The sequence below is a fragment of the Lacerta agilis genome, chromosome 14 (genome assembly GCF_009819535.1).
Source record: "Lacerta agilis isolate rLacAgi1 chromosome 14, rLacAgi1.pri, whole genome shotgun sequence".
Taxonomy (NCBI): domain Eukaryota; kingdom Metazoa; phylum Chordata; class Lepidosauria; order Squamata; family Lacertidae; genus Lacerta; species Lacerta agilis.
In genome coordinates this window covers 3871192-4011705 of record NC_046325.1, presented here as the reverse complement: position 1 = coordinate 4011705, position 140514 = coordinate 3871192, and the positions used below count along the sequence as shown (strand labels likewise).

Below are 140514 nucleotides of genomic sequence, written 5' to 3'. Positions count from 1 at the left end.
AAAACTCCTCTCTCCTGAGCAGTTAGTGACCGTAAAGCTAAGAAACAGCCGCACAATTGCTTCCACAATAGGAAAGGCCATCTGAATTTTCCCCGTGTATATCATTTGATAAAGGTCTGTAGGAGACAGAGTGTGCTCTGCTGCAAGCCAATGGCTTTGTCTCACGTACAGGTGACAGTGCAGAAGTTCATCAATAAGTTTCAGGTCAATATCTTCTGGGTATGCTTCCATCAACAGTTCAACACCTTGCTGAATTTCTTGCTTAGATGCTATCAGAAGAGCAAGAATGGAAAAACTATTGCGCAACATCGCTGGACACAGCACTTCTTTTTAAATTGGCTTCAAGTGCATCTAACATAGGAATAAAGGATTTTATCTCGTGAAGAAAGTGCATTTAAGACCCTAGGCTTCAGCCTGCTTAGCCTATACATAAATCCGGCACTGCTTGCGGGTTCACTGGTGTACGGAGCTGCTTTGCCGCTGGGAGCGGCAAATGCGGGGGCACCCCCCGCGGGCGGGATGCCTCTCCGTAGCACGCGTGCGTCATGATGTCACGACGCATGCGCACTAGAGAGCGCAGTCCATGCGGACTGCTGCAAATGTGCAGTCCGTCTGGGCTGCCGGGCGTGAGCGGTACCACTTCCGTGCGGTGGCTTATCGTGCGGCAACTTACAAGTTGCTGCGTGAGTAGCCGCCACATGGAAGAGGTGCCGGGCGGCGGCTTGGGAGTTGCGGGGGGTGGCGGCGCCGAGTGTCACCCCCCCTCCAGGCTGGAACCGGGGACATGCTGCCCTCAGCGCTCCCGCCTTGCTCTGCCCCTGTGCAGGTATCCCTTTTGGGGTATCCTGCAGGGACAGGATACTGGACTAGATTGGCCTGATCCAGCAGACTTGGCTTTTCTTTTTCAGGCTGAATACCCACAAGCAGAATAGCCTCTGCTTTTCAGAAGGGGTGTGGGGTTCTCCTCTGCAGATCAATCCTGCTCCTGCCATTCTGGGGAACGTTACCCGGGGTGAAGAGCCTTAATCTGTCATAGCCAATAGCCACTCATGATTGTGAAGCCTTTGCTTGAAGCCGATTTGAACTGAAAGCCATAACCACATTTTAGGACAACGGATTCATTGAGTCAATTGTGCCTCGAATAATATTCCCTTTGTTTGTCCTGAGTCTACAGCCTGTCCGTTTCTTTGGATGACATGGGCTTCTAGCATTTAGAGAATAAAAGTATTTTAATATTTTGGCCGAAGCCGTCCAGAGTGGCTGGGGAAACCCAGCCAGATGGACGGGGTATAACTAATAAATTATTATTATTATTATTATTATTATTATTATTATTATTATTAGGCTTTCCTCCGCTGGAGCAACAAAGTGAGAGCATATCTGCGCTTGCACCGAGTGCTGTTCCCTGTTACCAGTCATCTCTCAGAGCTTACAGTGTGGTGTAGTGGTTAAGAGCGGTAGACTCGTAATCTGGTGAACCGGGTTCAATTCCCCTCTCCTCCACATGCAACTGCTGGGTGACCTTGGGCTAGTCACACTTCTCTGAAGCCTCTCAGCCCCACTCACCTCACAGAGTGTTTGCTGTGGGGGAGGAAGGGAAAGGAGATTGTTAGCCGCTTTGAGACTCCTTCGGGTAGTGATAAAGAGGGATATCAAATCCAAACTCTTCTTCTTCTACCTGATCTAAAGCCCACAGAGTCTGGGTTCAAGACCGTACCTCTCTGCTTCATCCAGCATTTCTTATATTTTTATAGGTTTCCCTCTTTCCTACAAATATGTTCCCAAGGAGGCCTACAATAAAAGCTTTAATAAAATAGAATATTAAAATAGTTTAAACAACAACAAGATGGGAAACAGCTCCCTCCAAAACTGAATTCTGGCGAGAGACGGCCTTATAAAATATTATTTCACAATAGTACAATTACACGGACACCTTCTCAGCTTACAAGACTGGATTTTTCATGCAGAAGAATATTCCAAACTGGGGACAAGGAGCAACAGCATTTTTCTACAAGGGCAATTGCATCACAGGAAGCAGGGGCAAAGTTGCCATCCCTGCTCCCCCCGCCCCCCCAAAGGTGTGTGGCTTTCTTGAAAGTCCTGAATTGTATTCTCCCCCCCAAAAAAATAAAATGTTCCTATGCAAATCAGAAAAATTGCCTGGTGCCCTAGAGAGTGGTTTAATCTAGCGTTGTATTTAGTAAACAAAGCCCAAAAAATAATGCTGAAACTGCCAAGTTTTTTTCCTATTTGCAATTGGCAGCTTTTTGTGGTTACCAGTGTACTTGCCAAACAGAAAACAAAACATTGGGAAATCTGCAACTCCTCATCCTGTTCAATATACAAGGAACTGCTTTGGGGGGGGGGAGAGAGAGACAGAGTAGCAAACCTGTTGTAATAAATAATCCTTCATAAAAGTTATTGCATTACATTGTTCATTAAATTATCTTTCCATCGATATATAGTTTTATGGTGTTACTCTAAAAAAAAAAGTGGTGTTATGAGCCATGATTGCCGAAACAAGATTACACCTGATCGGCTCTCTAAACTCTCCTTTTTCTGGTTATTTGGCTATAACGTTTGATAGAATACAGATAACTGAACGAACTTTGTTGCATTACACTCTTCATTAAATTATATTTCCACTGATATATAATTTGATATGGTATTACTTCAAAAGAGAGTGGTGTTATGAGCCATCAAACTTCGGAATTACACTTTCTCCGAAAGGTTCCCACAATTTTGGCCACTAAAGGTAAAGGCAAAGGGTCCCCTGACCATTAGGTCCAGTCATGTCCGACTCTGGGGCTGTGGCGCTCATCTCGCTCTATAGGCCGAGGGAGCCGGCATTTGTCCGCAGACAGCTTCCAGGTCATGTGGCCAGCATGACAAAGCCGCTTCTGGCGAACCAGAGCAGTGCACGGAAACGCCCTTCACCTCCCTATTTATCTACTTGCACTTTGACGTGCTTTCGAACTGCTAGGTGGGCAGGAGCTGGAACCAAGCAACGGGAGCTCATCCCATCACAGGGATTCGAACCGCCGACCTTCTGATCAGCAAGCCCTAGGCTCTGTGGTTTAACTCACAGCGTCACCTGGGTCCACTAGTGTAGGTCTTAAAAGTACAATGCTTTGGCCTTAAATGCAGTGCACAGCAAAACTGTGGAACTCCCCGCTGCGGGAGGCAGGGATGGCCACCAACTTGGACAGCTATGGGTGGCAACTAGCCAACATGGCTATGCTCCCTGCAGTCGGAGGCAGCAATGCTTCTGAATATCGATTGCTGGGAACCACAGGAAGGGAGAGCGACTCTTGTGTTCAGGTCCTGCACTGGATTGATCCAGAAGGCTGTTCTTATGTTCTTAAATCAGCCTTCACCAAACTGGTGTCCGCCATGTTTTGGACTACAAAACCCATCAGAGCCAGGTAGTTGGGCTGTGCTCACTCAGGGTGATGGGAATTGTAGTCCAAAACATGGAGGACGCCGATTGTGTGTGCTTTGAAATCGTACTTTAACTGAAAAATTATTTGGAGGAGGGAAGGGGGGGAAAACCCTCTGTAAGCTCACTTTTAACAGAACAATAACCAACACTGCAGTATATCCATCTTAGTTTACAAGTCAATATACGCCATTCAAATGTCTGAAAAGGTATCCAAATTAAAACAATGTTTATGAAAGTGCATTCCAATGCAGCCAGGTGTTGAAGGTCTTTAGGCTGCTGCGTAATAGATGCTGGGTATCTTATCCTTCCAAGCTCAAAGTAGTGACCACAAAGGCTTGGAAAATCCATTTTTGTTCTTGGCGGACACCAGGCTGGCAAAGCTTGCCTGCGACGAAAAAAACGTGCTGTTGCTCTTATAATCCCGAGTGCCTTGTGCTGTCACTGCAGGCTGGGAAAGACTGGCATATTGGGAAAAGGAGGGTCGGAGACGTTCTCGAGCAGCTCAGCTTGGCCTAAGCTCTTCACCTCACTTCCTGCAGCAAATACCAGCTCACCCCCCTGGTCTGCCGAGAGTCTCCCCAATCAGCCCCTCGAAGCTCGGAGCAGAACCGAGAAGTCTTAGGCTCTGGCGGTCAGTAGCGTTGCCAGCACCGGAGATACCGGCGCAGCCTTTGTCCCACCTTCTGGACCCTCTCGGAGGTGTGGGGTACCTGGGTCAAACACCGCCCGCACTCGTGCCCTGACACTTTGGCCCCGATGTCTCTCACGGTGGGCCCCCCGAGAAGACCACTATAGACGGAGAAAGCCCAGGAAGGTCCCGTGGGCAGTCAGGTCCAACGATGCGTTGAAACGAGGGATGCGGAGGTTCAGCCGGTCTCCAGGCTGCAGGTGGAAAATCCCTAGGAGGAGGAGGAAAAGGAGGGTCAGACGGAGACACAGTGGGGTGGAAACACTTCCTCTCAAGGGCCTCTGGTTCCCCTGGCACCGGCTCCTGACAGGGCTTCATGCTGCTGAATTCTTTGCTAGCAAATTGTCTGCTGTGGGCGCCTTGAAGGATTGGGGCTTCAGAATATTTCAATTTCAGTAGATGTTGTTATAAGAATTTTTTTATTTTATTTTTTTTAGTTAAAAAGAATGTTAAAGTCTCAAATATAGAGTAAATATTCGTAAATGCACACGTATCTAAATATACTAACCATGTGTCAGAAATAGTACAGAAGAGCAATCCTGAAGCCATTTTGACTCTCCCAGTGACCTCAGATATTCCTCTGCAGTAAGGGAGGTAAATGGGGAAAGGCTTCCCATTGTCTTTTTGCTTTCCAATCCTGTCTGAAGGGCATATTTGTGTATGAATAGGGTGAGCCTGTGACCTGGACTCAGGAATTAAAGTATTAACCATCACAAAAGAATGGCCAGGCTGCCCAGGTAATGCAATCAGTGACCATTATCAGGTCTCCTGGCAAACACGATTTCTGCTGTAGATGCCTCCTTCTGTGATGTATGTATGATGCTTTGGGGGGGGTGGTCTTGGGCTACAGGGTGGGCAATTTCAAGAGTCTATATAAGTTCTTGCGCACTATTCTTCTGGGTTCTCCTCCCTCCTGTGTGTGGGGAGTGGGGGGACCCTGTTGCAACAGTTCCTTGAACAAAGACCAGGCTTAGTAGCTGCTTTGCTTCTCAATATTCTCTGGTTCGTCTCTGTTATTTCCTCCTACCAATAGGAGGGCTCCGAAATACCCCATAAATGAAAGGGAGCAGTTTTTTCCCCTTATAACAATGTTCTTGAGTAGTGTAAAGTCCTGTGGGATACACAAAGGTTGCCCTCCGCTCTCCATCCCCAATCTGGCCTTTGACAGCTGACTGACTTGCCGAGGTTCAACAGGTGAAGCCCCAGCCGGGCAAGAAAATGCCGGGGAGGGGGGCGATTTCTGCCCAGGAGAGAGGCGGCAACCCAAAAACATTCAACGCCCACACCCCAACCCAAATCCCACTCCCCTTGCAAGGGAACCCAGGAGTCCTGGATAGCAGCTCTCCCTCTCGCCAACCAGACCTGCACCATGAGGCCTGCGCCTCTCTCACCTCCACTATAGCAGCTGTTGAAGGCCTTTTCTGGGTTTGGGGGCATGCTCTGGACACAGCGGAACAGGATTTGGCCGGGCTTCCCAGGAGCTTCCCGCCACAGCACCTGCCCCATAGTAAAGGTGGGGTCACGGAACAGCACCTAGGGTGGAAGAAAAGGGGTGTGTGGGTCGGTTCCCCTGGCCCAGGGGCGAAGAAGGGCAAAAGACAGTGGGGTGTAATCCGGACACTTCCTGAAGGGTGCTCAACATCGCTCTTCCCACACACAAATATTTCCTGCAGCGTCTGTGTGGTGCCGTCAGCCTTAAAATGCTGGGCCAAATTTCTCCCCAACACTTGCGTACAAATTTTATCCAATTTTCAGAAGGACAGTCCACAGGGCATTACAATTGACAGCGTCGAAAGCCTTAGTCAGGTCAATAAACGCCATATACAGGGGTTGGTTTTGCTCTCTGCATTTTTCTTGAAGCTGTCGAGCGGTGAAAATCATGTCATTGTTAAAACAGTGTTTATGGGAGACAATCTTAATCGGCTACGAGGGATCGCCAAAGAAGACGACGACAAATTTTATCGATTGCCTTACTGATTTCATTTATAGCACACCTTTACCTTCCAAGGATCTCAAGGTGGGGTACCTGGGTCTCCTCCTCCCCAGTTCATCCTCACAACAACCTTGCGAGGAAGGTTGGGCTAACAGAGAGCTTTACAAATCTGTGTTTCGCGACACGCTATTGTGTTGGCTGCAGGGTGTGGGCTGTCGCACAAAACGCTCCCTGCGTTCCTCCCGGGGCTGGAAAGGGGTTAGTCTAACCTCTGGTTTGCTAACAAAACTTAATTACTATGTCGCAAAATGATGCATGTCTAAAAAGTGTGTCGCCGGCATGAAAAGTCCGGAAAGGGTTAAGAATTGGCAACTGGCCCAAGGCCACCCAAGCGAGCTTCATGGCTAAGCAGGAATTTGAACCCTGCTCCTGGATGGCAGCAACTCTGCAGGGCTTCAGCTCAGTCAGTAGATAGCTCAGTCCTTAGAGCATGAGACTCTTAATTTCAGGGTCATGGGTTCCAGTCCCACATTGGGCAAAATATTCCTGCACGGCAGGGGGTTGGACTGGATGACCCCCGGGTTCCTTTCCAACGCTGCAAGTCTACGATTCTATGAAATGCCACTGGGGACTGAGACAATGGTTCAGTCACTGAGCTACGTACCACCGCCCAGTAGAAGAGGGTGCATTTGTGTGTTTCGATGAGGCCTCCTCCTCCTTCCCAGCTCTACCTAATCCAGGTGGCCCCCACCACTGACAGATTCGGTCTAGGGTCAGGATCCTGCCCCTGCCCTCTTACCTGGCTGTAAACAAAATAAAGCCCCGTGTGCCTCACGACCACGTCCCGTCCGCTGAGCTCCAGGGCTCGGCCTTGCTGGAGGAAAGCCTTCCACCATATTTCTGTGGCAAATCCATCTTCTAAAATGCGGGCAACAGGGAAAGAAGGACGATTACGCTGCTACTGTTACAGAGCAAATCTCATGTTCGGGTCACACCTCATTTTTAAATATCTCAGCAACCCTTCCCACTCCTCCACCACCGAAAACAGCAATTTAACATGAATTTGAATATCTAACGAGACCATTGATCCATAAAATGAGAGCAAGAAACAATGTACTGCAGTCACACAATTAATCCATCAGTAGCTGAACTGGGTTCCACACAATCACACACACACAAAAACGCAAAATAGATAGCAAAAACATGACAGACCTCAGTGTAACACTCATAATGGAAGTGTGGCACTCAAATAGGAAGCATAATACTCAAAACAAAGCAAGTTTGGCTTCTGAAAAAAGTTCGCAATCCAGAACACTTACTTCCAGGTTTGCAGTGTTTGGATTCCAAGTTGTTTGAGTACCAAGGTGTTTGAGAACCAAGTGACCACTGTACAGTATATGTGAAATTAAGTCCCCCCCCTCCCGTATCTAAACATGCATCGCTTTCTACTTGTTTAAATTGAATTTGCCATTTTACTGTCCTTTCCCTATGTTTGGAGAGGTCCTTTGAGAGTTCTTCACAATTTTTGGTTTGTTGACATGACCCTGGACAATATAGTACCATCAGCAAACTCACCGCTGACCCCCTGACTCTAGATCATTTATCCACGAGTTAAAAAGCCGAGTTCCCAATGATGATCCTTGGGGGAACGCCACTTTCAACATCTCTTCATTTGAAGAACTGTTCATTTATTCCTTCTGAGATGGTATGTTTGACGTTGTTGGGGCCAGTAATGGTGTTGTCTGGGTTTATGTGGCCAGACGCCCCCTGGGTTGAATATTGTGTGTGCTATTCTGAATTATAAGGCAGGTGCTCTGTCCTCAAGGAGAATTCATCAGTGCGGCATGCATGCCTGTGCCTCCCTGCTTCCCTCTTCTCTCACCGTAGAACGCCAGTTCCCAAATGTTGGTAAGCCATGGCAGAAGATCCAGCAGGTTCTTGTATTGCCGATTGGTCTTCTCCAGCCCTTTTCTTCCACAGGCCCTGCGTTACTTCCTATTCACAAGAATAGCTTTGGATTCTACGCACTACATGACTGGAGCTACCTTCTTGAAAGAAAGAGGGAGAAGAGAGAGGAACAGGCAGAACTTGGATGGTTAGTGGGAAACCACAAAGAGTTACTGAGAGTTATCGGGGGCATGCGGCCCAAACCCGATGATTTGTCAGTTTTTATTTTGTCTGTTTGGCCCAGAACTTCAACTCTTGCCGCCACTATCTTCTGCAGTGCCTCCGTCCATCTGCGGTGGATTTATATACGGGACCATCCGTACGTTATTCATAGAATCCTAGAATCCTAGAGTTGGAAGAGACCCCAAGGGCCATCCAGTCCAACCCCCTGCCAAGCAGGAAACACCATCAAAGCATTCCTGACAGATGGCTGTCAAGCCTCCGCTTAAAGACCTCCAAAGAAGGAGACTCCACCACACTCCTTGGCAGCAAATTCCACTGTCCAACAGCTCTCACTGTCAGGAAGTTCTTCCTAATGTTTAGGTGGAATCTTCTTTCTTGTAGTTTGAATCCATTGCCCCGTGTCCGCTTCTCTGGAGCAGCAGAAAACAACCTTTCTCCCTCCTCTATATGACATCCTTTGATATATTTGAACATGGCTATCATATCCCCCCTTAACCTTCTCTTCTCCAGGCTAAACATACCCAGCTCCCTAAGCCGTTCCTCATAAGGCATCGTTTCCAGGCCTTTGACCATTTTGGTTGCCCTCCTCTGGACACGTTCCAGCTTGTCAGTATCCTTCTTGAACTGTGGTGCCCAGAACTGGACACAGTATTCCAGGCGAGGTCTGACCAGAGCGGAATACAGTGGAATAGATTCAAATCTATTAATTGTCCTGTGATGCCACGGGAGTGCCATTTAGAGAGCAACACTTGCGCGATGCTCTAACAAAAGTGGCATGAAAAGTTAAAAGGATTTCGGCGTGTGCTGGTCGTAAATGAAGGAGCCCATCCACCCCAAATCTTTTGCAGATGCAAAGAGTCTCGGAAGCGGAACAGCGCACAAGCACAAAACGGTCACGAATGCAACAAGTCAGAAACCTGGAAGGAGAATTGCCAGGAAACAATTATAAACAACGGGTCGGTGTTTTTGAACTGCGAGACCAAAGAGGGATGGCGATAGAGAATGCATTTTAGGGGGGCATTTAAAAGTTAAGGATGGCCCATTTCTGCAGTTAAAAGAAAAAGAGAGAGGAAAGATATTGAAGAGGGCTGCACAGTTTTATACACAGGGATAGAACAACCAGAAGACACACATTCCACACAGATCTTAACAGTCGGGAGACTGAATGACGAAGCCACACAGCTCCATGGAAGAGAGAGACCGAAACTCACCACTGTTGGAATGTCGGAGGGGAGCCAAATGCAGGACGGACTGCTTTCCTGTCAGATAATAATAATAATAATAGATAATATATCATCATCATCATCATCATTTTTATTATTTATATGCTGCCCATCTGACTGGGTTTCCCCAGCTTTAAAAACACGAAAGACATCCAAAATTAAAACCTTCTCCATACAAGGCTGCCTTCAAATGTCTACAGAAGGTCTGTTTATTTATCTCCTTGACATCTGATGGGGGGGCGTTCCACAGAGCGGGTGCCACCACCAAGAAGGCCCTCTGCCTGGTTCCCTGTAACTTCACTTCTCGCAGGGAGGGAACCGCCAGAAGGCCCTCGGAGCTGGACCTCATGTGTCCAGGCTGAATGATGGGGGTGGAGTAGATGCCCCTTCAGGTATACAGGGCAAAATGTAACCACATATGTCAAAGCAGTTTACAAAAAGATTGCAACCATGCTTTAAAGGACACAGAAGTAATAATGCTAAAACAGATTAAAATCACCTCCGCCTTCTAAGCATCTGGGCAAGCTTGTCTAGATGAGAATGTTTTTAGCAGGTGCCAAACAGAGCGAGGTGCCCGTTTGATGTCAAGTGGCAGGGAGTTCCAAAGTGCGAAAACTGCCATGCTATCGTGGCTGGGGCAAAAAATACACCAAATTTGGCATCAGGCGAAAATCTCTGCACAACGTCCAGCACCCTATAGCCAGGAAGGCTCTCTCTCTGCTCAGCCAAGTATCCTCAGGAGGGGGCTGGCTTTGCATACTCTACTGTTTTATTTAAATATCACTTTCACTTCCCCTCCAACTTCACTTGTGTTTCCTCTCCATCCTTCCTCTCCTCGCTCTGTGGGGCCGAGAGCAAGAAACAGGAGCGGAGAGACCCGGCTTGCCCACCCGTCTAGCCAGCTGCGACCCTCGCTGTGTTGCTACGCACAGGTGCCTGCAAAGCTGGGAGAGTGCGCCGTGCGCCTGAAGGAAGTATTATAAGAATTTTTGAGTCTCAAAGACAGTGGACGCTCGGGTTGCGAATGCAATCCGTGCGGGAGGCACGTTCGCAACCCACGCCACTGCGTCTGCGCATGGGCGTGATGCAATTCAGCGCCCCTTGCGCATGCGCCGAAACCCGGAAGTAACCCGTTCCGTTACTTCCAAGTTCAGCTCGGTGCGCAACCCGAAATCGCACAACCTGAAGCGGCAGTAACCTGAGGTATGACTGTATAGAGTAAATATTCATAACTGCACACATATCTAAATATATGAATCACGTGTCTGAAATAGTATGGGAGAGCAATGACTCGGAAGCTGTCTGCGGACAAACGCCGGCTCCCTCCGCCTATAGAACGAGATGAGCGCCACAGCCACAGAGTCGTCCGTTACTGGACCTAACGGTCAGGGGTACCTTTACCTTTACCTTTATGTCATAATTAGGCTTTTGATTGCCACCTTTCCCCCCTCAGGGGAGCTCCTGGGCTTTTAATAGCAGCGTGAGAGGCAGGCATTCAACTGATGCAGTGCACAGAGGCGTCTTAGCCACGTTCTGGAGGGTGCCAGGGAAGAGGCGGAGGCTGTACGCGGCGCCTCCCGGCATCATCTCGCCGCCCTCGTCCTCCTCCGCCCTGCCGTGCTGTGCCCAGAGCCTCCTCCTGTGCCATCCTTGGCTCGTGTGGGCTCAGCCCAGTGCTCCCAGGAAGATGCTGAATCAATCCTAAATTTTGGTTTCTCTGGAAAGTGGGTCACGGTGGTTTTGAGGGTGTCACGTTTGGGAGGCGGTGGAGGGGTTTGCCCGATCCTGCTTCCCCCGACTGACTTAAATGGGGCATACTCGTGAGTCGGTGGGCTCACGAGCGGCCCCCCTGTTAAGTTGTGGGTGGACACAGCAGACAACACAGTGATTTCCAACAGCTCTTGTTTATTCTCAGGCTGGAACAGAAGTGAGCTAAAGGGCTCAGCAACCTGCTTATATAGAACCCAGCTACAAAGCAACAGTAACAACTTTCTGTAGTTACCCAATCCCTGAACGTCAGTTTACAAACCTTCATTTGCATATGCGGACCTGAGTGAAAACTGCAGCAGAATGAACTATATACACACACCCCTAGTGGCCTAGGGTGAGAACTTCAATACATAACACACACACCCCGGATCTTCTCCCTCGATATTTGGAAGCAACCCCCTCGGTGCAATTGGGCTGGCAGCTCCTAACCCTTGAATCCGGTGCGGTATACTAGGACTTCCCCAGCTGGTCTGGAACGCAGACTGGCCTAGAAAAGCACTCTGCACATGCTCAGAGGCGCTCCCGCCGGCTCGCAACCCATTTGCAGCGGGGCGTAGGGGGCTGGGGTGTGTGCAGGGCCGGATTTAGGTTTGATGAGGCCCTAAGCTAGGGTCATGGGGCCCTTTATATGTCCAGCTGTCCTTTGCCAACAAGAAATTGTCGCTGGTTTTTTTTTTTTGGTGTTGAATATATGCTACATGGTAATTTATGGACCTCAAAGCCATTTGCACAGAACAAATAGGAGCCTACACAACACAAAACACTGTTGCTGTATGTAGGTTTTATTTTATTTATTTTTTATCTTATATTTTGGAAATGTACATCTAGTTTTTTTCCCCCCTTTAAACTTTTTGGGGGCCCCAAGAGAGTGGGGCCCTAAGCTATAGCTTGTTTAGCTTATGTGTAAATCATGTGTGTGCCCTGGGGCTTTCTTCTGCTTGCCCTACCCCGGCGCCAAACTGGTTCTTCCTCTGATCCCTGCAGGGGGGCCTTAGCCATAGAGGCTAGTGGCGAGGGAACCACGGAGGAGCCGCCCTCCAGCTGCTGCCCGCCTGGAGGGAAAGGTGGGTGTGCTGGGCACCGGAGGGATCCTTGCACCACGGCGCCAGATAGGCCCTTCACAGACAGGTTATGCTTCCCCCCACCCAAGGTTGTTGTTGTTGTTTTTTGTGGGCAGGGAAGAGAGAGTGACTCTGCCTGCACTCAGAGAAATTACCACCCCAGAGCTTTATTTTGAGCGATATGCACCAGAACGGCACACGTCCTCGTTTATTCTGCTTTCGCAGGCACGCCCAACAGGTAGATCGTGATCTACCAGTAGATCACTGGACGTCTGTGGTAGATCACTGGTAGATCACTGGCTCCCCCAAAGAAGCTCAACAACTTTGGCTCCCCTAAGAAAAGCTCATTTTTTTTTGCCCTGCACCACCCAAAAACAGGGATTTCCTTCTCCCTAAAAAAAGCTCAATAACAACTTTGACCTGAATGCCTAAAAAACGGGGCTTCCCTCCTCCCCAAAAAATTTGACCTGAACTCCCCAAAAAGGGGTAGATCACTGCCGGTTTTTAACTCTGTAAGTAGATCACAGTCTCTTAGGAATTGGCCACCCCTGGGAGTGGTTTCAGGGGAGGCAAATCTCACAATGGCCTACTCACTGCGGGGACGTGGCGAGTCCTGGACGCTCCTTCCTGTATCTCTCCTCCTCCTCCTCCTTTCCAGCTGCGTGGGAAACCTCTCTGGAAGATTTCCAGGAATCTGAAACCAGACCAGAGAGGAACGGCGTTAACCTGGCTCCTTGGCTTAAAAAGAGTGCCGTCTCGCCTTCAACCGCCCCGTCGGTTCCCACGGCCGTGTCCTTTTCGGCTTTTGGAAGCAAAGGGTGTGGCTGTGTTCAGGTGAGGAGCAAATGGAAAGAGGGGTGTAGCAACGGGTAGCACCCACCGAAATGTCAACACACTAGGGAACTCCAGGGTCTCCAGGTTTGCCTGGCTGCCTCCAGGGGGCAGGGGGCGGGCTTCAATCTCCAGGTGTGATGATGATGATGATGATGATGATGAGCTCATGCATGCATCTTGCAAGCTTCAGCAAGGCATGAAATTATACTACATACATTCTGGGCAGGTCTGCCCTCCTTCCCAATTAACCTCCATCTCCAGGACCTGCCCTATTGATCAGTTTTGGGCCCTGAAATCTCAGGCTCTGGGATGCTCTGTCCTGACGGTGATCCTATGGCTTTTTTCAGCAGTCCATCTGTTCCCCCGCACAAAAATAAAATAAAATTTCCAGGTGAGATAAGGTAAACCCTTTCTAATTTTAAAACAGGTCTTAAAAACTGGCTTAAAAAAAAACCAACCCATTGCCTTTTGGAGCTAATCAAGTTTTGCAAAATGAGTGTTGTGTTTTCCCCAGCTGGACTGTGTCTTTTCCTCTGTAGCATGCCAGTTTTCGCAAAGACACTCTGCGGGGTCCTCTCCCAATTAACCTCTGTCTCCAGAGGCTGTCCCCCATGACATCACTAGGGGCGGTTTACGGACCTAACATCTAAGGGTCTGGGATGCTCCTGAAATGGCAACCCTACAGCACACACACACGACAAACTGCCCCAACCTGTCCCCACCACATGTGTAATAAAGTACAGTATTGTTTTTTCTTAAAGGGTTTTCCCGCAGCAAGAGGAAATCCGGATTATGGTAAATAAAAAGTGCAGGCTGGCATATTGAGGGCAGCAAAGGCAAAACAAAAGAAAAACTCTGTGCATGAGCAACACTGATTCCACAATAAGCCTCTGTCTGTCAGGGCCCTTTCTTCCTCCCCTGCAGTGACAAAACAAGGCTTTTAAAAGCACATTTTAAAAGCGGCTGCCATATTTCGAAGAGCAAAACAGAGGACACATTTGCCAACTTTTAACTATGGATCGTCCTGTTTAGGGAAGTTTTTAATCTGTGATATTTTAATGTAATTATTATTATTATTATTATTATTATTATTATTCATTTTTGAAGACAACAACAACAAAAAGAAATAATAATCATACATACATACAATTCATACATACATGCAATATTAAAACAAACAAACAAACAAACAAACAAACACATTAAACATTATTCATACTAACAATTTTCCAAAAGAAACTAACCATTTATCAGGAACTAAACTATACTTCATTCTTGCAATTCTTATAATGTTCCTAATTGTGTCTGATTTCTGTATTTTTAGAATTTCAAAAGTAACGGAAACTAAAAGTTTACTAATATTAATACATATCCAGTTAATGTCAAGTTCATTTTATCTAATCCGTTCTATGCGACACTCTTAATTAATATAGCCATCTGACTTCCCTATTCCAACTCTCCTTTAGCTTAATATAATTACATCGAAATTCTAGAATGAAATTATGACACTGACACCTCTTTTTGTAATATCTCTTGTGTTTCATATATTCTTTTCATCTATATCTTATCATTACCATATTTTAATGTATTTTAATATTTGTTGGAAGTCCCCCAGAGTGGCTGGGTGGACCCAGCCAGATGGGCGGGGTACAAATAAAATAATAATAATAATAATAATAATAATAATAATAATAATAATAATAGCAGCGACGACTCTCGCCATGAAAAAGAGGACATTTGGCAATCCTAAGTTTGCAGACTCGCTTGAGAGAAGGGTTGCCAGCTTCCCGCCCTGCTTCGCTGGCTATGCTCCTGTGCTTTTAGCAGCACTGCAAAAGAAATTAGCTCGTGCAATTTCCCCAAGCGTGCAGACAATGGAAGGGCGGGTGAATCTCCTTAATTTCTGCGTGTCGGGGTTTGGATAAGAGCGCAGCAGCAGGACCAGTAGGGGAAAGTTGGCAACCTGCTTGAGAGGAGGCACACCTAAGAGCAGTTTCCTGGTCTCAGGATGGAGGGAGAGGCAACTGGTGGGGGGGGGCAGGGGGCTTTATGGCCTTCAGGTTACGGGAACACCTGCTTCCCTCTTCACAGAGACAATGTTTGGTGTGTGTGTGTTCCTCTTTTTTCCATAGAACTAGTGAACAGGAAGTTCAAAAGGGAAGGAGGTAAGATGCGATAAGGGATGGGGTGAGAAGGCGAGCCTACCCAATCTGTACTTTCTGCAACAATATGCACACTCTCTGAAATTTGGGCCTCTCCAAATTTTGCAGGGCAGTTCTCTCTCTTTTTTTTTTTAAATAACTTTTTATTGATTTTAACATTATTGTGTTACGATTGAAACACATAAAACTTAATTTCTATAACATGAAGAAATATATCTCATCACATAGTATATATACAAACATTCTTATAGTTTCTTACTCTGTTTCATGACTTCCTCAGATTCCTCTTTGCTGATTTCATTGTAGCAATACATCATTAGCAGTCTTCCAGTTCATTTTTAACATTCCTAGTTCTAATCCTCAATTATATATTCTTTTCCTTTCACTGTTTAACTTTTTAAAAACTATTTCCCAATTATTTACCATTCTAAAAACAAACCTAAGCCTCTCAGCTTCTTCCAAAAACTTTTCCTCTTTAAAAAAATATTACAATATTTTTAAAAATACATTTTAAAATTTATCCAATCTTGTTCTATCGTAGGGAATGTTTGCGAAAATGCATCTACTGGGGTAAAGTGTGCATAAGAACAGGTATAATTTGGTGAGAATCACGTGCCAAAATGCATGGAAAAATATCGGGAGAAATTTACACTCAATGCACTCCCCTTTGTCCTGACTTCCCTTGACACTCGAGGTGCATATTTTTACAACCCACTTTGTTTCTGCGAGTTGTTAAGTTGCTTTAAACTGTTTCTAACTAACGTTGTGTTCTAATGTTGTGAGTCGCCCTGGGACCTTATGGCGAAGGTCAGCTACTTAATAATAAGACTATAATAAGACCCACGCACACATATTAGGAGACAGGCCACCTGCAGCTTGGAAGAAAGAACTGAAGGCCCTGACTCTGCACATGCTCAGAGGGATCTTTCCCTCTTTATTTACTTCTGACGGTAAGAGCTGTTCCTATAATTCACATATTCCAGGAGGATTCTATCTTCTCCCTCCTTTTTCCCAGAATCAGGCATGTCCAAAGTCCGTTTTGGGGGTTTAATTCGGCCCGCCCGTTGGTTTAATCCGGCCCTTGTGGCAGTTTATTTCCTGGGGTAAAATCTTTAAAAAAAACCTCAAAAACAACTGCAATCCTAAAAAAAAAAAAGGTCAACAACTTTGGGGTAAAATCCTAAAAGAAGCTCAACAACAACTTCAATCCTAAAAAAAAGGTTAACAACTTTGGTTGGCCCTCTGGTCGGCCCTCGCGGCCCTTCACTTCATCAAATCTGGCCCTCTTTAAAAAAAGTTTGGACACCACTGCACCGTTTCTGGGAATATGTGCCTTCTTTCCTGCCCAGACTGGATTTGCTCCCAGCTGGGATTTGGGGGAAACCCCACCAGAATAAAATGTAAGCTTTTGCTGGGAAAAAGAAAGAAATTTGGCATGGGGGGGGGGGACAGGAGGGAAAGGAATGTTTTGGCGAAGGTTTCCATTTTTAAAACCCCAATCCACACTATTTTGCAGGGTGGGGTGGAAAGTTGGTTCTTGGGAGGCCGGGGAACTCCGAAGTTCCCAAAATTGCACAAGGCCATTGTAACACAGAGCTTTTTCATTCTCTCTTTTGTTATATAATTTTTTAAATTAAATTTTCTGTTTAGCAATTTAAAATACACATTTAACATCCTTATTGACTTCCCTTCTTCTCTTTCCATGGTTCATTTTGCATATCATAAACCCCTGCATATTTTACAAAAACTAAACCATTCAATATTCCATTATTACAGCCTCCTAAACTTGTTGACACTGTTGAATTTATCTTAATGTTGCCAGTGTTTTCAGGTGTACACAATTTTCCCCCATATTATTCAATAAACATTTCCCAAGCTCTTCCATTCTCCTTCCTCCTGCCCTCAAGCAGGAATCCCTCTTGCCCTCATCCTGTTAAGATGCTCTGCCTTAACAGATTCCGGCAGAAATCACAGAATTGTAGAATTGGAAGGGGACCCTAGGGGTCATCTAGTCCAACCCCCTGCAAGGCAGGAATATGCAGCTGCCCCCTTAAGGGAATCGAACCCACAACCTTGACACCAGGCTCTAAACAACAGAGCTCTCCAGAACTCAAATATCACATCGCTTCTGGCCTTCCGTGGGCCTCGACTCTTGCCCAGACATTTAGGTCAGAAATAAACATACAAAATCAAACCAGCGATAGCCTTTAGTGGTGTGGCGAAGGCACTCTGCCCATTCTCAGAAGCACTCTTTGCTCCTTGGTGGTTTCCCGGGCACTGAGAAGTTTGCTCCTTAAGCTGGAAATATGAACATATCCCAGGGAGAACTCGGTCGGCGGAGCACAGGACTCTGACTCTCAGGGTTGTGGGTTCGAGTCTCGCGTTGGGCAAAAAGATTCCTGCATTGCAAGGGGGTTGGACTAGATGACTCCCAGGGGTCCCTTCCAACTCTACAATCCTATGATTCTGTATAGACCGTCAGCATCCATTTCCCCTCATGGCCAGTACCCACACGCCACCTCCCTTCTCGCTGTGCCCCTTTCCGGCTCCCCCCTGCGGCCGTCTCGACTCCTGCTTACCTGGCATGGTCTGGGGGCGTCCTGGCCCCCCAGCGTCCCGTGCATTGCGGATCTCACCTCCCCTCGCAGCTGTGACAGCTCTCCGCGTAGCGTTTCCAGGTGCCATTGGGTGCAGACCAAAGCCAGCAGGCAGGCCAGGAAGCCAACCCCCAGGGAGCACCCAGTCACCCAGAGGGCGGCTGGCAGAGAGGGGTGCTGTTTAGAGGACCCCCGCCGTGGGCTTGTCTTTGCCATATGGGGGGCCTGGGAATACAGCCGGGCCGTCCCTGCTCTCCAAAAATGGCCTGGCAACTCCGAAATTGTTGACCCACTCAGCTCCCCAGAGTTGCAGGATTCCTGCACCCAGATTCTGAGGGCCAAGGAACCCAGGAAATTTGCACCCTCGACTGCTTCTTTCCTTGGAGAACCTGGGCTGGCCTTTGGAAAAAACACACACACAAAACACCCCTCCTCCTAAGGAGACCCTTTTGGCTTGCTAGGGTCCCCTGGGCACAAAAACACCCCCATCGCAGGCCCTCCAAACACAATACACCCCCCTGGTCGGCTCTAAGTTCTGCCTCCCCAAAGGACACCTGCCAGTTCAAGCTGAAGCTCAAATCCCTCTGCCCATCTGATGTGCTGCACCCAACATCTGGGCACCCTCAAAAGCCAGCCCTCCCCGGGCCCGGCGTCAACTGGGTGTTCAGGGCGATGGGGTGCCAATCCTCCACACACACACACACACACCCAGCCTCCCTACCTCCGGCAGCGCTGGCATGCATCTGGCTTTGGCTGTCTCTGCCTCTTGTTCCGCCTGGCGGGATCTGAACCCGTGCCAAGAACAGCAGAGAGGGTTGTGCAAGATTTTGAGGAAGCAGGCTCTCGCAGACCACTAACGCTGCCTTCGCCCGCCCAGCCAGCGTGGAGAGAGGCAAAAAGGCATGCCAGTTTCTAAAAGGGGCTCCTTTTCTTTGCGAGGAGCCTCACGGCAACCCTGCGAGGTAGACCACACCGGCACCATGCATTTAAAGCGCTGTGGTACCACCTGAAGCAGTCGCGGCTAGTTCTGGGAGCTGTAGTTTGCTGTTGTTGTTAAGAGGGCACCCCCTGCTTCCTCTCACAAAGCTACAATTCCCAGAACTCTGGGAACTGTAGCTCTATGAGGGGGATCGGCGGGGGGGTTGTCTCCTAAAAACTCCGGCACCCTCAACAAAACTACGGCTCCCAGGATTCCTCGGGGGAAGCCATGGCCGTTTTAACAGCCAATTCCCAGGGAACTCTAGCAACTGTTGCTTTGTGGGGGGTGGGGGTGGGAAAGGGCCTTCTCCCAATTCTCAGCACCCACATAAAACTACAACTCCCATAATTCTTTGTGGCGTTTAAAGGCACCGAATGTTTGAATGCGGCCTATGAGAGAGGGAGGGGCTCAATGTAAGGGACAGGGTGGGTGGGGAGGGACAGGGCGAACATTGCCAGACGCAATTAATAAACGCCCGTTATTAGGCGGGCAGAAAATCCCGCGGCAATGAAAGAGGAAAGTGAAAGGAAAGGAGAAGGAGAGGAAGAGGAGAGCAGTCAAGGTGGGAGGTGGTGGCAAAGGTGGTTTTACTTGACGGAGCCTCCGGGGGGGGGGGGAGAGACCCTGCAGACCCTCCTGGGTGCAAAGATCTGCAGAAGAGGCCCTCTTGTAGATGCAGCTCAGAACAGGGCCTTCTCTTCAAAATAAAAATAAAAATAAAAATTGATTTTACATATACTGTAATCACATTAGGTAAAGGTAAAGGGACCCCTGACTGTTAAGTCCAGTTGCGGACGACTCTGGGGTTGCGGCGCTCATCTTTAGCCGAGGGAGCCGGCGTTTGTCCGCAGACAGCTTCCGGGTCATGTGGCCAGCATGACTAAGCCGCTTCTGGCGAGCCAGAGCAGTGCACGGAAACGCCGTTTACCTTCCCGCCGGAGCGGTACCTATTTATCTACTTGCACATTGATGTGCTTTCGTACTGCTAGGTTGGCAGGAGCAGGGACCGAGCAACGGGAGCTCACCCCGTTGCGGGGATTCAGCAAGGCCTGGGCTCTGTGGTTTAACCCACAGCGACACCCGCGTCCCCATGGTCAGGGGTACCTTTACCTAAATGGTGGGCTTGGTTCTGGCAAGGCAGCGGGTGTGCTGCTTCCCCTGGCTCAGGTTTGGGAGCACCTTAGAGACCAACTAAGTTTGTTCTTGGTGTGCATGCACACGAAAGCTCATACCAAGAACAAACTTACCAGTAGTTGGTCTCTAAGGTGCTACTGGAAGGATTTTTTTTTATTTTTTATTTTGTTTTGACTATGGCAGACCAACACGGCTGCCTACCTGTAACTACCTACACAGTGTTACTCATAAGGAGACACGAAGTCTGTTTGTTTAAGATAAGAGAGACTTGAGCTGGAGAGCCCCTTTTGTTTTTGAACATCCTGTGCTTTGTCGCTTTGTTCTCTCCTTTCTCTGCCTTCCTTTTTCTGTTCTTAATAAAACGCCTTTACTATTGCAGGGAAAGGAGCAGGAGGACTGTGGATGGACCCCAGGAGTGGGGAAGGCAGTTGGGTGCTGCTGGCCTTCTGGTCCCTGATAAGGGAGCTGTTCCTGAAGGAAGAACTGAGAGGGGAGAGACTCCATCAGACCAAGGTCTCCTTCCACCTGCCTTGCCCCACCCTCTAGCCTTTGCTTCTCAGTTTGTACTGTATTATTTTACGCACTGAAATATCAACAACCTGAGATATGCTGATGATACTACCTTGATGGTAGAACGTGAGGAGGAATTAAAGAACCTTTTAATGAGGGTGAAAGAGGAGAGCGCAAAATATGGTCTGAAGCTCAACATCAAAAAAACTAAGGTCATGGCCACTGGTCCCATCACCTCCTGGCAAATAGAAGGGGAAGAAATGGAGGCAGTGAGAGATTTTACTTCTTTGGGCCCCATGATGACTGCAGATGGTGACAGCAGTCACGAAATTGAAAGATGCCTGCTTCTTGGGAGGAAAGCAATGACAAACCTAGACAGCATCTTAAAAAGCAGAGACATCACCTTGCCGACAAAGGTCTGTATAGTTAAAGCTATGGTTTTCCCAGTAGTAATGTATGGAAGTGAGAGCTGGACCAGAAAGAAGGCTGATTGCCAAAGAATTGATGCTTTTGAATTATGGTGCTGGAGGAGACTCTTGAGAGTCCCATGGACTGCAAGAAGATCAAACCTATCCATTCTCAAGGAAATCGGCCCTGAGTGCTCACTAGAAGGACAGATCCTGAAGCTGAGGCTCCAAGACTTTGGCCACCTCATGAGAAGAGAAGACTCCCTGGAAAAGACCCTGATGTTGGGAAAGATGGAGGGCACAAGGAGAAGGGGGTGACAGAGGATGAGATGGTTGGACAGTGTTCTCGAAGCTACTAACATGAGTTTGGCCAAACTGCGGGAGGCAGTGGAAGACAGGAGTGCCTGGCGGGCTCTGGTCCATGGGGTCACGAAGAGTCACAAACATAGAATCCTAGAGTTGGAGGAGACCCCAAGGGCCATCCAGTCCAACCCCCTGCCAAGCAGGAAACACCATCAAAGCATTCCTGACAGATGGCTGTCAAGCCTCTGCTTAAAGACCTCCAAAGAAGGAGACTCCACCACACTCCTTGGCAGCAAATTCCACTGCCGAACAGCTCTCACTGTCAGGAAGTTCTTCCTAATGTTTAGGTGGAATCTTCTTTCGGACATGACTGAATGACTGAACAACAAATTTTACGTACTGTGGCTTGCCGTTTTATTGATTACCGGTAGTTTAGAAATTGTTTATTGTAAATGTTGAGTGGATTTCTGTTTAACTTTTATATGTTGATATTATTTTATTTCACTCTAATGATTGTTGAATGTTACTTTTTGATGTAGGCTGCTTATTTTAAAGTTTTGTTTTATTATCACATTTTTGTATTGCATTAGATTGTTGTAGGGTGTACATTTTTTGTTTCTTCTGCTTGTAAACCGCCTTGAGTATTGTAAGATAGAAAGGCAGTATACAAATTATTATTATTATTATTATTATTATTATTATTATTATTATTATTATTTCACAGCATGGTAGAGTTGCAAGGGAACCCAAGGGTCCTCTACTTCATTCCCCCCCCCCCAAGGCGGCCCCTTCAGAATTCACCCTGCCCTGGGAGTTGTAGAACTTAATCAGGATGGTGGTGATGACAGCAATTGCCATTGTTTGGGAAGCAGTTGGCCTTCCTTGCAAGGCATTTGTGCTGTGCATAAGTCTCCCCACATCCTTTACAGGTGAGTAGAGGGCTGAGCTGGCTGCAGAGCGTTATAAGAATTTTAAGGGCTTGAATATAGAAATATTCCTCTGCAGTAAGGGAGGCAAATGGGGAAAGCCTTCCCGCTGCCTTTTCGCTCGCAAATCCTGCCTGAAGGGCGTATTTGTGTATGAATAGGGTGAGCTATAGTTGTGTATGAATAGGGACAGGGGGGGTGATGCTTTGGTTTAAACCACTGAGCCTAGGGTTTGCCGATCAGAAGGTCAGCGGTTCGAATCCCTGTGCCGGGGTGAGCTCCCGTTGCTCGGTCCCAGCTCCTGCCAACCTAGCAGTTCGAAAGCACATCAAAGTGCAAGTAGATAAATAGGTACCGCTCCAGCAGGAAGGTAAACGGTGTTTCTGTGAGCTGCTCTGGTTCACCAGAAGCGGCGTAGTCATGCTGGCCACATGACCCAGAAGCTGTACGCCGGCTCCCTCGGCCAGTAACGCGAGATGAGCGCCACAACTCCTGAGTAGTCCATGACTGGACCTAACGGTCAGGGGTCCCTTTACCTTTAGGGTGAGCCTGTGACCTGGACTCAGGAACTAAAGTATTAACCATCACAAAAGAATGGCCAGGCTGTCCAGGTAATGCAATCAGTGACCATTATCAGGTATCCTGGCAAACACGATTTCTGCTGTAGATGCCTCCTTCTGTGATTATGTATGATGTTTTCAGGGGTGGTCTTGGGCTACAGGGTGGGCAATTTCAAGAGTCTATATAAGGTCTTGCGCACCATTGTTCTGGGTCCTCCTCCCTCCTGCGTGTGGGGAGTGGGGGACCCTGTTACAACAGTTTAATAAAGACCAGGCTTACTAGCCGCTTTGCTTCTCAATATTCTCTGGCTGGCCTCTGTTGTTTTCTCCTACCGATAGGGAACCCACTTAAGGACTCTCTACGGGCTCTTGGATACCCCATAAGGGAAAGGGGGCAGGTTTTTTTCTTTTAACAAGAGTAAATAACACACCCAGGTTTATCCGGAAGAGTTCCTTTCCCCCTACCCACCTGTGGAACAAAGATGGGGTATTCCGCCCCCTCCCCAACCTCCAAACTGCCATCACCATCGGGGCAGTTTAACTACAAAGATAAGAGGCATCACTGGCAAGACAGAATCTCAAACAAAGGGTCTCAAAGAAAGGTGTGCTCTCCCAAGCGCATGTTCTCAGCATGTTCCTACAGAATGAGAGATGGCAAGGGAGGCGGGAGGTGGCCTGCCCCGTGTTCCAGGGGAGGGGGGTGACCATTTGGCCGGCCCACCCCACCGGGCGAGCCACCCCCCGCCTCCCTTGCTCTGCCCTGCTTTGCTTCCCCTTTTCCCCCTTCCAGCGGCTTTTTTTCCGGCGCAAGGGGCGGGCCAGCGAGGAGGGGGCGTCACGCTTGTCGCTGGCATGACACCCCATCCTCGCTGGCCCGCACCTCGCGCAGAAAAAAAGCTGCGGAAAAGGGGAAGCAAAGCAGGTGCATTCAAGCGCCTGCTTTGCTTCCCCTTTTCCCCCTTTTAGCGGCATCTGCGTGCGTCGTGACATCACGGCGCACGCGTCGTGCCCCTCCCCCAGGGGGGGGTCCCTCCACGCCGACGCCGCCCCAGGCAGCGCAGAGGCTTCATCCGCCCCTGATGGCAAGATCCCCACCGATGGGCTCAGACGCCAGGCCTGTTGCCAGACCAACTCCGCGTTGCAAAGATGTCTGCAAACGGGGCAACGAAGGCCGGAAACATCCCCCCCGCTGCGTGGGAATCCCTTGCGGCCGACTGGAGACGACGGCCCTGAACAAAGCTGTCAAAGTTTTCCTTTTTTTTAAGGGAAATTCCCTTATTCCAAATAGGATTCCTCGCAAGGAAAGGGAAAAGTTGACAGCTATGGCCCCGAATCCTCCCTGTTGCCCCCCCTGAAACGTGGGGCTCTGTAATGAAGCGGCGACATGGAATTGCAGCGTTGGAAAGGCCCCCCCCCCAGCGCCATCTATGCCCTCTGCTCATGCTCCATAGCACTTGGAAGCTCCAAATCGTGCGGGTCTGAGGCATTCGGAACAACCCCATTCTGTGGGGGGAATAGGCAGGGAGCGAGGCCGAGGGAGAACTGAGCTATGTGTGTTTGCGTGCCCCACTTCGCGACAAAAAAGGAAATAAACACATGTTATTTTTTTAAACAGGGCTTTTCTTCTGTATTAACAGGTCATTAAAACCCCAACCCCTCCCACTGCCCCAGGTATGAGCAGGTAATGTAACAGCGGCATCTCTTTCCGTCCAACAGGATCAGGCCCTGCTCCCCTATCCAAGTCCGACACTGGCTAGCAGAGATTATACTGTATATATATTTCTATCTCCAGGGACAGAAATGTCAGTTTATGTGTTGTCCTTTGGAAAAAAAAAAAACCCCTTTTGCTCTCTGCGGGACTGCGGCCAATGGGAAGCTTCTTTGAATCCCATTGGCCCTCCACTGGCTGGAATGGGCGGGGTCCACCAAAGCAGGCCGCTTCCTGTTCCTGTGGGTGTCTTTGTCGCCCCCTGCTGGCTGCTACCCGAACTGCAGTCTCTATGTACAAGATGTGCCTCTAAAACTTTGCGTTATATACCGCGCTTGGCATGAAGCAGGAGGGGTCTGTCAGCGGCGGGCTGAGGCTGGCAGGACGGCTTTTGAAACAATCGTAGAATTGCAGGGTCGGGAGGGTCATCTAGTCCGACCCGCGGCAAATGTCCAGCAGCATCCGAGAAACAAAACGAAAAACAAAGCAGAATAACGTAGGGAACGTGAGGCGTCGTAAATTTTGGATGGCACGGATCCCGGCAGAGGCAGAAGTGTAGCAGCGAAAAATACAATTCCCAGAAGGAAATGCAGTGATGCAAACGACCCAGTTCCTCTTTTATTTCTCTCTCTCTCTCGTGGTTTGTAGCTTCTGTTTTCATAGATTTGGAAAGGGCCCCGAGGGTCATCCAGTCCAACCCCCTGCAATGCAACGCAGGAATCGCAAATCGCAACGGCCGAGGCCCACCTGTTCGCAACAACGGGATCCTGAGCCTGAGGGGCAAGGTGGCTTCTGGCTGCAGCGGAGCAAGAACGCGGGAGGGGCTAGGGCAACCTTTCCCCGCCGCAAAAACGGACCAAGGGGTCTTTAGCGGGACCCAAACGGGAAGTTCTGGATCGGAAGCGGAGGGGGAACGAATCGCCGGCGCTGGTCCGACCTGGTGCATCCGGTAGCAGGGAAGGCTGCAATACTGAACGCAGGGAGTCCTAGAACCGTAGAAGCGGAAGGGACCCCCGAAGGTCATCCATTCCAACCCCCTGCAACGCAGGAATTGAGTCCGTAGTGGCTCCTGCCCCCCTCCTCTCTGAATCCCCACACCCAGCTCCCCAAAGGGCGCAGGCACGCCATCTCCTCCCTCTCGGCGGATCCCCGGCGCCCTTCCTCTCAGTGGACTTGGAAGAGACCGAAGTAGGTGAGGTAACGGTCGGCCTTGAGGCGGACGTTGGCAATGGTGCGGACCCGGATGGACTCGTCGGGCCGGAGCAGGACCAGGCCAGAGACCTGGCAGACGCGAAGTTCGGGGTCCTGGGGCCCAGAGCTGGTGGGGGGGAACTGCTCCAGGCAGCGCAGGGCCAGCTCTCCATCTAACATGATGTCCAGCTTCATGTAGATCGTCTTCCCTTCGTTGAAATGGACCTGGCGGTGGTGGTGGTGGGGAGTAACAGGGAGAATAAGCTTAGAATCGCAGAATTGTCGACCCGGAAGGGGGCCCCCAAAGGCCATCCAGCCCAACCCCCCTGCGATGCAGGAATTTCAGCTGAAGAATCCCTCCCAGACGGCCGCCTGAACTCTTGTTTCCCAAACCTCTGAGTTTGGCTGACCCCTCGATCGGCTCAACCGAAACCTGTCACCTGCCCCAACCCAAATCCTCGCGACTAAAAAGAAGTCGAGAAATGTCAGTATTTGCAATTCGCATTAATCTGCAGAATTGGACAAAATGACGGGAAGAATCCGAGAACAGCGGGACCAGAAATTCATCAAAGACTGGTTTAAATTTACAAATTATTTGAGGGAAAATGATTCTCAACTGAACACGTTTATAGGACTTCAAGAAGCTTTGTAGATAAACGTGGAAATATTATTGTAATTATGAATTTTATAGTGATTAATATGTACATGAATTTTAAGCAATGATAGAATTAAGAAGTATAGAATTAAGATAGAATTTTGAAAGTCATTTGAAAGGACTGAGGGGAGTCATGGCAATGATTGCCAAAGTAGATGAATGTATGCGAATTTGTATTTTATTTTCTGTAGTAGTTGTAGATTAAAACAATAAAAATCATTTATTAAAAAAAATAAAAAATACAATTCGCATTAATCACTTGGCGCCGTTAGCAAGCAATAATAAAATGTCCATTTATAAAAGGAAGTATAATAGGTCAAAATAATGATGACGCTAACTTATTTTTGTATGCCACGATAGCAGCTAGAGTTTTGATAGAACTGGAAGACAGAAGAATTACCAACAATAGAAGAATGGCAGATGAAAATGATGGATTATATGGAGCTCGCAGAAACTCCGTGACCAGAGGGATGACGCAGTGGAAAAAGAATGGAAAAATTTCAAATTGTATTTAAAAAATCATTGTATGATTGAAAGTAGATATAATTTGAGTATGATTAAGATTAAGATATGATATAAGAGTAATTATTTAGGCAATGGTATAATATAGATAGTTTGGCCAAACTGCGAGAGGCAGTGAAGGATAGGCGTGCCTGGCGTACTCTGGTCCATGGGGTCACGAAGAGTCGGACACGACTGAACGACTGAACAACAAAAAAATAATATAGATTAAGAGAGATAAAATATTAACGAATTTTTGTTATTGGATAATAGAATAGAATTGTAATAAATTTTGGAAGTTACAAAAGAGGAGGAGTTACAAGGGAGGAGGAGACAGGAGGAAGTCCCATCACGATTAGAGGAAGTAATATTAGTTTTAAGAAATGTGTAAGTTGTTGTTTTGTTATGTTTGGTATGTACCGTGTTTCTCCTAAAATAAGACACCGTCTTATATTTTTTTTCGCTCAACAAAACACAGTATGGCTTATTTTCAGGGGATGTCTTATTTTAACCGTGTCGCATCGGTACGCTGCATAGCCACGCCTCCCCAGGCTGTTTTAATGGGAGGTACCACGTCACTATGGCTTATTTTCGGGGTATGGCTTATTTTTGGGGAACGGCTTATATTTCGCAAATGCATAGAAATCCTGCTATGGCTTATTTTATGGCCATGTCTTATTTTAGGAGAAACAGGGTATGTTGTTAGTGTAGTTGTGGGTTTTTTTGTATGTTTTTAGTAAAAAAATTAATAAATATTATTTAAAAATAATAATAATGATGATGACGCTGTTTTTTTTATCTCACCTAAAGAGATGGGATATGGAGGTTCCCCGTTGGCGAGGGAGGCGCACTCTGTACATGCTCGTGCGCTTTATTGCTGAGACTCGTAAATCCCTTCTTGGCCTCTAGACTTTTATTCGCCCCCTATGCAGCCCCACTGACCTCGGGAGATCAATACTGACCACTTTGGGAAATGTTCTCCCTCTTCCCCCCCCCCCCCGAAGAACCAAAGTCCATCATTTCCCAGGATGCCTCACTCTTTTTACCCACAAGCCTCCGCTTCCTCCCCCCTGAGAACCCAAAAACCACACGGGCCCTCCCTGGCACCAGGTTACCCTTCACGCCCTCACCTGGCAGTACAGGTAATACAGGCCCCTCTTGGCCACCGTGAACTCGCCCCGGCTGCTGTCGTAACGGAGGGGGCTCGTCGTGTTGAGTTTAGCTTCCACCCACCCGCGGATGGTCCCGTCGGCATCTATGGGGCAGGTTGGGGGGAGAAGGAAACGGTTGGGGAGTTTTGTGGCTGGCAAAACATCTCTCCAAATTACCCCCCTTTGCCTCGCTACCCCGGTTAGATTACCCAACGGGGTCCTGCTTTTGAAAATTTCGATAAAATATCTACAGTAGTTTGGGTTACGTCAATATATATATACAGGTGAAACTCGAAAAAATAGAATATCATGGAAAAGTCCATTGATGTAAGCGATTGTTTTCTTTCTTTTTTTCTTTTTCTTTTATTGCTTTATTGTCGTTATAGATATCCATCATTTTACAATCATTTACATAACTTAACACATTCCACATATTTTACCTATTTTCCATTTCCTACTAATAAAGTATTCAAATACATAATTGTGTGTCTCATTTCCCCCCCCCATATTAATTTGTACGAAACTATTTGATTCCATATTTCTACATCAACGATATCATACTAATACTATAAACAATATATAAACAGTATAATGAGAGAAAAATAATAACTAAATAAATAGATAGATAAATTTATAAACCTTGGTTATTTACATAAATCTACACATAACCCAAATCCAAATTTAATACTTACATCACTAACAAATACATAATTAGACTTCCTATCTTTCCTGATGTGTATTCCTTTTCTGCTTGTGAAAGTACTTAACTTTTTTTTATCCTTTATTTATATCCAAAACCTTCTACATTACCAAATACAGCTTCATTTTCTCACACTCATTGTTTTTTCTCCAGGATCATTCAAAGGCCGCCACAGACTTTATACCATTTTCAATTCCTTGCAGGTACTTTTTATATCTCTCCCACTTTTTTACAAATTCCGATGTAAGCAATTGTTTTCATTAGCTACTGGAGTTTAATATATGAGATAGACTCATGACATGCAAAGTGAGATACGTCAAGCCTTCGCTTGTTATAATTGTGATGATTATGGCGTCCAGCTGATGAGAACCCCAAAGTTGAGATTGTTAATTTGGGGTTCTCATTAGCTGTACGCCATAATCATCACAATTATAACAAATAAAGGCTTGACATATCTCGCTTTGCACGTCACGAGTCTTATCTCATATATTAGTTTCACCTTTTAAGTTGAATTACTGAAAGAAATGAACCTTTCCACGATATTCTAATTTTTCGAGTTTCACCTGTGTGTGTGTGTGTGTGTGTGTGTGTGTGTGTGTGTGTGTGTGTAAGAACTGCATATATAAAAAATAACTAAAACATTTGTTCCAGTTACAGGTAGGTAGCCGTGTTGGTCTGCCATAGTCAAAACAAAATAAAAAAATAAAAAAATTCCTTCCAGTAGCACCTTAGAGACCAAATAAGTTTGTTCTTGGTATGAGCTTTCGTGTGCATGCACACTTCTACTGGAAGGATTATTTTATTTTATTTTATTTGTTTTAAAACATTTGTGAATATTAAAAAAAAACTACACACACATGCATTCACGGCCGTACATTTTAAGTGCCTTGATACCCCTATGAACAGTCGTGGCTTCCCCCACAGAACCCTGGGAGTTGCAGTTTGCTAAAGGTGCTGAGATACAATTCTCAGAGAGGTTTAACAGTTAATCCCTCTCCCTAGGAAATTATAGCTCTGCAAGGGGAACAGGGTCTCCTATCAACTCTCAGCATCCTTAGCAAACTACAATTCCCAGGGTTCCCTGGGGGGGGGGGGAAACCTTGACGGTTTGATGTGGTACAATACCACTTGGTGCAGATGGATCCTGGGATAAAAAATCCCCACTTTGGAAGTCCTGTTGAAATATTACCAAGGCTCCATTTCGGCTACACGTTTAAAGCAGTATCATACCACATTAAACACCCCTGGCTTCCCCTGAAGGCTTCTGGGAGCTGTAGTTTGTTATGGCGCTGAGAATTGTTAGGAGGCCCCATTCCACTTTCTGACCTACGCTTCCCAGAATTCCCTGTGAAGAGGGATCGGTTATTAAACCGCTCTGGGAACTGTAGCTCTGTCGAGGGGAGAAGGGGGGGGCTCCCGACGACTCTCAGCACCCTTAACAAACTACAGCTCCCGGAATCCTCTGGGGGAAGCCATGACTGTTCAAAGTGGCCTGGGCGCTGCTTTAAACGCAGGGTGCAGACAGGGTCTCAGAAGCCTTCCCCCTCCCCACCCAGCCATGGTAGAAGCCCCAGCCCAAGAAGTGTTACCTGCCTGGATCCCAGCTCGTCCTTCGGTGGGCTGCACTGAAAAAATATAAATAAAAGACGGGGGTCAGGCAGGACTCCTGGGTTCTCTAGGGGATCGCGAGCGGGTTCCTGAGGCACGAGAAGTGCTGTGCGTGTTTGACGTGAAAGAAGACCGACCCCCCCCCAAAAAAAACCAGGGGTAGGCAACCTAAGGCCCGTGGGCCGGGTGCGGCCCAATCACCTTCTCAATCCGGCCCGCGGATGGTCCAGGAATCAGCATGTTTTTACATGAGTAGAATGTGTCCTTTTATTTAAAATGCATCTCTGGGTTATTTGTGGGGCATAGGAATTCGTTCATTCCCCCTCCCCCAAATATATATAGTCCAGCCCCCCACATGGTCTGAGGGACGGTGGACCGGCCCACGGCTGAAAAAGGTTGCTGACCCCTGCCCCAAACCAAAGCAGTCTCTTCCAAACAAAAGCAGGGGGGCTGTGGGGAGGGTCCCCGCTTTCTTCCCCCCCCCGACAGGTGGGCTGCGTGGGTGGGGCCAGATCCGGGCGCAAGGGAGCATGCCCCATGTTCTCTCACCTTCGTAGTGCGCAGCTGAGACAGTGCTGGGTCTCCGAGGCCGGGAGCGCTTGCCTTTGGCAGCTGTGAAATGGGGAGAAAGTCTTGCAAGGTCAATACGGCACGGCCGTGGGTGCACGATTCCAGCCAGCGCCTAGTTATAGGATGGCGGGGAGAGTTAAGGAGTCCCACCGCACTCCTGGCATCGGGGTCCCTTGGGCCACAGATGCACTGCACATTGAAAGCACGACAACCCCACTTTAAACACCCATGACTTCCCCCCGAAAGGATTCTGGGAGCTATAGTTTGCTGGGAGTTGTTAGGAGACCCCTCCTACTCCCCTCAGAGAGCTACGATTCCCAGAGTTCCCCGTGAAGAAGGAATGATTTTTAAGCCACTCTGGGAACTGTAGCTCCAGGAAGATAACAGGGGGCTCCTAATGACTCTCCATTAACAAACTATATCTCCAAGGATTCTTTGGGGTGGGGTGGGGGGAGTCTTAGCTGAATGTGTCTTGCTACTGCTTCAGAAGTCCAGTGTGAATGTGGCCTAGGTCAGCCTTCGCACCCCCCGAGGTGCACTCCATTGTTTTTCGAGACAGGTGGGTCTGAGACCCATCGCCGACCCTCGCCTGGTTTCGCTGCCCAGCAGAAGCCGTTCCTGGATGTGAAGGCTTTGCAACAGAACCCCCTCCATCCCCAGATGCCCAGCCACGTTGGACTACAACTCCCATCGTCTTTGCTTCGCGGTGCTATCCGGGCGCTGCTGGGAGTCGCAGACCGAAACATCCATCTAGAGGGAGGTTATAATGGGCGGTCACAGCCATCCTTTCGCAAATTGGCCTTCTGGGCGCTGCTGAACTACAACTCCCACATTCCCTGGCCTATCAGGTGCCTTGCCTGCTCCCCTCCCCGTCCACTCCATTGAGGGAGGCGGCGACACTCACCCTGTCTCCTCTGCCGCAGCGCCCCCTGCTGGGCAAAATGGTGCAGGAACTTGCCTTGGCTGCTCCAGCCGGTAGACAGCACCACCTAGAGGGACAGAGGGACAATGCAAGACACAGAGGGCAGGCAAAATTACAGGCACAGTATACAGTGGTACCTTGGTTCTCAAACGCCTTGGTTCTCAAACTCCAAAAAACCGGAAGTAAGTGTTGGTTTTTCGAATGTTTTTCGGAAGCTGAACATCCGATGCGGCTGTTGGCTATTGTTTCCGGGGCATCTGCACCAATCAGAAGCCGTGCCTTGGTATTCAAACTTTTCAGAAGTCAAACAGACTTCTGGAACAGATTAAGTTTGGTGCTTTTATTTTTGCTATTTATTTTGTGTTTTTTGGTTGATTTGTTTTTTGTGACTATGTGGAACCCAGTTCAGCTACTGATTGATGGATGGATTGATTGATTGATTGATTGATTGTGTGACTACGGAAATGGATAAAAGCCCCCCATCCAAACAACGACCATCATCAGTGCAGGTAAGGGGGAAAAAACAATTAAATTTTTTTTATCATCTACAATACTGTCTTACTTATTTTATAGTACAGTACATTGATTTTATAGTACAGTACATTGAAAGGGACCCAGGTGGCGCTGTGGGTTAAACCACAGAGCCTAGGGCTTGCTGATCAGAAGGTCAGCAGTTCGAATCCCTGCCACGGGGTGAGCTTCCGTTTCTCGGTCCCTGCTCCTGCCCACCTAGCAGTTCGAAAGCATGTAAAAGTGCAAGTAGATAAATAGGGACCGCTCTGGTGGGAAGGTAAACGGCGTTTCCATGCGCTGCTCTGGTTTGCCAGAAATGGCTTTGTCATGCTGGCCACATGACCCGGAAGCTGTCTGCGGACAAACGCCGGCTCCCTTGGCCTATAGAGCGAGATGAGCGCCGCAACCCCAGAGTCGGACACGACTGGACCTGATGGTCAGGGGTCCCTTTACCTTTGATTTTTGCTTTTATTTTATGGATTCATGGTCTCGTCAGAGAGTAAAATTCATGTTAAATGGCTGTTTTAGGGATTCTTTTTAAAAGTCTGGAGCGGATTAATCCGTTTTGCATTACTTTCTATGGGAAAGCGCGCCTTGGTTTTGGAACACGCTTTGGTTTTGGAACGGACTTAGTGGAACGGAACAAGTTTGAGAACCAAGGTACCACTGTATCTGGGTTCTCCGTAAAAAGCAAACCCCTAAAGGATAGCAATGCCAGGCTCACCTGGGGCATGAGGCTGCTGCCCCGTTACCAGGTAATATTTGGATCAAACCTTTTCTTTTCCAAAAGCAGCACCCCACCCCCATGTAAATCCATCCATCCATCTGCTATTGTAGAATTGGGAGGTGGGGAGGGAAAGGGGCACCCGAAATGGTGGAGGGGGTGGAGCAGCAGCCCCACAAATAAAGGTTACAGATACAGGCAGGTAGCCGTGTTGGTCTGCCATATTACTCAGAAGGGTGGTGGGAATTGGTGATTGGCTGATAGGTGTTAACGACTGCAATTGGTCTTACAGGAAAAAGCAAGGGGTGAGATGGCTAAAGATAGCTTTGTCATGTATAAGAAGATAAGAAGCCAAAGTCTCTATTCAGACCAGGTCTCTCCATGGTTTTAAGTTTGGTAATTAGTGGCAATTCATCAACTTCTCTTTCCAGCCTATTTCTGAAATTCCTTTGTAGTAAGGTTACAGAGTTTGGGGATTTTCAGCTTGCGGAAAAGGCAAGGGAGAGGAGACATGATGGGCGTTTATAAAACGTAGAAAGTGGATAGAGAAATGCTCCCCCCCCCCGACCACGCGAGAATTCGTGAGCACCTAACAACACTGAACGTTGGAAGATTCAGGCACGGTTGAACTATGGAACTTCCTGCCGCAGGAGGCAGCAAAACAAGGGTTAAATAAATTCAGGGAGAAGGAAAGAGCCAGGGTGGCTGTTCTCTGCTTCCACAGTCGGAGACATTAGGTATTTAATGTTTGATGTTCTCTTGTGTTTTTATATTTTCCTGGAAGCCGCCCAGATGGGTGGCACTATAATGATGATGTCTCTGAATATCAATTTCTGGGAATCGCAAGAGGGGAGAGGGCTCTTGGGCTCAGATCCTGCTTGCGGGTTTCCGATTTGGGGCATCTGGGTGGGCGCTGTGAGAACAGGGTGCTAGACCAGAGGGGCCATTGGCCTGATCCAGCGGGCTCCGTTCCCTTGTGTACCAGGGACCCCCAGATGTCCTTGGACTCCGGTTCCCATTAGCCCCAGCTGGTGCGCCCCATGGTGGAGGGGGATGGGAGCCAGAATACATCCAGAGAGGACTACTGGTTCCTCCCCATGGCCTTAGACAATCTGTTTTCCTGGAGAAACCGCTGCAGAGGAGAAGACATTTTCTGGAAACCCTGCTCCAGAGCTGTTCCAAAACATGCAACAAAATGGACAAACATACACCCCTCGTGCAGGCAGCAGTTCAACCGGGTCAGACCCCTGGGAGAGAGCCACATACCGGGTCCAGCTCTTCGGCGTCATCCTCGGACAGCAGCTCCTGAGGACCAAAGGGAAATAATAATAATAATAATAATAATAATAATAATAATAATAATAATAATAAATAATTCAATATTTATACCCTGCCCATCTGGGCGGCTTCCAACAGAATATTAAAATGCAATAGTCTATTAAACATTAAAAGCTTCCCTAAACAGGGCTGCCTTCAGATGTCTTCTAAAAGTCAGATAGTTGTTTATTTCCTTGACATCTGCTGGCGGTGCCACCACCGAGAAGGCCCTCTGTCTGGTTCCCTGTAACTTAAGCTTCTCGCAGTGAGGAACCGCCAGAAGGCCCTCGGCGCTGGACCTCAGTGTCCGGGCAGAACGATGGGGAAAGAAAAGGATCAGACCCTCCTTCAAACAGAGAGGCCCAAGAGGGACCAGTGTTGGAAACTCAGATCTATAAGCCAAATGCCACCTTAAACCTGGGTTACAGGCACCATTTTTCCCTTGTGAAATTTGTTGTTGTTGTTGTTATTCTTGCGACTGGCGTGGGTCCAATTGCGGCCCCGTGGAGATCTCTGGGTGCCGGGTTGGCGACGGACATCTCCGCCCGGCTGGCCCCTCCAGCTTTCTTAAGCAGGTGAGCGGAAGAGATTATTTGCATTTATCTCCCACCTTTTTCTCCAAGGAGTACGTGGTTCACCCCCCCTTCTCAGTTAATCCCCACAACGACCCTGCGAGGTAGGTTAGGAGGCTGAGACTGACTCCAAGGTCGCCCAGTGTGTGGGGATTTGAACCCTGATCTCCCAGGTCCCAGTCCGACACTCTAACCACTACACCCCACTGCCTTCCTAGAGTCCTTCTTCTACGGGAAAGCTCTAGAAATGATGTAGGTAAACAAACATGCAGAAAGCAAAATGTCACTTAGAGAAGGGTCTGGAATATTTTCCTTGAAGCTTGCATTTGGTTTATTCAGAATGGTTTTATGTGATGCCTTAATGTAAACCACTCTGAGATTTAAAGCAGTATGGAACTGAAATGAAAAATAATAATACTGGAACCTAAGTTTAAGGTGCCCTTTCCTTTGGCAGTCAGCTTATCTATCTGCGTTTCCAACACTGGCTTCAACAAGGGCAAAATATCGCTGTCTAAATTCGCTTGGGCCTTGGGAAGTTTGAAACACGCTAAGAAAAAAATATATATAACCCTGCAGATTTAACTCAGGGATGTTAAAAAGATAGCGATACAAAGTTCCAGGCCGATTTACTGCTCCGTACCTGTGGGAGAGGACGGTTTTGGGAAGGGTTCAAAAATGCAGCCCTGAGATGTACTTATTTTTTTCGGAGAGGGGGAGTTCGGCCTGGAGACGGTTGCTTTGGAAACCCAGAAAACACAAGTCTCTCCCAACATCCCAGCTGCTAACGCCTTTCTTAAAAGTTGCATTTCTGATCCTCCTCTCTGCTGCCAGGGGGAACATCAGGAAGGGGGGAAATAGCGGGGTGGGGAGTACATTTGGGGGAGAGGAGGTGTGAGAACGGCCAGGCACCGTGTCAGGAACTTAGGAAACCATCTGATATTGAGCTCAGAACAGACACGCTCAAATTTAAGGGACCTAACTCAGGAAGGCCTGTTAATTTTACTCCGAGTAGGGCTAGCATTGGCGGCACCCCAAATTTCTGAAGCGGGGTCTTGGGCAGCCCACACCTGTCGCCACTCAGCACTCAGAGCATGCTCAGAGGTACCCTTGCAAGCGCTAATGCCACGATTTGCCCGAGGGAATCTCAGGGCCAAGAGCATCACTGTCCTTTTTCAGTCAATTAAAACATTTCTGCCCCAGTATGACTACATAAAAACCACAGAAAAGACAAGCACTGTGTGAAATGTATGTTTTCTTATCGCATCCACCCAAACCTGCATTCTGCATTTCCAGAATGTAGATTCTTCATCCCAAAAAAGGAAAAGTTTCCAAAGAACCAGCCAACTGCATTAACTCAGTAGGTCATTCTTGCAAAGTACTCGCAGATGAGGCTTGGTGGGTTGTGACCTTTGACCTGGAGAAGCCTGTGTCCCCCCGCCCCAATCTCATGGGCGGAGGATGGGCGAGATGCAATTGCTCCATTTTAAAGTAATACAACTCTGTGCACGCTCAGAAGCTCTCTCTCTTTTACCATCACGAATCATGCATACAGAAGAGAAAATATTAAACAAGGCATTTCAGGTGTTCGTTTTATCATCAGGTCAGTTAAACTATTGGGATTCCAAGAGGCAGGGATGGCCACCAACTTAGAATCGGAGAGCTGGAAGGGACCCTAGGGGTCATCTAGTCCAACCCCCTGCGATGCGGGAATCTCAACGAAAGCATCCATGACAGATGGCCATCCAACCTCTGCTTAAAAACCTCCAAGGAAGGAGAGAGCCCACCACATTGCGAGGGAGTCCATCCCACTGTCGAACGACTGTTGCTTTCAGAAAGTTATTCCTGATGTTTAGTCGGAATCTCCTTTCTTGTAACTTGGATGGATTTTAAAAAGAGGATTGGGCAAATTCGTGGAGGAGAAGGCTATGGGTGGGGTGGGGGGCTACCAGGCCCCACGGTGGAAGGCAGCAATCGTTTTGCATACCAGTCGCTGGAAACCACAGGAGGGAAGAGAGTTCGAATCCTGCTTGCGGGTTTCCCACAATGGGCATCTGGTTGGCCGCTGTGAGAAAAGGGTGCTGGACCAGATGGGTCTCTGGCTACTTGCATGTGCAGACAGGTTGGAGGGCTGTAAACGAGTGCTGGGGCTTCAGCACGGCCTCTGCGGTTTAGACGACTCTACTGGGCCTCCTCGTTCGCATCTAACAGATGTGAGCACTCAGCGATGGCCTTTTGTTTTTATTTGCAAAGGCCTGGGAAGGGGGAGATCGGGAGGTTGCTACGGAGAGGCAGCCAGGACAGGCCGGCCTCCAGCCTCAGGGGGGCCAGCCCAGCTGTTGGGCGGGTGGGTCCAGCGGGTGGGGTGGGAAAAAGGTGCGCCAGAGGCTTCACCTCTGAACCACACGCCGCCACTCCCCCTCGTTTGGGGGTTTCGGCTCCAAATAAACGGGCACATTTCCACAAAACCGCTGCTCCAACCCAGCCTGGCTGTTTTATTACTAGTACATGACAGAACCATCTGGAGGGCACAAGGTCGGCGAAGGATCCAGGCCGCCTCGAAGAGAGGCGTGCCAGCTCAGGGTCGAGGATCCACTCGGAGAAAGAGCAGAGGCTTCCAGAGCCCGCAGTTCTGGCAAGATCCAGGTTCGAGTCTCGGGCCAACGACTGATTCACTTGGGTGGGCTTGGCCAAGCTGTGAAGACTCTCCGTTTCCTCCACCTGAAAGGCGGGCTGGGGGGATCTCTCTCGGGTGACCTCTCCCCACCCGAATCCAACCCCATCCTCGCACTCGGCAGCTGGGGCGGCCTCAGGATTTATCTGCAGCAAACCCCTCCTGAACGCAGCCTCGCAGCGAGAAAGGCAGCGTTAAAACAGAGCCGTTTGCAGAGGGAAAGACGCATGAGAGGCGTCAAGACTGGCACCTGGAAACCTGGTCTCTCCCAGCTGCTAGTCCAGTACTGTAACCGCTACCCTACCCTGACTCTCTAAGTAAATGCATCTGATATTTCAAACATGGTATGTTAAAGGGGGTCCCCTGCTTTCGCCTGGTGTCTCTCCCCAACACACCAGCATGCTGAGGAGTAGCTACACCAGCTGAATTCCCGCCTGCCGTGCAGCGGTTGCTGAAAGGTGCGGGAACGTGACCCACTTAGAGCTATTTAAAGGACTTGGAGGAAGTGTTATGCCCACTCTGCAGACCATAATAACTACTGGGCTGCTTCCCACAGCCCAGGGCTCAGCAGGGGTTGGCAGGCATGTGGCGGTCTGTGGTTGAGCATTGCATGCCCACAAGGCGGCAAACAGTGTGCTTTGCCTCAGGGGTCTAGGAATGTTTCCCAGCAATGCAGAGTTTTGCACTGTTTACTGGCTGGGTACAGACCAGCCTGCTCTGCCAACCGGGTGCCCTCCAGAGGGGAACTGTAGCCCCAACCCATCTGGAGGCCGCCTACTTGGCAAAGGCTGGTCTAGACCTTATGCCCATTGTTCTGCTCTGACCCTGGAGGTGTGGGCAGCCTCCTGCACCATTTCCAGAGGAATCAGCTGCAGAGGGATCCGTTAGTGCAAAATGGGCAGCATCACCCGGGCGGGCGGCAGTGGGATTGCCAAGGGGGCAGGCGTGGGGCACTGGAGTTGTAAACGACTTCCACAAGCTGGAATCGCTGGGTCAAATTCATCGCCGCTGTTCAATGAATCAAACTAAGAGAGTTTTAATTGGGCTGCAATTAATCGTTGCTGTTTGGAATCCGAGAATTGCAGAGTTGGGGGGCAATGGTCGCAAAAAAATTGGTACCCACTGAGTTAATTTCTTCCTCTCCCACGACAGGATTGGGAATAGCAGGGCAAAGCTAAGAAGGTTGTGCCTTATCACTTGCTGTCAAATGCTTATCTTGGGCATATTTGAGCTTTGCATTTGAGCTCTTGCCTCGTCTGGCCTCTTGGCCTCACTGTTTACAATCTCCCTCCTCCCTTCCATTTATTTATATACTGTATAGGACTGTAGAGTTGGAAGGGCCTTCCAAGGGTCATCTAGCTCAACCCTCTGCAATGCCTGTTCAGAATCACTCTTTGTGCGTGTGATTAAGTTCCTGCAACCATAAACCTGCCCACCTCCAAAGTGTCAGACGTGTGTGTGTGTGTGTGTGTTGTTGGCAGATACGCATCTGGCAAGGCAGGCGCCCCTCCCCTCTGCCTGGGGTCTCCTGCGTTTACAGCAGGTGGCCGGATTATTGCCTACTTAAAGTGCGCACAGCGGAGATCATTCCTCAGCCCTCCCGGACGCACGCCCTGCGCTGCGTTCGCCCAGCCCTGGGTGCGCCTTATGGGTGCTGCTGGCTGCACCTAAGGGTGCCTTCCCTCCCGCTACTCCCCCCCGCTCGTCCGCCTCGCCGCCTTCCGTGCGAATCTATCCGCAAATCTGCGCTCTGGGGGGGCCCCGAGTTGGGTCCCCCCTCCTCCTCCCCAAGGACCTTTCCGCGCGCCTCGCTGGCATTGCGCGCGGCTGGAGCTTGCGCGCTCGCCGTGCGCCCCTCACCTGTGGCATCGCGGCGGCGGGCGGCGCTTCTTGCTGGGCGGCGCGGGCGCTGGATCGGGGCCAGGCGGCCAGCAGGAGGCTGAGCGAGGCCAGCAGCAGCGCCGAGCCGGAGGCCAGCGCCAGCGCCAGCAGCACCAGGCGGGCGGGCGGCTCCCGGGCCCGGCGGCGCCTCCCCATGGCCGGGGCAGGAGCGGGCGGCGGCGAACGGCGTCTGCAAGCGCGGAAGCGGCCGGGTGCGGAGAAGTGCCGGGAAGGAGGCGCCGGAGGACGAGCAGGAGGCGGCGGCGGCGGCGGCAGCGGCTTTGCAACAGCGAGGCCGTCGAGGGGAGGCCGCGCTCGGCCGCCTGCCAATAGCAGCCCCGGCGGCGAGAGGCCGAGGCGGAGCAGCAGCACCAAAACAGCAGCATCCGGACAGGAAACGCCCGCCGGAGCTGCGGCGCGCCGAGGGCGGAGCAGGCCCGGCCGGGGGCGCCGGCACAGGAAGCCGCGGCCGCCGCCTACAGCTCCAGCGCGCGAGGTAGAGCCTCCACCTTCAGAGGCAGTCTATCTCAGGGAATGGTGACGAAGCCCAGGGGCCCGTGGTGCTGGTGAACTATTGACTACTTGCCTGTGCTGCTTTTCCGACCCATCTTGGCAGCTTCTGGATAGCCGAAGCTGACGGGCTCGAATGAGCTGCTGGGGGCCACCCAGCAGGGAGTTCCGTAGGTTAACACGTCCCGAAGACGGAGACCGCGCGCGCGGGTGTCGCCCTCTTGATTGTGTGTAACTCCGGCACCTCGCCCCAACACATACTTAAATTGCCTGGGGGTGGTTTGCGGGAATGCAGCTTCACACGTTACGGTGTTTTTTTTAGCGTTCGGGATGGGACGTAAACAAACCCGGAGTTTCTGCCCAAGCGTGCGACCTCACAGGACTTGGGAATCAACGATTGAGCCTTTCCACTTTTTTTCAAGCTATAGGTTTGAGGTTGAGGCGTCTACACGTGTTAGCTATGGGCGTGTGAACGTCGCGAAATAAAGTGCGGGTCACATGGGAAACAGCAAGGAGTCTTGTTGCACCTTGAAGGCGGAACCGCTTAGTGGTGGCAATAGCTTTCGAGGAATACAGTCCGTTCCATGCGGAAAGTGTTACCCTGTGTTACCACGTGTGTACACATACACACACGTGTGGCATGGGGGGGTTGTCAACAGTGATGTCAGAGGGGAATGAAATGCCGTGAGTCGTGACACAACCCCGATTACGTCACTTTCCTATACATCCTGCGAAGTGAGGATTTTTAGTTTGGAGTTGCAAACGTTACAAATTATCCTACTTCTCAGTTTAATCTTTCTCTTGGGGCGGACAGCGTGGAAAATTTTAATTCATTTTTTTTAAAAAATGCTTTTATTTCGGGGTTTTTTTTTAAATACACAATTCCTGCGCTAGCACGAATCGAACCCGGGTCACCCAGCGGCTCCGTTCAGACGACCATCAAATTTTGCGGGTCCACCCAGGAGAGAGATCCCAGTTTTAAAAGGGGCAAAATAAAATACAATAAACCAGGCAATTTCTCCCTTTCACTTCTGCCCGCCAACTCCAGCAAAAAGACGGCGACATCCCGTGCAAAGGGAGCTTGCAGAAAAACTGCTCCGGATGTTGCAAATGGATATTTAAAAATAATAATAATAATACTCCGCAGCTTCGCCTTTGCTCAGCGTGTAAACCAGAAGGAAGTGAGTCCGGTTTCCTCGCACGGCATCTCTGTCTGGAAAGAGCGGGGGCATCTGGGGTCAACACGGGTCTGGGTTCACACGTGTTTAGGTGCATCTTATACGTTTAAAAACCGCTTTTGTGGTTTCGTCTTCCTTTACCCTCCCCCCACCCACCAGTTAAGGTAGCGTGGCCGAGCGGTCTAAGGCGCTGGATTTAGGCTCCAGTCTCTCTGGGGACGTGGGTTCGAATCCCACCGCTGCCAGATGTTTTTCGCAGAGGAGCAGTTGTTTGCTGAGTCGGCGGCGTTTCCCAGGCTTGGGGGGTGGGGTAGAGGCAGCTCCCTGATTTCCTGGCTGGCTCCTCCTTCCTCCACCCGCGCCACATTCTTTTCCACGTCTGCAAAAGAAAAAAAAGCAGCACAGGCAATCCTTCCATTTCTGGCTCCCGGCAGCCTCTTTAATCCCAACAAGCGTTGGTGGTATAGTGGTGAGCATAGCTGCCTTCCAAGCAGTTGACCCGGGTTCGATTCCCGGCCAACGCATAAGGTTTTTTAATTTTTATTTATTTAATTTCTTCTTCTTTTTTTAATTCCACTGCTCCCGCGCCCGCAACCTTGAGGTTGGTTTGTTGCAAAAGGCAAACGCCCCCCACCCCCACCCCGCTTCCCGAGATGCAAACAAGGATGGTCGGGGTTTTCTCCAACGCCCCCCACACGCTTCAATCCAACAATTTGGAGGGGCGGGGAGGGTACTTATCTATTGTTAAGGAAATGCAAAAACAACAACCCAAAATCCACCTCTTCCCATCCCATCCGCAGACCCCCTGATGTATCAGGATTTATCTCATTTAGCCCAGGATGCAGCTTGCAAAAAATGGCACACCCTGCAGCCCAATATTATGATTGCATACAGTTGGAAGGGACACCCAGAGTCATCTAGTCCAACCCCGTGCAATGCAGGAATCTCAACTAGACCATCCATGACAGATGGCCAGACAATCTCAGCGTAAAAATCTCCAAGCAATGAGAATTCACCATCAGTCTGCTCCACTGTCCAGGAGCTCTTAACCCGCAGAAAGGTCTTCCTGACATTTCGTCTCCTTTCTTGCAACTTGAATTAAGAAAGGAGATCATTGGGCACAAGAGCATTTCAGAGTACAAAAAGGACTCTGCCCTCAGGAGCTTACAGTCCGCAGTTCAACAGGGGAGACTGTGGAGCAGGGATCAACTGGGAACCGGCTGGAGCGATATACCATATGTTGGACTTCTGCGGCCACCAGCCGCAGCCAGCATGGCCAATGGTTAGCGGGTTGTTGCCCATGGATGTCCACAAATCCCTGCTTAAAATGGATATAAGAGGGCCAAAGTCATGTTGAGCCAGGGGACTTTGAAAACAAGGAGAAGGAATCTGATCTAGGGATTTCAGGCGGGGTGTCCTGTGATCAGAGCGACAAGAATGGTTTGGGGCAGAAGACTGAGGGGAACAAGCCACCCCGTGCTAGATTACTTGTATTTCTGGATAGACTGCTCCTGACTTTGAAGGCTCCATCATGGATTAGCCTTCCTCACTGAAGGCGTTCAACTCGCTTTTAAAAGCTGCCAACTCCTGTGTGTGTGTATATGATGTTACAGCAAACTCCTAAACAGAACAAGCATGTTAGGAGGAGACAAGCCCAAAGGAGACAGCTTACAAAGAGATGCGACAGGCACCCTCCTTAGGAAGCGCATGACTCTGCCTATCTGGGCCAGGAGTTAAAGAGATTCTCCAATCTCCCCAAGTGTAGAGATGAAGGGAAATTAGCCACTCTCAGCGGCACAGGCTGATGGGAAGGAGCAGGGACTCACACAGAGGGGCAACAAGCAACCTCTTCCTTTTGTGGGCCCTTTGACCTCACAGAAACCATCCTTTATTTAGAATGATTGCCTAGCCTGCTTTATACCCTATACCTGAGGTTTGTTCCATCCTTTTCTCGAAGAGAACCTGCAGCCGCCTCCAGTTCTTCTACGTTCCTTCTGGACCTGATTTCTTCTGAGCAGAGCACGACTCACAAACACAATTTGTTGAACCCAAGGCGAACTGTGTTCCGGAAGCTCTGCAAACGCCATCTTGGAAGTCACGATAACCCCCCCAGTTAATTGGTAGTTGTAACCATGAGCCAACATAAGTTTATATCCCCTTGCTTTGATATAAAGGATAACATCAAAGCCAGCCAATTAAGCTTGTCTGGGGTCTTGGGGAACTGGGCTCTGAGACCAGAGAGAGGAACTATCTGTTAGATTTGGGGTTTTGCCAGCTATGCCCTCATCTGGGCAGGTACAGCAATGGGAAGTTCTGGCCAAAGGAATTTATGCTGCTCTGTGCATTATATACAGATGTTTGCTTGGTCTGTCCCGAGTCTACTGTTATAAAAATTCTTTGACTGGTCCGTTTCCAGAAGGGAGTCCATAACCCCGGGAAGAGCGGTATAATTTAAGAGCCCCTTCCTGACAACACAGCACAAGGACAAATGCCGAGTCTCCCAAAGCAAGGCCTTGTTTATTAGAAACTGTTGCAGCAGGGTGTTTTGCAAACACTACAAAGGCTGGGAGACTTGGCAGGCTGATTTGCTTCTAAAGCACTAGAACAGATACATCCTTTGGTATCACAGAATCAGAATTGTAGAGTGGGAAGAGGCCCCCAAAAGCCAACTAGTCCAAACCCTGCAATGCAGGCATCACAGCTAAATAATCCATGACAGGTGGCCGTCCAGCGGCCTCTGCTTAAAAGCCTCCAAGGAAGGAGAGTTCACCAACTTGCAAATGGGTCCCCATTCCACTGTCAAGCGCTGCCTGAAAGTTCTTCCTAATGCTTATCCCCTTTCTTGTAACTTGAAGCCTTGGGTTCGAGTCCTGCCCTCCGGAGCAGGAGAAAACAAGCCTGCTCCGTCTTCTAGGAGACTGCCCTTCAGATATTTGAAGATGGTTGTCAGATCTCTGCACCCAACCACTCCCCAGGGGTCCTCTTGGGGGCCTGCGGCTCAGTCAGAGCACGCAAGAAGCAGTTTTAAGCAAGGAGCTGCAATCTCTACACTGCAGTGGGTTGGACCAGATGAACCTTTGGGTCCCTCCCAATTCTATGACCCAGGGCAGCTTTTGGAGAGGCCGAACCTACAGGCGTAGTAACATGAGGAGCCAAAGCAATTGTTTCCTTGGTGCATTACGTACCCAGGTTGAACGGACGTTACGGAAAGGGCCGGATTTAGATTTGATGAGGCCCTAAGCTATTCAAGGTAATGCGGCCCTTTCTAGGTCCAGCTGTCCTTTGTCAGCAACAAATTGTCACTGTTGTTTTGTGTGGAATATATGCTATATATGGTAATTTGTGGACCTAATAGGTAACTAAAGCAGGCATCCCCAACCTTCGGCCCTCCAGATGTTTTCGACTACAGTTCCCATCATCCCTGACCACTGGTCCTGTTAGCTAGGGATCATGGGAATTGTAGGCCAAAACATCTGGAGGGCCACAGCTTGGGGATGCCTGATCTAAAGTCATTTGCACATTAAAAAGTATTTTATCAAAGTAATTGTTGAACTGATATACAACCAAGGAGTATATTAATACTGAAATAATTACTAAGCTCTAACTTTAAATGGTTTTTTTTTTATTCATAACTTAATAATGCAAACACACTGACATTTGGCAGTAACAAAAGTTCCTTTAGAAACACAATTTACAAAGACTCATAATCTTGTCTCTAGAAACTTGTTATAACAAGAAATAATAAGAGGTGTAAATATATGATGCAAACTACTAACAATTATGAGTAGCCGAATGGAGGCACCCTATATATAGAAAGGAGCAAACCAGTGATATTTTAGGGAGCAGTCTAGCAGGCGGGGCCCATGACTGACATCACACAACGCAAAACACTGTTGCTGAATGTAGGTTTGATTTGATTTGTTTTTTATCTTATATTTTGGAAATGCAAGCAGTTATTTTTTTCCCTTTAACTTTTTTGGGGCCCCCAAGAGAGTGGGCCCCTAAACTACAGCTTATACGTAAATCCGGCACTGGTTACGGATGTGCAGATGAACATGGCCATCTACCCGGGGGGGGGTGGTGGTGGTGGTGGTGGAATAATCATAGAGTCATAGAGTTGGAAGAGACCCCAAGGGCCATCCAGTCCAACCCCCTGCCAAGCAGGAAACACCATCAAAGCATTCCTGACAGATGGCTGTCAAGCCTCCGCTTAAAGACCTCCAAAGAAGGAGACTCCACCACACTCCTTGGCAGCAAATTCCACTGTCCAACAGCTCTTACTGTCAGGAAGTTCTTCCTAATGTTTAGGTGGAATCTTCTTTCTTGTAGTTTGAATCCATTGCCCCGTGTCCGCTTCTCTGGAGCAGCAGAAAACAACCTTTCTCCCTCCTCTATATGACATCCTTTGATATATTTGAACATGGCTATCATATCACCCCTTCACCTTCTCTTCTCCAGGCTAAACATACCCAGCTCCCTAAGCCGTTCCTTATAAGGCATCGTTTCCAGGCCTTGGACCATTTTGGTTGCCCTCCTCTGGACACGTTCCAGCTTGTCAGTATCCTTCTTGAACTGTGGTGCCCAGAACTGGACACAGTATTCCAGGTGAGGTCTGACCAGAGCGGAATACAGTGGTACTATTACTTCCCTTGATCTAGATGCTATACTCCTATTGATGCAGCCCAGAATTGCATTGGCTTTTTTAGCTGCTGCATCACACTGTTGACTCATGTCAAGTTTGTGGTCTACCAAGACTCCTAGATCCTTTTCACATGTACTACTCTCAAGCCAAGTGTCACCCATCCTGTATTTGTGCCTTTCATTTTTTTTGCCCTGTTATTTTTTTCTCCCTGTTAAAATTCATCTTGTTTGCTTTGGCCCAGTTCTCTAATCTGTTCAGGTCATTTTGAAGTGTGATCCTGTCCTCTGGGGTATTAGCCACCCCTCCCAATTTGGTGTCACCTGCAAACTTGATCAGGATGCCCTCAAGCCCATCATCCAAGTCATTGATGAAGATGTTGAATAAGACTGGGCCCAAGACAGAACCTTGTGGCACCCCACTAGTCACTTCTCTCCAGGATGAAGAGGAGCCATTCATGGGCACCCTTTGGGTTCGGTCAGTCAGCCAGTCTCTCTCCCCTCCTCCCGCCGCAAAGAGCACAGCACTCCAGGGAGACATTTCAAGGAAACCGGGCCAGACTTGATCTTCCTTCTTCAGCACACAAGAGGTAGTTCCGCTTCTCGGTCTCGACTTGGCTTGTCATGCTCAGCAGTATGCTTGCCATTCCACCCACCAACCCCAAAACACTTCCTCTTCCTTGGAAAAGGGATGATCTCAAGAGATGCAGGCCATATGTAACCCCCCTCTCCCCTTCTACATTTAGGCGGATCACGAGTTAACTCATTGACCTTCCGAGTCGGGAACCTTAAAATAGGACATTGTGCCTTGGCTTGGAAGCAAATCGTCGGAAAAAGGCTAGAGAAATGCCAGCTGTGTGTTTTGCAACGGCCTGGGTTTTTTTTGGGGGGGGGCAGTATCAAATCACAGAACAGGAGCTGACATGCCCCCCCCAACCCACACAACTCAACTGGAATGCTAAAACCTAAAAAAATATCCTACATGCCACAGCAGGTAGGCCTGGAATCATGTTTTGGATTGCAACTCCCAGCAGTTTCCCCTCCTCTACAGGTAGTTATTAAAAGTGCAGAAATGGGAGGGAGAGGGGTGGGGAATTTGTGGTTCTTCAGGAGTTGCAAGACTACAACTCCCATCATCTTCGGTCCCAGTTGGCCAGGGTTGATGGGACTGGGAGTCCAGTGGCACCGGGAAAGCCACACGGACATTTTATCATGCTTGGCGGAAGCATAAAAAAGCTAAAAAATATTGGACACAAATACATTCATTGACACAGGAGATTTTGAAGGTTAATGTTGTAATGGAAACGAGAACTCTTCCTGCTTTGACTAATAGATGTACAACTAGAAAAAGAATATGGAAGGTTATTGCAATATATGACCAGAGAGGAGAGATTGTAGAGTTATTTCCCATATATTCAATAAACGTTTTCCAATTCCAATTTCTTTAAAAATATGTTTTTCTTGTTCTCTTATTCTATATGTTAAGTCTGCGAGTTGTGCATATTCTGTCAACTTAAGTTGCCATTCGGACCTCGCTCGTTTTCCATTTTTTGGCCTAAAGGTTCATTTCTTTCAGTAATTCAACTTAAAATGTGAAACTAATATATGAGATAGACTCATGACATGCAAAGCGAGATATGCCAAGCCTTTATTTGTTATAATTGTGATGATTATGGCGTACAGCTGATGAGAACCACAAATTCACAATCTCAACTTTGGGGTTTTCATCAGCTATACGGCATAACCATCACAATTATAACAAACAAAGGCTTGACATATCTCGCTTTGCATGTCGTGATTCTAACTCATATATTAAACTCCAGTAGCTAATGAAAACAATTGCTTACATAAATGGACTTTTCCATGATATTCCAATTTTCCGAGTTTCACCTGTATTTATTAGCCAGTTTGTGGTGGTTTGGTTTGGTTTAGTGTCATATTATTATCACCACTGTGATGCTTTGTGTGGTTTGTTTGTTGGGATACTCCAAAGCCAGATATTTTATAAACCTGTGTCCTATTGGACCAACACAAGCTCAACCAGAGCTACTCTATACACCCGAAGAAAAAAAAATGCTAGGCTATACATCAAAGGCTTTGCTGACCAGTGTCATCAACACATCAAAGGCCTTTTCACAAGGGATATTGAAAGCAATGAAACACAGAAACCAGAGTCAGGAAGGGATAACAATAAATAATAATAATAATAATAATAATAATAATAATAATAATAATAATAATAATAATAATAATAATAATAATTTATTTATACCCCGCCCATCTGGCTGGGTTTACCCAGCCACTCTGGGCAGTTTCCAACAAAATATTAAAATACAATAGTCCGTCAAACATTAAAAGCTTCCCTAAACAGGGCTGATGTCTTCTAAAAATCTGACAGTTGTTTTTCTCTCTGACATCTGGTGGGAGGGCGTTCCACAGGGCGGGTACCACTACCGAGAAGACCATACCAGATCATTATCTCCTCGAGATCACAATAATTCTTCCCCAATATCCTATACACCATGCAGCTCTACGTGTGAAGACGCATGCAACTTAAAAAGAATTTGTCAAAGGCACAAGGTTGGGAGCTTTTAAAAATTATTTTATTTTTATTTTTCTTTCAGAAAGTTACAGAGTTTTGAGCTCACAGAAAAAAAGCAAGGATTCGAAAACACCCAACAAAATGACATCGGTTTAATTGTCCCGGCCCCGCTCGGCGCCACTGCCGAGGCATATGCGACAAGTGTCACGGGACGTCCCCACAATGAGCTGAGCCGGGGAACAGTTCTGAACTTTCAAACATGCTTTGAAAAAGGGAGGGAACTATCAGCCCCCCCCCCCCCCGCGACAAAAGTATAAGACTTAAAAACAACTTCTCTCCAGAGCTTCTTAATTCTCGGATGTTCCCCTCCCCTCGACCCCCCCCCCCGCAGAAAAGTGAACACGTTAATGCAATGTACCTTAACCAAGAAACTTTCTCTAAGGTTTTTAAACATAAATAATTCCTGACAGACACACACGGAAAAAGGTACTATGTCGCTGAAGCTGGGAAGCTGGCGGGAGTCGTCGCAGCTTCCAAATCTCACGTTTCCCCCTCTCCCGAAGCACGGTTTGCGAGAGGTTGCAAGATGGGCTCCGTCTCGCTGGGGGGGGGGGGCTGCGCCCCCAAACCTCCCTTCATGCGCATGTGAGATACTCCCGCACCCCCCCCCCCAACAAGGTCCGTGTTTGCCGATTTCACTAGGTAGTCTATACGATTATTTACAGTATTTTCTTTTTAAAGATAAAAACGACAAGAGAACGGAGATCAAAACGTTCTCTGTGGGTTTGCGAGATGGAAAGAGAGAGAGAGATAGGTATTAGCATTGCAGAATTGACTTCTGCGCCTGCGTTTTTTTCCGGGCCCCTTGCAAATAGGAGGGTGCCAGGAGCTACCGGAGATTCTGCCGCCCCCCCCAAAAAGGTTCCAAATGTTTCATCCAATCGCGCCACTCGGAGGTCACCCGCCCACCGGTCTCCGTGGCGACAGGCGCCGCCCGCTCTCAGTTGTCCTCATCGCTGTCGTCCGGGCTGATGGCTGGGCTGGTGAGGCTGTAGGTGGGCGACGTGGGGCTGTAGCCGGGGGAGGTGGGCGAGTAGGTGGAGCCCTTTGGGGAAGTGGGCGAGTAGGTGGGCGACGTGGGGCTGTACTTTGGGGAGGTGGGCGAGTAGGTGGGGCTGGTTGGGCTGTACTTGGGCGAGGTCGGGGTGTAGACGGGCGAGGTGGGCGAGTAGGTGGGGCTGGTCGGGCTGTACTTGGGGGTGGTGGGGCTGTAGGTGGGCGATGTTGGGCTGTACTTGGGCGATGTCGGGCTGTACTTGGGCGAGGTGGGGCTGTACTTGGGGCTGGTCGGGGTGTACTCCGGGGAGCTGGGGCTGTAGGACGGGCTGGTCGGGGTGTACTTGGGACTGGTGGGGCTGTAGCTGGGCGAGCTGGGGCTGTAGCTGGGCGAAGAGGGGGTGTACGTGGGCGACTGCGGGGTGTAACGGGGGCTGGAGGGGGAGTAGCTGGGGGAGGTGGGGCTGTAGGAGGGGCTGGTTGGAGAGTAGCTGGGCGAGGTGGGGCTGTAATTTGGAGACGTCGGGGTGTAGTTCGGAGACGTCGGGCTGTAGCTGGGCGAGGTGGGACTGTAGCTGGGCGAAGTCGGGGTGTAGTTCGGAGACGTCGGGCTGTAGTTGGGGCTGGTCGGAGAGTAACTGGGGGACGTTGGGCTGTAGCTGGGTGATGTGGGGCTGTAACTGGGGCTGGTCGGAGAGTAACTGGGGGACGTTGGGCTGTAGCTGGGGCTGGTCGGAGAGTAGCTAGGGGACGTGGGGCTGTAGCTGGGGCTGGTCGGAGAGTAGCTAGGGGATGTGGGGCTGTAGCTGGGGCTAGTCGGAGAATAGCTAGGGGACGTGGGGCTGTAGCTGGGGCTGGTCGGAGAGTAACTGGGCGATGTAGGGCTGTAGCTGGGGCTGGTTGGAGAGTAGCTAGGGGACGTGGGGCTGTAGCTGGGGCTGGTGGGGCTGTAATTGGGGCTGGTGGGGGAGTACGATGGAGAGGTTGGGCTGTAGGAAGGCGACGTGGGGCTGTAGCTGGGGCTCTGCGGTGTGTACGCTCCTGGGGAACGAGGCTCGTAGGCAGGAGAGGTCGGGGAGTAGCTGGGAGACATAGCCCCACCTAGAGGAAGGGAAGAGGAACAGCTGTCAGTCCACGATTCCGGCTTGTTTGTTTTCCCGACAGCGCACTGAAAGAATGAATACTCTTGCTCACCTGGCGATGGGATGTACGGGCTGGAGGGTCCTGGAGATCCGGGGGACCCCGGGGTGGGCGACCAGGCTGGAGAATAGCCAGGGCTGAAGCCACTGGCGTCAGAGGCAGCGCTGGGTGAAAAGCCGGCTGCCCCCGGAGTCATTCCGCTACCTGCATAACCGATGAAGGAAAAGGGGGGTGAGAAACAGATCCCATGTTGGAGGGAAGAGCTGCAGCAAAATGTTCAGGTCTGGGGCAACTTGTACCACCGCGAAAGTCCTGCGTAACTGCTGGCAGCGGTGCCAATTATTGCAACCTGCTTTGGAAACTGAAGTGGCAAACGCAGCCTATAAACCGAAATAATAAATAAGGAATCACATGGTTTCCCCGCCCCGCTGTCTGTGTTTTGACGCCATTAGCAGCTGGAGATTGTCTTCAAAGGCCAAACTGCAGTGTGTGTATGTGCACGACTGTGGATCAGGACTATCGATCATTTGCTGTACATAACACCCCCAACAGACTGTACACACATGACGTTTCCTGCAGGTTATATCCCTGCCTTTTGTGGTTGGAGCTGCAAGGCCACTCGATGCATCTATGCAGCTGAGAAACCAAATCTCCAGTTTAAGAGCCCAGCAAATGTTTGCAAAGCAATGAAAGGTCAAACACGCAGAGTTCATCTATGTGCTTTTTTTTTCATTTGGCAGGAGAAAGAGCATCCCAAGAAACCCAGAAAACCTCTCGGGAGAATACGCAGGTCTCCTAACTTCCCCTGATTTGTGATTTCCCACGGCACGGGCCCCAGAGATCCTGGGAAGGAGAGATCCCAAGGCAGGGAAGATTTAGCATCTTGGGTTGGGAGCATTCGACTAGGGCCAGAGACACACCAGGGTTCAAATCCCCAATTCAAGCCATGAAAGCTTTACTGGCCAACGGCCTGGCCTACACAACAGGGATGTAGGGAGGGTAAAACTGGTGCGTGTCAAGAACACATGCATGTTGTTGTTGAGCAAACGTGGAATGTAAAGTAATATTCCAACCATCTGGGCCAAGCTCAAACCTGCAGCAAGAGGGGGCATTTGCCTAGGCAGAAGACCCCCCCCCCCGATACGTACCAATGCTAGGAGACCATGCCCCATATGCTGGCGTGGCGCCTTGGTTCCAGGGGGTCATGGCAGGCGACATTCCACCCATGGGGCTGGGAGCAGACCCAAAGAACATGCCGGTAGCTGTAAGGAATGGAATGCAGTTAGAGCGCAGAGGAAATTGGCCCCAACAGAGACCCTCTGCATCCATTTACCTAACTCTACTGCCCTGAACTCTCACCTTCATGCCCTTTTCTTTATAATCTGCTGAATCCTGCCCTCTCAAACACAGACGCCCCCCCCCCTTTTCATCGACATTCAGCCTCACGAGCCTGAGCCCACCTCCCTCGCCACAAAGGAGACGGGAACGGCTGTGAAGCAAAGCGTCGCATGCTTTTAGCTACCGAGACGCGGGCGTCTGTTTCAGGGAAGCGGAGAATTCCTTGGGTCACACGCCCATGCCTGCCTCGCTCCTCTCTACTTAAGCCAAATTGTTTTCGCTTCTAGCCGACCACAGAGCTCGACAACAGAGAAGGTTGCCAGATTTATCGAGAGAGCAATGAGACTGAGAGCTGCTATCTGAACGACAACAGTGTAGTCATCCGGATTCCCAGCATGGGATTTTATTATTATCATTATTATTATTTTACTATTGATGCCAAGTTCCAAGGAAGGATATTATTATTAATTTATTTTTATCTGGTTATTATTACCTTGCTCCAGGTCCTGACCATCCTCCCGAGGCCATAATTACAATCTTTCAATTTGGCTAGACACTATACTCAACCGGCCTGGAACTACTTACTAGAGAAAAAGGTCGCCGCCCATGGGACAGAGGGACCTTGAGGAAACGATAACTTACCTATTACCTTGAGTTTTAATAGGTTATAAGGTTTTATCAGTAACCATATTTGTTTGTTGTTTCTCTGCTTAAGCCCCCTGGGCACGCCTTGTTGCGCCAACTCCCAGAATCCCCTGCTCCGCCCGCACAAAACATGCCTCTTCCCTCTCAAGAGGACCCAGATTTCCAGGCCTGCCACTGCCTCCTTGCTCCCGGACCACTTACGTCCCCCCACGCCGAGCCCCGGGATGTTGGTGGGGATCTCCATGCCGTATTTGCACTTCTCGGCGTCCAAGAGGAGGTCAAAGCAGCCGGTTCCCGCGGGGGCCAGCTGGCCCAGCATGATGTTCTCCGAGACGCCCTTCATTGGGTCGCTTTCGCCATGGGCAGCCGCTTCCATCAGCACGTCAACCTGCAGGGGGCAGCGGAGGGCAGGGGGGGGGGGTTCAAAGGATGGCCCGCTAGCTCCCCGCAGTGGTGGGAGGGGGAAATTCCTGGCCCTTTTTCTCTTCCCCAGAAAACTCACCGTCTCTTCGAAGGAGCACTTCATGAGGGGCCCCGTGTCTTGGCGGTTGACGCCGTGCCGGGTGATGGCCATCAAATGGCCGCGGCACGTCATGGTGTCGCACAGCAGCGCCAAGTGGCGGTAGTTGACGTAGGAGCCGTCGAAGGAGATGACGTGGTACAGCTCCCTCTCCAGGGCCTTCCTGACGGCCTCGATGCCCAGCACCTGCAAGGGCGGGGAGGAGCCACAGTCGCAAAGAGGGGCCCCCTAAAAAATGCGCTACCAGATCCCCTCCCTTAAATCTTCACCTCGGAGGGAGCTCCTTCTCCCTTTCTCTCTCACACACAAACACGAGATTGCCTCGCCCCATCATGAGCCCATTCGGCCACTTCAATCGGTGGAACCGGCACTGCAGCAGGCGGCACCCGTTCCACATGCGCAAAAGAACCATCTTTCAGTGCGCTTTGGAACTCCCTGCCTCTTGACGCTGGGCAGGGCCTTTCAGTGAAATGCTTTCCAAAGGCGTTCCAGTTTAGACAAGCCTAGCCAGAAAGCTGAAGCGAGCGCAAATCTGCTTTCGGTCCGTTGTTACTTTAAATACCTTAAATTACTGTTAATTTTGCTCTGCAATAATGTCATCGTTGCATCTTTTCTGTAAACCGCTTTTGAAGTTATTGTTATTGTTGCTTTTGCAGTCAAGTGGTTGTTACATAAGAATTTTAATATACAATATTCTCAAAAAATAGTCTCAAATATATAATAAATATTCATTAACGCACACATATCTAAATATACAAACCATGTGTCTGAAACAGTATGGGAGAATAATCCTGAAACCATTTTGACTCTCCCAATGACCTCAGATATTCCTCTGCAGTAAGGGAGGAAAATGGGGAAAGGCTTCCCATTGTCTTTTGGCTTGCAAATCCTGTCTGAAGGGCGTGTTTGTGTATGAACAGGGTGAGCCTGTGACCTGGACTCAGGAACTAAAGTATTAACCATCACAAAAGAATGGCCAGGCTGCCCAGGTAATGCAATCAGTGTCCATTATCAGGTCTCCTGGCAAACACGATTTCTGCTGTAGATGCCTCCTGATGTATGTTTTTTTTTGGGGGGGGGGGTCTTGGGCTACAGGGTGGGAAATTTCAAGCGTCTATATAAGGGTGTGCACACCATTCTTCTGGGTTTTCCACCCTCCTGTGTGTGGGGAGTGGGGGACACTGCTGCAACAGTTCCTTGAATAAAGACCAGGCTTAGTAGCCGCTTTGCTTCTCAATATTCTCTGGTTGGACTCTTGTTATTTTCTCTTACCTATAGGGAACCCACTTATGGACTCTGTACAGGCTCTTGAATACCCCATAAGGGAAAGAGGGCAGTTTTTCTTATAAGAAGAGTAAATAACTGCACCCAGTTCTATCAGGCTTACTAGCCGCTTTGCTTCTCAATATAATCTGGTTGGCTTCGGTTATTTCCTCCTACCAATAGGGAACCCACTTAAGGACTCTGTACAGGCTCTTGGATACCCCATAATGGAAAAGGAGTTTTTCCTTATAACACGCTGTATGCATCATATAAAATAACAAATAAATAAGCCCTATCGCAGAGGAAGGGCTGCTCCCCTCCCACCCCTTGCATGGGAGAGGGAAACCCCAGAACGCACCCCCTCCTGGCTGTAGACCCCCTCCCCTGCACCCTGGGTACCCACCGTGAAGATCTCCACAATGTCGTTGGAGGTCGTGCGCACGGGGTCCACGTCCTTCTCGCTCAGCACCCGCATGAGGCTCACGCCGTCCGTCTCCAGAATCCACTCCTGCAAGGCTTTGAACTCCCCGTCCTCCGTAATTATGATCTTCTTCTTGTTGTCTGTCTGGGGCAGGTGCATGTAGACCTGGCGGGAGGGGAGGGCAAAAAGGGGGGGGGTCAGGGTGCACTCAGAGGGAGCCCCTAGTCAGGGAGGCAATCGTGGGACTTAGCCGGAAGCTCCCGAGTGCGAATCCTGCCCCCCGTGCCACTGTTGGGAGAGCTGCCGCCCAGGCTCACCTTGCTGATCTGCTCGATGCCCTGCAGCGTCATGTCCGTCAGCATGTTGGACTCAATGCAGCGAAGGAAGACGTCATCGTCCATTTTGTCCACAACTTCCTCCTCCTATAAGCCGCGCAAGAGGGAGGGAAGGAAGAAGAAGAAGTGTTTGGATTTGATATCCCGCTTTATCACTACCCGAAGGAGTCTGAAAGCGGCTAACATTCTCCTTCCCCTTCCTCCCCCACTGTGAGGTGAGTGGGGCTGAGAGACTCCAGAGAAGTGTGACTAGCCCAAGGTCACCCAGCAGCTGCATGTGGAGGAGCGGGGAAGCGAACCCAGTTCACCAGATTACGAGTCTACCACTCTTAACCACTACACCACACTGGAAGTATCAGCCCCATTCTGTTCTCAGGACCCCAACCCTGTGCCAGGAGCCCGAGGAGCCACTTTGCACTGACCGGCATGAGTGCATTTGCGTTTTTCACGAGCTGTCTCGGTGTGTGTTTTCCACCCCAAAAGCAGCATATGAAAAAAGTGGAGCAACAGCGACAGGTGTGCCCTTCCTTCTCCCCCTTGCCAGATCCAGGCCTCGCAGGCAGGGCAAGGCAGAGACATTGCCATTTGCAGCTGGAGTGGCTTGGATGCAACTCTGGAGAAGGGCAATCTCCTGAACCAGCCCCTGGGATAAACGTAGGACCCACTGGGCATGTGGCATGCCACTAGCCTCTACAGCAAGGGTAGGCAATCTAAGGCCCGTGGGCCGGATGCGGCCCAATCTCCTCCTCAATCCAGCCCGCGGATGGTCTGGGAATCAGCTTGGTTTTATTTAAAATGCATCTCTGGGTTATTTGTGGGGCAGAGGAATTCGTTCATTTTCTCTCTCAAAATATAGTCCGGCCCACCACATGGTCTGAAGGACGGTGGACTGGCCCACAGCTGAAAAAGGTTGCTGATCCCTGCTCTACAGATACTCTCATGTATTTCTGGTTACGTAAAGCTAAAGCTAAAGGTAAAGGACTCCTGGACGGTTAAGTCCAGTCAAAGGCGACTCTGGTGTTGCGACGCTCATCTCGCTTTACTGGCCGAGGGAGCTGGCGTTTGTCTGCAGACAGCTTTCTGGGTCATGTGAGCAGCATGACTAAACCACTACTGGAGCACGGAGGACCATGACAAGTGCCAGAGTGCCGCAGCGGTACCCATTTATCTACTTGCACTAGTGTGCTTTTGAACTGCTAGGTTGGCAGGAGCTGGGACCGAGCAACGGGAGCTCACCTCGTCGCAGGGATTCGAACCGCCGACCTTCCGACTGGCAAGCCCAAGAGGCTCAGTGGTTTAGACCACAGCGCCACCCGCGTCCCTTTATCTAGTTAATACTACTAGAGAGAGACCCAAAATCAAAGAATGAATGAAGCCTATTGAGGATGGCAGGCAGGAAGGAGGCCTCTGGTTGAGGAAAATGGTAAAGCCACACGAAGCCCATTTACATAACCAGAGCGGGTGGCGCTGTGGTCTAAACCACCAAGCCTCTTGGTCTTGCTGCTTGTGGACAAACGGTGGCTCCCTTGGCCTGAAGCAAGTTGAGCACCGCACCCTATGGTCAAATTCAACTGGACCTATCCGTCCAGGGCTCCTTTACCTTTTACCTATTATGTGTTAACATAAAAAAATAAAATTTATTTGTGATGAAGACAGGGAGCTGTCAGAGAGAAGAGGAAGGGGCCTGCATGAGAGGCCGGTCAGAGTGGTTTTTCTCATGGTGTGAGACTGATTAAGAAGAAGCCCTCCCAGGTAGGAGGAGGGAGGATTCAACTCTTTCTGTGTGTGAAGATTAAGATAAAATGATGGCTGAGGGCTACATGGATATATTTATAATTTTGTGTTTTATGTGGATCAGATGGTGCTGATTATTAATGCATCTTCCTTTTTCTCTGCTTGATATATTGCTTTTCATTATTCTATTTAGCTTAGTTTTACGGTACATCAGGTTGAAAACCTTTTAATAAAGCAGATTTTAAAAAAAGGCTTCATTCAAAGACACCCTCTCCCAGGACTTCCCCATCCCCCGCACCTCTTGCATCTTGTTTTCATCGCTGTTCATGATCCGGATCCGCAGCACCAACTTCTCCGCGTTGTCGTCGTTGAAAATGCAGTTGAGGTCGTCCCCAAAGCCTGCAAGGGGAGGAGGGAAGGAAGGTTGACCTCCTGGGCTTAAGAGCAAACCGCAGAATGGTTCTTGGGGGAGGGGGGAAGAGACCTAATCCCAACCCTGCCCCTCCTCCTCACCAGCATTGATCTTCTCGGCAATCTGCTCCATGGTGAGCTTGCGGTCGGTCATGTGCTTGCGGTCCAGCTCCACACGCAGCAGCCAGGGGGAAATGCGGGTCACGTCGAAGTCGGGCATCTCGTAGTAGACGTTCACCCACTCCTGGTCCTCGGCCACCACTGTGTTTTGCGGGTTGGGGTCATAGTAGATGGCGGTGTTGGCCGTCACCTTGCGGAGGGTTGTGTGTTCCAGGCGGCAAAGGATGTCCTGGGAAGAATCATAGAATCATAGAGTTGGAAGAGACCACAAGGGCCTTTCAGTCCAACCCCCTGCCAAGCAGGAAACACCATCCAAGCATTCCTGACAGATGGCTGTCAAGCCTCCGCTTAAAGACCTCCAAGGAAGGAGACTCCACCGCACTCCTTGGCAGCAAATTCCACTGTCCAACAGTGGGGAAAAGTTTCAGCCAACAGGCAGATTCTCCTTTTTGCTCCACCCCACTCCTTTCCTGCCTTTTCTCCTCCTCTGGATCCTCTCCCCACCACCCCTTACCTTGGCCCTCTCGGCATCTCGGGCGGACTGCCCCAGCAGGAAGACGGTCAGCGAAGGGGTCTTGGGCTTCTTGGAAATGTTGATCAACTCCTTGAGTCGGGGGACGCCCAGCGTCACGTTCTTGGCCGAGACACCGGCGTAGTGGAAAGTGTTCAGGGTCATCTGAGTGGCCGGCTCGCCCAGGGACTGGGCGGCCAGTGCCCCCACCATCTCACCAGGGTGAGCCTACGGGAAGATGGGCAAAGAGGGAATGAGCAGCCGCTGACCTCAAGGGGCCACCCAGCCATGGCTTTATACAGTAAGCCAGTCTGGATGTCAGGACCTGGCAGACCAGGGTTCCAATCCCCGCCCAGCCAAGAAGCCCATTGGGTGGACTTGGGCCAGTCACTCACTCTCCGCTTAACCTACCTTCTAGGGCTGTTGTGCGGATAAAATGGAGAGGAGAACCCAACAGTGATATTCTTATGGTGTGGCCACATGGAGACTCTTTTTGCTCTTGTGTTTCATTAACCACAGTTTAGTGTTACGCCTAAACCCTAAACCACGGTTAACCTAAACTATGTTCAAACAAGCTGCAAAGCAGGGTGGATTAAAATCAGTGATTTTTTTTTTAAGTGGATTTTAAAAATTTAAATTAAATGCTTTTGGAGGGAAAAATGTTTCTAAATATAGTTTTCTATTTAAGTTACATTATAGTCCAAAGGCTATTCATCAGGAAAGAAGGATTTGTTTTAAGTTTATCATGTGTGCTAAAACTCAGTCTTAAGTTCTTTTTTTAAAAAAATGATTAACCACATCAGTTAGCAAACATAGATACATATGCTATAACGTTATTGCTTTAATTAAATAAATTATTTAAATTGTTATTAATGGAATGATTATTTTTCTCCTTCCAATAAAGTACAGCAGAAAAGTTGTCCGAATATAGTTAATTTAATAAACCTCACCATAATTTTGTAAGTATCTGTCTATGCATAACCAAATCAGTAATTTTTTATACATGTATAACTGCCAAAACTACTCTGAAAATTTATTATTCCAAAAATGAAAGCTTCATCTGGTTGTAAATATTAGGATTATACCAGCAAGAATAAGTCTTTCTGTAAAAAAAAGATTTAAATCAAGTCTTACTGACTAGTGATTTAAATTGTAATTTAAATCGATTTGATTTAAATCACATCCACCCTGCTGCAAAGTCTTGAATTCCAAACATAGCTCGGCTATAAATTTGAAAACAATCTTGTTCACCTGGTTTGGGTTATGTCCCTCAAGGGTCCCTTAAAAACATTTAAAATGATTTTGCCCTGGAGGGAGCCAAACATCCAGGGAGGTACTCACAATGGCCTGGTTGAATTTGGACTCTATCTCGCCCAGCAGCCAGTCAAAGGCTTCCCCGCTGAGGCGGAACTCCTCGATCATGCGCCGGCTGCAGAGCGTGGAGCGCAGGTGGATGTTGAAGAGGAGCGTGGCGTTCTCCTGCGCCTGCTTGCTGAGGGGGTCGTCCCCGTTCACAATCACCAGTTTCTTGCTGAGCTCCTTCACGCCTGGCGCAGGAAGCGGAGAAGGTCAGGAGGGGCTGAGCTGAGAGATTGCGGCCAACGCGGCTCGCTTGTTCTCGGCAAGTGAATACACCCCGGCCTTGTTCCAGCCACGTTCTACATCTCCCCCAGCGCCCCCCCCCCCGGGAGACACGACTGAATTATTCACGGCGGCAAGAAAGCCCAATGAAGAAGCCCAGCCGCAGATTTCCCCTGGCAGGCCGGGGGGTGCTTGTGTAAGTTTGCCACCGGTTTCTGCCCCTCCCTGCCAAACTCACCGTCCACCACCTTGATAGGGTGCAGGTCGGACGGCAGACGCGTGTTGATGTGGAAGATCTTCTGCGCGTTCCAGATCATGCGCAGCAGGTTGCAAGGGAGAACCACCTGTGCGGGAATGGAAAGTTTGTGGCATCTTAGGAGCTGGGCACTGCCGGTAGGGGGCATCGACCAACGCAGCCCCCTCCATCACCAGCAAGACTCCTCCTTTTAACCTCTCACTGCTTTTCCAGCAGGGCGTATCCTATGCCACCAAGCTTATAGTGGCATTTCATAAATTAAACAAACAGATAACAATGACAACATTGTAAAGTTGTACCTCGGCTCCCAAACGCCTTGGGAATTGAACGTTCTGGCTCCCGAACGATTGAAAACCGGAAGTGACGTGTTCTGGTTTTCAAACGTTCTTTTGTATGCCGAATGTTCAATGGGGCTTCCGCAGTTTCTGATTGGCTGCAGGAGCTTCCCTGCGGCCAATCAAAAGCTGCGCTTTGGTTTTGGAAGTCGAATGGACTTCCAGAACGGATTCTGTTCGACTTCCAAGGTACAACTGTACTGCCAATACGTAAGTTGATCTCCAATTTTATTGTTTTTGTTGAAACAAAATAGGAAATTCTTTCCAGTAGCACCTTAGAGACCAATTGAGTTTGTTCTTGGTATGAGCTTTCATGTGCATGCACACTTCTTCAGATAGGTATGCACACGAAAGCTCATACCAAGAACAAACTCAGTTGGTCTCTAAGGTGCTACTGGAAAGAATTTCCTATTTTGTTTCGACTATGGCAGACCAACACGGCTACCCACCTGTAATTGTTTTTGTTATATGGTTTTCTATATGTGATTGCTGTACACCATATCCTGGATGTTTTTGTTTTTGTTTTAAACTGAGTAATAAATAAATATTACAGGGCAAGGCAAAGGAGAAGAACAAAATGGGTTGATTAATTTTGCTATGGATTTATGAAAAGAGGGTGGTTTGGGGAGTGGGGTGGGGATAGAGGAATGAGTTAGGAAACCCTAATTAGGTCCAGTAATCCCTGCATCCTTGCGTATTACAATTTATTACATGCCTTCACCCTAAGGTCCCAGGGCAGGTCACAACCATTAAAACACAGCATTAGTATTGAAACACAATGATTAAAAACAGCTTGAAACAACTTAAAATTAGCGCAGGGGTTCTCCAACATTTTTCTCGCTTTCAAAATAAAGATTTGCTCGTGCCACACCTAGTTTTTTTTTTTTACTGGTAAGAAATATACTGGAAAACGCAACTAGGATGGTCCTTGCTATCCCTTGATGAGACTCTATCTGTCATTTTGAAAAGGTATCTATCCGTATTATGCAAATAAATAAAATTATCTTGATGCTGTGCTGCATGACACTGAAATGTTCAAATTGCCCTTGAATCTTCCTGCCACGCCAAGGTGGCAGACCACACCCTTCGAGAACCAATGAATTAGCGCATCCGGGAAGCGGAGAGGGAATGTCCATATATGCAGGGTTGGGTTTGGGAGGGGGGCATCAAAAAAAGACCCTGCTGGACCAGACCAGAAGCACCATCTGGACTAGGGAGTCTCCAAGGGTCTCTTTCCTGCCCAGCCAGTCGCCTGGAGGCAAAGTCAAGGCCGGACTAGCCTCACCTTGCTGTCTCCCGTAGGGAAGATCACCCTCAGGACCTCCCGGTCGGCCTTCATCTTCTCGAACTCCCTCTCCAGCTCGTTCTGGATGTGGGCGTTGCTGAGGATGTCCTTCACCATCTCCTCCTGCAGGGTGCGCCGCAGAGCCCGCTCGTTGGTGTAGTCGAATTTGAACCTGGGGGGGAGATGAAGGAGAGGAGACCTTCAAGAGGACCGCTGCGATGCTTTGAATATTTCCAGGACACCCAAAGCCTGGACCGAGCAACAAAGCGAAGCCATGGTCTACTACTGGGAACAGGGGCTCTTGCTGCAACAGAGGGGCGGTGTGCTTGTTTCGCCAGCTGAAAAAAATTCCTTGCATGTTTCTGACTGTTGCAGCCCATCTGAGATCGCAGTAAGAAAAGACAGAATTTCTGGAGAACCTGGAGAGGCATCCTATAGCTTTTGCCTTCCCCAACCTGGTGCCCTCCCTCTGATCAGTTCCTCTCCTTAACAAGAGACTCTACTGACATAGAAGCTGTTTGCATTGAGCTCCCTCGTTGCCCAGCGCAGATCAGGATTCCCCAGCCCCATAAGCAGGGGGGGAGAGAGCAAATCCCGCGCAACGTGGGAGCAACGGAATAAAGGCCTTTTGGGGAGGGGGCGGGAGGGGACTCATCCAGGCACGCAGAAGGAAACCCCCCCTGCCAAGACTCACTTCTTCTCAAAGGCCTTGTTGGAAGGCTTGAGCGTGGCCAGGTTCTGGAACTCCACGCTCTCCCCCGCCAGCCCGTCCTCGCCGTAGCGCAGCTGCACCACCTGGTTGATGGAATTGCGCACCGTGGCGTCGTACTTCACCATCACGGACTCCATGGACTTGATCAGCCGCCGCTGGATGTAACCTGGCCGTGGGGCAGAGGAGGAGATTAGCAAGAACCCCGGTGCGCCCCACAGAACCCCCCTCCCTATCTATCATTTTTATTAGATTTTCTGTTTCACAATTCATAACACTCATTTAAACATCCTTAAAATATCAGTGACTTCCCTTCTTCTCTTTCCACGGTTCATTGTGCGTATCATAAATCCCTGCATATTCTACAAAAACTAAACCATTCAGCATTCCATTATTGCATCCATCAAAACTTGTTTACACTGTTGAATTTATCTTAATGCTGCCAACGTTTTCAACTGTACACAATTTCCCATATATTCAATAAATGTTTTCCAATCTTCTATAAATGTATGTTCTTCTTGTTCTCTCATTCTATATGTTAAGTCTGCAAGCTGCGCATATTCTATCAGCTTAAGTTGCCATTCTTCTTTAGTTGGGACCTCGCTCGCTTTCCATTTTGGGGCTAATGAAACACAGGCCGCAGTAGTGGCATACATAAATAACCTTTTTTGGTCTGAATTACCAACAAAAAGGACTCTGGGTTGTTTTTTTTTGAAAGGTTCTTTTAAACAATTTTTTCAATTCATTATGGATTATTTCCCAAAACTCTTTTACCCTTTTACAAGTCAACCACATTCAAGTCCACACAAGTGCTGCCTCTGTCAGCAGCTCAGACTTCTGGGCCTACAATATCTGTCTGAGGGCTTGGGAGTCACGCACCCAACTGAGAGTCCCATCTCTGGAAAGTTAATGCCTGGACACCCCCCGGTTCAGGCCGCTTACCAAGCAAAAGCGTGCAAGTTACCCAGATTGCCCTGTGTGTGGCGACCTCTCGTCTTTATCTCCCTAACTGGCACCCGTGCCGCATCTTCATGGGGCAGTGGATTCGTTGGCAATATATAAGGGTTCTTGGGCCTGGCTTCTCGAGTTCCCGAGGGGTCCCATTTTGCCAACAGTATTTCCCTTTCCTAAATGGCTTTCATTCTACACTATCATTAATCCATCTCCTTCTTCATTTTGGGTCTGCATGTTTGGGGGCCTCCTGTGGCGCAACAGGACAGTGCAACTGGCTGTTAACCAGAAGGTTAGTGGTTCGAGCCCAGCCAGGGATGGCTGGGGAGAGAATTCTTGCATTGCAGGGGGGTTGGACTAGATGACCCTCAGGGTCCCTCCCACCTCTAGAATTCTGATGTGGGTTAAAGCCTTGGTTCCAAAACAGTGTCTTGGACACATCTGTGACTGTATAGTTTGTCTGCCTTGACGCCCCAGAAGCAGAGAGCGGCACTTTTAACTCTTGCTCCTTGTGGGGTTTTTTTTTTGGGGGGGGGGCGTCTGGAACACAGCCTGAGATCTCCTGGATCAGATTGGATGAGCAAAAGTGGCGTGACAGCTGTCCTACCTAACAGGGATGGTTTTACCCCTGGGTTCTGGCAAGGAAACACTGGTCTGGGTTTTGGGGGTCAGGTTTTCTGAATTCCTGGATTGAACCTGACTTTCCCAGGCAGAGTGGGAGGATGAATCCCGGTTGCTGAATGAACAGCACTAAACCACCAATAAGAATACCTTCATTGTCAATGTACAACCTGCGTACAATGAAATTAACTGAGCCTCCCTCCCCGCTACACAAACACTCAGTCTCATTGCACTCTGTGTGCTTGTCACACAACACAACAATCCCAAAAGTCGGATGCACTGCATTATTTTCCGTTCAGCAGCCTAACAGCCCACGGATAGAAACTGTTTTTTAGCCTGTTGGTACGACTGATTATACTTCTATATCTCCTGCCCAAGGGTAGAAGATTAAAGAGGTGCTGGCCGGGGTGTGAATTGTCCCTGAGAATTTTTCCTAAGGCAACGATCCCTTGCGATGTTATCTAGCGGACTCAAGGGGCAGCCCATGATATCATGTGCTGTGTTCACCACCCTCTGTAAAGACTTTCTGTCCGTGGCTGTCAAGCCAACGCACCACACTGTGATACAGTATGAGTGGACACTTTCTATTTTGGACCGGTAGAAGGTGGTCATCAATTGTTGTTAAACATTGTTCTTTCGCAAGACCCTGAGAAAATGGAGTCTCTGTTGGGCCTTCCTAACCACCTGGGTTATATTGTTGTTCCAAGTGAGGTCTTCACTAAGGTAAACTCCCAGGAATTTAAAGGAAGAGACTCTCTCCACACAACGGCCAAGTGGAGCCATGTGCCCCTCTCTCTTCTCCCTCGGCCCCCTCCCTCCAAACTCACCTGTTTCAGCAGTTTTGACAGCCGTGTCGATCAGCCCCTCTCGGCCTCCCATAGCATGGAAGAAGAACTCCGTCGGGGTGAGACCGGCCAGGTAGGAATTCTCCACGAAGCCCCTGCTCTCGGGGCCGTAGTCGTCCTTGATGAAGTGGGGCAGTGTCCGGTGCTTGAAGCCAAACGGGATGCGCTTCCCTTCCACGTTCTGCTGCCCCACCACGGCAATGACCTGTGGGGCGCAGGGGGGAGAGGCGGGGCAGTCACCCAAAGTGCCTGGCGTCCAGCGGAACAGGAAGGCTGGCTGCCATGCCTGGGGTCTGTCCGTCCACCCACCGGGTTGCTGGAAGCAGAGGGGCGAGGCCTACCTGCGAGATGTTGATCTTGGAGCCCTTGGCTCCCGACACCACCATGGACTTGAAGTTGTTGTACTCGGAGAGAGACTTCTGGGCGGAGGAGCCGGTCTTGTCTCGGGCGTCGTTCAGGATCCTGTTGACCTGGTTCTCAAAGGTCTGCCGCAGCGTGTTGCCGGGGGTGGGCTCTAGCTCGTTGTTGTGGGCCTTCTCGATCACCTGGAGTCAGGTGGGGAAAGGGGGAGGGAGTCTCAGAATGGGCCCCTTCCCCCCCGGACAAAGCCAAGCCCACCCAAGGCTATGGGATTGCTCTCCATCCTTCCATCCTACCCAAAGACAACCCTCCCTTCCCTTGCCAAAATAACCCAGAGATGCATTTTAAATAAAAGGACACATTCTACTCATGTAAAAACATGCGGATTCCCGGACCTTCCGCAGGCCGGATTTAGAAGGCAATTGGGCCGGATCTGGCCCACGGGCCTTATATAGAATAAAAGTAACTTTTAGAAGACATCTGGGCGGCTGAGTTTCCCCAGCCGCCCAGAGTGGCTCCCAATCGAGTGTTAAAAGCAATACAGCTTTAAATATTAAAAACTTCCCTAAACAGGGCTTCCTTCAGATGTCTTCTAAAAGTTAGATAGTTGTTTATTTCCTTGACCTCTGATGGAAGGGCGTTCCAGAGGGCGGGTGCCACTACCGAGAAGGCCCTCTGCCTGGTTCCCTGTAACCTCGGTATACTGGATCTCAGTTTGCCTACCCCTCCTTAGGTTGCCTATCCCTGGTTTAGAGTGTCGGCCTAGGGTTCAAATCTCCACTCGGGTGCGAAGCTCACAGGGTGGGCCGTGGGCCTTGGGCCTGTCACTGCCTCCCTCAACCTAACCTACCTCAGAGGGTTGTTGTGAGGGAGAGAGGAGGGCTAGGTGAGCCACCCTGAGGTCCTTGGAGGAAAGGTGGCATATAGATACAATGAATAAACAAACCCATCTTTGCTGGATCCCACATAGCTCTGTGAAAACCATCTCTGTAAGGAACTGACAGTATTCCCCTTACTCCACCCTGACGCACCCCTTGAAAACTGCCGATGGTCTTGGTGAACCTGGTTCACCATCTGCTGTAGCAATCATGCGTGTGCTCCGCTAGGTGCTGTGCGACTTTTAACTGCATTGTTTTTTAACACACGTGCTGCAGGCCACCCAGATGAAACCTGAGGACCACAGTTTGGGAACCTCTGGTGTCGATTCCGCCCCCCCCCCCGGCACCCAATCTACAGGCCAAGGGCACTGCTGTTGTTTCAGGTGGATTCAGAAGGAAGCACACTGTGGCCCTGAGCTCAGGTCCTTAACTGCTATGGCGAAATAAGCCCCGGTGAGGAGCCCCTACCCACTCTGCCCTCGTTCCCTGAGAGCTCCTATCCCCCTCTCCATGCGCTCGTCCCTTTTGGTGCAGAGTCCTGCTCCCCTCCGGCTCGTACCTCTATGACATCCTGCTTGGCCTTCTTGATGGTGTTCTGAATGTCTTGGTAGGTCTTGGCATCAGCAATGGAGTCCCCGATCCCAATGGTGTGGCCTGCCAAAGAGGGGGAAAGAGGCTCAACACCAGAAAGGGAGCACAAGAAAGCCGGCGTGGCCTAGTGGTTAGCGACAGGCTACAGCCTGGGAGACGAGGGCTCAGATCCCTGCCCAGCCATGAAGCTCACAGGGCGACTCACAGCCTAACCTACCTCAAAGGGCTGTGGGGTTTAAATGAGGGAGGTGTACCAGGTAGGCCACTTTCAGCCCCTCAGAGAAACAGAGAGGTTATACGGGCAATAAATCAGGGGTTTCCCAAACTCGGGCCTTCGCCTGCTCTTGAACTACAACTCCCATCATCCCTAGCTAGCAGGACCCGCGGTCAGGGATGATGGGAATTGTAGTCCAAAATCAACTTGAGAATTGTTGCATTTCAGCCTCTGACAGTGGAGTCAGAGCACATAACCCTCTATGTGACTTTTGAGTTACAATGAAATAAATAACGATGATGCAGGGAACCAGTTCGTGCCTAACTGAGGAGGCCCAAGGTAGGTGCAGTCGAGCAAGTAATGAGTTAAATCAGAACCCCAACACTGCAACCAACAGACTCCTCTGGAGGAAGAAGAAACCATGGGGGTGGGGAATAGGTAAAGGGACCCCTGACCATTAGGTCCAGTCGCGGACGACTCTGGGGTTGCGGCGCTCATCTCGCTTTATTGGCCGAGGGAGCTGGTGTACAGCTTCCGGGTCATGTGGACAGCATGACTAAGCCACTTCTGGCGAACCAGAGCAGCGCATGGAAACGCCGTTTACCTTCCCGCTGGAGCTGTCCCTATTTATCTACTTGCACTTTGACGTGCTTTCGAACTGCTAGGTTTGCAGGAGCAGGGGCCGAGCGATGGGAGCTCACCCCGTCGCGGGGATTCGAACCGCCGACCTTCCAATCAGCAAGCCCTAGGCTCTGTAGTTTAAACCACAGCGCCACCCGCGTCCCTTGGGTGGATACCACCCCCCCCCACCAAAACCACGAAGTTACACCACCCAGCTCACCTTCAATCAGCAGCCAGTTGTTGATAACTGTCTGGATGTTGCTGTAAAAGAGGCGGGTGACATCGTGGCCCATCTCCAGGTAGGAGATGTGGACCAGGGAGCCGGCAGAGGTGCCCAGAGACTTCTTGCAGAGGATGCCCATGATCAGCTCCCCGTTCTCCACGATGACCTAAGGAAGAGAGGGGAAAGGAGAGCGACGGAGGAGCGTGAAGCTGGTGGGGACGGCTAGCAAATCTGGAGGTTTTAGGATTAGAGTGCCTCTTGTGCTGTTTTCTTCAATGCTGAAGTCAAGAAACAAAACTCTTGTCTTGCGAGGAAGGAACCGGACATACAGTCATACCTTGGAAGTCCAAAATGTTTGGAAACCGAAGCGTGGCTTCTGATTGGCTGCAGGAAGCTCCTGCAGCCAATCGGAAGGCATGGAAGCCCCATCGAACGTTCAGGTTTGTGGCGTCCGGGAGCCAAAACGTTCCAAGAACTAAGCTGTTTGAAAACCAAGTTAGCACTGTATTTATTCTTGATGGCCAAAGAGTATCTCAGGCCATGTGCTGGATTTTTGCATGTGTTTCGTTTAGAATAATAAAAAATAACTTTATTATTTATACCTGACAAATCCGGCTGGGTAAAATACCTAAATATCCACTGCCTTTCTGTGTGAAACTACAGTTCACGAAAAGTGAAAATTAATTCATGGTAAGTATAATCAGCACCTTTGGAATTAAGAGAGCACAAGTCCTGGTTTCTGCCAAATAACAACCTGAGCTCCGTCGATAAGAGCACGAGACTCTTAATTTCAGGGCTGTGGGTTCGAGACCCACGTTGGGCAAACGGATTCCTGCATTGCAGGGGGTTGGGCTAGATGACCCTTTTCAACTCTGCAACTCTGTGAAACTCCATGAGACCCTACTGCGGTCTGCTGGCTGGGGGCTTGTGGTTCAAAACATCAGGAGGCGGCCAAGGCTGGTGAAGTCTCTGCCTTCCAGCTCCTGCCCCAGAGGCCTGCCCCACCAACAGTACCTTGGTGTCTCCGGGAGAGATGTGCTTGTAGGGGCCACTGTCCTCGTCGTCCGGGTGGGTGCTGTGCGTACGGATGCAGTTAATGTGTCCTGGGATGATGAGGGAGAAGATCTGCTTCCCGGTCCAGAGCGGGCGAGGCTTGAGGATAGCCGGCTGGGGCACTTTGCCATCCCAGGTGGAAAGGAACATCAGCAGGTTCATCACCTCGCCCTGAAGGGGAGAGCAGGAAAAGGGAAGCGGAGTGTTTATTGCCCGGCTTTCCCCCATGAAATGGGAATGTTTCATGCTTAGAACCCGACATCTCCCTACTTCAAACCACCAAGCCTTACTAAAGCAGGATTTGCTACAAGCACAGGAAAAGGGGAGAGCGAAATTGCCCCCTTTGTGCAGAATAATCTGATAAAACATGTGGCATGGATCTAGTTCCGACGCTAAAGCCCACTGGAAGATTCAGGACAGGTCAAAATAAAACCCTGCTTTACACAGTGCTAAGTCAAACTATAAAAGGGACACGGGTGGGGCTGTGGGTTAAACCACAGAGCCTAGGGCTTGCCGATCGGAAGGTCGGCGGTTCGAATCCCCGCAATGACGGGGTGAGCTCCCGTTGCTTGGTCCCTGCTCCTGCCCACCTAGCAGTTCGAAAGCACGTCAAAGTGCAAGTAGACAAATAGGTACCGCTCTGGCGGGAAGGTAAATGGCGTTTCCGTGCGCTGCTCTGGTTCGCCAGAAGCGGCTTAGTCATGCTGGCCACATGACCCGGAAGCTGTACGCCGGCTCCCTTGGCCAGTAAAGCGAGATGAGCGCCGCAACCCCAGAGTCATCCACGATTGGACCTAACAGTCAGGGGTCCTTTTACCTTTACCAAGTCAAACTATGGAACTCCCTGCCACAGGGGGCAGTGATGACCAACTTGGATTAGACAAATTCACGGAGGATGAGAGAGTTATTGAAGGCTGTGCTTTGCCTCCACCACTGGAGGCAGAAATGCTTCTGAAGGCCTGTTGCTGGAAACCGCAGGAGGGGAATGTGGTCTGGTGACGCTTGCAGGTCTCCTGCAGGCACCTGGTTGGCCACTGTGAGAACAGGATGCTGTGCTGGATTGGCTCTTAAGCCATGCGTAAGTAAGGCTGCCTCTGCAGAACCGGCCCTCACCCTCTCTAGGAAGACGTCTCTCTTGGTGAACTTGCGGACCGCCGTCAGGGTGTCCTGCACGATGCCCATGACGGGCCTGTTGGACTGAGGCGTGACAATCATACGGGGCACCATGGCCAGCTCTTGGATCTCCGCCCGCGTCTCCAGGGACTGGGGAAGGTGCAGGTTCATCTCGTCGCCGTCAAAGTCGGCATTGTACGGGGTGGTGACACTGGTGGAGAAGAAGGGAGAGATTGAGAACAATGGAGGGCAGTACCAAGAAGGAAACTGTACAGGTGCTTGCCTGAGTTTGCAGAGAGGGAAAAGGCAGGGCTGGGGAGCAGCTGGGTCAGGTGGCTTTGGAATCCCTTTCCAAAAAATAAGCTGATCCTTTCCTGCCCCCCTTTTTCGAGCTAGCCCCTTATCTGCGCACGCAGTGAAACATGCACAGAGAACCGCGCCTTCTTCCCCACCTGAGATTGAGGCGAAAGGTGGACCACGGCAGGATTCGCACTCTGTGCCCCATCATGGACATCTTGTGCAGCGTCGGCTGTCGATTGAAAATGACGATGTCGCCGTCGCACATGTGCCGTTCGACCTGGAAGGGGAGATCAAGCAGGAGGACTGTTGGTTTGCCACCTCGAAGGATGAGCAGGAGGACTGGAGGGAGCAGGGGGAGGGAGACTGCAAAATGCACATGGAATCTTCCACAGCCAAACTTATTCCAAGTACTGAATCCGCAAATTCTGAAAACTTTTATCATTTGCATGGGTGCACGTTGATGTCGCACGAGGAAGCACCAGTGAAATAGGACACAACCCAGCCTCAAGAAGCCTGTATATTTATTATATAATGGAGTGAAGGGGAAATATTTTTTCAGACTGAGGGCGATATTCCTTTCTGGGGAAACTCCCAGGGGCCGCATGCCAGGGGCAGGCAGGGCTAGAGAAAAACTGGCAAAGCAACAAATTTAAGTATTTACCTTTTTAGGCTATGCTCACTCACTCATCAGTCTTTATCCTCTCTCCAGGCAAGAAAGAGGCATTATCAGAGCTCAAGGGCTCATCCCAGCAAGGCAAAAAGACCGAAGAAGCATGAGGGGGAAGGTCAGTGACAAGGGTGGCCTGTCCAGAGTCCCGAGTGCGAGACACCTGAATGCCCACTCTGCTTGCTGCAATGATTTCTAGCTTACTACGGAAATAATGTTAAGGAAAGCCTGGCTTTTGGATCAGGCCAAGGGCCACCCAAGCTCAGCAGTCTGTTCTCACAGTATCCAACCAATGCCTATTAATAAAATAACAAAAACAACGAACAATAATAATTTGCATTCTGCCTTTGATATGTAGATCCAGGGGTGCAAACCTGAATAAAATATTGGGAGGGCCCAGGTAAGCCCCACCCTGCATAATTGATCACAGCACCATTTGAATGGCAATGCCTGTAAGCTTTTTTTGGGGGGGGGGTCCTGGCCCCCTCAAATATTTCATTGGAGGAGGGACCAAAGGATCGTCAGCTCCTGGGAGTTGGCTACTATGCGTAGACCGCAGGGTGGCTTGCAAAACATAAAAATACAATATGGAAAACACGAAGTTCATAATGAAAAAGGTTAACAGAAACCAATACCCCCCCCCAACACATTTAAAAGGGCATCGGATGTTAATCAGCCAAAGGCCTGATTGAAAAGGAATGTTTTTGCCAGGCGCTTAATGAAGTCACCAGATGAGCCTCTCTGGGGGGAGAATTTCCCTACCCGGCTTGCCCCACATGGGAAGAAGAGGAGGAGTTTGGATTTGATATCCCGCTTTATCACTACCCGAAGGAGTCACAAAGCGGCTAACATTCTCCTTTTCCCTTCCTCCCCCCACAACAAACACTCTGTGAGGTGAGTGGAGCTGAGAGACTTCAGAGAAGTGTGACTAGCCCAAGGTCACCCAGCAGCTGCATGTGGAGGAGCGGAGACACGAACCCGGTTCCCCGGATTATGAGTCTACCACTCTTAACCACTACACCACACTGGCTCTCAAGGTTTGCAAAGAGCGATACGCCCCCAAAACCTTTGGTCTCCCTCTCTCCCTCTGGCATTTCCCAACTGTCCCATTTGCTCGAATTTGCCCAACTTTAAAGCAACGCTTGGGCGTGGTCACTCACAAAAAGGCCACCTGAGTCTATCGGAATGGAAGAGGCTACAAGACCTGCAGCTCACACAATGCTTTTCTTTTAATGCTGGCGGATGAATCGGAGAATTGTAGGTTTCTGCTGGCAGAACAAGCAAGAGGGCTCCCCTTCTTTGGTCTTTGGCTTACTCCGGGGTGGGAGGGGGCCGTGATTCTCCTACCCAACTTCGTCTCATCTCCCCAGACCGAGCTTCCTGCCAGCGCCCCCAGCGGAACTGACCTTGTACCCTATCTGCAGGTGGAGGTCGCTGGGCTTGGGGTGGAAGCGGAGGTCGATCCTGTCGCCGTTGTCCCGGATAATGTACTTGGCTCCGGGGTACTGGCTGTTCCCCCTGCGCACCAGCTCCTGCAGCCTAGCGGAGGCGGAGAGGGGTTAGCCGGCATTCGGGGCGCGAGGCACCTGAGCGCACCAGATGCGGGGTGGGGTGGCGAAAGGGGGCTCACCTGTCAATGTTGAAGGGCGTCACAATCTCGGCGAAGGTCATGTTGGCCGCGATGGAGCGGGGCACGCCCACCTGGTCGATGGAGAGGTTGGGATCTGGGGTGATGACCGTCCGGGCCGAGAAGTCCACTCGCTTTCCCATCAGGTTCCCTCGCACGCGCCCCTCTTTCCCCTTCAGCCTCTGCTTCAGGGACTTCAGAGGCCTCCCCGATTTCTGCATGGCCTGGAAATCAAGAGGTTGGAGGAAAGAAAGCGTTACTCTCTTACAAAAGCCGGTGGGCAGGTGGGGAACATGAAAAGTGCAAAGAATGGCTTCCTTTTGCCTGTGGGGCAAGCAGGACGAACTTCCCACTCAGGACACTCATCCTCCACTGACTGGGAACCGCTCTTATGACTTCTAAGTAAGGGAAACTGGTCAACTTTCTAATCTAAATCAAGGCAGGACAATCCGAGGGGTTAAGAACAGAGTGAAACTCTGCTATCCTTTTTTTTAAAAAGTAATTTTTATTCATTTTGTCAGATATAAAAAGATAACAAACATACATGAAAAAACATACATTTACTTCCGCTTGAGCGCGGACGGGTGATGGCCGACTATAACATCGCTCCAATTCTCACGGGGTAATTAAAGGCTGTGATGGGAGTAAGCAGCCCCCCAAATCTCCCCAGGGGCCATGGGAAGACGCTGCCTCACCCACGGATGCCCATTAACTCTGCTCTGAATTCCGAGGAAGAAAGGGGGGAGGGCTTGGGTGGAAAGCCCCCCGAGAGAATTCGGCACTCCCGGAAGTTACCCCGCCAGTGCTTGAGTTCCAATACTTAAAATGAATAATTAGATATTAAGTTTTGGACATGCTTCAGACAAGAAGGAGAAAAAGTATTCTGCTAAACAATCCAGCCACTGAGAAGACAAGAAAGATCAAAAGGAAGATTTCAATTCAAAAAAAAGAAAAAAAGAAAGCAATATATAATTCAGAAAAAGAAAGTATTATGAAAATTCTGCTATCCTGTCCAACAGGTATGTGATTTTGTGTGTCTCTGTATCAATACCTCTCCTAGTTCACTCAATGTATTTTTGTGTCTCAGGAGACAATGGAAGGGTTCTGCCTTCAGGGGTGAAGACAAACTTTTGGAGAGTTACAGCGCTGCTGAACAACAACTCCATGCCGACAGGGGCTGATGGGAGTTGTAGTCCGTGTGGGCTATCCCTGGCTTATGCGGTACATCATCTTCAACCACCACCAACCAGGCTGCCCTCCAGCTGCTTTGGACAACAACTCCCATCAGCCACACAAAGCGCAACTGTGCCGTCGGGGGCTGATGGGAGTTGAAGTCCGGAGCGCCGGAAGGGCAGCCAAGCAGGTGAAGACTGCTCTAACGGAGCCTATCTGCCTCTAATGAAATGTGAATAAATACCAACAACCAAATTGACACAACTTTTGGGTTCCCACTCCCCATTTCTGTCCAAACCATGGAAGCGCCCCCCCCCCGAAAGTCTCCTGTAATCAGAATGAAGGCAAATATCGCTCCAGACCAACAGACCTGGGGACTGGGGAGGCCTCCCCCAAAAGATGGGTTTGCCTGTGGAGGGAGGAGGCATCGCAGCCTACCTATGGATCGCTGGCTCCTCTGCGAAAGAGGGGCGGCTGCAGATTTCTACCCTGCTAGGGGTAGGCAGGGCCCCCCCAAGCACTTACGCGGGGCAGCCCAGGCAGCTCGTTGTCCACCATGGTGGCCACGTGGAACTGCAGCAGCTTGACGTCTTCGGCAATGACGTGGGCGGCCGCTCCGTTCTGCTCGTTCCTCCGCAGCTGGTTGTTGATCTTCACGATGTCGGCCAGCTTGTGGGTCAAGTCGTCCTGGGTGGGGAGAGGAAAGTAACAGCCTGTCAGGGCAGGCAAAAGGAGCCAACCTGGACCCGGCAATCCTCACTGGAGGCTTCTTCGTGTGCTCCTTCCGCAGGAAGTCTGGAGGGTGGCCACACAACAGCAGGACTTTTCAGTGGTGGCTCCCTGCTTATTGAACGCTCTCCCCAGGGAGGCTCGCCCGGCGTGATCATTACGTATCTGCAGGTGCCAGGCAAAAGCATTTCTTTGTGCTAGGCCTTTGGCTTTCATACATGGTCTCTTATAAGTGAGATAGATGTTTTAATCCAGCTTTTTAAACAATAGAATTGTCTTTTTCTTTTCTTTTCCTGTTTTAATAAATCTGGCTGTTTTTGTTTGCTTAACATTTCACATTGCTTAAGAGCTACTTCGTTAAATAATAATAAAATAATGATGATGATGATAATAATATTAATAAATAATAATAATAATAATAATAATAATAATAATAATAATAATTTATTTATACCCCGTCCATCTGGCCGGGTTTCCCCAGCCACTCTGGGCGGCTTCCAACAGATTAAATTGCAATAGTCTATTAAACATTAAAAGCTTTGCTAAACAGGGCTGAGGGAAGTTGGCCTTTTTGATATATTTTTGTTGCAAGCCATTGGCTAATTATCATTTGAATGGCTGCATATGACATACGAAAACAGGACCCTTCAGGATCCGGCCAATGGCCCATCTAGCCCAGCATCCTGTTCTTACAATTGCCAACCAGATGCCTGTGGGAGACCTGCATGCAGGATTCGAGCACAGGAGCCCTCTCCCGCTCCTGTGGTTTCCAGCAAGCAGCATTTAGAAGAATTACTGCAGTTTTTCCCAAAGTTAGGTCTCCGGCTATTGTTGGACTACAGCTCCCATCGTGCTTAGCTAGCAGGATCAGTCATTAGGGATGATGGGAGCAAGAGCTGAGGACCCAAAGTTTGGGAAACGTTGCGTTTCTGCCTCTGGCAGTGTGACTTTTGAGTTGGAACAAAGCTTACTCTCCCCCCCCCCCCCAAGTCCACCCTTGGGCCCATACCTGATTCCTGGCAGAGCCTTGCATGACGACAGCGGGACGAACAGAGAGTGGTGGGACCGGGAGAACCGTGCAGATCATCCACTCGGGCCTGGCGAACTTGGGGTCCATGCCGAGGATGAAGCACTCCTCGTCCGAGATGCGCTTGAAGATCTCGTGCACCCGCTCGGGGCTCAGCAGAATCTTCTTCTCCTGAGAGTCCTCGTTCACGTGCTTCCACTCGGCGTAGAGCTCCAAGCCCGACCGCCGGATCCTCGGCTGGTAGCGCCCGCAGCCGCCGTGACCCTGGATAAAAGGGGCAGCAACGGGGCAAGGCTGTCAAGGTCGATCAGGGGTCCCCTCCAAATGCCGTGGGCCTAGGGTAGCATTCCTCAAAACTGGGTCTCCTGCTGTTGGACCAGAACTCCCATCATCCCTGGCTAGCAGGACTAGTGGTCAGGGGTGCTGGGAGCTGTAGTGTCCAACAACAGCAGGAAACCCACTGCCCTAGTGGCACATTAGGAACTCTTAAGGAACCGTCACAGGTGGTTAATGATAAAACCTTCCAACTCTACAATTCTGCGATTCTATGATCTGGGTCCACAGCAGTCCAGAAGGCAGAAAAGAAGAGTGTTATGAGGCTGACATGCAACATCTTACAAGCTGAACCAACCCCACTGGCCTGCGCAGCCGATTTGCGGTCCTGACCTTTTCCTTCGTGATGTCCTCATCGCCTTCGGCCTGCTCCACTCCAAACTTGTTGTCCATCTCCTCCCCACCTTCGCAGATGTTCTTGCCTTTGCAAAGGTCGTAGACGTGGGTCAAACGCTTCTTCGGTTGCCCTTTGGATTTGGCCAGGATGTCTTTGATCTTCGGGTTGTTCTGCAGCGAGGAGAAGAACGGGGCGTTCCCCCCAAATAATAAAGAGTGTGATTAGCCGTGCCAGATTTTGGTTTCTTTTGAATGACCACCCAAACCCAACATCCTCAATACTACGGGGTATAGAAAAAGTCATTTTACAGCTACTGCAATTGTAAATTGGACTATAACTCCCATTATCCACGACTACCAACAAATGTGAGAATATCCCACTATTCGCCATAGCTCTTGGGAAGTAGGCCTCACATCACAGGGGACATGGGCAGGCTGGGAAGGGATGCAAACAGGCCTTTCTTGCTGCAATGACAAGAACACTCCACAGATACCAGTATTCTGTTCTCTTAGGGTGAATCCATATTATTCTGCCATCCTGAGCGGTTCAATGTGGGGGTTCCTACACCCAAAGTGTTTGGAGTCAGAATCAGGGGAAACAGAAGACCTTTGAACTGAAGCTGAACAAAGGGAAGGGGAGGGCTGACACAAACAGGGCCTTCTTGGGAGTGGCACCTATTCACCTTGTGTCATAATGGCTCTTTTTTCAGAACTAGATAAAAAAATGTTTTTACTGTATTTCCCCTAGTTCTGGTTCTCAGTGGCTACTAACGCTGATTATTTCAAGTAACCCTTAAGGTTACTGTAGCTGATGGAATTGTTTTGAGTTGTGAGGCAGCTTATGAATTATATACTGAAAGGTGAGATTAAAAACAATAATGGATGATTGCCCACAAAGAAGCCACACAAGGCTTTGACACACAGGCAGGTATCACTGAGAGCAGAACGTAGAGTTAGGAGGAAAATATATTGGTCAGCCCTAAGGCTTGTCAACGCGCTCACCTGGTCACCTGTGGCAAGTAACCAAGGGCCAATTAGAAAGGAAATTGTTTGTGGACAGAAAATTAGATTAGTTCTCTTCTTTGAAAAGCCACAGGGGAGCACAGCCAGGAAGGCTGTGGCGCCCTGAATGGGACAAAGTATTCCCAGTGTGTTCTGACCAAGGCAGAATAGAATGGGACTATCACTTCCCTTGATCTGTACTAGACTTCTGTTGATGCAGCCTGGAATAGCATCAACTTTTTTTTTTGCTGCTGCTGCGGACTCATGTTTAGTTTGCGGTCCGATCAGACCCCTGGATCCTTTTCACATGTACTGCTAGCAAGCCAGGTGTCCCCCCCCCGTCCTATATTCGTGTAGCTGGTTCTTCCTAAGTGCATAACCTGAAATGTTACCAACTGAAATTCATTTTGTTACTTTGGGCGCAGTTCTCTAATCTGTTAAGGTCATTTCTGAATCCTGATTCTGCCTTCTGTGACATTAGCTACTAGTTTGGTGTTATCTGCAAATTTGATGAGCATCCCCTCAATTCCTTCATCATTTATATTGATGTTGAACAACAATGGGCCCAGGACGGAACCCTTCAGCACCCCACTTGTCACTCCCCACCCCCCCAGGATGACCATGAACCATTAACGAGTACTCTTTGGGTTCGGTCAGCCAACCAGCTACAAATCCACCTAACAGTTCCCTCGTCCAGCCCACATTTCACCAGCTTCCTTGTGAGAATATCACGGGCGACTTAGTGAAAAGCCATACTGTTCTCGGCTATTCACTGGCCTGAGCTCGTTTCTAAGGCTGTCCAGCAGCTCCAGCCATTACTCACAGAGTCAACCAGCAGCTTGGAGCAGAAAAAGCAGACGCAGCGGAGAACCTTCATCGTCTTGCCCAAGAAGCCGACGTGGAAGACAGGCTTGGCCAGCTCAATGTGTCCGAAATGGCCGGGGCATTCTGTCATGTTGCCTGCCGGAGAACAGATGGAAGGGGAAATCATGAGCCCCTCCGACTCCCAGATTCTGAGACTGGCCCCCTCACCCCCTTCCCGAGAACCGGTTTTCCTAGTGAGGCCCCAGCATAGTCCCCCCCAGCCTGGTACCGTGTGGCTGGGGCTGCTGGGAGTTGTAGCACAAAACACCTGGCGCGCTGCCCTAAGAACCCACCTGCACAGGTCTGGCACCGCCCTGTCCTTTCAATGACACCCTGTCGAGGGTCCATCAGGCCCCCCAGCTTGGGGCGGCCCCCTTCTGTTGTCTCAGGGTATTTGATCCCCCCTTCTGTCACCGACATCCGTTTCTAGAAGGAGAAAAAAGAAAGCAGAATCAGTATCAGCCAAGTCATCAGGGTGTGGGGAAGCCAGGCGTCAAGAATGGGGACCCAAACGGCATCAAAAGGCCCTAGAAGAAGAAGAAAAGAATGATATCTAGGTTGGGAGATACAAGGAACAGAAGCACATAGGGCTTTTTATTTATTATGTCACTTCCCTAACAGTCCTCTAAAAACCATTACTAGGAAAACAAAGCGTTTGTAAGTTAAGTGAAGACTACCAGAAGGACACCTTCCATTCAGGAGTGAATTTACTGCAGGGATAAAACAACTTCACAAACTTTACAGCCTGCCCTAGTTCTCCACATCAACAAGGCAAAAATGAAAGAAGGTAGCAAACCTCTACCTGTATTATGTACAGGAAGACCCATTTCATCAGTTTTCTCTCCCCACACAGAAGGGGCTTTCTGAGATTTTAATGGGAGACAAGCAACAAACGCTACTTAAAATGCAGGATCTGAGAACAAGTTTTAAGGAGAGCCTAAGGCCAGCTGAATCGAAACTAACTTGTTGTGTGTTTCACGTGGAAACAAATAAAAACCGCAAAGTTCTTTCAAAATGCAGTCTTGGAGTCAGTGGAGCAAATGTAATGTAATATGCATGTTCTTCAGCATAAAGATGCCAACATGGACTGTGCTGCCATTCCTTTGAAAACAAATCGGGATTTTTTGATAAAAGGTGGTATATAAATCAAATTAATAATAAACGTCCCAGCAGCAAAATTACTCAAAAGTTAGAACCTTAACGAAAAAATGGTAAGGAAATCCACTTAGGCACCCCAGGGTGTCCAATGAACAGAGTTTTGTTGCACTTTTAACATCTGCAAACTGGTGGGAAAAGGCATTTGGCTGTCTTCTTGCAAACCAACATTTTTTGGGGTAGGGGGAGAGAACACTGTGCTCCCCCCCCCCCGGAAGGTGCAATCGATCTCCCTTTCCCACATAGGAAAGCCAAGCACATCCGCATTTTTTTCTTCTTTATTTCAGCATTGCCCTTCCACTATCCCAATGCGATAAAAGTCTGGAGAAAGTTCTTTAAAGACTCCACCACCCGGCCTCTTATTTTTTCGCACCACCACCACCTTCTTTAAATAAAAAAATATATATATAAAAACAGAGCGGCGCGCCACCCACCATCTCATCCGGGCTCAGGATGCCGAATTGCACGCGCTTGATGGTGCGCAGCGGGCACGCGCTGTCCCCGGACGGCGCTCCCCCGTGCATCTTTGCACACTTTTTTTTCCGCCTCTCTCCGCCTTTTTGGGTGTCACGTGACGCAGACGCGGCGCTGCCTCCGCCTCAGTCGGCAGCCAGGAAGCAACAGCGGCCCCTCCCCCACACACTCCGGTTTCCACCGAGGCCCACGGCCTACCGAGCTCGCCCCGGGTTCGGGGGTCTCCCTCGCCGCCCGCGGACCGTGAGTCGGGGAGGTGTCGGCAGACTCAGCCGCGTCCCCCAACTCCGCCCCACCCGCGCGCGCACCCTCGCGACCACGTCCGGCCGCCTATCCCCTTCCCTCCCGTCTTCTCCCTCCGCGCTCTAAAGCGCGACTGAGCCAGCAGGCTCTCAGGCGCCGCCTTATATAGACTCTCCCCCCTGCACGGGGCTACAGGAGCAGAACGGCAAGGGCGAGGACGCGGAAGTGGGCGGCGCCGCGGCCTGCGTCCCCCTCCGAGCGGAGGAGAGGCGGAAGGGGGCGTGGCTAGACCGAAGTGGTTTGGGGAAGAAAAAAGCGGGCAGGGAGGCGCCTCAATCGATGGGGGTGCGGCTATACCAATTGAGTAAAAGGGCGGGGGGGGGAGAGTGCATTTGGCAAATCGATAGATCGCCTGTTTTTAGTTGGTACACATTACCGGGGCGGGGGGGGAGTGCCATTTGGGTTCATTGGGGATTGTTCCCGAGTAAAACAAGTTTAGGATGACAATCGGAGTCAAGGAAAGGGGGAAATTGACCAAAGTCAATCAGGACTTGTTGCAAACGTCAGCTTGAGCGTGTGACAGTAGGATTTTGCATTCGAAGAAGGGTTCTGTGTTACACAGAAGCCTGTCACTCGTTAATGCTCTTTGTTTTGTTTTTTGTTTCTGAAAATAAATGCAAAGCGTTTGCAAAACAAATAAAGGAATAACCAGGTTCACAATTTTGAAACCTTACTGCTTCCAACAGTTACAGGTAGTTAAACAGGTTTTCCACACCTATCAGCCTATCACCCATTCCCACCACCCTTACTATATATAAGGGTCTGGTGGTGACTTCTGTTTCAGTGTATCTGAAGAAGTGTGCATGCACACGAAAGCTCATACCAAGAACAAACTTAGTTGGTCTCTAAGGTGCTACTGGAAGGAATTTTTTTACTTTTTATTTTGTTTTGCTTCCAACAGTGGTATACGATTTAATCTGGAAAATCTGCTCTTACTGAGTTAGAAAGCCTTGTATGCGCAACCTTATCCTTTGCATCGGAATTGATTTCAATGGGACACGTGCTCCTAAATCAGATTGCAAACCCGCAATATACGTTTCCTTAATCTCTTCTTTCCTTCCTCCCCCCCCCCCCCCGCTTCTTGCTAATGGTTCGGTCTGCAAAGAAGGCGGAACCTCGCCCCAGTTCCGGCTGGTTTCGCGAGGGACTCCGCGTTCCTCATTGACTATTCATAAGCCGGGGAGGGAGGGAGAAATTAAAGAAGTGGGTGTGGCCATGTTCCGAAACTCGCCGAAAATGGCCGAAGGGGACCGAGGGTGGAGGAGCGGGGTTTCTCTCAGAGCCAGCTTTTGTCGAGAGTGAAGGGGAGGCGGATGGAACGCTCCGGGGAGTGGCCTTCAAAGCGCCGGGCTCGCGGATTTCACTTGGCCGGGAGGCGGCGCCAGGCTGCCCCGCCGCTCTCCCTTGGAAAGCCCGCGGCTTCGGGGCCTACCTCCGGAACTGAGGCCTTCGTGGGGGAGGCACCTAAAGCAGACTTTGGGGGTACGGAAGGCTAGAACTTACCTCGATTACGGGGGCGTGGGGGTTAGGAACACGGGAAATTTTTCCTGCCTAGATGTTGGATGGGGGGGGGTTCATATTTGGGGTCGTGGGATTGAGTGGGGGCTTTACTTACGAGGGGGGGCCCTTTAGCGGCATGGGGGGGATCCTGGCCCTCGGCGGTCGGTGTGTGCTGGTGAATGGTTTAGATTAGGTGTGTAGGAGTGAAAAAGTGGGGGAAATGATTGACTGGTCTTGTGGTTTTTTTGGGGGGGTTCTTGTGTTTTGGGGGGCCTTGGGAGAGCGAGGGGTGGATCTTTTCTGCTTGTGTGTGTGTGTGGGGGGGGGTCAGATAAATGTTTAAGATCTAAAGTTTTTTATTAGGGGACGAAGGAGTATCTCTGGAGATACTTGTGGGGGGAATAGGGTGAGAAAATGAGCAAATTCGGGAGGGGGGAAGCCCTGGAAAATATTGGGGGGCAGGGAGGGGGGGGAAATAAGGCAATTCTTCTGTGTTGGTGTCCAAGAAGACTTAAAATTTGGCATTTTCGACTGAGGAGAGTAAGAAGAATTAATTAGATTTCTGGAGCTATTTTTTTTTTGGTGGGGGGTTAGGTAGCAATATGGGAATTTGTGGTTTTTAATGGGGGAAATACTTGGGCAGTGATGGGGAAGGGCTTATGTGTGGGTGTTAAAAGAGTTCAGGTTGGCGGGGTTTTCGGTCTGGAAGCCAGTTTGCTTTTGGATGCTGCTGCTGCCCCCCCCCCAAAAAAAAATCAGAAGAAGGTGAGGTTTAATTGGTACCTGTGGGTTGGTGTGCGAGAATGGCCTTTAAGTTTTTGCGGAGTTAAAAAGGCTCCCTTGAAAGTTAAGGGTGTGTTGTTTTTTGGGGGAAGCCAGCTGCGTAAATGGGGATTTTGGAGACAAAAGCTGTGTGTGTAGGAAGCAGATTAAGAACTGCTTGCTGTTTTTGGTGCTGGGAGTGAGTGGAGGAGGGGATATTGGCTGAATATTTTGGATGGGAAGTAAGTGAGCTCCATTGGCATCGCTGCCACATCGTTTATTTGGATTTAAAAGATTATATTCCACCCTTCAGCAGAGGTGCCTGGGCAGGTTACAAAACTGATAAAATATCGCATTGTTTTGGGTTTTTTTAATACAAAAAATACCAACAACAACCCCATACACATTCTGAAAGCCTGGAAGATTTAATAGCACCTTTTTGCATGAAACAGTGTTGGCAGTAGATGAGACTCACTGAAGGAATTCACTGAATGGGGCATCACTTCTGAGAAGGTGCTCTGTGGGCAACTGGAGGAGCGTGAAGATTACCTGAATTCACAGAAAGGTTGGTAAAGGCGAGTAGGTTTTCCTTCAGGTGCTTGGTTCCTAAGCCGGTTTACCTGAAAGGGTAATTGGTTGTTTACAGAACTGAGAAAACACTTCACATTGTCTGTTGGTGGTAAAACTTTATACCGTAATCCTAGCTGACTTCTGGAACGTGTCAGGGTTTGGGGGGAAGGAACTTGTGGCTCACATACTGAGAATCAAAAGAAGTGGGTTGGTGTTGATGAAATTGGAATTACCGGTAAATATCGGGAGAGCAGAGAGACCAGAGCATAGGAAGTAAAAGACAGGAAGGGAGGTCTATGGTTGTGTAACTGGGTGACTTTGGTGTGAGTGTTAGAAGCTGGGGCTACAGATGAGGTAGGAAGAAGACCGTGCTGCTATCACCTGCATTCCACATTCTGAACTATCTCCTTTAAGATGCTACAAGTCTTTGTTTTTGCTCAAGGGGTGGTTTCACTTCAAGGGGTGGTTTCACTGTGGTTCCTGCACTGCAGGGTGTTTGAACTGGAGGGTCCCTTCCAACGCCACTATTTTATGAATGTGACTGCTCTTCTGGAAGAGTTTGCTATCCACTTGCAGGGAAAGCAATATATTCCTCAATTTAAAGAAAACAAAATAAAAAATTATGGATTTTAGGAAATGTAGATTGAATATTCAACCACTTAATATCGGGGGGGGGGGGAAGTGTGTGGAACAAGTCTCGGTGTTTCGCTTTCTGGGAATGGAGTTGAGAGATGGGTTGTAAAGACAGCGGAGAGGAGAATTGGGTGCACTCTTCCCACTTTGGACCAAATTTATGCCTCCAGGTGCTATAAGAAAGCAACAGATATTGTGCAGGATACTGTGCACCCCAGAAATGATCTTTTTTTCAGCTTCTGCCTTCTGGAAGGAGGTATAGGGTCATAAAGACCAGGACCAGCCACCTGAGAAATAGCTTTTATCCAAGAGCGATTTCTGTTCTGAATGCAACGAAAGGCAGTCTGTGAGGGAGGGTCTGTACTCAGATATGGGGTACCAGAGTTTTAGGGGTAAATTAGGGGAGGTATCAGAGTTTTTAGGGGGTTATTATGCAGAGGTGGGATGGGTGGGGATAGTAGGTTGATGGTTGTTGTAAGTTTGATGTAGATGTTCAATTTTGTTGTTCTGCATTGGACAATGACAATAAAGATCCTGTCCTATCCTATCTTGCACCCGCAGGTTGTGTTCACACAGAACACTTCCCCTTCCCAGGTGCCATACTTCTTGTCACCAGTGCAATTGCTTGACACACAAATCTTCATGGGGGAAAATGGAGAAGAACACTCCTTCCCCTCCAAATGTCCTCCTTTAATCTGGAGGGTGATGTCCTACAAATGTGGTTGGCCTCTGTCTCCCATCATGGACAGGGCACCACATTAATTTTCCCTCCAATGCAGCAGTGTGCTTAAAGGATGTTATTAATTGCAAGCCACTTTGAGTATATTATCCAGGGTAAGACACAGTGGATGGGGCCTGTAACAAGAAGCAGGTGTTGAGGGGCAGCAGAGTGGCTTGGATGTGGTGGCAGGGAGTGTGGTGACAAGGAGGCAGTAGGAGGACTTGGGGTAGGAAGGGGGAAACTGAGGTCCCAGCTGGATGAATTGTTTGTGGAGCCTTGAACACAGGAGCTACTTTAGTTGGGGAGGTTGGGAGACAGGCAGGAAGCTTCCTTTCCTTTTAAAGGTAAAGGGACCCCTGACTGTTAAGTCCAGCCGTGGACGACTCTGGGGTTGCGGGGCTCATCTCGCTTTACTGGCCAAGGGAGCCGGTGTTTGTCCGCAGACAGCTTCCGAGTCATGTGGCCAGCATGACTTAAGTCGCTTCTGGTGAAACCAGAGCAGCGCACGGAAATGCAGTTTACCTTCCCGCCGGAGCGGTACCTATTTATCTACCGTACTTGCACTTTGACATGCTTTCAAACTGCTAGGTTGGCAGGAGCAGGGACCGAGCAACAGGAGCTCACCCCGTCAACCTTCTGATCGGCAAACCCTAGGCTCTGTGGTTTAGACCACAGTGCCACCCGCGTCCCTTTGCTTTTAGCAAAGTGGAAATAGCTGTGTCTGTGGTGCAGAAGGGGGTGGCGGCATCTCGGAGGGAGGCTAGGGAACAGGTGGCAGTCAGTGAGTCTTTGTGATGATGTCAGGGCGCTGAGTTGGTCGTCGACTTCCTTTCTGCCAGGCACCTCCCGCGCATGCTGCCGTCCGCTAGGTGGCGCAGCTGCACCGCTTCGCCTCCGTGCTGTGCTTGCGGCCATCCCATCCAGATTGGGATTTGAGCCAGCGAAGCCAACACTGGAAATGGCTGCAAGGCCTTGGGCCTGCCTCAGCAAAAAGCAGGGGGCCGGGCTTCATCCTTCCCCGAGTGAACGCAAGCGCCTCCTTTTCTCTCCCAGGCTGCCTTCATATAGTCCGCTGGTAACTCCCCAGCTGGCACTGGGTCTGGGTGCCAGCTGTTTGGTAATGCTAGGGGCGTGTGGAGGCATTCGCAAACAGGGAGGAGGCTAAGCAACCAAGTAGATCCACAGGGCGGGGCGAGAGCTCTTGGGCTGCAGAGGACTTGCTGAAAGTCAGAAAAGAAGAGGTTGCTTGGAATGGGGAATGTCCATGTAAACGTTAATGCTTTTAAGAAAAACGCTTCTTTGGCGTAACATGTGCATGTTATTGGGGGGTGGGTTGTACACACTGTAAAAAATGAAATTGGCTGTTCAGCTCTGGAGGGTGAATTCCAGTTTCCTGGACTAGCAAGGTTCTCCCCCCCCCCAACTCCCACCCCTCCTAAAAAAGAAGAAGCAATGGCATCAAAAGTAAGCTCTGTGAAGGGGGCCTGCCCTGCTATGTGCCCTTTAAATTAAAGACAGAGTGGCTAACCTGTGGCCCCTCCAGACACGGGCAGATTCCAACACAACAGTCAGGGGTGTCATCCAACAACATTTAGGTTCTCTTCCGTTCTTTCCCCATTCCTGACTTACAGGTGAATTCTGCAAAGGCTGAATGCCTTTTTGTTCCCTTGGGCAAACTCCCCCCCCCCCCTTTCTCCAGGCAAACTCTTCCATTCTCCTGAGGAGCCGGGTCTGATTTGGGCTCATAAATACGAACGCCATCTGGTTGTCACCGAAGTCTGATGCCTTAAAGTGCCTCTGATTACATTTGCATTTTAATGAGCTGATTGGAGCACGAGAGCCTTCTTCTGGGGCTCCCGCGGTGGCAAAGCCCACTTTGCAGTTGCCCCACCTGTGTCGGAGTCTGTTTTTATAATCAAATATTGTGAATAAATTGCCTTTAAAAAGAAAAAGAAAACATGACTTAAGTCTCTTGTGGTGTTTTTGCTTGTGAGTGTGTTTTTGCTGGAGTGGGTGTCAGCTTCCTGGATCACACCCTCAGGGTGCTGCTCATGTAAGTGGCCATTGTTAAGAGGCCCTTGAGGTTTCTAGTCCTCATGCAGGAAAACAGTACTGTATGAGGCTTTTGCTGCAAGTTTAGTTCCCGAGGACGGGGGAAATGGAGGGCAACTGGAAGGCTTCAGATTCTGTGTTGTGTTGTTTTTCAGGCCTGAGCTGCTGAGTCACTGCTTAGGAATTTAGAAATATCAGCACTTGTGGTCAGCTCAGCTGCTGAAAGCGAGGTTGTTTGCACTGTGCAACCTGCCAGGAATTGTCTCTTAAAACTGGAAAAACCGCACACAATTTGCGGTGCATTGTGTTCTTAAGGTCTGTGTTGACTCTCAAGCAACCAAAGATGGAAGGGAGCCTTTGTAGGGCTGCCCTCTTCAGCATGCGTCAGGGGGCTCTGAGTGGAAGTGGGGGAGACACCTTTCACCCCAGCAGCTGCTGTGCTCATAGAAGCTAGCCTCAGGTAGCTGTCAGGAGGGTGAGCTGAGCACTCCTCTGTTCAAACCTTGCTATAGACAGCCTTAAGCAAGCCACTTGGATATAAGAGCTCTGCAGCTGCATCAGGTCAGTAGCCCATCCTGTTCTCATGGTGGGTAACCAGGTGGCCCCCATGTGAAGTCCGAAAGCAGGACCTGAGCACAACAGCACTTGTGGTTCCCAGCAGCCGGCGTTCAGAGGCCATTTCCCCCTCCAATCCTGAGAGTAAAACCATGGATTGCATGGGCTAGTAGCCATGGATAGCCTTGTCCTCTGTGATTTTGCCTATCCCCTTTTAGAGCCATCCATAGTTCAACTATGCACTGTATGAATAAGTTTCTTTCAAGCTTGTTTTCTTCTGCTCTGGAGAGTGGGACCTGAGCCAAGGGATTAAAGCTACAAGGAAGGAGATTCCGACAGCAAGGAAGAACTTTCAGATGGCAAGAGCGGTTCGTCTTCGTCGGAACGGTCTCCCTCGGGAGGTGGTGGACTCTCCTCCTTTGGAGGTTTTATAATAATAATAATAATTTATTATTTGAACCCCGCCCATCTGGCTGGGTTTCCCCAGCCACTCTGGGTGGCTTCCAAAAAATATCAAAATACATTAAAATATCACAGGTTAAAAACTTCCCTAAACAGGGCTGCCTTCAGGTATTTTCTGAATGTCAGGTAGTTGTTTATCTCCTTGACCTCTGATGGGAGGGCGTTCCACAGGGCGGGCGCCACTACCGAGAAGGCCCTCTGCCTGGTTCCCTGTAGCTTTGCTTTTAAAGCAGAGGTTCGATGACCCTCCATTATATGATCTGTTTGGGATTCCTGCATTGCAGGGGTTAGAACAGAGTTCCTTCCAACTCTTAAAATGCAATGTTCTGTCCTGAATCTTCCAACATTCTACCTCGTGTGGTGCCCCGAGTTCTGGTGCTAATTTTATACTCTGGCCCTCTTTATTTTATTACATTTATATACCACATTTTATCTTCTAAGGATCTCAAGTCGGTGCACGTGGTTCTCTTGCTCCCCATTTCACCCTCGCAGCAACCCAGTGAGGTAAGTTAGGCTAAGAGATGGTAATTGGCCCAAGGTCACCTACTGAGCTTCATGGTCGAGGGGGAATTCGAACCCTGCTCTCCAAGCTCCTAATCCAATGCTCTAACCGTTACACCACGCCGGCTCTCTAAAAAGCCCCAGACCTTTGTTCCCAGTCTGTAATATGGGGGTAATACATAATGACCTTTAAACAAGATGCAAAGGCCTTTGAGCCAACCAAATAGGATAATCTGCATGTTCACCCCTTTAGATAGGAGCATTTCGTGCTGTGGAAACAGGAAGTAACTGTTCCTGAAGTTGCTAGAAAGGAAAAGCAGGCAATGTTTCCTGCTGAGATGACAAACCTACCTTACCTAGACCCTGTGCCCTACAGTGAGACAAACCTGCTCTTTTAAGGTCCAAATCTCTCCTCTTGCTGGCAGCCTCCAGACCACATCTTGCCCATGAAGTTATTACACTCTCCATCCAGCCCTGCGGCTCTTGCCTCTGGTAGGCAGTGGCTCTCCAGGGTCTTGGGTGGTGGTCTCCAACAGAAGATTCATTTTATCTACATTAGCCATTGGTGCCATTTTAATACGGATTGGAAATTCAAAGCCCAGGGAGCCAGAACGCTGCTTGCTCAGGCGAAAGGCCAATTTACTATAGAGTACTGTTCTCTCAGTGGCTGTGATTCCTGCATTGCAGGGGGTTGGGCTAGATGACCCCCAGGGGTCCCTTCCCTTGACAATTCTATCACTTAACTGGATGCCTATGGGAAGCAGGCAAACAGCACTTGGGCACAACGGCTCTCTTCCCCGTTTGAGTTCCTCCGCAAATGGTTCACGAGGGCCTTTTCTCCTGAAAATATCCCTCAAGGCAGTGGAAGTTTAGGGTCAGAGTTTTTCTTCTCTGGCATGGGTGACCTTCCCAGGTGGACAAGCCCCATCTGCTCCTCATTTCCCTCTACAGCAGGTGCAAAAACTGCCTTTTTGACCCACTCTTGGGCTCCTCTGTTCCATCCGCTGGAGCCTGTCTTTGCATGCAGAGTCCTGAACTCTGAGGGTTTGAAACCCATCGGCTCCCCTCACCTGGTCTAGCCAGCCAGCGGAAGCCGTTTCCATGGTGTGGCCACTGTCGCACGCTGACAGCTTCTAAGAGCTGCAGGTTAGAGCTGAGGGCTGATCAATTACAGAGAGGTGGATAGTGGAAGCTAGAAAGGTAAGGATGGGAGGGAGGAGGAGACTGGCAGGAGCACCGAGGAGGGCGGCAAGTGTGGCCTGGTGGTTATAGATTGTTGGAGAGACCGGGGTTTGACTCCCCATGTGGCCGTGAAGCTCATGCCATGTGATCTTGGGGCCGGTGTTGCTGCCCCTCTCAGCCTAGCCCACCTCACAGTGTTGTTGTGAGGCTACAACCGGGAGGGGAAGACCTGTGAGCGCCACTCACTAGAGGCAGGATGTAAACGTAGCAAACGAGCTATGCATGTAGCCGAACGCCTTGCAATGAACTGAGTGCCCTTGAGAGAGTGTAAAACCAGGCCTGCACACCCCTTTCTCCGCCCCTTTGCTCAGAATCCGGATGCTTTTGCAGGACACCGACAGGAAAATGCCAGCAAGCTCTGCAAGGCAGGCAGGCAGGGGTGTGTGTGTGTCCTGCCCTGCCAAGCTTCCAGGCCTCGGCCTGGCGTGGTCACTGCGAGGAGGGGAGCCCTGCAGCAGCTAGCGAGCCGCCAGAGGGCAGAATGGCGGCGAGGCCTGAGCAGAAGGCAGGGGATCCATTTGCACACAGCTTCCGCTGTGCCAAAACAGAGCTGCCTCAGCTCCCCCTCTGCTAAAAGTCAGCCTTAACAATCGCAGAGCGAAGCCAAGGGGCCGAGCCGCCCTTAAAGGAGCCTGCGTGGGTCTCGCTGCACGACACAGGTGACGCTTTGCTGTGTCTGGGGTGTGCGGTGGGGGAGCCCTGGTTGGGTTGGGGCTGCTGCTAAATCTTCCCTATTCTCTGGAGCCAGCCAAGTCGTTCCTTTCTTACTTGTCAGCCATGTCGGCAGAGGTTTGTTTTCTCCTCCTTCCTGCATCCTTACAGTTTCCTGTTTTGTTTTCCAGGTTGTCAGAGAAAGCACACAGGCACCTGGCAAAACAGTGCAAATATCACCCCCCCCCAAAAAAAACACCTCCCCGAGTCATGTGAATCGGGATGCGAGCTTGTTTTGCATCGCCCGTTCCTCCCCCCCCCCCATTGGCAGAACAGGACAGTGGCAGAAAAGGGAGGGTGCGAGGATACGCAAGGCTTTGCCAGGCTGGTGCCCTCGGGCTGCTTCAGACTCCCAGCTCACCTCAGCCCCGGCAGGGAGCAGGCCTTTGGAGCTGCTGTCAAAAACATCACAAGGGCACCCGAGCCGAAGGCAGACCTGCAGTATCTGTTTGGTGTGGGGAGTCAATTGTGAATGCCTCCCTCCCTGATAGGATGCCTGGCCGAATTCAGAATGCTGCAAAGCGTGGAGTTGGGAGGGACCCCCAAATGTTATCCGTTCAAATCCCCCCGCGATGCAGGAATGGGAGCTACAGAATCCCTGACAGAGGGCCACCCCACCTCCGCTTAAAAACCTCCAGCGAAGGAGATTCCACCTCTGAACCACTCTTGCTGCCCAACAGTCCATGCTAACATTCAGTTGCAATCTCCTCTCTTGTACTTTGGTACTTCAACGGCTCGGCTCCCGAACACCGCAAACCCAGAAGTGTTCTGGTTTGCAAACGTTTCTCGGAAGCGGTTCTGCAAACGCTCGAGTGCAGGAAGCTCCTGCAGCCAATCAGAAGCCGTGCCTTGGTTTTCGAACGGTTTTGGAAGTCGAACAGACTAAGTTCGAGAACCAAGGTACCGCTGTAATCTGAATCCGATGGTTTGGGTCCTACCCTACGAAGTTAGCTTCTGTCGTTTCCTTGTTCAGCACTGGGGTGAGAAATTTGTGGCCTGGGTGCTGCAGAGTCCGTTTAGTGACGTGGCCGTGGCCACAGTTCCAGACTAATTTATAGACGGTTGGGCTAGGTGGACCTGGCCGAGCCATGCCCGCCAAAGCCCACAAGCGAGACTGGAACACAAAACAACCGGCATGCCCATGTGTGGTGCCTTGGAAGTGTTGTTATTCAGGGGCACACGGCCTTCGGAGCCGGCTAAATGGGTGCCCGTCGGTACAATCTTGTGGGAGGGAGTTCCACAGTTTAACGCTGTGTGAGGATGTCCTTCCTTTCGCCTGTCCTGTATCTTCCACCATACAAATTCATGGCTTTCTTATATCACGAGAGGCCTATTGGTTTTCTCCACACCGTGGATAATATACCTTCCCAGCATGTTGCCCCCTGCCCCCCCCCGCCCCTTACTCACCCCTCCCCTAAACTAAAATCTCGGAACCTTTCGTCAGGTGGGAATGGCTCTGACCTCTTATCATTTTGGCTGCCCTTTTTGGAACCTTTTCGCCAAATGGCAGGCAGTTTGGCATAATCAGCTGGGAACTGCAGACACAGCCTTTCTGCTGATAAGTGACCCACCTTTGGAAAATGCCAGGTTCTTTTGCCGCAACATTTTCCTTGTGGCACGGAGTTCCATACTTCACAGTGCAGGCATTTTCTCTGCAGGACAGCCTTCCCATTTCAGGCAGGATTTGCTGATCTGGAGACTGTTAAGTAGAGCAGACCTTTTTTTTCTGTTCTCCCCTTTCAGTGGCCACATGCCTCTGAACAGACTCATTGAAATTGATGGATGTGACTTAAGTTATGTCCATCATTTTCAATGGGATTACTCTGAGTAAAACTTAGTTCCACCCACCCACTGGGTGTGCTTACCTCCACCTTTTAAAGTTGGTTGCAGAGTCATTTCTTCCCCACCATTCAGCTCATTTGGGTGGTATGGCCACACAGAATAGGTACCCAAGGGTGCCAGAGAGGGGGGGCCATCATAGGAGCACCCAGGAAGAACAGCACTTTCCTTTTATCCACCCCACCCTGTTTCCTTCCGTGCCAGTATTTGGGTGCTCTTCGAATTCCTCTCCCTGTGGCTTCATTAACTACAAACACTCAGTTTGGGGAGGTGCTGCAAAGCACAGGGGTTTTCACTGCAAAACATTGCAACGCGATTGCCAAACTTTGGCACCGGTTTGAAGTGACTCGGACACTGTTGGATTTTGGGGTGTTAACTACGAACCCCGGTTTTACATATCAATTGATCAGTTTGCGGGCAAAACGCGGGGTTGCTGCTGCAAAATGTCTTTGGAGGGAGGGATCCCAAATTTTGGGGCTCGTCGTTAATAAGTCTCCTCCCTGCCTTGCCTAAAAAGACCTCAAAATAATAGTGGGAAAGAAACTTCTGGAAAATGAAAGCGTCCCGCAAACCAGAAGGAATATGCAAATTCACGTATAATGTGCAAATGTCCCGAAATTCTATAGTGCCTTCCAAACTGCAGGCATTGTCTCATTTTTGTACGGAATTCAGAAGCCCTGTACGAAAGATTCCAACATAGGGGGCTCCACCCCCCAAAAAAAATATTGCTGGAGGCAGCCCCTGGCCACTTCCCTCCTGAAGCTGATTTTGGGGGTACTGTTCCTACAGGTGGGGGAAGTACGCTGCAGTTCGGGGGTGCTCACTTCAGTGCACCCCACCGTTACTTCCTCTCCCCATCCTTCGCCTCGCACCCATCAGGAAACGGTCCTGGAATCTGAAGGCTGTTCTCTCCTGTGGTTCTGTTTACAGCAAAGGTGTTCCCCCCCCCATCAGCTAAGCTGACTTCTTTTTCCACCTCTAGGAGGCCTGTGGGTGTAAAATGAACGTGCGACACCAATTACCCAAAGGTAATTGGGTTGTGGGGGCGTTTTTCACACACACGTCCAAAAGGCAACGAACGGCTGGCTACCTCGTCCGAAGCCTCGCCACCATCTTGTCAGTTTGGGGCGGGCGGGGGGGACTTTAAAGCTGCAGTGCCCTTCATGGCCGGTCATTTGGACGTCCCCTGCTTCCGGTCCCTCCTCCTGGAGTCTCTCGAACCAGCTGCCCCACCTCGGCTATTTGCCGTCCTTCCGTTGGACGGTGGTGTCCTCGTCGTCTTCTGCCGCGTCGCAGCTGATGTTCTGGGCCGTGATAATGGCGATGCTCCCGAGGATGACCCCCGCCCCCATGATGTCAAAGGGCGTGACGGCCTCGCGCAGGACGTAGTATTGCACCGCCAGCGTCACCACCACCTCGGAGTGCAGCACGGCGCACACCAGGGCCGGGTGCGCCTTGGTCACGGCGTAGCTGGCGCACAGGAATGAGACCAACGCCAGAAAGCTGATGGCTGCTACGCAAGTCCAAGTCAGGGGGTCTAGGGGCATCACGGGCTGCTGGAGGAGGAACATGGCGGGGGAACACACCAGGCTTCCCACCACGCCAAATAGGAAGGCTACGGTCACCAGCTTCGCCGGGAAGTCCAGGGCCCGGAAGATGACTAATCCGAGGGCCAGAGCCATCCCTCCGAGGCATGCTAGGGCATAGCCGAAGGTGTCGTAGAGCTGGGTGCTCTTGTCGAGGTCCAGTAGGTCTGGCACCACCATGATTATCAGGCCCAGGGTGCTGCCCACCAGCCCGAACCAGTCGTAGCCCGTCAGGCTGCCGTTCTCTATGCAGAGCGCCAGCAGGACGGAACAGATGGTTGACGAGCCTTTGCGGACTGTGGCGGCGTTCCCGCTGGGCACCACCATGAAGGAGCTGTAGGCGCAGCCTATTGAGATGACATTGATCGAGGCGTGCAGCAGCGTCCGCTGGCGGGCCTCTGGCGGCCCGAAGCACGGGGCCTTCTGGCAGCGCAGGTAGCATGCAAAAAGTAGGTGCAGGATGCAGCGGAAGAGGAGGATCTCCAGCGAAGGGATGCCTGAGGCCTCGTTGGCCATGCGCGTGAAGGGCGCTACGAAGCCGGCCGGCACGCCGCCCCCCAGCAGCGCCACCAGCAGGCCCTTCATGCTCTCTGACAGGCGGTAGCGGTTCCAGGGCGGGCGTCGTGGCGGGGGCGGCGGGGAGCAGGGTGGGGGAGAGAACCGCAGGAGGTCTGCTACGGTCCAGGCCGCTCGGTCGGGGGGCCCTTGGGGAGACGCCATGGGCAGGAGTGCCTAAAGATCGCTGGGAGCCAGCGGGTACCTGCAGGGGAGGGTAAGGAAACAAAAAGTTTTAATTTCACATTCGGTTACGGTGGCATAGCATGGGTTGCCTGGGCCCGGGGCAAGGCAAGGATCCTCAGAACTGCCTGCCAATGGGCTGCAACAAAGGGGCAATAGCTCCGTGACCTACAAAGTGGTTGCCGCAGCACCTGTGAGGGTTGAGCACAGCAAACAATAAGGGATTGTTCAGGAGCGGGTATCTATCCAAAGCCCATGCAGAGGGCGCCCTTGCACCCGACTGTCGCCCAAATCCACTCCTCATTCTGCCCGCACAAACATTGGGAGATTTTCTGTGTGAGGGGGAGGGTGTGCTATTTTTTTTAGTTATTACTATTTTATCTTTATTCCTTTGGAAATTTTGTGCCCCTAAGATCTTTGCACCCAGGGCAACCGTCCCCGTGGCTACGCCACTGCTTGGTTAACTAAGACTCCATTTCTGAGACTCACTGCCCATCTGAGTAGAGAAGGAGGCAAGTGTGGATATTTATCAGACTACAAATTGGGGAATCTGGCTTAAAACCCTAAATTCATGCTTGGGAAATATGTTTTCACTTAAAACACCCCCCATCGTCTCTCCTTACTTGCAACTTATTTCCAGCCTCACAACACTCCCCCGAGGCGGGCTTGTTTAGAAACCGGGCAAGTGGATAAAAGCTGGCGGCAGTGGTATGCCACTCAGACAGAGACGCCTGGCCTCGCTTGCAACCTCCCTTTATGTTTTCAGATGTTAAGAGCATAAGAACGGCCTTCTGGATCAAGCCAACGACCCATTTAGTCCAGCTATCCTGTGGGAAACCCGCAGTCAGGATTCGAACGCAAGAGTCCTTTGCTCTCCTGCGTTTTCCAGCAAATGGCATTCAGAAGCACGGCTGCCTTCGGTTTTGGAGGCAGAGCATAGGCAGGCACGGTTGCTAGTAGCTCCCAATAGCCTTACTCCTCCGGGAACTTGCCTGATGGGTGGGCCATCACTGTCTCCTGTGGCAGGGAGTTCCACAGTTTAACTGCACCCTGCCAGGGTCCTTGGGATAGGTGGTAGATTCTGCAGCCAGTTCCCCAATGCTGCGCCTAGGCTAGGACTGGACCAGCCTTCTTACTTGCTTTCCATCCATGACCACCCTCCCCCAAATTGTCTGCTACCTGCCCTCTTCCTTGTTTCCCCTTATAATCTCTTTTCGTTCTTAGTACGGTTTTCTTCATTCCATTCACACGCCACCTTTTCTCAAGGTGGTGTGCATCGTTCTCATCCCCGTTTATCACAACAACCCTTGATTCCTAGAATTGTAGAGTTGGAAGGGACCCCATGACTCATCTAGCCCAACCCCCTGCAAAATTGAGAGGTAGGTTAGACTGAGAGACGGGGGCAGGCCCCGAGGCCACCCAGTGAGCTTCATAGCCAAGAGGGGTTCGAACCCTGGTCTCCCAAGCCACAGTCCGACGCTCTTAACCATTACGCCACATACCCAGCGACTCTCTTTGAAGTCTACCTTTCCTTTCTTGAGCTCAACCACCTGCCTAATATTCATGGGGTAGGTGGGGGGACCAGTTAACCAAGGGCATCCCGTGATCTTGCACAGGGCAGGGGTTTTCTCACGGAGAAAGCTGCCCGAATCGGACCACAACGTCCCATCCAGCTCTGGGTTGTCCCTGCTGAGCGGCAAGATTTCAGACAGGTTTCCCCCTTAGCCCTACCTTGACATGCCGTGGGAGTCTGAACCCGGGGACTTCTGCATCCAACTCAGGTATACCACAGAATCGGGGCTCTTCCTCCATGTCTCCTAGGGTCAGGAGTGTGGGGGGGAGTGACTATAAGCCACCCCTTTCTCTCCCACACGGATCTGATCCTACCTCCCCTCCTGCGGTGTCTGTTGTCAGGGCGTCTGGGTTCCATGCCTTGGTTCTAGAAGGGTGGGTCTCTACTACTCTGGGTGCCACAAAGTGGAGCTTGGGGGGGGGGAAGAGAGGCAGTCCTCTTTTTCCCGTGACTCGGGGAGCAGGGATGGAAAAGAGAAAAGAGGGGGGCTTGCAAAAGGAGCCCTCCCCAACTCTCCCAGCCCTCACCTACCTTCACAGCCACCGTACAAGCACAACGCCCCCTCAATCGCCTAGCCTGGCTCCCTTGCCTGGAAGAAATTGTGATGTCATCCTGCCTGCATCCACCACTATGACGTCATGCCCTCAGGGCCTTTTCCCCCAGGCTGGAGTCACTTCCTAGGCAGCTACATGCATGTAATGAACAGGTCTACCCCAAAGGAAGTTATATGGGATGGGGGGGTGGGAATGGTTTTTTCCTCCCCTCCAGGGTTCTGCAACCCAATGCCCTCCAGGTGTTTTTGGAATATAAGGCTGTGCTTGCCGGAGCTGTGGCCCAAAACATCTGCAGAGCCCTAGGCTGGGGGAAGCTGTTGGAGAGGCTCTCTAGCAAGAAACCACCTGAGATCGGAGCAGTTAACAGTCCTGGGTTAACATAATAATAATAATTTATTATTACGGTCGGAGACCAGCTTGTGAAACACAAATGGGACTACCATCCCAAAAGCAAAACCAATATTTAAAACAATATACAACAGTGGATTTAAAGTTTAAAAATGCGATGGCGTATAAACCCATAAAACTTTTAAGATAAACTACCATAGAGAAATGACCCAGCTGTCCTGAGTTAATTCACTCCAGTCTGTAGGCCTCTGCAGTCTGTGCTCCTAGGCCTGAAATATTCAAATGAGGACTAGGTAAAGGTAAAGGTAAAGGGACCCCTGACCATTAGGTCTAGTTGCGGATGACTATGGGGTTGCGGCGCTCATCTCACTTTATTGGCCGAGGGAGCCAGCGTACAGCTTCTGGGTCATGTGGCCAGCATAACTAAGCCACTTCTGGCGAACCAGAGCAGCGCACAGAAACACCGTTTACCTTCCCGTCGGAGCGGTACCTATTTATCTACTTGCACTTTGACGTGCTTTCAAACTGCTGGGTGGGCAGAAGCAGGGACCGAGCAACGGGAGCTCATCCCGTCGCGGGGATTCGAACCACCGACCTTCTGATCATCAAGCCCTAGGCTCCGTGGTTTAACCCACAGCGCCACCCGCGCCCCTTAAAAGATGCAGAGCGCCTTTTGCTCCCCTCTGTTGCTGGCACCTGTCTGTCTCCAGAAACAGTGGAGTGCGCCTTCAGGGGTGAAGTCAAACGGCTGCCAAAGTGACCTCTTTGGGGCGCAAGCCTGGGCAGTGTGTGGGGAGGTCCTGGGCTGCCCTGAGGACAAGAGCCCCCTCTCAGCCAGGCTGATGGGGTCCAAAGGAAAGCAGAGGAAGACGCTTGGCTGCAGGAGTTGCCGGAAGTAGGCGTACAACCCCCTGAGGGACTCCACTCCGGATCTGAGTAGGGTTTACTCCTGTGCCTTTTCTCCTCCCAAAGATATCCTGCAAGGCAGTGGAGGTTGAGGACCAGAGTTTTCCTTCTCCTAGATGGGATCTCTTCCGAGCCGGGCGAGCTCCACCTGCCCCTCGCTTCCCTCTACAGCACATGCAGAAACTGCCCTTTTGACCCACGCTTGGTCTCAATCACAGCTTATGTACAGCTGGGATAAGAATAAAACAAGGATAAGAATAAATCCATGCTTGAGGGTAGATCATTGTGGTTATAGGGGTTAGGTTGTCGGACCAGGACCTGGGGGACCAGGGTTCAAATCACTTGTGGGTCATGAAGCTCAGTGGGTGACCTTTGGGACATCAGTGTCTCTCAGTCTGTCCAACCTACTGTTGTTGTGGGGTTATTAAATGAGGGGAGAAACTTGTCCAACACCTTGAGCTTCTTGGATGAAAAAAATGTGGGATATAAATGATAGTCTTTGACCTCTGAATTTCCCTTGTAAGACATTTGTACTGTGAGGCTGCAGTTTTATACCTGGGAAGAAGCCCCATTGAAGGTTGTGCAGCTGGCTGAGTTTTCCTTGGGGCAGACCCATTGCCGCTATTAATTTCAGTGTGCCCATCAGAGTAGAACTGGCATTGGATACAACCCCAAGGGGCCTTACTTGCAGAGGGATGTCCTAGAGAAGGGGTGGCACCTTCCAGAAATCCGACTTACTTCCGAGGAAGCCCAATTTTACACTCACCCCCGTTTCTTTTCCTTTGTATCCGCATACGCCAGACAAGTTTGTGTCGTCCTGACGCGTGAAGGCGGAAAGGAACTCTGCACATGCTCAGTGGCACCTCCCAGAAGCCCTACTTGCTTCCGAGTAAGCCCCAATTCACAGTATATTTGCCCCCCTCCCTCTTCTTTTGTTGGCATCGAGAGGTGTATGCGCTGTGGTTACGCGCAAGGCGGGGGAGAAAAGGCACTCTGCACATGTTCGGTGACACCTTCCAGAAACCCTACCTACTTCCGAGCAAGCCCCGTTTCACAGTATCTCCCAGCCCGCTCTCCCCTTTATTCCGTCGCTATCCCCAGAGTGCGTTGTGCTTACGCGCGAGGGCGAAAAGGCGCTCTGCACATGATCAGAGGCGCCTCCCTTTGCAGGGACGAACGCCGGGGGGGGGGCAGGAGAAAGCCAGCGTTACGTGTGATTCAAAAGCGTGTGTCTTCTCTTCTTCCCCCCGCACCGCAACCTCCCCAGACCCGGGATGTAGACAAGCGCTCCCGACGTGCGCGCTCGCTCGCTTCTCCTGGGGGGCGTCCTGGGGGCCGGAGGGCTGGCCCGCACCGAGGGCGAAGTTGCGTGCGGCTGCCGTGGCGGCGCCGAGGCTGAGCCGCTCCGACTCGGCTGAGCCTTCGATGATGTCAGAGGGGGAGGCAGCGGCGGCGGCGGCGGGCTGAGCGGAGCGCCGGAGCCAGAGGAGAGCGCGGAGCGGCGGCGGCGGCGGCGAGCGAGGGGAGCGGCGTCCCGTGCCAAGCAGGCTGCGAGCATGAATGGCGGGGCGAGAAGACTCCATCTTGGGCTGCCTGGCCGCGCCGCTGCAGCAGCAGCAGACACGCAGGTAGGAGCTCGCCGACCCGACGGGGGGAGCCTCCCACCCGAGGCGCCCCGGTCCCGTGCTCTGCCCTCGGGGCGCGCAAAACAAGGGCGAGGCTGCCCGCGGGCGCCCGGAGAGGGCCCCGGCCAAGCGCCCTTTTCCAAGGCGGCCTACTCCCCGGGATCGCCAGCTGGGGTGGGGTTGGGGCCGGACGGGGATCGTTCCGGGGCCCCGTGGTGTTTGGGGAGGGGTGTCCAAATGGGGCGCCCGGCGACGGCACTTTTCTCCCCGTGACGCGCGCCAAGATCGCCGCCGGGGCGCGCCGCCCTCCAGCCAGCTGCGTAATTGGGCATCCGGATCTCCGGAGCTGGGAACGGAGGGAGGGGGGTCCTTGCCAGTCCCGGGAAAGAACCAAGGGACATCCCACCCCCCAACAAACACACCCAGCCACCCAAGAAAGGGAAAGTTTTTTTCCCCTTCCAGGGCGGGGGTTCTAGAACTCTCCAGACACTTGGAAAGTGGTCGGCCCGGGGATTCAGGAACAGGGGTGCGGGGTGGGGAGAGCCTGCTTGGCAGGGTGTTATTTTTTGGGGGGTGGGAGGGGTTCAGCGAAAGAGCTGCCGAATCTGCGCATTTAGCATCCTCGCCACGAATTGCATGTTTCGATCTCTCTCTTTTGGGGGGGGGGGGGGGGGAGGAATGGATGGGAGACCTTGAAGGGTCCTCCCCCCCCACACACCTATTCCGGAAATGACCCCTGGGCGATCCGGGATATTTTTGGGACCCCTGGGCCGAAATGTCGGGCCTGTGGTAGTGGATCTGGCTTTCTTAATTTTAATTCTGGAAGCAACCCTCATATATATATAGAGAGAGGGGGGGATTCCGCGGATTTCCTGCAGCCATCCTATACACTGGATCTGGGATCCTAGCGAGCGGAGCTGCGCGCTTGTGCGTGCCTTAGCGCGGGGTGGAGGCGAGTAGCGCTGGGTGCCTCCGGCGGCTTTGGGCGATTCTCTTCGGGTGCTGGGATGGCGCGAGGCTCACGCACTCCTGTGCTTCTCATGGGTTAATAGAGAGGCGTTGGATCTCGGCGGGGGATCCTTTTTTGGAAGTGTTCGGGGCGACCTCGATATTTGGGGTTTGGATATTTGCATGCGAGTTTTTTCCATCACAGCAGTAATACAAAAATACTGGTAAAGGGCCAGTTTTGAAGTGGATGGGGATGGGCAGCCTGGAACAGCACCCCCCCACCCCAACATGAAGGGGGGGAGGCTGTGAGGGTGAGGGTGACCTCATTAGGAGAAGGGATCCTGTTCATCCTTCATCTCTTTGCCTGGTCTTCTCCTTGGTTCTCTCTTCTGCAAGGGAACGCTGAGGGTTAATGTGGCTGAGGCTCTGGTTGTTTTCCTGACCCAACAGTGCTCATCCTATGCCCAAAACAGCGCATGCTTGGTGCACCTCAGAAGTTTGCCTCCCGCCGATGGTCCCTGCTTTTCAGGCGCTGAGCACCCTGCCTCACGTACATGCCCATGTGCCATTTCTGAGACCTGCCTTTGCCAATCTGGTGCCTCCTGGATGTTTTGGGCAAGGGCTCCCACCAGCCCTTGTGCTGCCCTCAAACACCCGGAGGGCACCAGGTTGGCAGAGCCTGCCTTAGATCCCTGCATTGCAGGGGGTTGGGCTAGAAGACCCTCGGGGGTCCCTTCCAGTCCTACCATTCCATAAGGAAAAACACTGCCTGTTAATGACACTGACTCCTTTCTTCGTAATCTCCTGTTTACCTCCAAAAAAAAACACCTCGCGTGTCTTGGATGTGCGTGTCGCTATCCGGTGCTGTTCAGTTCCTCACAACAACCTCGCCACAAGCCTGTCAGTTCTTGTGCGCACCACATTCAGCAGACCCTTTCTGTTTCCTGTCATCCCCTCTCTCTTCGCCTGCCTTTCTTGTGCGTGCCTCAGACCTGTTTTCCCTATATCCCTTTCTCCCTATATCGAATTTCTCTCGGTGTCTTAACTCTATCCCACTCCTGCGGCGGACACAAAAATACGTGCCAAATCCTAAACAGAAACCTCCGAGCCTCCCAGGACAATATTCTAGGCCTGAGGAAGAAAATCCAAACTGGGTGTCAATGGCAATCCTAGCTAACATCCTCCATTCACGTTATTAATTGATTTATATCCTGTCTTTCCTCCAAGGTGACGTACGCCGTCCCCTCCCTTTTGTTCTCACAACAACCCTGTGAGGTTGGCTTGCCCGAGAGCCGGCAACTGTCCCAAGGTCACCCAGCAGCAAGCCTTGCAACTGAGTAGGGAGTTGAACCCTGCCGTCTCAGGCCTTAGTCCGGTACTCTAACCACTATACCGCACTGTGGGGATCTCTGCCTTGTGTGAGGGCCCTGCTGTTTGCAACCAGCTTAGGGCAAGGCTGCCGGCCTGCTGTTCGTTCCTCCTCAGCCGAAAACACAGGACCGTCACACTTCCGTATGCTGTCATCCCCTCCTCAGCCAGGGCTGGGGGAAATACTTCACATTTTTGGTGGCCGGTCTCAGCTTTCAGCGGGAAGCAAAGTGGGAGGGAAGATCAGGGTCACATCCAGATTCCTTTTAGCGGCGCCGATACGAAACCCTGAGGCTGGGGATTTCCCCCCTCTCGAACTGGCTTTAATAACCCCATATCCCTTAGGCCATCGTTGCAGCCTCATTTCCACACACACGGCCACATCTTGCACGTACGCTTACACACCAAACACACAAAAAATTCTTCCCCTCTCATATCTTCTCTCTGCCACCGAACACACCCTCTCGACACGCCCCCTGCCCTCATCCACACATGTTTATTTCTCTTGTTTATTCCCCGCCTTTTTCCACCCCGCCTTTCCTTCCGAGGAGCTGAAGTGCATGGTCCTTCACTTCCCCAGTTTATTCTTACAACACCCCTGCAAGGTAGGGTAGGCTGAGAGAGGCAGCGGCTGGCCCCAAGGTGGCACCCGGTGAACTTCATGGCTGTGGGGGGAGGGGGAGGATTTGAACCCTGGCCTCTTACCCTGGCTTCCTCAACCTCGGCCCTCCAGATGTTTTTGGCCTACAACTCCCATGATCCCTAGCTAGCAGGACCAGTGGTCAGGGATGATGGGAATTGCAGTCTCAAAACATCTGGCGGGCCGAGGTTGAGGAAGCCTGCTCTAACCACTGCACCGCACTGTTTGTAAGCATCGTCCTCACCCGCGTCCCCCTCTCGCTGGCACCTTCTCCTGCCGCAATCCCTTAACGCTCTTCTCTGCCCCTATTCCATTCCCTTGCCTGCATCAATCACTTAACGCTTTCTCCTCTCACGACCTGGCCGCCTCTTTCGCACCTGGGGCTCTGCGCGGGTGCAGAGCGAGAGGCCGTCAAATGCACGGGCGCGTGAGGTGACACGTATGAGGAGGCATGTTCCCCTCTTGATCCCGTAAGAGCAGCCCTGCGCATGCATGGGAGAACGTGGCTGTGAGCGGATGTCCGTACTTAGTGCGCAGCCGAGAGGCTTGTTTTGTGGGCGCACAGAGCTCTCTGGTGCGCACATGCTTACGAATGACGGTGTGCCCCGAATGCCATTGTGAGAAACGCCTGGGAGGGTCTTGAGATACTGTGCGGGGTTCTCCGTGATCTAAGCATGTCGGGCGGCGAGGAAACGCAGCGCAAAAACGGCACCGCCCCTCGAGGCAGTGCTGTGGAGACCCCAGCTTCTGTGTTTGTCTGTGAGCTTTTGAAGGGTCTGCGATGCAACGGGGGAAGATGGATGCATGCAAAACTACACCCCCCCCATTTTTTTTAAAAAAGGACTTTGGGTTAGCTTCTTGGAATATCGGTAAAGGGTAGAAAACAGCCGCTTGCTTTCCTTCGTTTGAAGGGGCCTGTTTTTAAGATGCATGTTGTTGAGAATGGTTTGCCATTTTTCCGGGGGTAGTGTGTGGCCCCTGCAGACCTGCTCCTAGCCCTATCATGGCCCACTCCCCGGAGGACTGCAGGGCTGGCCCAGGCAGAGCGGCAAGCGGCGAGGAAAGGTTTGCCAAGGCCAGGCGGCTCGGCTGTGAAGCTCTCTGGGTGACCTTGGGCCCATCCCTCGCTCTCAGGCTAACCTGCCTCTCGGGGCCGTGGCGAGGATGTCACGGCAAAGAGCTGTGTGTGCCAGCTTGAGCTCTTTGGAGGAAAGGTGGGGTCTAGAGGCAATGAATCGTAGAATTGCAGAGTTGGAAGGGACCCCCGAGGGTCATCTAGCCCAACCCGCTGGACACTTTTGCCCAACGTGGGGTTCGAACCCAAGATCCTGAGATTAAGAGTCTCGTGCTCAACCGACTGAGCTATCCCAAATAAACAAACCTGACACAGCCCCTTTTCAGCCCTTTGGGTTCAGTAACATTTTTTAAAAAAATCATTTTAAAATAGGAAAAAGTATGCTTTAGAAATAAAGGACCGTGCTATAATTCTCACGAAAATGTTGCTGAACCAAACGGATACACATGTGAGGTAAGTCGCTATTATTGCTTTTCCCCACCCACCCCCATTTTGCAGGTGGGAGGACTGAGGACTGAGAAGGAGAAGGGTTGGCCTAACGCCCCCTCTGAGTTCATGGAAGAGGCGAAATTTGAACCCAGGACCTCCTGATCGTAGCTCAGTCGGTCACTTAGCCACTACACCGGGGAAAGGATGGGTGCCAAGCAAGCTGGCCTAGTGAGGGATGTGGCCTGGAGAAAGGGGGTGTGGCCTGGGGAGCTCTTTGTGGGCCACACTGGCGGACTGGAGGGCCGCATTCGAAGGGTAGCTCCCTCATTTCCACGTACTACCTGTTTTCACAACAGTATTTTGGGGCCAAACAAGGCCCAAGACCAGAGTAGGAAACCCGGCAATCTTACCAGTGTGTGTGTGAATATTTCGTAGGAAGAATAGGCCGGGTCCCACAAGATTTGCCCGTGGTTTCCATTTTACACGGACGCCCTCCCTGCGAGGGGCCCTTGCGTGGCCGGCCAGCAGCCATCTTGTCCCGGTGCCAGCCCTGGCAGAGGGCATTTCCAGGGGACACTCGGGCTGGGCTGGGCTATGTTTTCGCTGGAGGGATTCCAACGTCCTCCTGATCTCCATTGTTATGCTGGCTTCTTGTTGTTTTTCTCCTCTGCCGTTGGTTTCATGCTGCTGCGTGAGGCAGGCAGGCCGGCTGGCCGGCCTCCCCGTTGCTTGTTTGCATGCTAGCTAGCAGGAACCACGCTCTGCCTCTCTCCGAAAAGGTCATTCTTCCAGGAAAAGCATTGGGGTGTGTTTGTTTCCAGGCCTTCGCTCAAAACCCAAACGTTGCATGACGGGCCCCTAGGACAGGGGTCAGGAAACTTTTTCAGCCGTGGGCCAGTCCACCATCCCTCAGACCTTGCGGGGGTCCAGACTGTATTTTGGAAAAAAAATATGAACGAATTCCTATGCCCCACAAACAACCCTGAGTTGCATTTTAAATAAAAGGCCACATTCTACTCATGTAAAAACACGCTGATTCCCGGACTGCCCGCGGGCCAGATTTAGAAGGTGGTTGGGCTGCATCCGGCCCCCGGGCCTTATTTTGCCTACCACTGCCCTAGGACATGGAACACAACTTTAAAGCTGGGTGTAAGAGGATTTGGTGCAGATAAGGCACTCCAGAACCAATCTCCCTGCTCCAGTGTGGTGTAGTGGTTAAGAGCGGTGGACTTGTAATCTGGGGAACCGGGTTCGTGTCTCCACTCCTCCACATGCAGCTGCTGGGTGACCTTGGGCTAGTCACACTTCTTTCTCTGAAGTCTCTCAGCCCCACTCACCTCACAGAGTGTTTGTTGTGGGGAGGAAGGGAAAGGAGAATGTTAGCTGCTTTGAGACTCCTTCGGGTAGTGATAAAGCGGGATATCAAATCCAAACTCCTCTTCTTCTTCCTGAATCTACGTGCTTCTGAATCAGAGCACCTACTCCCAGAACCGCTGCAGGATTGGAATTTGGGGTCCGTTGGGTCATCTACTCCAGCCCCCTGCAATGCAAGATCGTTTCCCCCGGGGATTTGCCGCTCTTCCACACGCGAACGCTGGTTACCCTTAAAAAAATTATTTTAAAAGCATTGGGTTTCACACACATGCACCCTTCCTGTCATCAGTGTGTTGTTTTCTTCTTTTTTGTGGAGAGAGCTGGGAGGGTTTGGGTTTCAGAATGGCGAATCTGCTTGCAGGCTTTCCCATAGGGAAGAGATTTGGGGAGACTGTGGCCCATCCCTGACTATGGACCACGTTTTGGGAGGCAGTGCCCCACAACCAGTGTTAGTAATCAGCCCGGCTTGTTCTGCGACTGGCGTGGGTCCAATTGCAACCTGTGGAGATCTCTGGGTGCCAGGTTGGCGACGGACATCCCCCTCTGGTTGGCCCCTCCAGGTTTCTTAAGCAGGTGAGCAGAAGAGCTCATTTACTGTCCCCCCCCCCCCCCGCTCAGTTAATCCTCACAATGACCCTGTAAGGTAGGCGAAGAGGCTGCGACTGAGTCCCTGGTCACCCAGGGAGCCTCATGACTGAGTGGGGTTTTGAACCCACATCTCCCAGTTCCCAGTCCGACACTCCAACCCAGGCTTCCTCAACCTCGGCCCTCCAGATAATTTGAGACTACAATTCCCATCATCCCTGTCCACTGGTCCTGCTAGCTAGGGATCATGGGAGTTGTAGGCCAAAAACATCTGGAGGACCGAGGTTCAGGAAGCCTACTGTAACCCATGGGTAGGCAAATTAAGGCCCAGGGTCCGGCTGTAGCCCAATCCCCTCAATCCGGCCCGCGGACGGTCTGGGAATCAGCGTGTTTTTACATGAGTAGAATGTGTCCTTTTATTTAAAATGCATCTCTGCGTTATTTGTGGGGCATAGGAATTTGTTCATTTCCCCCCCCCCTTCAAAATATAGTCCGGCCCGCCAAAAGGTCTGAGGGACAGTGGACCGGCCCCCTCCTGAAAAAATTTGCTGACCCTTGCTCTAACCACCCCACCCCACTGCCTTCCTAGAGTCCTTCTGCTGTTGGGCAGCTCTATAAAGTAAGTCAGTAAATGAATATGGGGAAAGCAAAATGCCACTTAGAAAAGATCTGGAATATTTTCCTTGACGCTTGCATTTGCTTTACTCCAGATGGTTTTATTTGATGTTTAATGTGCTGCAAACCGCTTTGAGATCGTTTCTTTAAACTATACAGCAGTATAGAAATGAAACGAAGAACAACAACAACGCTTTGGGGCTTCTGTTTGTGTGTTTATCTTTCAATATCGTTGCGCTGCTTTAGTGGCTCTCACAAGAACAAGAGGAGAAAGACCTACTCAAGAGTAGCCCCATATAAATTACTAAACCCAAGTCAGCGTTGTCCCTTAATTCCAGCAGGCGGATTCTAAGAAGCGTTGGCTGCCACCCAAAAATACAGAACGAAACAAGTCATTTTTACTTTAAAAACAACCTCTGTTTACAAAACAACAGGCTTTGTTACTTGCAGGTATAGTTGTTAAGGGTGCATAGCCATTGCTCAGAGGGGCAAATCAGTGCATTATTGAGTTGTGTATTTTGGCCAGGGGTGTGTGTGTGTGTGTAACCTGGGCTGGAGGGACCGGGAGGCGACGATTTTCCTTGAGGGGTTTGTGGTCTTTGCTGTTTTAAGGCCCATGCCTGCCTCACCCCCACCCCCCAAAAAAGCATCTGGTTGCGCGAGGCAGCAGGTTGTAGCTCAGCCCCAGCCGCCTTTACGGAGCATTTCTGGGTCACTCTCCTTCGCTTTATTCCCACGCCCAACGAAGGAATGCATGTTTCTGCATCCGCGTGTGCTGTGCTAGCGCATTGCCGCTGGGTTAAGATTTTGGGTGCTGCAAGCATCTTAAGACATTCCAGTACGCGACAGCATCATCTGCGGGTGCTTGGAAGACTTTTTGCGCGAGAGAGATCTTGCAATCCCTGGTTTTTATTTTATTTTTATTTTTTAGCACATTCTTTGCATTGGGTTCGCTGCGGGGATTGCCTGTGGAAATGTGCAAACAGGCCTGTTGGCGCGATAGTTATTTTTAACGGCGTGCGCATCTGTAGAACGTCGAGTGTGTTTTCTTAAGGCAGTTTTTCTTTAGTCCCTGCAAAAAAACGGGGGCTGTGGTGGTGTGTTGCGTTGGAGGAGAATGAAGGAACCGGCATGACGTCATGGCCGACTTGGCCAATCGCAGCTCAGAATCTCTTCCGTGCCTTTGCTCTCTGACGTACCCATTGGCCACGGTTGTCGTGAGTCTGCGCTTACAGTTGTTTTTATTTCCCCCAAATAAGCAGTTGTGTCAATATCCTCCGCCCCGGGATAAAAGAAGGGAGCCTTTCTTCCCTTTTCCCAGGACCTGAGTTCAAGATCTGGCAGCTATGCCGCAGGACCTCTCCTGCCCCCTCTCAGAGCTGCTGGATGGAGCTGGCCGTTGCCCAGGAGGACTCCAAGCCTCTGTCAGGGTCGTCAGCGACTTCCGAAGTGTTTGGTGTTTCTATGGCGACGCCTGGTGTTGTTTTTCGGTTAATGGTTTGCGAGCGCTTGGCTACTTCCTTTGGCTTTGGAAGCGATTTTCTTGTCTTTGCTTGAAAGGGAAAAATAATCCGTCAGAGTTATTTATTACCTCCATAACGGCATCGGCTTGACTCTGCCTGACGCACAGTTACGTCAGGCGGCGGCTGTCCGTCAGCACCCCCCTTCCACCTTAACTACAGCAGACTTGCACCCCTTGTTGTGATTTCCCCTCTGCCGCATGCAGATGCATACTTGTTTTTTCACACACACACACACCGATTTGACTCGGAGCTTCGCCAAAATTGTACCCGGCTGCGCCACTTAACAGCTTTTCTGAACCCTTTCACTCTGTTCTGCAGCGATCTCAGGCTCTATCCAAAACCTCTCCCATCAGACTGTGGCTGTAAGATGCGCAGGAAAAGTTCCCGACTGCCTTCATTTCGTGCGGCTCCGATGATGCACATAGCGCCATTGTATTTCAGATTTCCTGCAAAATCGACACAGGATGCACCCTGCCACCCTCCTCTTTTCCTCCAGTCCCCAGAAGCGCGCCCTCCGAGACATCTGCCTGCACCCAACACACACTCCATGCCGGGCCGGCGTCATCTCGCGCTCCTGACCACATTGCCCGTTCTGGAACCGCATCATGCCAGGCGCAGAAACTCGCTGCCGAAGGCTCCCCGCACAGGCCGAATCCAATTGGGTGACTCCTGTCGGCCTCTCGGCCTGACCCACATACCCAAACAGCAACTGGCTTTCTCCCAGTGGACACCTGCCATTTTGCAGAGGAATGCGCACCCACGCTGTTATGACAATTCAGCGGAGCAACTGCTGCGCAGAAGATACGCTGAGGAAACGACACGTATTTAAAATAATTAAGAGGATGCAAAAACAGGTCCTTTGCTTGGTTTTTAATGATAGAAAAAAGAAGTTAACGCTGAGATTACAAAATCCCACAAACCGTGACCCAACCAGTGACCCACCCAGCAGGGGACAGAGAGGAGTACACAAGGCTCCTTATATACTACATTTACAGCTCAATTTACAACGCCTGCTATACCCTCTCACATCTGCAAAACTAGGTCATGAGATTTACAGCAACTTTTAAAGAGGTTTACATTTTGTGGAATAATAATGAACCTTGATATCTGAACTAATCAACACACGCAGCAGCCCCCCCCCCTTCTGCAGCCGACACCCAAGACACCTGAAGCCCATTTCGGCCCGACGGTGTTGGTGTGGCGGATCGCGTCCCCGTCTTCGGTTACGCCCATCTGTAACACCCGACAACAGGCTGCAGATCCCGACACACGCGCTGACGCAGGCCGATCGCAGCGATCCTCGCACCCCGGCCCTCTTGCGCAGCAAAGGTTACGCTGCCTGGACCTGTCAGGCAGCGACTCTTGGAGGCTGTGGCCTCTCGGGCAGCCAGGAACGCTTTTTATTTCTCCTCTCCTCTCCTCTTCCGCCCTCTCTGCCCTGCTGCATTCTTCTAGTGCTGAGCTTGAGAGGAGGATGTTAACACAAGGAAGTCCGCGCTGCTGAGATCACAGGCTCTCCGGAAATGGCAGGGGATCGGGTTCCTTTGGGTGTGCAAGCTCGGGGGCTCGGCTCTCCCCACCGCTCGCGGGGAAGCATGGTGGGGGCTTCGATTCCGGGAGGGGAAATCTGTGGGGTAGGCTACTAGGATATTCCTCGACTTTGGGGTTTTTTCTGAAAGCGGAGTGGGCGGTTTTCTGGTGGGAAGGGAGCCAGGCCTTGAGATCCCGCATCGAAAGGGAATGGCATCTTGTGCTTAGAAGCAGAATTGAGCCCAAGCCTGCTGGAGTCGCAGCAAGGCCGCCTTATAAGGGTTCTGGATTCGAATCCAGGACTTGGTTTTAGAGGGGCGGGCAGGCGTTTGTGGCCCAAAGCTTGTGAAAAACTGGTGCCCCCTCTTCTGAATGCTGCACGGAAGAGGCAGCCAGCAAGATGGGAAAAGGGAGGGCCGATTCCCCCCCCCCCTCAGCCACACAACCTTAAAAAAAAAAAAAACCTCCGCAAATCTGTGCTCAAAGGGGTACAGAAATAGCAGCTCGGCAAGCTGGTGACATCCTTTATTTTATTTTAAGGTTTCTGGATTTTTCAGGAGGCGTAAGAGCAATTGAGGCTTCGAGCCTCTCGCTGTTCGCTCCCGTTATCTGCCATTTAATTAGACATAAATATATGTGACTCTCTTTTTTGTAGTCTAAATGTACTGAAACCTGTGAGTTTGGGCTGGAAGGTGTTAATCACAAAGTCCTTTTTACTGTGCGAATAGGGGCAAATTTTTCCATGATGTGCGTATGAGGAACGGATGCAACTTTTCCGCCGAAATGGCGGGCAAGCATTCAGGGAAAGGTGATGAAAGCAATGGTTGGTTGTTGTTTTTATTTTTATTTTTTTAAAAAGAGTGATGCTGTGGAAAATTACGAGCGTTTAAAATATTTTTAAATGCAGTGGGTATTGTTTTCGATTTTATTTCTCTCTTCAGTCAGAAGTAACAGGAATGGCACATTAAAAACATAAGTCCTGGTTGATACTGCTATCTGTCTTATTTGACAGAGGGGAAACTGAGAATTTCAGACCTTCGTAAGCTTTTTCTTCCATGGGAGGATAGTCAGTCACCCACTTGGGGTTTATTATTATTTTTTAAATGAAGCAAGTTTCTAGTTCTGATGAATGGCGGGGGGGGGGAATAATTGAATTCATTCCTGCGCCTTATAGAATCAAAGAATCGCAGCTAGATTGAGGGATGGGTGTGTTTTATGGAGAGTGAAGTACCTATTGAGGCCTGGAATCCTGTTTCTGACCCCAAACGCAACACAGCCTCAACTCTGCCCGCCATTTGGCCATTTCTGCCCTCTTTTTTTTTTTTTTTTTAAATCCAAAACCGAAACGAAAAGCTGCATGAGTTTTAATGGCTTGGCTGCGGAAGGTTCCTTTTCCAGCGGCAGAATTTAAGGTGTTTTGGGCCCAGGGATAACAAACAGTTTAAATTTGGGGTAACGCGTCATCTCTTTCTTCTCCTCCCGCCCCCCCCCCACCCAGAGGGTCCTGCTCAGGCAGATTTGGAGACAGCGTCTTGAGCAACAGGGACACAGACACCCAATAGATGTGGTCTACTCGTGTAGGTAAGGCTGACGTCCATCACCCTACCTTTCCTTTCCACTGGGTCTCCTCGGGGCGCTGTCAGGGGCTGCTGGGAATCGTAGTCCAAACCACCTGGAGGGCGCCAGCTTTGGGGGTGGGTCTCCATGGAAACGCCACCATGTTTCCCTGTCCCGGTCGCCATAGCGACACCGGCTGTTATCTAGGCCAGTCACCACCCCATCTGTGTCTCCGCGGCAACGGTGCCTGGATCTAGGCCAGCCCCTAACTTCTAGCTCTGGTCCCCATGGCAACCGCCGGCGGGTTGCCGTGACTCGGCTCGGCCTCTTTCTAGGGCCTTCGCCTTGGCTCGTTGCCTCCTTCTAGAACGTTCCGTTTGGCTCGCCATTTTTAACCCCGTGGGTTTGTTTCCAAGTCCTCCCGGCCTGAAGGTTGCCTTGCAAAGCAAAAGTCTCCTTGGCTGGGTGGTCTAGGCCAGAGAACCTGCTCTGCAGACACTGCCAGACGCCATCTTCCTGGGCCGCACTCCCGCGGGAGCCATGCCACTCGCGTTTTGTGACGCCGTGCTTTTCCGTGCGGGAGAGCACGGTGCCCAGAATGAGCCTCTGTGCTCTCGCGGGTTTTTTGTCCAGGACAGTTGTCGGGTATGGACTCCAACTCCCATCAGCCCCATGGCCAGTACAGTAGTTAGCAATGATGGGCCTTGGAGTCCAGCCATATCTGTAGGGCCACACATTCCCCGTCTCTGGTCTAGAAGCGTTTGCTTCTCGAGGTTGGCTGGGCCAAATTTGGATTAACGGGAGTCCTGCCTATGCCCGTCCAGGCATCCAGCCCCTAATATATTTCCAGCATTGGGACCTCAACCCTTTTTGCTGGCCTTCATATTTCCATGGAGACTGAATTGTCTGGTTCTTCGTTGAACTCTGAATCACTCACAATTTTTTTTTTGAAAAGGATGAGGCGCAAAAGTGCTTTTACTGCTTTTCTGTGCCCTTTAATTGCTCAGACATAGAATCCTAGAATTGGAAGGGACCCTGAGGGTCATCTAGCCCAACCCCTATGCAATGAAGGAATTCTGCCCACAGGTCCCTTTCCTGGGTGGGCTCGAACCTTCTGGTTAACAGCCAGATGTGCTGACCCACTCCACCACTGCTTTTTTTGTTTCTCTGCCCTAGAGGGTCCCCACCCCATGTTTGCAGCCTCTTAATATTTGTCCAGCCCCATCAGCATACAAGCCTGGTCTGTCAGAGTTGCATAGATCTCTTTCCTCCCGGAGCTAAATGGCAAACAGAAATAGACTTTTAACGGGAGGAACCTATACAAATTAAATGTTTCGTGTGGGACCTAGTGAGGTGTCCACAGGCTCTGACTCCAGTCTCAGGCTTCCTATCTTGATGAGACATAAGGCCGTTTGGCAGCCATTTTTATTGATCTGTTTTGGTTGTCATGTGGTTGGCTGCGATAGCCACCTCAGCCCTTCCCAATTGCACAAAGAGCTAGCCTTTTCCTTTTTAAAAAAAGAACGAGACCTCGTTGCGTTTGGGAGGATGACTGCTACATTTGGGGTTTTTGTTTGTTTGTTTTTAATGGGGGAAACTGAGGCAGAGAGTGGAGGGAGGGCAAATGAATTTTGAGACGGCAGTAGCGGGAACTTGTCCGAAAGGCTCTTGAATTTGCCACCTCCTGCCAGTAAAGCGAGATGAGCGCCGCAACCCCAGAGTCGTCCGCGACTGGACCTAATGGTCAGGGGTCCCTTTACCTTTTTAAGGCTGCAGGGTGGCTTGTGAAGAGGGCCTCTGAGCATGTGTGAATTGCATTTCCCATGACCACAAGCCTGCGCATATCTGGAATTTCTAGAGGGCGAGGCTGCCTCTACCAAGACCCTTGGAACAAAATACAGACAGATTTTTCCTGTTTCATCCTTGCAGCTTCCCTGCATGGCAGGCTTGGCACAGAGAGAGAGAGAGAGACCTTAAGTGGCCGAAGGTCACTAAGTGGGGATTTCGAACCAGGCTCAAGAACCCAACATTTTAGGAGATTAAAATTTGAGCAGACATTTGGTAGCAAGCCTCAAAATTCCTATGGGTTTTCCAGCCTCGGGACAGAGCGCTTTCCCCTTCCACGGAGCAGGGTGACTTTGGTAGGTTTTTAGAAACCCGCACACAAGTCGGTAAGGCAGATTTGCCAACTCGGTGCTCATCGCGGGTTTGGGACTGCAACTCCCAGCCAGCACAGTGGACGAGAGTTGCATTCCCAAAATATCTGGAGGGCACCAGGTGAGCAAAGGTTGCAGCAGTAGGCTGGTCCAGGTGAGGGTCTTTTTTCTATCCTGGCCTTTCTCTTTCTCTCTCTCTCTCTCTCTCTCTCTCTCTCTCTCCAGTGCACAGACCCAACATTGCAGTCCCCCTCATTCCGCCTCCCCCTCCAGCCTCTTCCAGGCTGCTGTGCTGTTTCCTGCAATCTGCTGACCTCAGCCTTCGTGACTCACGGGGCCCGCAGAAATCCATCGTGCCTCGCATCTTGTTTACGACCCGCCAGCCTTTCTCTCTCCCCACCAGTTTCAGAGCCCTGTTTCGGTCGCAGCACCCTGGACTGCAGGCGGACGGAAGTGGCGGGCGAGGCAAATCAAGTTTTTTGCTCCCCGCTTCCCTTCCTGTGACAGTTCCATTTTTGGGGGGGGGGGGACACACACGTTCATTTCCACATTCGGGGCAGAGAGAAAATGCAGTGTCCATGGAAGGGTCCACATCAGTCGCCCTCCGGATAGGATGGACACAGGGACCCTACCCAACCTCATTAAATATATGGACTTTATTCTCCTATACCTTTCTCTCTCTCTCTGGTGTATTTACAGATGTTCTCGAAGCTTCAGGTTTCAGGCGCTGCCAACATAATGGCATGTTCCGACGGGCATGTGCAGAGTGTATTTCAGCTGTGAAAGCAAAGCCTCCCAGCTCCTGTGGGGCAGGGCTCAGGGAGGCAGAGTGGTTCTGTGTTACTCTCGCCCTAGATCTCTTCAACATTATTATTATTATTATTATTATTATTATTATTATTATTATTATTATTATTTTCCTGGCCATCTGGGGGTGGTTTCAAGCACATATAAAGAACATAATAAAACATCAAACCTTAAAAACCTCCCAAAATAATAATAATTTTAAGACCCAGGACGCGATTTTGATGCCAACTGGGGACCCGTTTCTTAAGCTTTTGCCCACATATATTTGCCAGGTGCTCCTATTGTAACCCACCTTGGATCGGGCTGCAACCCGCCAGTGCTCTCAGTTGAAGGTGGGGATCAGGTTTCCCCAAGATAACTCTGGGATCTATGCTTGGACACTGGGGGACAGTTGGCCCCGGTACCAGAGCCTGTAGAGGATCCCCAGGGACCCATTTCAGGCTCAAGAGATGGGGATGAAGGGAGATGCCAAAGGACGTCTGGTTGACTGCAGTTCAGGTCCAGGTGGGGTCCAGGATCTCCGGGCCAGAGAGAGATCCTTGGTGCTGGACCTGTTGGGACTCCATCCCCCATGCCCCCTCTCTCTGCGTTTACCCACAGTCAGCCGGGCCCACACGTCTCCCCCCTCCTCAAATCCTTACTCTGTGCCACAGAGCGCTGCCTCTTCCTTCCTCCCTCCCTCCCCAACCCCGCTCTTTTTCTCTCCCTCCGTCATCCAGGCCGGTTTCCATAGAAACTCCCTTTCCGTTTGGGTACTCCTGTCGCAGCCGGGAAGGGAGTTTATATATGTGTGTGTGTGTGTGCGTGCGAGCGCGAGAAAGAGAGACCCTCAAGGAATTGTTGCCGTTGTGCTATACGCACGCACGCATGCACACTCGCCGTGCATGCAGGCACAAGCCCATCCGCGCACACACCCCGTGGCCTGAAATTGCGCCCGCCTTGACGTTGTTGGGACGTTCCCACCCAGGCCGAGGGAGGAGGGAAGTTTGTGAAAGGCGGGCTTTGAAGAAAAGAAAACAGGGTGGGCATCCCTATTGTTCTCTCACATACACACACACACAATATTTTCTCCCACGCCTCTGCATCTCTGCAGCAGGGAGAGGGCAGAGCCTGCCTTCCGGGGGCCAGCCCTTGACACGAGGGGGCCGGCCGGGCCAAAGGAGGCGCCTGATCGTCTGGGGGCAACGAGGCGAGCCTCTTGGAGCGGCTTCCGCGCTGAGCTCCGGAGAGCGGGCCGGGCCAACGCATCAGCTGCTTAATCCGAGCTGGCACCGGGAATTTGTTCCCTTCAGCCATTTTAGGCTTGCCAGCTGGAGGAACGAGCTCCTTGAGCAAAATGGCTCCCAAACGGGTGGAGTGGGGAGGGGGTGGGCGCCCGGGTGGGTGCTGCAAGCGCTGAGCCAGGCCCAGTGGGGTGGGGGCTTCTCCGCTCAAGCCAAACAGGCCGCTCTCTCTTCCCCTGCTGGGCTTCGGCCTGCCCATGCCAGCTTCAACCTCGCTGCTTCCCTTGGTGTGACTCATGTCAACGGCAGCCAAGTGACATTTCGGGACTGATGGGAAGCAGAGGCCTGTGGTTCTCCTGCCCGCTGGGGGCCTGGCTGCCTTCTCACAGCCCTTCCTATGCGGGGGTTCAAGTCCCCACTCGCTGGGGGGCCTCGGGCCGGTCGCTCGCTCTCGGCCTGACCTGCCTCGCAGGGTTGTTGTGGGGCTGATAATGGGGAGGAGCAGGAATTACGCCTGCCACCTTGAACTCCGGGGAGGAAGCGGTGGGATTTGAATGTAACAAATAGAGCAGGCGTTCCTAGCCGTCAGGCAGACCCCCTCCTGAGACCTCTCCCCCAGCTGTGGCGCCCCTCTTCTCGAGAGGTCAGGGGCCATGGCTACTAGGCACCATGGCCATGTGTAAGAGCCTGGACGTTTCCAAGCACAATTCAAAGTATTGGTGCTGACCTTGAAAGCCCTAAAAGGCCTCTAAGGCCCAGTACACCTGAAGGAGCGTCTCCACCCCCACCGTTCAGCTCTGACACGGATGTCCAGCTCCGAGGGCCTTTTGGCGGTTCCCTCCCTGCGAGAAGTGAGGTTGCAGGGAACCAGGCAGAGGGCCTTCTCGGTGGTGGCGCCCTCCCATCAGATGTCAAGGAAATAAACAACTATCTGACTTTTAGGAGGCATCTGAAGGCAGCCCAGGGAAGTTTGTAATGTTTGATGTTTTAGTTTGTTCTGTGAGCTGCCCAGAGTGGCTGGGGAAACCCAGCTAGATGGGCGGGGTTTAAGTAAATAAATTATTATTATTATTATTATTATTATTATTATTATTATTATTATTAAAATTATTATTATTATTATTATTATTATTATTGACAGCTCCGTTGGTTAGAGCGTGGTGCTCACCATGCCAAGGGTGGCAGGTTCGATCCCCGTATGGGACAGCTGCAGATCCTTGCTTTGGAGGCCATTGGATGAGATAAGCCTCAGGGTCCCTTCCCAATCTGCGTCTAAAAGCAATCCATTCAATGAGGTGTTGTCCTATTGTCTGCGCTTGGATCAAAGGAGCATCTTTCCAATGAGTCAATACCAGTCTTTTGACTACATGGAGCAGTTGTCAGGCCCCCTACAATTGGTATGTGGTTCGGGATAATGAATTAGTAATAATAATTTTATTTTTTACACCCCACCCACCTGGCTGGGTTGCGCCAGCCACTCAGGGTGGCTTCCAACGCATATAAAAACATAGAATAATCATAATCATGCATGGTCATAGAATCATTGTAGAGTTGGAAGGGACACTGGGGGGGTCATCTAGTCCAACCCCCTGTAGTGCAGGAATAATATGCAGGTGGCCCATATGGGAATCAAACCTTGTTGTTACCAGCACCACGTGCCAACTAACTGAGCTGACTGGCTTCTCTGGCCTATCACATGACAGTTTTAAATTCCCCCCACCCAAAAGTGCATAAACACGTTTCAAAGAGGCAGTCTCTCAATCTCAAAAAAATCGGATTATTAATAATAACGATAACAGCAGCAGCAGCAGCAACAACTAAGCCTGCATGTTCCCCCTCTTTGTTGAGAACCTCAGACATTACTGCCCCCTTTTCTCTCTCCCTCTCTTGCAGGTCTGAGGCAGCTGAATGGCTGCAGCAATGGAGCTCACGGACATTGGCCACTCCAGCTCCCTCCTGGTCCAGCTGAACGAGCAGCGCCTCCGCGGTCAGTTCTGCGACATCACCATCATTGCTGAAGACACCAAGTTCAAGGCCCACAAGAACGTCCTCGCGGCCTCCAGCCCGTACTTTAAGGAGGTGCTGTCGGAGGAGTCCACCTGCCAGCAGCCCAGCCAGATCCTGGAGCTGCCCGACGTCCAAGCGGAAGTCTTCTCCGACGTCCTCAACTTCATCTACAACTCCCGGCTCTCCGTGCCCAGCCCGGCCGCCGCCAAGGAGATCGGGGCTGTCGGCCGCCGCCTCGGCATCTCCCGCCTCGAGGACCTGGACGACCCCTTGGCGGGCACCAAGATGGACGACTCGGGCGGGGCCTCTTCCAGGCCGTGCAGCTCGCCGATCGACCTCACCTGCCCTTCCCGCTCGGCGGAGCCTTCCAGCCCCCTCAGCTTCCACGATTTGGCCAAAGCCTGCAGCCCGGCGAGCGACGGCCAGCCCGACCCCGAAACAGAGACCGCCAAGATCCTGTACAACCTCAGCTCAGTCGCCGCCGTGCCGCCACCCCAGACAGACCTGGCTTACGTGCTGAAGGGAGGCGTCAGCTGGGACCACGACGATTCCCCCGGAAACCCCTCCGCCGCCAATGGCGAGGCGGACCACCAAGGGCCGGCCTCCTCTTGCTCGCCCCCGTCCGGAGCTTCCTACCCGGCCGCCAGCTCCTTCTGCTGCGGGAGCTGCGGCCGCTCCTTTACCACGTCATCGGCGCTCAGCCTGCACATGAAACTGCACCGGACACGCCGTTCTCTCTCCTGCCGGCACTGCGGCAAGAGCTTCATCCACATCAAGCGGCTGCAGACGCACGAGGTCTTGTGCAAGGAGATGGAGAAGGCCGAGGAGGGCGTCCCCGGGGGTGAGGCGCTGCCCAGTCCCGGATTGCCTCCCAAGCCGCCGCCGCCGTCTTCCAAGAAGAGCGTGCTGTTCCGCCACCGCGGGCTACAGCGCATGGACTACATCTCGGACCAAGACCACTTCGTCAAAGTGGTCGACGGGCACATCATCTACTTCTGCACCGTCTGCGAGCGCTCGTACATGACGCTCTCGAGTCTCAAGCGCCACTCCAACGTCCACTCGTGGCGGAGGAAGTACCCCTGCCGCTACTGCGACAAAGTCTTTGCTCTGGCCGAGTACCGCACCAAGCACGAGGTGTGGCACACGGGTGAGCGCCGCTACCAGTGCATCTTCTGCTGGGAGACCTTCGTCACCTACTACAACCTGAAGACCCACCAGAAAGCCTTCCACGGGATCAACCCCGGCCTGATCTCTTCCGAGAAGACGCCCAACGGAGGCTACAAGCCCAAGCTCAATGCCCTCAAGCTCTACCGCCTCCTGCCCATGCGCTCCCAAAAGAGGCCCTACAAGACCTACAGCCAAGGCCTGGTGCCCGAGAACCTCCTGCTCCCGGCTCAGCCCATCCCCATGGCGCTGGGCGACGGGGACTCCTTGGATGGCAACCTGGTCTCCTCGCTGGGCAACGGCGACATTGCTTCCGTCTTCACTGCCAACGGCGGCTCCCTGGAGATGCCCGAGCCAGAACGCTTTCCACGGCCGCAGGAAACTGCGGCAGGCCCGGAGATTGCCGCACTCCCAGCTGCGGGCGAGAACACTCCTTCGGACAAGAAGCCGGGGCCCCTGAGCGCAGAGGCTGCCTCTGTCATTGCCTATGGCCGGCCCGCCTCCTCGGTCATCGTCCACAGCACATCAGTGTTGTCGCAGACGCCCTCGGTGATCACTTATAACAGCAAGTCTTCGGAGGCAGGGCCTCTGCCGCCGACACAGGTGCCGTCTTCCGCCGTGGCCAGGCCTATCAAGAAGCAAGTGCTGAAGGAGTACATCCAGTCGCAGAAAGCAGATGAGCGGGCTCTGGAAGAAAGCGGGGAGCCCAGGGCCAGGGGGCCGCGGTCTGGGAGGACCATGACGTACATGGCAAAGCCGGCATATGTTGGGGCCACCTCTGAAAGCCGCGCCGCGCCACTCTGCCAGATCACGGTGCGCATTGGTGAGGAAGCCATCGTCAAGCGGCGGATCTCTGAGACGGACCTCATGTTGGACAAGGGCGGCCGCGTCGGGGGCAAGCGCTTCGATTTCGGCAGGGAACAGAGCGGGAAGGAGGCAGCGTCGGAAGCCCCCCACGGCAAGCACGCCGGCAGGGGGTACGCCAACGAGAGCGGCGAGGAAGAGAGCGACAGGGGCGACGCCGAAGACCAGCTGTGGCGGCCCTACTACAGCTACAAGCCCAAGCGGAAAGCCGGCGCCGGCGCCAACACACTGCCCAAGATGAAAAAGTCCCGGTGGCACCGCAAGCTCCGCTCTCTGCGCTGGATGAAAAGGACGGAGAAGGCCGGGGAGGAAGAGGAGGAGGAGGAAGAAGAGGAGGAGGAGGATGTGGTGACCAGTGAGTCGGCGCCGGCAGAAGTGTCCGCCGGCCGCGGGGCCGTCTCCGAAATTGAGGGGCCGAGCCAGGCTCCCAAAGCAGTGCGCGGCTCCGAGTGGAAGCACGAATGTGGCGCCTGCGGCAAGCTGTTCTCCGCGCTCAAGAAGCTGAGGAAGCACGAGCGAGTGCACGGGCGACTCGCCAAGGACAGCCCGCCCCTGGCGCCCTCACAGGCCCACCGCGTAGGCCGCAAGCCCCTGGTCAAGTTCACCTGCGCCCGCTGCACCAAGGTGTGCAAGACGGCGGCGGCCCTCAGCCGCCACATGAAGCGCCACGAGGGCGAGCCGCCCGAGCCACCGCCCTTGCCGGCCCTCACCACCGTCATCACCTACTCCAAGAAGGCGGAGGCTCCTCCCGTGGCTGTCGTGCCGGCGCCTGTCGTCAAAGAGGAGACCATGCAGGAGATGCAGGTGTCGTCCTCCAGCGGCGAAGCACCTTTGTGCCCGCAAGAGGTCCCTGAGGAGGAGGGGGAGGAAGGGCCCGTGGCGGTGGACATGCAGCCTTACGGACGCCGCACCCCGGTGCCGGAAGAGGAGGCCGTGCCCCTGGCAGGAGGGAACAAGTCCCCGTTTCCGGAGGAGCTCAGTGCCCACCCGCCCGTGCTGGAGGCGGCCACCAGCCTCGCCGAGCTCCCAAGGTTATCGCACTCCCTGCAGGACCCCGTCATCTCGCACACGGGCCTCGCTCTGAAAGAGGCTTTGGCGCCCGAGCTGGAGGAGGAGCGATACCCCGTCCAGGAGTACCCGCTGCCCTTGCTGGTGCCAGGCAGCTGTCGGACCCGCAAGGACTTAGAGGACAAGCCGCCCTCGTTCCTCGCCTACCCCAGCGCCATCCAGTTCAGCGGCGTGGGCAAGGCGGGCGGCGGTGACGGTGGCGACGGTGGCAAGGTCTGCTTCTACCCGGACCCCTACCCCCTGATGTACGGCCACCAGCTGCTGGCGGCCTACCCGTACAACTTCACCCTCCCGGTGGCTCTGAACATGGTCGTCCCGGACGAGAAGGGGCAGCCGCTCCCGTTCCTGCCCGGCGTCTTCAGCTACTCGGTGAACCCCTGCCGCGGCGAGGTCCACGACGGCTCTGCCGCTGCGGCCTCCAGCGTGGCCATGGCGATGGGGGCTGGCCCGGCCCACGAGGGCAGAGGGGAGCTGCCTGCCCCAGAGAGGCTGAAGAAAGGGAGCCTTCTCTGAAGGGGAGGACCGAGGGAGGTTGGGGCGGAGGGGGGCAGCCGGAGGCGAGGGGTGGCACCGCTCTCGCCACTCGGCCTCCCCCAAGATGGCACCCTCCCATGGCTTTGGACTCCAGCTCCCGCCCAGCCAGTGAAGGGATTGGGGCGCTCTGGGGTTGTGGAAGGCGGCCCCCTCCTCCTGGAGAAGGGATGTTCGGGGCAGGGGGGGGCAGAGTGCAGTGGCAGCGCTGTGGCAGAGAGAGAGACAGAGCTGTGGAATCTGGAGGTGAGCGTTGATGCCGTGGCGGTGGGGAGGTGCACAGCGCAGCCACCTGACCCACAACCTCACATCCCAGCGGTTTGTGGAGTGGGGCACATCGTAGATAAGACTTTTTTTTTTTAACAAACAAACAAAAAAAGAAGTAGCAGCGAAAATAGGTACAGGGTAACCCCTCTTCCCCCCACTCCCCTTCTCCCAACCAGACCCCCATATGAATGTCTTCTTGCTCCGTATATATATTTCCAGAGTGAACTTGCACAAGCAAATCTTCGTTGTCGTCTCCCCCCTCTCCGTCTTGGCTCTCCCTGTTACCCCTGCCTGGGAAGGTACGGCTGGGAGGAGGAGCCTCTGCTTTGGGGGGGCGGAGCTCTTTTTTGGCTCCTCCCACCAGCTGTTTCCCCTTTTTCTCTTTCCTTCCCGGGTCTCTTCCTTGCCTTCCTTCCCCAAATCGCCATTTCCCCCCCTGCCGAGGGGAAGAAGGTCTCATTCCGCAGAACTGTCTCCCCCACCTCCCTACCACCCTCTCCCCCCCCTTTTTTGGGGTGTGTGTGTGCCCTCTCAGCCCCCCCTCCTCCGGCCCAGCGCCTTGCCTCTGCTTTTAACAGCTGCACTGTTTCTCCCTGTGCGTTTTTGTTTTGCAGCTTGAAGGAGATGAATCACATTTTCCTTTCGGCTGGATGGAGGAGGAGGAAGGGGTGGGATTGGTGGAGGAGGAGGAGGAGGAGGCAGGGTGTCCTGTTGAGATGGTGAGCAGCAGCAACGGTTCTGTAGGATCTGGTCTTCCAGGGTTTTTGCAACAACAGCTTTTGCATCGCATATGCACACACTTTGCAGGAGGGGAGGTGCCAAGTTTGTTGCCATCGTGGTAGCATGCCCTTCTCTCTCTCACTCTCTCTTTTTTTGGGGGGTGCCCTTTCAGCCGGAGTGGGGTGGGCGAACAGACCGGATTCCACTGTGTACTGTGATTTTAATTTCCGCCAAGCTCATCCCACTTACGCCGCCTTTGCAAAAAAAAAGAAAAAGAAGGCCCATAACCCACCACCCTCCCAGTAACACACATTCCCTCCCACTTCTTCCGTACTGGGATCCCCCCCCCCCTGCAAAAACATACACAAATGACCTAAACTCAGCAATAGGGCAATTGAGTTGCGTTTCGCAGTCCAGGAATTAAAAACCCCAACCCCTCCTGTGCGCTCTCTCTCTCTCTCTCTCTCTCTCTCCCCCCCCCCCAATAAATAAATAAATTAGCCCTACCTAATGCAAGAAAGCATTTTCCAGCTGTGGCTTAAGCGATCTTTGAGCCTCCTGAGGATTGAAAGGCATTTGTCATGGCAATCAGCATTCTGGACCGCTTAGGTTTACATTTGCATCAGGGGAAAAAAAAACTCCTTTTTATTTTATTTTATTTTATTTAAAGCCAGCCCTGGCCATAAGGCAGTTGGGCAAGTCTTCAGAATGGTTTAAGATATGGAAAAGGTTCCCTTCCTCACCAGGAAGGCAATCCAATGCTGCCCCCCTCACTCTTCCCCTTCTCTTGCTACAAACCCAAATAAATAAGTAATGGAATATTTTTTAGGATTTAGGGAGAACTGAGTGCTGCATTCCAGAAGGCCGCTCTGCATATTTTGGAGTGGGTTTATTATTATTATTTTAGATTAGAGAATATGGGCGGGGGACGGGGTAGGTATGGCAATTGTCCCGTTATTTTAAAAAAGCCTTAGGTGTTTTCTTAACCTGGAGGTAATGGGTTCTGCCTACTTCCAAGATGAAAAAGCAGAACAAATTTAAATTGGGGGGGGGGTTCATTTTTGTTTACGAAAGGACCAAAACAGTGGGGATTTTGGGTTTTTTTTTTACTTTAAAAAAATAATAATCCACCAACCCCTAATTAGAAGGTGGTGGAGAAAGAAAACTCGCCCTTCTAGGCAAAACTGCATGAACTTTTAAAAAGCAAGCAGAAGGATTTTGAAGAAGCAATATGTGGAGGTTTTCGATATCAAAGATTTTTAAAGGGCCGGGCATAGTTTTGCCAAAAGGCTTAGGACAATAGGGATTCCGGGAAGAGGAGGAGAGGAGAGTTATGCATGACAGATGTTTTAGTGTAGGCATGACCCAACAGGTAGATTGTGATCCACCTGTAGATCACTGGACATCTGCAGTAGATCACTGGTAGATCATTGGCTCCCCCCCCAAAGAAGCCGAACAACTGCGGCTCCCCTAAAAAAAGCTCAACAACTTTAACTTGAACCCCCAAAAAGAGGGTAGATCACTGCTAGTTTTTAACTCTGTGATTGCAGTCTCTTGGGAGTTGGCCCCCCCTGTTTTAGTGCACCTTTCCCAAAATGGGCTGGTCCCCTCCAGGTCTTTGTGATTCAAAATATCTGAAAAGCCCCAGGTTGGGGACAGGCTCTTTTAATGCAGAACTCCAGAGGATAGCAGGGATCTGCTAGTAGATTTCTGGGTGTGATGAGGTTTTTGGCTTTCAAAGGTTCCTATTGAACAATAGGAACAAAGGAGCTCCTGCCCTCCCCCAAAATATAAGATAACCGTGATTACCCACATTGCAGTGGGTTGGACTGGATGACCCTTGGGTACTTTTGACAATTCTGCGCTTTCGATAAGCTTGCAGAAACAGAGAAAGTTCACCCAGGAGTGGAGTTTCCTGCAAAGAAAGGGACACTGCGAACTCGGTTCGTTTCTGGAATCGAAAACAAATTCCCGAGCTCAGAATCCGCTCACGGCTGAATCCGGATGGGAGGCCTTCCGGGTAAAAAGCAAAGTAGATCTGACCGAAATCACTCCTGACTACCTTCTTGCCATTTCCTTACTGCTAAAATGAGCTTAAACTTTGCCCCCACTGTGAAACTTGCAGCTTTCCCGGCGTATTTTTGCCTGCACAACCTCCTTCCGGAAACTAGCAAGTTCTGGCGAAGGGAGGTGGCGGGGGGGGGTACCTTAACCCCCCCCGCCTCCGCCAGCCTCAATTATCAGCTTTAAGTGTTAAAACCTCTCTAGACTTCCCTTAATATTTTAAGGGATGCAAAAAACGCCTCCTTCGTTGCCCCACAAGGCCTCTCTCTCTCTCCACCCCCCCAGTGCAACCGAGGCATCTCCATCCTCTGTGGGCCTTGCCAGGCCTGTTCGGAGACGGCGCTTGGGAGGGGGGGCAAGGATCAGAAGGGCTTCCAAAGAAAGGCTGGCTTCCGGCGGGGGGGGGGGCGGATTGAGCTGGTGGCCTCTGACCCCTGTTTGGAGACTCCGAGGCGGTGGCAGCGGGGGGGGGTGGGGGCGCGGAGAGGGAAAATTGCGGCATGCAAAATTGCATTGACACGCACGGGCTCCAGTGCAGGGAATGTGCTGCGGGCCGCCTCTCTCACCTTTTCCCCCCCTCCCCACGCACTGCAGCACAGCCAGCCCCCCCCCCACTTCTGTTTGCAGCAAGCCGAGATCAGCTTTGCTCTGCAAAAGGAAGCCACACTCTCCTCCCTGCAACAGCAGCAGCAGCAGAGCGGAAACACGCCATGCAGATTTCTCTTCTCTCTTCCACACCCCCCCCCCAGCAAAACAACCCCAGTTTTGTCCAAGCAGTGCTGATAATGCCTCCTCCCCCCCTTCCCTCTCCCCATGCAGAGCTTCCTCTAACACACCCCCCCCAGCACTTTAGCGCTGCAGCGCTTCCATGCATTCCACCTGGCCGCATCCCTACTGCTGCGGCTCACCTGCAATGCAGCAAATGCACATTCCTCCTTCCCGGCTGCTGCTGCGCCACCGATAAGAAGGCACTGCTTGGGGCAAGGGGTGTGCGTGGTTTTTTTGGGGGGGGCGGACGGACGACTTCTTGACTCTTTCTCTCGCCCCAAAACCCCACCCTGCACCCCGCTCACAAATTCCTCTAGCACCATAAAGGCGCATTATTCTGGATACCCGGAGCCGACTCCTTGAAAGGGCAGGCCCCCTTCCGCTGGCACCCTGCGTAACTCCCCCCCCTTACGCTGTGGGGCTGCAGGGATACAGGCCCCCCCACCCCACCCCAGCTCTGACCCATCCCTAGGATGGCAACCGGTTAGCAGGCCTGGGGTCCTGGGGTCGTTTTCTCGGCCTGCAAAGGTTGAAAGGTCACGGGGGGGCAAAGCCTGCGCCGAGGGACTTGCCCCATGTATTGGCAGCGGGGCGCAACTCCCGCTGCGATCTAGCACTGGCCGCGAGTTGCCAGCGAGGACCCTTGGCATGCCTCGCCGCAGATGCGCTGGAAGAGGTCCCTGCGGGTGGAAGCCGGTCAGGGTTGAGAATGGGGAGATGGAGAGAGAACCAAAGTTGTTTTGGGGTCCCTGCGGCAGCGGGGGGGGGCACTCTGGGCCACCAGGGTTGGGGGGGCAGAAGGGCGGTCACTGGCGTGTACATAGCTGTCCGTCTCTCTGATCTTTTGCACTTTTTCGCCACTGGGGGGGGGCGCTCTCGGTGATTGTTGACCGTTTGCTACTGAATGTAAACTTGTCTCTCTCTCTCTCTCTCTTTGGTTTTTAATTTTTGTTACTCTCTAGAAGCACCTCTAGGTAGTTTTATGGCACTTTAGAAGATTTGCTGAAACCGTTTTAAAGGGGCGGGGGAGGGTGGAGAAAAAAAACAGGATACCAAGGGTTTAAAAAACAACAGCAAATAAATACAGTATGCGGGCGGGTGGCGGGGTGGCCGGAACCGTTACAAAAAATGTTAAATGACGAGGATGAAATAATAATAATTTTTTTTTTCTGCCGCTTTCTCCCGGTCTCTGTTCCAAGTGTTCCAAGTGTGAAGAGTCCGTTAGACAAAAAAAAAAAAAAAATACTGTATTTATCTCTCTGCATCTGTGTGTGTAACTCAAATAACTTCTTCAAAATAAAAAGACAATTATACGCTCCACGAGAAACTGTTAAGAAAGCAGCAGCAGCGAGCGCCCGCCGCCTACTCCAGATTTGTGAAAACGGTGGACACATTTAGCCTTTCATTACCTCCCAGGGGGTGGTTGCGGCCAAGAATATAAATATGTAAATATTCCAGCTTTTCCTCCTTTAATCCCCACAACAACAGCCCTGCGAGGCAGGCAGTGACTGGCTCTACAGGGGATAGAATTCGAACCCCGCTCTCCCAGTTCCTTGTAACCCGACACACTAACCCAGGCTTCCTCGGCCCTCCAGATGTTTTAGGATTACAACTCCCATGATCCCTAGCTAGCAGGACCAGTGGTCAGGGATGGTGGGAATGGCAGTCTCAAAACATCTGGAGGGCCGAGGTTGAGGAAGCCTGCACTAACCACTAACCCACACTGCCACAGTTAACATCACCTCCTGTGGCCTTAGGGGATGGGGTGGCCACCGCTGCCTGAGTGTGCTGCTAAAATCCTAAAAATAGGATTATGGGGGGGGGAGGTAGGAGGGGGCCTTATTCTTCAGAGTTGCGCTTGGCCTGTTGGAGAAGCGTTTTGGTGAACGTGTCGGACCCCCAGTGAAGACCCTGGGGTTGCAGGCTAAAAGCCGGGGGGGGGGCGAAGGCGCTGAAGGGTGTTGGGAGGCAGGAGGGGGACAAGACCGGTGTGTGTGTGTGTAGCACAGAGTATATAGAATCAGAATTGTAGGTTTGGCCCCTAGGGACCCCCGAGGGTCATCTAGCCCAACCCCCACTGGCCTTCGGGGGTCCCTTCTCCCAACCCTTCGATTCTGTAATTCAGAGGAGAGGGGCTGGAACGATGAAATCCTGCGTCGTTGCTTTTTCCTTGCAGGTTTTAAACCTGCTGGGATTTTAACCTTTTTGGGGAAATGACAATCCTGTTAAGCAGCTAATGTCTTCTCTGGATTTCAAACTGACCCACCTTGGGGTGTTTGTTTGGCCTTGTTTTGGGGGGGGGACTAACTGTGGGGTGGGTGGACTTCAGCCTGTTCCCCCCCACTCAACCACCAACCTGTCTCTGCCCAGAAAAAAAATTAAATCAGATTCTGGGGCCTCTGGGGTGGGAAAAACACCCTCCTTTTGTGCCATAAGTCTGCTCCCTCAAGCCCCTGCTTTTAAGATTTGTTCCTGGCTTGCCGAGGACCAATCCTGCCCTAGATGCTAGATCTTTGCCCCACTGACACTTAATCCTTGGCTGCTGTTGCAACAAGGAGGTAGACAAACATAGCCTTTTACCTCTGCGGATGATGACCGATTCACCTTGCTGAGAAAGCAAGGAAGGTGTGGGGTTGCTGGCCCAGAGTTGGGGGCGGAGGGAGGGGGCACAGCCTGTCCATGCGGGGCAAGGGTCTGTCCCTATGTGTACTTTAGCCCTTGGGGAATCGTCTTCCAAAAAGGGAGTTGGGTGGGGGGTGGAGAGGAGAGGAAAGCAACATCCGACCGCTCGGTATATTCAGAAGGATTCTGAGTGAGAAGCAAGGTGCCTCTGGGCATGTCCAGAGAGCAGCGCTGCACATCTGTGCCAGAGATCCTCTAGCTGTGATTCCTGCATCAGAGGAGGGCTTGGACCGAACGACTTCTTCCATCTCTACATTTCTATGATTCTAGCCCAGTCCAATTTCTGCCAAAGCCACAAACTCGTTATTTGCCCTCTCGCAATGTTGCGCCTTCACACAACTAGTTGGTTGATAGATCAAAAGGTAAAGGGACCCCTGACTGTTAGGTCCAGTCGCAGACGACTCTGGGGTTGCGGCGCTCATCTCGCTTTACTGACCGAGGGAGCCGGCGTACAGCTTCCGGGTCATGTGGCCAGCATGACTAAGCCGCTTCTGGCGAACCGGAACAGTGCACAGAAACACCGTTTACCTTCCCGCCGGAGTGGTACCTATTTATCTACTTGCACTTTGACGTGCTTTCGAACTGCTAGGTTAGCAGGAGCAGAGACCGGGCAACAGGAGCTCACCCCGTGGCGGGGATTCGAACCGCCGACCTGACCGACGAGCCCCTAGGCTCTGTGGTTTAACCCACAGCACCACCCACGCTGATCCTGGAGAAATTTGTGAATGGTCCACACTCCTCATCCTTATATATAGAGGTATTTTCTATACCACCCTTCATCTGAGGATGACGGGGCAGTTTACAGTTTAAAAGCACCAAAACAAACAAACAAACATCGTAACAAACAAAACAACATCTGCCACCCGCAAACAATTTTAAAGGCCATCAATGGTTTAATTAACCAACAGCCTGGTTGACGAGGAATGTTTTTGCCTGGCGCATATAGTTGTATAATGAAGGCGCCAGGCGAGCCTCCCTGGGGAGAGCATTCCACAGATGGGGAGCCACCGCAGAGAAGGCCCCGTTCTCGTGTTGCCACCCTCCGGACCTCTCCAGGAGGAGGCACACAAAAGAAAGGCCTCAGAAGATGATCTCAGGGTCTGGGGGCGGTTCATATGGAAAAAGGGTGTCCTTGAGGTATTGCGGTCCTGGGCCATTTAAGGCTTTATTGGTCAAAACCAGCACTTTGAATTGGGCCCGGAAACTAATTGGTAGCCAGTGCAGTCAGGCCAGGATCGGTGCAATATGTTCCGGTGAGCAACCTGGCCGCTGAATTCTGCACCGGCTGAAGTTTCCGAACCGTCTTCAGCCCCAGGTATACAGCGTTGCAGTAACCGAGCCTAGAGGTCACCAGAGCATAAACCTCAGTTGTTAGGCTATCCCTGAACAGATAGGGTTGCAGCTGGGCCAAAGCTGATGGGAGACACTCCAGGCCATTGAGGCCTCAAGCAACGGCAGAGGATCCAGAAGGAACCCCAGGCCGCATGCTTGCTCCAGAAGGCGTGTAACCCCATCAAGAGCAGGCCGACTCCCACCCACCATCCAACCTCTGCTTAAAAACCTCCAAGGAAGGAGAACCCACCACCTTCCGAGGGAGATCGTCCCACTGTCAAACAGCTCTTACTGTCAGAAAGTGCTTCCTCATGTTTAGCTGGAATCTCCTTTCTCGCAACGTGAGAAGCCATGGGTTCCAGTCCTACCCTCCAGAGCGGGAGAAAACAAGCTTGCTCCCTCCTCTATGTGACAGCGCTTCAGATATTTGAAGGCGGCTGTCAGATCTCCTCGCCCAGCTCCTTCAACCATTCCTCACCAGGCTCGGTTTCCAGGCCCTTGACCATCTTGGTCGCCCTCCTCGGCACACCTCCCAGCTTGCCAACATCCCTAGATGGCGCATGCCGAACGGGACACGGTATTCCTGGTGTGGTCTGACCAAGGCGGAACAGAGTGCTCCTGTTACCTCCCTTGAGTTGAACACTATACAGTATTTCTGTCGACGCAGCCTAGAATTTCACGAGCTTTTTCTGCAGCTGCATCACACTGTTGGCTCATGTTGAGCTTTGTGGTCCACTCAGACCCCTAGATCCTTTTCACATATATTATTGGCAAGACTGGTGTCCCCCATCTTATATCTGTGCAGCTGGCTCTTCTGTCCTGAGCACAGATTTATCAGTTGCCTAATCCTAGTGGAGGGACGCGGGTGGCACTGTGGATTAAACCACAGAGCCTAGGGCTTGCCGATCAGAAGGTCGGCGGTTCAAATCCTCACGGCGGGGTGAGCTCCCGTTGCTCGGTCCCTGCTCCTGCCCACCTAGCATTTGGAAAGCACGTCAAAGTGCAAGTAGATAAATAGGTACCACTCCGGCGGGAAGGTAAACGGTGTTTCCGTGCGCTGCTCTGGTTTGCCAGAAGCGGCTTAGTCATGCTGGCCACATGACCCGGAAGCTGTACGCCGGCTTCCTTCGGCCAGTAAAGCAAGATGAGCACAACAACCCCAGAGTCGTCCGCGACTGGACCTAATGGTCAGGGGTCCCTTTATCTTAAATCCTAGTGGGAGTATCCTCCATTTCCCCCTCAATGGGGAGTTCTCAGGGTCTCACACTCACCCCAAACCATATGGGAGAGGAGAGGGATCTATGACTCCTGCCCTCACAATACTATGCAAGAGGATGGTAACTCAGTTGGTAGAGCATGAGAATCTTAATCTCGGAGTCGTGGGTTCGAGCCTTGCACTAGGCAAAAGATTGCTGCATTTAACGGGGTTGGGCTAGATGGCCCCTGGGGGACTCCCTCCCGGCTCTACAATTCTATGGGTCATGCATGGAGTGAGGCTTGCCTTAAATGGAGCAGCTCCCAACCCCCTGCTTCTTTCGCTTTTGTTTCGTGAGGAGGCCTTGCGACGCAGCTGCTTGACATTATAAGATTGCAGTTGTGCGTCTTGCGGTGTTGTATCGCGGCACCAATCCGCTCTCCAAACCAGCTTCTTGCAAAGCGCATCTTTGCAAAGAAGCTCTTTGGCTTGCAGGGGGGGAGAGGGAGGCCTTGCTTCTGGCTTGGCAAAAGCTCCCCTCCCGCCTCTTCGCTTGGAAGCTTGGACAAGGCTTACCTCTCCTATATCGTCTGTTCAAATAAAACAATTTGGAGCAAAAGGGAAAAAAACGCTGTGGTCCGGGGAGGCTGGCACACGGAGGAGACGGGTCCAGGTTGGCGATTTTTGGAACCAGGATGGAGGACGGAGGAGCACACCTGGCTGCGTCGAGGGACTCCAGAGAGCCGGGCTCAGGCTCCGGGCCCCCACATCCCGTCTCCCTCCCCCCCCATGGCCTGCTACGTCCACGCAAGCCTTGACCCCAATGAGTTTATGTCAACAACCTTTCCTGACAGTGCAGAATCACCGCTTGTTTGCCCACCTCATAGCCTGGCTGGAGCTGCAGTCTCTGCCAGACCACTGCTGCGTCTTGACACCCGACGGAGACATGATCCCCATCTCGCCTTGGCTGGTCCTCCTGGTGGTCGCAGGACCCCCTCGGGCGGCCGGGGAGGGGCTGCAGGACATCCTGGGGGGCCACGTTCCCAAGGTGAGTCGGGGAGCTTTGCTGGGTAGTGGGGAGCAACCACCTGGGAGATGGGTGTTTGGGAAGGTCTCGGGGGGCGCGCCTGGGCCCTGTATACCCCAGCCGTGCCTGGATCCGGCCTCAGGGCGTTTTGCGCCAGAGATCCCTCTGAGCATGTCCAGAGGGCTTATACAGCAACGCCGGAACCGGGGCAAATTGCCGCCCGCGTCATAGGATGGCGCGACGGAGGTTTCTAAAAGTAAGCCTGGCCTGGAGAATTTCCTCCCTCCCGTCCCGTAACACTAGAACTTTTTGGCTACACATTGGAAGAGTCAGGCCAGGCCAGGCCAAAGAAAGTCCCTTCTTCGCGCAGTTGAACTGTGGAACTCCCTGCCACAGGAGGAAGTGCAGGATTCTTCTGATGGGAGTGGCAAACTCCTCCTTCTTCCCTGACAGGAGACTGGGCTCGGGGTGGGCTGCGATCAGCCCCACATCTCCCACTGATGCTTTGGCTTCAGCCTCGGGGGACATTTCATGCTGGAGATCCCTCTGAGCATGTCCAGAGTGCCTACAGCAGTGCCAGGGAAAACAATGTCCGGCTCGTAGGATGGGGGAGGGATTAAGCTCTCTTTAAAGAAGAGAGGCACATGAAATAAACATCGGGGGGGCCCTTCGTAAAATGATTGTTCCACCCTCACAAAACCCCCGCCGCCTTTTCGCAACTGCGCCACAGGCAGGAGCCCGACAGGTGAAGTTTTCCCTGGAGGCTGTCTTCGCAAGGCATCATGGGGTTTGTAGTTTCCTCCCTGAAATGGAGAAGCAGTGGGTGATGGGAAATTGCTTCCCTCCACTTTTTACTGCTGCAGGCTGAGTTTTTGTAGAGTTTGGGAAGGGTTTTCCCCACAGGTCTCCTTATATTTTGAAAGTAAAGAACTGAAATCCTTGGTCCCTGCCATATTTTTTTTCCCCTGACAGGGGCTCCTAGCCCCTTTCACAGCTGTGCTGCCCTTCATCTGAAGATCACAGGGAGGTTTACAATATAAAAAGACAAAAATACATAACAAACAAAAACAATACCCCCCCTTCCCCAAAAAACACTGTGTTTATTTTTTGAAATAATAATTGCCTTACAGCTTTGTGGGGGAGGAGAGAGAAGGAAAAAGAGAAGCGGAAGGAAGGAAGGAAGGAAGGAAAGAAGGAAAAAGAAAGAAAGAAAGAACTAAAAATGTTAATTGAAGTGGTGGTATCTACCTACCTTTTTAAATAATAAAAGTAAAAATAAAAGGGTATATAAAAACCCCTTTGTGAGAATGTGGGGAAGGAAAAATCTATTGTTATTCACTAATCTGTTTTATTTTGTGTGTGTGTCTTTAAAAACAAAAAAAGGAAAAATAAAATAAAAACGACATTAGCAAAGACAGTAAGGTGAAATAGTAAAAAAATAGTGATGGTAATGATGGAAGGCCGGGGGGCAGACCCTGATAGATTCTCTCTCCCCCTCCCCCGATTTAATTTTAAAGATAATGATAATAATAATTAATAATAAAAGGAAGAGGAAATCGGGGCTGAAGCAGCGGTCCCAGGAAGTGGCCTGTGTTGGTTCAGGCCTCCTTGGTGGAAGAAGAAGAATAGGAAGGAAAGTTTGGGTCTTGGTGTCCCTTCCCCCATTTCCCCCTCTTTTCTTCCCAATCCAATACTCCGTGCAACACTAACGTCTCGCAACAAATGAAACTGATCTGTGGAAAACGCAATGCGCGTATTTCTGTAAACTAATAAATCTAATAATTATAATTATAATGAAAACAACAATGGCCTCTCAGCTAATCGAGCATAGCTGCTCTTCCTCACAGCCGGAAGGGGCTTTGATTGACTTACATCTAGTGGCCTCTGTTTGAGGGGCAAGTATATTATGGGGCCCCAGGGCCTTCCACAGCTGTGCCACAGGCAGAAATTCAACAGGTTAAACCCGCCATCTCCACTTCCTACTGACGAAAGCTTTATAGGTTGAAATTTCTGCCTATTGCACAATTTAAAGGGGTAGAAGCCCCCTTCCGGGTGGGTGGGTAAATGGAAATAAGGCGTCTTTTGTAGCTGTTTTGTTTGTTTGTTTGTTTGTTTAAGGCAAATAAGACGTAATTCTGCTTCCAAGAGTTAATTTTTCTTCCCCAGCGGAATTAACCCAGATTTCATTCCCACGAGACGCCACCGCAAGAAAGAAACGCCGGATTGACCACCATTCGGAGCTGCATCGAAAACCGAGCCCTGCTATTAATTAATTACAATTCGTTTTCTAAAGGAGTTTACGCAAGAAAATAAAATGTACATATTAAATTTTAACGGGGCAACATCGCCACCTTGTGGCGTCGAGGCGTAATGAACTCTGTGAATATTCTTTATTTGCAGCAGCAGCAACATCACCACCTACCGGCCAGTTCTGGTAATTCACCGGTTCCCTATCTCTTTTCCGGGTCGGTGCTGCCACCTAGTGGCCAGTGATGGTTAATGGCCATTATCTCTCTTCCCTCCAGTACGGCCAGTGCTTCCAGTCCGTCTCTGGAGAGGCAGGTGCTTTGAACCTTGGGCAGAGATGGGGAGACCCCTCCCCAACAGCCACATTGTCCATCGATCCACGCACGGTGACAAGGTAAGCGCTTGAGTCATGCCGCGAGGTCCTGAGAGCCATCGCGGCAGTGGCGTAGCAAGGTCAGTTGGTACCCGGTGCAGAAAATCCCCCCCCCCCCCGGCTGAAATTATTAAAAGATTTTCAGTGCGTTTATAAAACTGGTGGAATGGGACTGGCGGGGGGCAGGAAAGCGCCTCTGTGGCTTTAACAAGGGCAAGAAAAACAGGCGGAAATTGAACGGGCGCAGTATCTTTTGCCACAAGGATGAACTGATATGGGGTGGGGTCAGGCCGTAGCTCAAGTGGTAGAGCATCATGCAGAATGTCCCTGAGGGCTGGGATTTCTGAGAAAAACTCTGCTGCCAGTTAGTGTAGACAATACTGAGCTAGATATGGCTCTGCCTAAGACAGAAAGATAGGGGTGCCTGGCGTGCTCTGGTCCATGGGGTCACGAAGAGTCGGACACGACTGAACAACAACAGCAAAGACAGAGTCTTTGCACAAGAAGTAGCTGGTTCAGTTTTGGGCACCTCTCATTAAAGGACGGCAGGGGATACGGTAAATATCTCTTGGGAAATGTCTCTCAGGGAGACGTTAGGGAACCAATGCCAGTCAGAAGAGGCAATACTTGGAGAGATGGGCCAATGATCTGACTCGGAAGGAGAAAGCTTCATGAGGTTTGTGAGGCTTCACCTGTTGGATTTCTGCCTGCCTCGGAACAACCCTTTTTGTTGTTGTTCAGTTGTTCAGTCATGTCCGACTCTTCGTGACCCCATGGACCAGAGCACGCCAGGCACGCCTATCCTTCACTGCCTCTCGCAGTTTGACCAAACTCATGCTAGTCGCTTCGAGAACACTTTCCAACCATCTCATCCTCTGTCGTCCCCTTCTCCTTGTGCCCTCCATCTTTCCCAACATCAGGGTCTTTTCCAGGGAGTCTTCTCTTCTCATGAGGTGGCCAAAGTACTGGAGCCTCAACTTCAGGATCTGTCCTTCCAGTGAGCACTCAGGGCTGATTTCCTTCAGAATGGATAGGTTTGGTCTTCTTGCAGTCCATGGGACTCTCAAGAGTCTCCTCCAGCACCAGAATTCAAAAGCATCAATTCTCCGGCGATCAGCCTTCTTTATGGTCCAGCTCTCACTTCCGTACATTACTACTGGGAAAACCATAGCTTTAACTATACGGACCTTTGTCGGCAAGGTGATGTCTCTGATTTTTAAGATGCTGTCTAGGTTTGTCATTGCTTTTCTCCCAAGAAGCAGGCGTCGGAACAACCCTACCACCCTTCTTAAAAAAAACAACAACCAAGAAAACAAGGGAGGACAATTTTAGAGTTGAGATAACTCCTGAACCCCTAATAATAATAATAAATAATAATAATTATACCCCGCCCATCTGACTGGGTTGCTGCAGCCACTCTGGGCAGCTTCCAACATATATAAAAACACAATAAATCATTAAACATTGAAAAGCTACCTGCATTGCAGGGGGTTGGTCTAGATGACCCTCAGGGGTGCCTTCCAACTCTAACATTCTGGGATTAAGTGGGGCCTAGCTGATCTCAGCAGCTTCTGATTCCGTCTCCCCAGTGCCACCTCCTATTTCGACTTCCGCACCTTCGACCCGGAAGGCGTGATCTTCTACGGGGACATGAGCCCCGGAGTCAACTGGTTCGTCCTGGCTCTGCGCAACGGCAAACCCGAAATCCAGATCCACAACACCGTGACGAACGTCACCGTTTCCGGGGGGCGGTGCATCAACGACGGCCAGTGGCATCGGGTATGGGGTGTGTGTGTGTGTGTGTGTTCCTGTGACAGATGCAAAGTTTAGGTAGACGAAGACGCAACTCACTCTGCACACACAGCCCCCCCCCTGAAATGCCCCAAATGTTGGGGCACGACCCACAAGTGGTCTCGGACTGGGAGGTGCCAGGGAGGAATGGAGCCGGTGTGGTGCCAGTTATCAGGAACTAAACCGGCAGTCCCCAAACCATTACGAGCCCCTGACCCCTTGGCTTCATAAACCAACCCCACATTTGTTCAGGTGAAGGTAAAGGGACCCCTGACCGTTAGGTCCAGTCGCGGACGACTCTGGGGTTGCGGCGCTCATCTCGCTTTATTGGCCGAGGGAGCCGGCGTACAGCTTCCGGGTCATGTGGCCAGCATGACTAAGCCGCTTCTGGCGAACCAGAGCAGCGCACGGAAACGCCGTTTACCTTCCCACCGGAGCGGTACCTATTTATCTACCTGCACTTTGCGCTTTCAAACTGCTAGGTGGGCAGGAGCAGGGACCGAGCAACGGGAGCTCACCCCGTTATTGCGGGGATTCGAACCGCCGACCTTCTGATCAGCAAGCCTAAGAGGCTCCGTGGTTTAGACCAGTGTTTTTCAACCACTGTTCCGCGGCACACTAGTGTGCCGCGAGATGTTGCCTGGTGTGCCGTGGGAAAAATTGAAAAATTCGAAAGATTTTTTAAAAACAGCCAAACAGACCCAGGTTGCGCACTGAATAAAGTATTTTATAATTTTTCATATTTCTGTTTACTTACTATTTCATAATAAAGTAATTATAAAATGCTTTCTTTGTTTTTATTTGATTCCTATTCAAGAGAATTACTTTATATATAGTCAATATAGGCACAGAGTTAAATTTTTTAACATTTTCTAATGGTGGTGTGCCTCGTGATTTTTTTCATGAAACAAGTGCGCCCTTGTCCAAAAAAGGTTGAAAAACACTGGTTTAGACCACAGCACCACCCGCGTCCCATTTGTTCATAACCCACTTTAAAACTGTTGAGTTTAACTAATTCAACAAAATGGATCCAGGGGTGCCAGCGTTTCAAAGTCTGGGTGCCACTTGCCGCCCCCTTGCTTCTTAGCGCCCCCCTAGGTAAGCCCACCGCCCTCCAGGGGGTGCCACCCATTTTGATCTAAAGGAAGGCGGAGGGCTGGAGCTCCGTGCGAGAGCATCTGGGTCCCAGGTTCAGTTCCTGACAACTGCAGGTAGGGCTGGGAGAGGTATCAGCGGAAACCCCGGAAATCTGCTGCCAGTCAGTGTGTAGACAGTGACCTGGCTCTGAATAAGGCAGCTTGGCCCCTTTGCAAACACCCCAATAAACACAGCCCCTTGGCTATTTGCTTCTGATCAAAAAGCCTCTGAGTTAATTGAGCAACACTAAAGCGCATTGAAGGGCACGGTTCATATTAAAATCGGAGGACTTTTGTTCCGCTCTTCGGGGGGAAAGGGGGCTCCCAGAGATGTCTGCAAATGTCAGTGGCAAAGCGCTCCCTGTTCTTAGTCTTACAGTCTCAAGCTGCTTTCACAATTTTTGGGGGTCTGTTTTTGAAGTGGGATCTTTGCCTTTTGCGCACACGCGTGAATTCATGCGTAGTCTCTGCATGTCATAACTGACATTCCAGTCCATATCTCTCTCCCCATTTGTGCTTTAGTTCAGATCTCCCTTTTCTGGGGGGAACCTGCTACGATTAAAAAATAACAACAACCCATTTGCGACAGCTCAGCGACCTGTTTGGGATATTTAAGCCTCCCATGTGGAAGACATGGCACAAGAGGGAAAGGAGTGGGGAGGGAGGAGGAAAAAAGAAAACCCCAGCACTCTTCCCCAGCTTACAGAGTGACGACGCACCTATACAATATCAACCGCCCTTGTTCCTGCCAGGGGAGAGAGACAAGGAAAGGGGGCATTTCGAGCCTTTTCTGTTCCTAACGCCTCCCTGCTCCGCTCGACAGATCATGGCGAAGAACGAGGGGCACACCGTCCTGCTGGCAGTGGACGGCGATGACCAGCTGACCCTCAACCACGTCTCCGAAGCCATCGTGGAGGCCCCTGTCTTCGCCCTGCGCATTGGCGTCGGGGGCTTGCTGATCCCCACGGAGGAGCTCCTTGTCCCAGTAAGAGAGCCTGCCCCCCTCCTTGTACGCTAGAAGGGGCTGCAGCTGGTGGCCGGAGCTCCTTGGCACAGGTGTGGCTGGAGGAGCCAACAGTAGGTGGCGCCAGAGGGAGCGGTTTCTGCAGCAGGATCCCCGTCTCCGGCAGCACAGAGCTGAATGGTTTGCTGGGGCTGCAATATCTGGAGATTGGTCCTCTGGGCAGGGCCAAGCATCGCTGTGGAATTGGGGTGTGTGTGTGCTTCTTGAAAATATTGGGGGGCTGCCCCCCGGCCTCCCCCCCCAGATGGTGTCCCTGGCTCCCTCTGGTGGTGGAGGCTAGAAAGAACACCAGGCATGGGCAGAGTCAATGTTGGATGGATGGATGGAGGGTTTCTGAGAATCCTACACTGTTCTTCGTCCAAACAGATCCCGGGACAGAGCGCAGGAACACCATTCCTATCCGTTTAATATTTATTTTTTTATTAAACAAAACAAAGCAAAGATACGGTTTCAACACAAGGTTGGACACATTATCTTTGAACTTGCTGTTCCAAAAGAAGTCCAAAAAGTACCCCTTTTTCCATATCTCAGTCAGTGGAACATTTCGGAGTCGTGGGTTCGAGATCCACGTTGGGCAAAAGATTCCCGCATTGCAGGGAGTTGGGCTAAATGACCCCTGGGATTTTGTGATTCGTAACCCTGCGAGGCTGGTTTATACGTGTTATTTTGTAGTAAACCAGCTTAATCAAAGTTACTATGGGCCAAATTTTCTCAATCCGTTCAGATATAGCAGGAAATACGCTCCCCCCCCATTTTTATTTTTTATTTTAAGCTTTTACAATCTTAGCAGCATTTGTAAGGTTAAACATTATAATTGTACTAAAGCGTCATAATAAATCTGCTCACGTACCATCGGAGCAGCAGAAGCCAGATTTGACTTTCTGTCGCGGCAGCTGCCTCCGCAGAAGAAGAATTAGCTGCGCCCCGAGGCAGAAGAAATCTGGACGGCCATAACATTCCCTTAATCTCTACGGTGAAAAGCAAAACGCAATTTCCTCCAGCAACGGTGCGAGAGACCGTTGCCTATCACGACAGTCCCACAAATAAATGGGGAGTGGGGATAGATTACGTGAAACTAGGAGCGCAAAGTAGTCTAGAAAACCCGCACTCAGAGGAGGGGTGGGTGGGTTATTTTGAAATGAATTGCTGCTAGCAATGCACCCAAAGGTCATCCAGTCCAACCCCCTGCGATGCAGGAATCTCAACTAAAGCATCCCTGACAGGTGGCCATCCAACCTCTGCTTAAAAACCTTGAGAGCCGGCGTGGTGTAGTGGTTAAGAGCGGTGGACTTGTAATCTGGTGAACCGGGTTCGCTTCCCCGCTCCTCCACATGCAGCTGCTGGGTGACCTTGGGCTGGTCACACTTCTCTGAAGTCTCTCAGCCTCACTCACCTCACAGAGTGTTTGTTGTGGGGGAGGAAGGGAAAGGAGAATGTTAGCCGCTTTGAGACTCCTTCGGGTAGTGATAAAGCGGGATATCAAATCCAAACTCCTCCTCCTCCTCCTCCTCCTCCTCCTTCTTCTAGGAAGTCCGTTCCACTGTCGAACGGCCCTTACTACCAGAAAATTATCCCTGGTGTTTAGTCAGAATCTCCTTTCTTGAAACTTGAAGCCACTGATTCGGGTCCTACCCTCCGGAGCAGGTGAAAGCAAGATTGCTCCATCTTCCATGTGATACACCTTCAGACATTTGAAGATGGATCTCATATCTCCTCTTGGTCTCCTCCAATCAAAACCACACCCAGCTCCTTCAACCGTTCCTCATCAGGCTTGGTTTCCAGGCCCCTGGTCATCTTGGTCACCCTCCTCTACGCACCTTCCAGCTTGTCAAAATCCTTCTTAAATTGTTGCACCCCAAACTGGACACAGGACTCCAGGTGGGGGTCTGACCAAGGCAGAGTAATGCAATATTATGACTTCCCTTGACCTGGACCAGGGGTCAGCAAACTTTTTCAGCAGGGGGCCGGCCCACTGTCCCTCAGACCTTGTGGGGGGCCGGACTATATTTTGAAAATAATAATAATGAACGAATTCCTATGCCCCACAAATAACCCAGAGATGCATTTTAAATAAAAGGACACATTCTACTCATGGAAAAACACGCTGATTCCCGGACCGTCTGCTGGCCGGATTGAGAAGGCGATTGGCCCGGATCCGGCCCCCGGGCCTTAGTTTGCCTTCCCATGGGTTAGAAAAGGCTTCCTCAACCTTGGCCCTCCAGATGTTTTGGGACTACAACTCCCATCATCCCTAACTAACAGGACCAGTGGTCAGGGATGATGGGAATTGTAGTCTCAAAACATCTGGAGGGCCAAGTTTGCCTATGCCTGCTCTAGATCAGGCTTCCTCAACCTCGGCCCTCCAGGTGTTTTTGGCCTACAACTCCCATGATCCCTAGCTAGAAGGACCAGTGGACAGGGATGATGGGAATTGTAGTCCCCGGGACTTAGTTTGCCTACCCATGAAGTGGACACGAGGCATTTGTTGATGCAGCCAAGAATAGCATTAGCTCTTTATGCCGCAGCACCACACCACTGTGATCCCCTCGGACCCCTGGGTCCCTTTCCTCACGCGCTGCTGTCAAGCTGGGTGCCCCCCCCCCACCCTATATCTCCACACCCGGTTCTTCCTGCCTAAGCGCAGAATCTGTTTCTCTCTCCCTGCCCTTCACTCTCTTTTGCTCCCTTTGCCCCCCCCCCCAGCTGAACCCGGCCATGGACGGCTGCATGAGGCGATGGAACTGGCTGAACAAGAGCACCGAGTGGCTGGAAGGGACGTCCCTGGAGGACAAAGACACCAAGGTCTGCTTCCCCACCGTCCGCAGGGGGAGTTTCTTCCCAGGGAATGGACTGGCCACCTTCTCTCTCTCAGGTACCAGCCGGGCAGGACCCCCCCCCCGAGTCTCTCACACCCCCAGTTCCAGCCCTAGATCTCTTTTCCCTTGAGCAGCTGAACAGCAAAAGCCACAGAACTTCCTTGCGACGGTGAGCAATCCTGACACAGGTTGCCTTAAGACAGAAGTCGGCAACCTAAGGCCCACGGGCCACAAGCGGCCCACGGGGGTCGTTTAACCGGCCTACGAGGCGTCCCCGAACCGAGCCACCTGCTCGGTGAGTCCCCATGCGCTGTGCTAAAGCAGAACAGCACAGCATGGGGGACTCACTTCTGCTGCACCGGAAATCATGTCTGCACAGACGCTGGAAATCGTGGGCATGCGCGATCTGGCCCACGGAAGGATCTCTGCTGGAATGAACCGGGCCAGGCGAGGTAAACCTTGCTGACCCTTGCCTTAAGACCAGGCTGCCGCAATGCCCTCACTGTGGGGCTTCCCTCGCGCTCGATCTGGAAGCTGGTGTGATTACGGGATGCTGCGGCCCGATTGCTGCCTGGAGAGAGGCCTTGTCAGCGTTTAACACCTGTGCTCAGAGATCTGCTGCCAGACCGAGTTCAGGGTGTTCCTCTCAGCATAAAGCTGTGCCTTGGTTCGCGAACGCCTTGCGAGTCGAACGTTCTGGCTCCCGAACGCTGCAAACCTGGAAGCGAATGTTTTGGTTTGCAAACGTTCCTTGGAACCCGAACGTCCGACGGGGCTTCTGATTGGCTGCAGGAGCTTCCTGCAGCCAACCAGAAGCCACGCCTTGGTTTCTTAATGTTTTGGATGTCGAACGGACTTCTGGAACGGATTCCGTTCGACTTTGGAGGTACCGCTGTACAAATCCTCAAACCACATGGGAACACTTTACCCTCGAGATTACATGGCCCCCATCTCTCCTCACTCTTGGGATAAAGCCACACTATCCATTTAAAGCGTAAAGGTAAAGGGACCCCTGACCATTAGGCCCAGTCGCGGACGACTCTGGAGTTGCGGTGCTCATCTTGCTTTACTGGCCGAGGGAGCCAGCGTTTGTCTGCAGACAGCTTCCGGGTCATGTGGCCAGCATGACTAAGCCGCTTCTGGCAAACCAGAGCAGTGCACGGAAACGCCGTTCACCTTCCCACCAGAGTGGTACCTATTTATCTACTTGCACTTTGACGTGCTTTCGAACTGCTAGGCGGGCAGGAGCAGGGACCGAGCAACGGGAGCTCACCCCGTCGCAGGGATTCGAACCGTTGTATAATTTGGGTGACCTCCCACTGGCGGGATTAAAGGTTCAGCAGTTCTTTTCTCTCTTTTTTCTGCTTCCAAAGTCTTATTTATTCCAGTCTTATTATCC

The 140514-nt window shown here is 51.2% G+C and overlaps 5 protein-coding genes and 2 non-coding genes across 8 annotated transcripts in view; 4 read left to right on the top strand and 3 right to left on the bottom strand.

The window, feature by feature from the left end:
- Positions 1 to 3889: 3889 nt before the first annotated feature.
- On the bottom strand, positions 3890 to 12872 carry TNFSF13 (TNF superfamily member 13; the record flags this gene model as incomplete). The annotated part of the gene is made up of 5 exons (XM_033170282.1): positions 3890 to 4341; positions 5522 to 5663; positions 6863 to 6981; positions 9405 to 9452; positions 12842 to 12872. Coding segments are annotated over 5 exons (450 nt in total), but the record flags the coding sequence as incomplete, so codon positions are not given.
- Positions 12873 to 25485: 12613 nt separating this feature from the next.
- On the bottom strand, positions 25486 to 39514 carry TNFSF12 (TNF superfamily member 12). The gene is made up of 7 exons (XM_033170705.1): positions 39323 to 39514; positions 34169 to 34207; positions 31648 to 31732; positions 30723 to 30785; positions 30155 to 30190; positions 27845 to 27969; positions 25486 to 25783 (listed from the first exon to the last, which is right to left on the bottom strand). The coding sequence occupies exons 1-7, from the start codon at positions 39497 to 39499 to the stop codon at positions 25532 to 25534; spliced, it is 777 nt and encodes a 258-aa protein (XP_033026596.1). The 5' UTR covers positions 39500 to 39514; the 3' UTR covers positions 25486 to 25531.
- Positions 39515 to 41194: 1680 nt separating this feature from the next.
- On the top strand, positions 41195 to 41276 carry TRNAL-UAG. Its single transcript has one exon. It is a non-coding gene; the product is annotated as a tRNA-Leu (tRNA).
- Positions 41277 to 41483: 207 nt separating this feature from the next.
- On the top strand, positions 41484 to 41555 carry TRNAG-UCC. Its single transcript has one exon. It is a non-coding gene; the product is annotated as a tRNA-Gly (tRNA).
- A 6703-nt stretch (positions 41556 to 48258) lies between these two features.
- On the bottom strand, positions 48259 to 79275 carry POLR2A (RNA polymerase II subunit A). The gene is made up of 29 exons (XM_033171192.1): positions 78989 to 79275; positions 77693 to 77825; positions 77359 to 77495; positions 75531 to 75704; positions 74847 to 75128; positions 73634 to 73795; positions 71939 to 72159; positions 71715 to 71847; positions 69794 to 69918; positions 69342 to 69552; positions 68190 to 68399; positions 67173 to 67341; positions 66086 to 66180; positions 64630 to 64833; positions 64271 to 64493; positions 61857 to 62040; positions 61163 to 61334; positions 59525 to 59630; positions 59047 to 59252; positions 57709 to 57933; positions 57177 to 57423; positions 56962 to 57062; positions 54912 to 55016; positions 54577 to 54759; positions 52893 to 53096; positions 52592 to 52778; positions 51556 to 51669; positions 50462 to 50611; positions 48259 to 50368 (listed from the first exon to the last, which is right to left on the bottom strand). The coding sequence occupies exons 1-29, from the start codon at positions 79076 to 79078 to the stop codon at positions 49212 to 49214; spliced, it is 5910 nt and encodes a 1969-aa protein (XP_033027083.1). The 5' UTR covers positions 79079 to 79275; the 3' UTR covers positions 48259 to 49211.
- An 18614-nt stretch (positions 79276 to 97889) lies between these two features.
- ZBTB4 (zinc finger and BTB domain containing 4) lies at positions 97890 to 120034 on the top strand. 2 transcript variants are annotated; one of them, XM_033171193.1, is made up of 3 exons: positions 97890 to 98212; positions 109795 to 109877; positions 115933 to 120034. In XM_033171193.1, exon 3 carries the CDS (start codon positions 115948 to 115950, stop codon positions 119653 to 119655), a length of 3708 nt encoding a protein of 1235 aa, XP_033027084.1. In that variant the 5' UTR covers positions 97890 to 98212; positions 109795 to 109877; positions 115933 to 115947; the 3' UTR covers positions 119656 to 120034. The 2 variants fall into 2 exon arrangements, with proteins under 2 accessions (XP_033027084.1, XP_033027085.1); XM_033171194.1 differs by lacking the exon at positions 97890 to 98212 and adding an exon at positions 108353 to 108400.
- A 9593-nt stretch (positions 120035 to 129627) lies between these two features.
- SHBG (sex hormone binding globulin) overlaps positions 129628 to 140514 on the top strand; it is a 14035-nt gene continuing 3148 nt past the window's right edge. The window contains exons 1-5 of the mRNA XM_033170265.1: positions 129628 to 129749; positions 132254 to 132369; positions 133938 to 134127; positions 136099 to 136260; positions 139003 to 139171. Coding sequence (XP_033026156.1) covers positions 129648 to 129749; positions 132254 to 132369; positions 133938 to 134127; positions 136099 to 136260; positions 139003 to 139171 — 739 coding nt within the window. The 5' untranslated portion in view covers positions 129628 to 129647. The remainder of the gene's footprint in view (positions 129750 to 132253; positions 132370 to 133937; positions 134128 to 136098; positions 136261 to 139002; positions 139172 to 140514) is intronic.

Coding starts and splice junctions, on each gene's coding strand:
- TNFSF12 (XM_033170705.1), bottom strand. CDS start 39,499: ATGGGGAGGCGCCGCCGGGCCCGGGAGCCGCCCGCCCGCCTGGTGCTG. Junction 31,733..34,168: donor ACGCCGAAGAGCTGGACCCG/GTATGTGGCTCT, acceptor CTGTCCCTCTAG/GTGGTGCTGTCTACCGGCTG. Junction 25,784..27,844: donor TGTATTACCTGTACTGCCAG/GTGAGGGCGTGA, acceptor CACCACCGCCAG/GTCCATTTCAACGAAGGGAA.
- POLR2A (XM_033171192.1), bottom strand. CDS start 79,078: ATGCACGGGGGAGCGCCGTCCGGGGACAGCGCGTGCCCGCTGCGCACC. Junction 57,424..57,708: donor GAGATGCCGAGAGGGCCAAG/GTAAGGGGTGGT, acceptor GATTCTTCCCAG/GACATCCTTTGCCGCCTGGA. Junction 55,017..56,961: donor ATGAAAACAAGATGCAAGAG/GTGCGGGGGATG, acceptor CGCGGCTTATAG/GAGGAGGAAGTTGTGGACAA.
- ZBTB4 (XM_033171193.1), top strand. CDS start 115,948: ATGGCTGCAGCAATGGAGCTCACGGACATTGGCCACTCCAGCTCCCTC.